Source organism: Dipodomys spectabilis, unplaced genomic scaffold, assembly GCF_019054845.1.
Source record: "Dipodomys spectabilis isolate Male_0828 unplaced genomic scaffold, ASM1905484v1 ptg000054l, whole genome shotgun sequence".
Taxonomy (NCBI): Eukaryota; Metazoa; Chordata; class Mammalia; order Rodentia; family Heteromyidae; genus Dipodomys; species Dipodomys spectabilis.
In genome coordinates this window covers 41477140-41618126 of record NW_024870731.1, presented here as the reverse complement: position 1 = coordinate 41618126, position 140987 = coordinate 41477140, and the positions used below count along the sequence as shown (strand labels likewise).

Here is a 140987-nt window from a genome sequence, read left to right as displayed (position 1 = left end):
GATTTTCAAGCTCAGTGACCCTTGCTATCGTAGTCTGATGTGACCCCATTTGCTAGACAGCCTGAGTTGTTCTCTGAATTAGTGTTTCTCCCTGGCTGCTCTCTAAGATCCTGCAGGGTTGGAAAGCCAGACACCAGCCCCCAGGAAATCCACTGCACTGGGAATTAAAAAAAGGGGATTCAAAATCAACCGTATGCCAGGCGTTGATGGTCTATAATCCTAGCTACTCAGGAGCTGAGATCTGAGGATCACAGGTGAAGCCAACTTGGGCAGGAAAGTCTATGAGACTTAACCCCAATTAACCACCCGAAGCCAGAAGTGAAGTTGTGGTTCAAGTGGTAGAGTGTTAGCCTTTATTACCTACAGGCTATGTGACTGGGTTAATGTCTTATGTTCTCTGAGCCTCACTTTCTCTTGTTTGGCAGACAGTTGTAATTCCCCTTGCTGCCCAGAAAGGCTGGTTATGTGAAGACATCAGCTTGCTTAAAAGTGTTGCTTCTGTGTGCTCATCTGGTAACCAGGTAGATAGTAAGTGCTTAATAAATGCTGGCTTGCTGATGGCACCCTCCAAAAGATGCAGTGAGGAGGTGGGGCCTACTTTCTGTCCCCAGGATGTCAGTCTCCTGTGTAGAGGAACTCTAGGTACCATCCTGAAATGCTGATGCTGGGTGTTAGGTGCCTACCAAGTACACCTAGGTACCTAGTACCTAGGTGCCAGTACCCCTCCATGCTCCCTGTTCCTAGAGACGTGTGTTCTGACACTGAGCTTGGGGCTGAGCCACAGGGCACAGTTCCCTCCAGACACAAAGCAGCCTCAGTGGCACTGCCCATGGCCCTGCGCACAATTGGTTTAAAGTTCTGTTTTGTTCTTCTGGAAGCCCACCGAAGCCCAGACTCCCTGCCTCCAGCCCTGCTCCAGGCCCCCCCCCCAAGGGCTTGGAAATGAGAAGTGGAGTGCTCCCCTCCCCCTGGCGTGGCTTGACACTCAGCTCCCCAGCGCCCCCAGCTGGACACCCTGATGTGGCATGGCTCTTCACTGGCCATAATAAACACAAAGGAGACAAGGACAGCACCGTCAGGTCCTGTGGTACTCTGCAGTCACCAGCTCATGGGATTCTCTCCGCAAGCTGAAATGCACCCCCGTTAGCCCCATTTTACAGAGGAAGCTGAGCTTCAGAGAGGCGAAGTCACTTGCCCAAAGTCACACAGCCAACAAAAAGCCAGCCAGCTGGGACCTGGACTTAGGACTGTTGAAATACAAAGCCTGAGTCCTCAGTCATTTGTCTCTCCATGCCTGAGTCAAGATAGGTGTCTGCCCCTCTGGCCTGAAACTAAGCACAAAGAGGTTCAGAGCAGACACTCAGGAGAAGCTCATGCAATGGTCCTGGGGCAGCATCTGAACTGTTAAACCATCCCTGCAAGCTTGGCACTTTACTGTGTGCCTGCCATGCTCCTTCCCTTCCACCTTTGGTGTGGAGTCTTGCTGGCAATGAAACTTAGGCAGAGAGCTGCAGGACCTGCTTAGCTCACAGTGGAGCAGGGCTGGTGGGAGGCAGGGAGACGCCCCCGGGGGCCCCCGCCCCACTGCGTATACCCCCTACCTTTCCAGTCCAGCCAACTCCTTTCCAGATGCAGAAATACACCAAGATCCAGGCGATGGCCAAGGTGATGGCCAGCGGCCAGCGGATCTGGCCGGGCTTATCCAGTCCGTCAGTCATCTGGTGCATGTTTCGCCTAGGGAGGAGGGGGGAGGGAGTCACGGGGAGCCATCAGGAGCTGGAGTGACCAAGGGGGCCCAGGTCCCTCCTCTTTCCTGGGACTGTGCTGTGTGTGGCCTCCTGTGGCTCCCACGGACCCTCTGGACCTCCCTCCGTTTAGCACGGTCGCCTGGTGCGGCCCCTGTACCTCGGCACACTGGGTCTCTAACCACACAGCACCTGGTCAGTCAACGTTCAAGGAATGTTGAGGGACCGAGAAAGGCTGGATGAGGGGCATGGCGCACCAAGAACTGCACGTGGGAGGGGCCGAGGGGCCGAGGGCAGAACCCAGCGCTGCGGCTTCTGTGTTCACTTGCGGAGACTCCACGGTCTCTTGTCCTCACATCAGGCCCGCACCCCCTCGGCTCAGATCTTCCAGGCTGCTCCCGGTCTTCCCAGCTGCCCAGACAGATGCTTCCTCCATGCCGAAGAGATGTGGGCAGCGCGAGCTCACCTTGTCCAATCAGAGCCCTGACCCTCAGCATCGAGGGGCCTCCCGGAGGATGGAGTCAGGGCGGCCGTGTGTGTGTGTGTGTGTGTGTGTGTGTGTGTGTGTGTGTGTGTGTGTGTGTGTGTGTGTGTGTGTGTGTGTGTGTGTGTGTGTGTGTGTGTGTGTGTGTGTGTGTGTGTGTGTGTGTGTGTGTGTGTGTGTTTCTTCTAGGAGGCTCCGGATCCCTTGGCATTCACGGGGATTGCTTCTAGGACACCTGCAGATGCTGAGGAACATGGTGGTTCCAGTCTGCCATTGGGACGCAGTACGGGGTGTGCACAGGGCCTGTGCGCTTGGTCCGGCAAGCTTTAGGTCATTCTGGGTGACCGAGGATGCCTGACCCAGCGTTGAGTGGATCCTTGTCTGAGGTGGTGGTGAGGATGTAATGACCAGGGAGCCTCTGTGTGGCTTGGGGCAGGCGGGGTCGTACATCCGGGGGAGGTTTCCATCTCAGGCTGAACTCGAACCAGGGCCTGAGCAGGCGGATACTGACGGCAGGCAGGGCTGGGTTTCAGGATGAATCTAAGTGACTCTGGCTTTAGTGTTTCCTTCCCTGGCCCTCTGGATGCACTCTCTGCCCTTCCCCGTCTGGGACGGGGCACTCTGTGACATTGCTGAACTTTGTCCTCTGGATTCTCACCGAGTCTGACCAATGGAGGCATCAGCAGGAGGAGGGCAGAAGAGAAGGTTACCGGGGATCTCTTCTTCCTACTGGCCACGGCTGTGTCTGTGCCCAGGCTTCGCCACTGGAGGCCACACCTGGTGCCGACTGGGCCTTGGTGGTCCAGCCCTCAAGGGTGGGGAAAGACCCTCATCCTCTGTGGTTCCCATCCCCTGCCCACATCTCTTTGAACAGTGCTCTCACCGAGCTCCTACATAACCAGCTGGCACCCTCCCCTGCACCCACCACCAGTACTCACTCCCAGAACTCCACCACGGCACTGGTCATGTTGGTGGTGTTGGCGATGCTGTAGTTGGAGAAGCAGTGGTCTGTGTTCCAGGGATTGTCGCACTGTTTCCACGGCAGTGTCTGCAAGGAACCGTCAGTCAGACATGACAGCCCTTCTCGTGCAGTCTCCCTTAGAGCCCCCAGGCCTCCTCACAGCTGTTAGCCCTTCTTCCCCAGAGCGCTGGGAACAGACAGCCCTGTGACTCCCACTGTATGGATCAGTGTATGGAGCAGAGAGGGTCAACGACTCACTTGCGATTGCACAAGAGGAAGGCCAGACTGAGATCTGAACCTCAGCCCGCTCGCCCTGGGCCCTCATCAAGCCTCCCATCCATGGGGCTGCACCTCAGCTCTGGGAGGCCAGTCCAGTGATGACCGCGGGCTCCACGCTAGGCACCGCTCTAAGTACTTTCTACACACCTGTCCTTACGCCACACAAGGCCCGGCGGAGGAGGTTCCCTTCTCCTTCGCTTCCCTTTTGTTGTAATTAAATATACACCACAGGGATTTGCCACCTTGATCACCCATAAGTGCACAGTTCAGTGGCATGGTATGTATCTATAAGGATATGAGGTCTACCAAGTGACCATCACCACTTTACTTCCCAACCTGTCCATCTTCCTGAGCCGAAACTCTGTCCCCATTAACCCCCAACTCCTTATTCCCAATCCCCAGCCTGGCATCCAAGCTCCCATCCTGTCTATGGATCTGACCATTCTGACAGTCTCAGATGAGCTAGATTGGGCAGCATCCGTTCTTCCATGACTGCTTTCTTCCATGTCACACACTCTGTAAGGTTCAGCCATGCGGTAGCAGGGGCAGAGTTTCCTTCCCTCTTTTAGGCTGAGTAGTACTCCACAGTAACTCTATACCATATAGTGCGTACTCACTCAGCACTGAGGACACATAGCCATCAACAGGTTTCTCTCTGAAACCTTGCTTCCTGCTTTTTTTTTTGGCGGGGGGGCAGGACAGGGAGCATTCATTCACCCAGAAGTGGAACTGGTGGGTCAGACGGTGATTCTATTTTCTTTTCTTTTGAAGAATGGAGGTAAGTTGCACGTGTATCTACAGTTTGTCAATGGGAACAGCAGCACTCACAGAGAGGCCTTGTTACTGAAGTTGCAGAGAGATATCAGAGTCAGGATTTGAACCCAGCCCATATACCACGGCTCAGGATGCCCTTAGCTACAGTGTCGGGAGGATCAGACACTGACCCCCACAAAGTGCTCGGCCAGGGAAGGTGCTCAAAGCACAGTGCTGCCCTTGCTGTGGGGAGGCGGATGGGATTCCCGTGACACTCACGGTGGTGAAGGAGTTGTACAGGTAGTAGATGGCCCAGGAGATGATGACGATGTAGTAGATGTTCAGCCAGAAGGACAGCACCGCGGCGGCGAGGCCCACCCCTGTGCAGGACACATGACTCCAGCTCCACATGGCCACAGCGGGGGGAGGAGGGGGGAGAGAAGGGGAAGGGGGAGGGGAGGGGGAGCTGCCCCGGGGTGCTCCTCAGCACCCACAACCTCCCCGGGACTGCGAGCTGGGGGTGGGCCGGGGACCAGTGCAGGACAGGGGCAGGTGCCATGGGGTCCCCGCCCTCTGTAAGTATAGCCCTGGCTGGGACGGGTCAGGCTGTGATAACTGGGTCCCCCCAGCAGCTTTTTAGCCACCCTCTTCAGCCCCCTGACCCCTCCCCCAGCCCCCAGGCCGCTCCTCCCGGGCCCTGCCCTGCACTCACCCTTGAACATGGGGGCCAGCTTCCACACACCCAGGCCCCCGATGGATGTGTACTGACCCAGGGAGCACTCGAGCAGGAACAGCGGGACGCCCGCGAAGATGAGCGTCAGGAAGTAGGGGATCAGGAAGGCCCCTGCGAGGAGGGACACGGCGTTGGAGATACTCCTGCTGAGGGGTCCCAGTGGTTCTGGCGTTCCACCCGGGGTTTCCCTATGCCCTGCCCCCAGAGCAGTAGCACCCAGAGGGAAAATGAGCCCCAGGGGGTCTCTCACCTCACATCTACCCTCTGCTTTGTGCAGGAGAAATGGGTGTTGGTATCATTGGCAGGGTATAACTGTCTTCAGAAAGTGTGTGTGTGTGTGTGTGTGTGTGTGCGCGCGCGTGCCCCTGAATTCAAGGCCAGGGTGCTGACCCTTAGCTTTTTTATATACCACTTGAGCCACACCTCCACTTCCAGCTTTTTGGGAGCTAAAATGAAGTCGCAAGGACTTTCTCGCTCAGGCTGGCTTCAAACCTTGATCCTCAGATCTCAGCCTCCTGAGTAGCTAGGATGACCTGTGCCTGGCAGGCAAGGCATCTTTTGATAAAAGACAGAAATCAAAGAATGAGACCTGATCTCCGAAACACTCCCCGTTCTCTCCTGAAGCTGCAGCAGCGGATACCTCAGGGGAACCCTCCCTGTGGGGGCTCCCCACCCCCCCCGCCCCGGCCCAGAGGCCATCAACCACCACCCACCTCCACCATTCTTCCCGCAGAGATAGGGGAACCTCCAGACATTGCCCAGGCCAATGGCGTAGCCCACGCAGGACATGAGGAAGTCGAAGCGGCCTTTCCACGTGTCCCGGTCGGGGAGATCCCCGGTCTTCTTCTGCACCTTCACCACCAGGGTCTTAGGTTTGTCGCTGGCCACGGGGGCCTCGCTGACCTCTGTGGCGATCTGCCCGTCGGCCACCTTGCTGCCGTCGGCTGCCATGTCTCAGAGCTTGGATGCGGGGGGCCTCGCAGATGGGCGTGAGGTGTCCGCTCCTGTCCACGTGGACAACAGGTTTGCGACTCAAGGTCCCACTGGGAAGACAGAAGGGGTCACAGGCTAAAGAGGGACAGTCATGAAGTGACTTCCAGACCACCGGTGCCTCCCAGTGGTCTTCTCCAATCCCTCTTCTCCCGGCCACTCCAGAGAGAGGGCAAAGGCAACATGGCCTGCCGCCGCCTGCCAGCCTAGCTCCCGCTCTGGCCTGTGTCCTGCACCTTCTTCCATGTCTGGTGACTGGAGGGCCCTGCAGCCACCAACCTTCCAACAGAAACAGTACAGAGTTCAGAGTAAGGCCACAGTCAGGAGACCCATGCCACCCTAGGCCATCACCACCCCCACCCCCACCTCCATCAGGACAAACCAGCCAGGTGCTCAAGCTGGGGTCCAGGAGAGGGGTCATGGCTGCAGCTCCAGTCACAATCAGCTTTACCACTTTTGAGCCGTGGGATCCTTGCTGAACTTTTTAACTTCCTTCTTAGCTACTCTGTGGTTTGTGGTTTGTTTCATTTGTGCTGGTCCTGGGGCTTGAACCCAAGGCCTGGGTGCTGACCTTTCCTTAGCTTTCTTGGTTCAAATCTGGGACTCTACCACTTGAGTCTTGCCTCCACTACTGGTTTAGTTAACTGGAGATAAGAATATCACGTATTTTCTTGCCCAGGCTAGCTTTGAACTATGATCTTCAGATCGCAGCCTCCTGAGTAGCTAGGATTAAAGACGTGAGCCACCAGTGCCCAGCTTCCCTATCTTTTAAAAGGATAATAGTATATCCCTTGTTGGATGGAAAGTCCCAAGTCTGTGTTTTTACCGGTCCACAGCCCTGTCCCTGGTTGAGGCAGGGCTACTGGCTTTCATGGCCACTTTTGGCCCTTGGTTGCCCCAAGATATTCCACTACACTCTCTATGTGTCTGTGTGGCCTCTAGTTCTAGAGGCAGCATACCTCCTACAGGGCATGAAACTGACTTCACACACATCCAGAGTTCACATCTCCTATCTGCCTTTAATCAGCTGAGTACTAGTACTCAGTACCACTACTCAATGCTCTTAGTAAGTACTGTTCTTCTGGCTGGCAGAGTTGTGGCTGTAGGAACTCTCTAAGTACTTGCTGGCCTTACCTGGTGATTCTCAGTGGCAGGTCAGCTCCTAAAGGCTCCCTGGCAGCGGCTGGCTGAGAGCCTGCAAGGCAGAGATGGGAGAGGAGGAGGGAGGTGAATGAATTACCCAGCGCAGGGCCAGCAGGGCACAGGAAGCTGCTAGGGGTCTGGGCTGTGTATGTGACTGCAGAGCATCCCGGGCAAGGTGACCCAAGCAAGTCCATGCAGCATGGCGCTGGCCCTCGGGTGCTGGAGCATGCAGGAGCCACTGCCACGGGGACAGCCACAAGGTGGGTCTGGGTGGGCATGAGGAGCAAGGTCCACATTTCTATCAGAAGGAAAAGTAAGGCCAACAGGGGGAGCTTCTCAGGGCTCCACAGGGTGCCAGCGAAAACGCTGATATTTCTGTGTGTGTGTGTGTGTGTGTGTGTGTGTGTACATGCACACACCCCGATCACACGCCGTGATCCTGGGGCTTGAGCTCAGGGCCTGGGCACTGCCCCTTGGCTGTTTCACTCAAGGCTGGTGCTTTACCACTTGAGCCACAGCTCTACTTCTGAATTGTTGGTATTAAGTAGAGATAAGTCTCAGACTTTTTTTGCCTGGGCTAGCTTTGAACTGTGTTCCTCCGACAGATCTGTCTCCTGAGTAGCAAGGATTATAGCCAAAGCCGACAGTGCCCAGCTTTTTTTTTTTGTCAGTCACGGGGCTTGAACTCTGGGCCTGGGCGCTGTCCCTCAGCTCTTCTGCTCAAGGTGAGCACTCTACCACTTGAGCCACAGTGCCACTTCCAGTTTTCTGGTGGTTCATTGGAGATAAGAGTCTCACAGACTTTCCTGCCCAGGCTGGCTTTGAATGGTGATCCTCAGATCTCAGCTTCCCAAATAGCTAGCAATACAGGTGTCAGCCACCAGCGCCCAGCTTTTTTTTTTTTTAATTAACAATAGAATTAAAGTTTAATTAGCTGGTATTTTTCTTCATCCTCCATCCAAACTTAAAGAAATGTTCCACAAGTTCATATAAGAACATAGGAAAGGCCGGGCGCTGGTGGCTCACACCTGTAATCCTAGCTACTCAGGAGGCTGAGATCTGAGGATCGCGGTTCAAAGCCAGCCCGGGCAGGAAAGACCGTGAGACTCCTACCTCCAATAAGCCACCAGAAAACCGGAAGTGGCGCTGTAGCTCAAGTGGTAGAGCGCTTGGCTTGAGCTGAAGAGCTGAGGGACAGTGCCCAGGCCCAGAGTTCAAGCCCCACGACCGACAAAAAAAAAGAACATAGGAAAGGACACTGTAGCAGGTAGTGAAATAGTTTTGTTTTCCTGAATGATTCTACTTTTGTCTCTACCCTCAAATTTGTTCATTAAGAACAACACTTACATAAACCACAACAAAATACCTCAGAGTGGGAGGACAAAATCAAAGGTGTTCAGAGGAATTTGCTTGTCGGTGACTTTTTGGTTGTCTTTGTTCTTTTGATGTCTCAAGTGTTCTTTAGGTGTGTCTTAATAAAAATGACACAAAATAAACCCCTGGAACCCTCAGAACCAATTGGAACAAGTGAAGGGAACATGGCTCTGTGGCTTATGATTGTAGCTGAGCTAAAGCGATGTGTGTGTGGCCCAGGCCCTGCGGGGCATGGTTTCCTCTGCTTGGCTCTGCCCCCGGAGCCCGGTGCACTGCATGACCTCCAGCCCCTCACATGCAGCCCAGTCACCAAGGGCTCACCATTTACCGCCACCCCTGCTTCTGGTCCTCAAGGCGGCCAGCTCAGGTGAGCTCCTCCCCCGCCACAGGCTCCTCCTGGATGCCCTTCTCCATCCTGGCCTGCCGTGGCCACACCAGACAGAGCTCTGGACTGGGGTGAAGGCTGCCTCCCAGCCTCCAGAATGACAGGAAACAGGAGGTGGGCAGCAGACTTCCCAGACATGAGAGAGGCACTTGCATATCCCTCCTGGGGGAGGGGAGAGGGTCTGTCCTTAGCTTGATAACTAGGATGCCCTTAGCTTTCCCTGTGATCTACAGTATAAGCTCCAGCTGCCATATTTGTTCAAATAATCCAATCACCTTGGGCCAAGACTGGTCACCTGACCCAGCTAGCCAATCAGCTTCTTCCCTGGGATTTTGGCATGAGCCTAAGGAATGGAGCTGCACTCTCTGCTGCCCAGAGGGAAGCCAGCAGCTGACTAGATAGCCAGAGAATCTGGTGAGCATGCTAGCTTGCGGCTCTAGGCCCACGTCGCCCAGAGGCCTTTCCAGAACATCCACTCTGTCTGCGGTGGAGGAAAGCTTTGTTCCAAGTTGTTACTTCCCCTTCCCGGAGATGCATCCTGAGCCTATGGCTGCTGGGGGCAGCGGTGGTGAAGGGCTGTGGGTCTGAAGCCATAAGGCGACCTGCTTCTTCTACCTGCTCCCGAGCACCAGGTTGACCGCACCCCCACCGCCCACTGTGGAACAAGCAGAGGAGCACCTCACTGCACAAGCCCACACACTCCTCCAAGCCCCCTTCCAGAGCCTTCCAATTCTTCACCCAGTGACTACTCTAGAGACCAAGCCCCTGGCTACCCTTCTTCCAGGGGCCCGTTAGACTCCATGGATGCAATCTTACTAACCCAGCTATGCCCTCCTCCTTCGCCCAACTCCTGCTGGGAGCTGACAGCACAACAGAACACTTCCCTCAAAGCACTTTGTATTCAGTCCAACCCTTCTCACTAGAGTTTGAGGTGGGCTTTGAAGATTGAATAGGAGTTCATCAGGCTCAGAGAGAGAGAAGGAGAAAGAGACAGAGAGAGAGAGAGAGAGAGAAGGGGGAGGGGAGAGAGGAACAACAGAAGTAGAGGAAAATGCATGAACAAATGCAAGGAAGTATGAAGGCAGGAAGTCCCGTTTATGAAGGGCCTTAAATGCTGGGGTTAAAACCCCAGATGTATAATGAGTGTGACAAGACGAAGGCTTAGTTGGGGGATCTTGGGGAGGGGGATGGAGTTGGGGTGTCGAGGAAGGCAATAAAACGTCCCCATGATGGCCCACCTCCCTCATGAGCACTCTGCGACAAAGTTCTGAAACCAAAAATGGGGCCAAAGCAAGTAGCAAGGAAACCTCCGCCAATCCCCTAACAAGGCGATGCTTTGTAAGAAAAAGAAAATGTGGAGTTCCGAAGCCCTAGATCAGAAGTGGCTAAATGGGTCAAAGTTGGCCCTTGGGCTTCTTTTATTTGGCTGAAGAAATAAAAAAAATCAGTTTGAATTAGGAACCAGAGATGTGACACCTTGGATTTCAAGCCGAGAGGACAGCAAGAGCAAAGGCCCGGAGGCAGGAATGAGCTTGGAGTGTTTGAAAGACAGCAAGGAGGCCAGGGCAGCTGGAGCCCCATGTGAGAGGGAAGAAAGGGATCCGGGCGGAGGTGGTGGACAGGGAGGGGCCCATCACACAGGTCAGCGGTTCAGATTTGATTCTTTGTTGTTGTTGGTGGTCGTGGGGCTTGAACTCTAGGCCTGGGCGCTGTTCCTGGACTCTTCCGCTCAAGGCTAGCACCCTACCCCTTGAGCCACAGCACCACTTGTGGTTTTCTGGTGGCTTATTGGAGATAAGAGTTTCACGGACTTTCCTGCCTGGGGTGGCTTTGAACTGTGACCCTCAGATCTCAGCTTCCTGAGTAGCTAGGATGACAGGCGTGAGCCACCGGTGCCTGGCTTCAGATTTTATTCTCAATGAGATAGTCATCTCATTTACACTTACAGGTTTCATGCTGGCTGCAAGAAGAGCAAGCAGAGAAGCTTGCTGACAGTCTAAGAGTACAAGGAAGAGACCTGCTTGGTGGTTGGCAGGGGCAGAGGTGGTGGAAAGGGAGGGTATGGAAGCCGCCTGGGACAATCTTCTTCTGTCTCTGGTGTCAGAGGGGTTGCATGGGGGTGGGGCCCAAGCAGAGGCTGGAAGGCCAGGCTTGAGTGTCAAGGCGGTCATTGTCCCAGGGCCAGGCCAGGGAGCGCATAGGCAGATGCATTGCGGGGGTGAGGGCAGCGGTCTGCCTGGGAAGAACGGTGCCCTGCCAGCTTTGTTTTGCTCCGGTCAGTAGTGACAGACAGACTGCAATCGCTCGCAAGGCCAGTGGCTCAAGAAAGAAATTAATATTGGGTTTGGCTTCATGCCCAGGGGTCAGGGAATGAGTTTTATTCTCTGCTTCAGGAAAGCGCTCGGCACACAGGACGGGCCCTACTGACAGCTGCTGCGGACCTGGGAGTACGGGGGACATTTATGGAGCACTCCGTGTGTGCTAGGCTTCCCTGGGTCTGTGCGAGAAGGGCTGGGTTACGCCTGCTGGGCTGGGGCCGAAGCCCTGGGGAAGCCGGAAGCCAGGCTCCCACCCGGGCCTGTGGTCTAGGCGCCTGGGGCAGCCTCCGCCGCCTGGTGGCATTTGCAGGCTCTATCCCTGAGCAAGCCCGTGTCCTCACCTGTGAGCACGGCCCTCCAGCCTCTAGCAACCGGACACTCGAGGGGCTGGTGGGCCTGGAGAGAGACTGGCACAGAGACCTGCCAATCACCAGCAGCTTGGGCTGCCACGCGGGGATGGATGGCAGTTGCCAGCTTTGTGACCAGAATTGGAACACGTGTGCAAGATCAGGCCAAATAACAACCGAAGGCCAGGTGCTGGGGGAGGGGAGCCGAGGGGTGTGGTGTGGGAAAGGGGCAGACGGGCAGTAGGGGTCTGGGGGGCTCCATAGACCAGCTTTCCTGGCAAACAAGGGACTCCTGGGGCCCCTGGGGCCAAGCATCTGAACAAAGCCCTAGGGTAGGGGGTGCTTCACTGCTCTATCCAGCAATGTAGTGCACCCCAACACCCTGGTCCTCCTTCCCCCATGGTTGCATAGACAGGAAGTGTCCCCCAACATTTCATTAACAATGGGAAAAAGGAAAGAAGAGCTCAGAGGGCGGAGAGAAAAGAAGGGGGAGCACCGGCTGCTGTGTGGGGCCAGCTCTGAATGCCAGCCAGCTGTGAAGTTACTAATGGGTAGACTGAGGCATGGAGAGGTTAGGAGACTTACTACAGGCCTCCAGGCAAGAAGCTGGGCTGCCAAGACCTGCATCCAAGCTAGTCTCTGGTCTAAAGGCTCTAATCACTTTCTCCAGTCATGCCACTTGAGTGGCTTGTCCCTGGTGGCCCCTCCCCTGGGACAAACACAAGGACACGAAGGCAGAGTCCTGGCCCCAGGGGCCCAGAGGCCTGTCTTCTGAATGCTGGCCTTCCCTTGTGGGTGTGGTGAGCCGGTTCTGTCCTCGGGGCTGGGGCCTCTAATAATCCCCCAGGAGGCAGCACGCTCCTCTGAGGGGCCTGGAGGAGGGAGGGGCAGGGTGACAGCCTGGAGTCCCCCCGTGGGACTCACCCACACCTCACTTGCTGTGTGGCTTTAAACCAGTGTCTTGCTTTCTCAGCGCCTTGGTTTCCTTCTGTTAATGAGGGTACCTTCTCACCTCCACCCTGGCTCTGCTCTCTTCATCTCCCTCACACCACTGGTGGTTTATTCGCTCACATCTGTTCTGGCCCCTAATTACCTGCAGTGCCCAACTGTGCACTTCATTTTGTCACAGCAATTTCCAAACCAGTCCACCCCAATCGATAGTTCACCCTCGGGGAGCCAGATGGAATCCGGCTGGAGTGTGAGTTTTCCGCCCCTGAGCTCTGACATCTCAGAGACAGCCACAGAGACCGCCATCCAGGCTCCCCACACATCCTGCTGCCCAGGCTGGGCTGAAGGGGGGCAGGGCACCAAGGGGCACAGCCCCCCCCCCGCCAAGGTCAGAGCCAGAGGGGGTCCTGCAGCCCCCTCCCCCCAACCCCAGCCGTGGTACAGCAGGGCAGAGCATGCATGCCGAATGCCTTTGGGGCACCAGGGGCCCGCATGGCTGGCTGGGATCTGGGTAGCCAGGTGCTGCAGGAAAAGGGGTGCGTTTGTCCTGTAAGAACAAAGACGGGGATCACACAGCCATTCTCTAAGTGCTCCCCACGTTCCATGATCATGTTTAACCTCACCACACCCCCCAAAAAACTGCCCAGGGGCGACACTGAGGCTCCAACAAGGAAAGATTCAGAGAGCAGCCGGATCCCAAAGCCTTAGTCTTAACACTGGTCCTCCACCTGGGCCTGGAGGACGCCAGGTTGGAGGGCAGTCTGAGGAGGACGTGGCCTAACCTGCCCCCGGCAGCCGGCAGCGTGGCTCCCCAGGCGAGACCTGCAGGGGCCCCGCGCTCTGCCCCCCATGGACATAGTGTCCAAGGAGCCACGTGCTGGCAGATGCGCTGCTGAGGATGTCACAACAGGCTGTCAGGAAACAAAACCAGCGGCCCGTGCCCGGCACCCACGGAACCTGGGTGTAAATGCTCCCACCCTGCGGACCGTGGCTGAGAAGAGCAGAGGGCACAGCCTGCCAGGACTCCACACGCCCAGGCGCCTGCTCCGCACACAGCAGGACTCCCTCTCTCCAGCGCTGGAGTCTCCCTGCAAGCCTTTGCGACCACAGCCCATAAGGACATCCTGGGGGGGACGAGGGAGGGAGGGGCTCCTTCCCCGAGGGCGCTGAGCCTCCGTCTCCTGGGGCCACTGAGGCCAGTTCTCCACAGGGCACCTGCATCAGGGCAGACCAGAGGGACTCAGGCCTCAGCTAGAGATCAGGGCCTGGATGGAAGAGGAGGGGAGAGTGGGGAGGAATAGTGGGGGAGGGCAGAGAGGAGAGAGGAACAGGGGGAGGGGGACAGGAGGAACATGAGCAGAGGGAGAGTGTAAGAAAGGAGAGGAAGAGCAGGAGGAGGGAACAGCAGATGTGCTCTCCAAGTCTACTCTGTACAGCTTCCTAAGGAAAGAGGGAGGGAAAGAGAGAGAGAGGGAGAGAGGGAGGGAGAAAGGGAGGGAGAGAGGGAGAGGGGAAGGGAGGACGGGGCCCACATTCTGGCACGGAGCTGCCGGAGGTTGTGGAGGAAGATCACGTGCCGTGGAGAGTTGCCACGGGACTGGGCTGCAGGAGTCCCCTTGGGCTCTGGGTGGGCTGGGGCGCTGCTCACACTTCCACACAGGCAGCCCCCTTCCGACCAGCGGAGGCATCTGTGGAAACAACAGGACCCCAAGAATGGTCCTAGGCTCGGAGCCCACGCTGCCTGCTCTTTCTCTGCCCGTCTCTGGTGGCTTGGGCTCTCTGCCGGGCGTGCGCTCTGGGGGACGCCCCAGCAAGGGTTCTGCACTCAGATGGCCAGAATGGAAAGTCATGCAGCAGCCAGGGCAAGCTGAGCGAAATGCTGACCGTCAGCACGGCTCATGCAGAAGGGGAGCCCAACAGAGGGCCAGCAGCCACTGCGGCCAACCCCTCACACCTGAGGCTCCATGGCCCCTTCCCAACAACTCTGCCGGGTTTGTCCCCCACACCATGCCCGCGCTGGTGACTGCACACTCGAGTTGCACTAGGCCACTCATAAAAGCCATCACAGGTGGCCTCTGAGCCAAATGCGTCTGAGTTGGCCTGTGCATCTGCCATCCTAATGCACACGGCGCCATCTCTGTGCTGTCCAAGACGGGAGGTGGGGTCTGCACCACACATTCACGATGGTATGTTTATATCTGGAAAACAAGATGCCTATTGTTCTGCCCATAAAAGCTCGGTTGAGTTAAGGAAGTGGAGGGATGCTGCATTAGAGTGTTTTGCAGGAATAGGGGGGGGGGGGCGTGTGTTTTCAGGGTCTAAGAAGGGTCAGATTCCAGGGAGTAAAATATTTCCCCTCCAGATAAAGCCAATCCGATTTTTTGCATGAGTCCATTGGATGCTCACTTTCGGCAGCCCCTCTGCTCCCGATCCCTTTCTCAGCCTCTAGAATGAATTTGGTCGTGAGTGCCCCCTTCTTTTGGTAACATAGAAGTCCCCACAGAGCAAGAACCAGCTGCCAAGTTGGAAGATCAGATTTGCATTGAATCCATTTCCTTCTGTCCTACGAGCAAGAAGGCTTAGACTCATGAATAACTTCTGCTGGGGCTGTCAAGGGTGAAAACGGAAGGATGAGAGCAAAGGAGCCTGGGAGCTCAGGGTCAGGAAACCTGGTTTTGAGTCTCAGCTCTGGTGCAATGCTGTAGAGTGTCGGTTAGTCACTTAATCTCTCTGTACACCACAAGGCGGTGATTTCTACTTTTAGGATGGCTAGGAAGATTAAATGGGAGAATAAAGGAAATGGTTACCCAAGTACCCAGTAAATGCATGATGCCTGGCAGGCATCATCATAAACCACCGGGTTAAAGCTGGCGTGGTTTATTTGTTTAGATAATGGGGAAAGAGTCGTGGTAGGGTGCTAGTGCCCCCCTCACCTCTAGGCAACACATCCGGCAGCAGGGCGGGGGGGGGGGGGGGGAGCGTCCACCGGGAGGTAAAGACCCCACCAAGCTCCCAGAGTGAATTGTTCATTAAAACCATTCCCACGCCAAGCCTGCAATTAGCACATTTGCTAAAGTCCTGGCTGAATGTCAGCTGTCCAATAGATGTGTCTGCTGACCCTCCCGGGCCTGCTCAGGACGGAGCAGCCAGGGCTCCATTTGCCACCATCCAGCCCCCCCACCCCGGGTCCCCCCACTCCTACCAAGGGGACCCACAAACAGGCTGACTTGTCTTAGGGCTGGATTTTCTCGCACAGGTTTCCGGAAACAAACACAACGGTTGCTGGCATCTCAATCAGGCCCTGAGCTCCCCTCCCCCTGCCCAGCCTTGAACAGCCCCATGCCCCCGTCCAGTCCAGCACCCTCCGCGCTTCCGAACAGAACGGGTGTCTGCCAGCTCCCATCTCCAGCAGCATGTGAACGATGCATGGGGCCTCCTCCAGTGTGAACCCCGTTTTAAACCCCGCAGTCTCTGAGCCCCCATGGACCCAGAGGGAAATGCCATTTCTCCAACTGTGCAGCAGAAACGGTAAAGACCCCAGGGAAGGTATGTGAAGGCATGTGTTTCCCACGAGGTTTTGCAGCACAGGGTCGTTTACATAGCTGTGAAAGGAACGCGCAGGTCCTTAGGGACAGTACCGTGCAGTGAATTACACCAAGAACCCTCTCCTAGTGTGAAATAGTTCGATCTGGCAGCTGTTTGTTTGTCCTGCTGATATCTGCCAGGCGGGAATGAAGAGCTCTGCTACAGAGCTGGGCTTTGCCTTAGCCACTCGGTTTCTTCCAATGCCACAAATGATGGCTGACACCAGGGCAGGAAGGACTAGGCCAGCTCCTTTGCCCCACAGGGTCAGGTGGGCTGCCACTGCCCCCATCTTGAAAACAGATGCACAGTTGGATGGGACCTGCCCAGGCTGAACACTCCAGCCGTGGCCGGCAAGGCTGGTACTCCTGTTCCAGAGCGGAGGCTCTTTGGGCTGTTCTTGTCACTGCTGGCCTTGACACAGACTCTGGGAAGAGCCAGCCCTAGCAGGCCTTCGCTAGAGCCCAGGAGGCTGGCTCCAGCTCTGCCTCTTGCTTGTGTGACATGGGCCCGGTCACTTCCCCTCTCTTCCCCTGACTCCACACCTCTGAAGCTCCCCTTCCCAGCCAGGCTGCAGGCCACACCGGCCACGTTTCCCCACAGCCGTCCCACCCCCCTCCCTGGGGAAGCTCAAGCCCTCCACACAGTCCCCTTCACTCCCTCGCTGGCTTGCTCGCTCCAACAGCTCCTGAATCAGCATTCAACACACATCACTCTCCTTGTGCACCGCCATTATCTCCCGAGGACACAGGCTCCGTTGTCACGGCAACCGGAGTCTTTCCACCAACTCTATTTAATAATTTCTCAACAGTGAAGCTAGGCTGGCTTAGTTCAGGGAGAAGAACGCTGGGGTAGTGGGAAGAAATTCGGGGTCCTAGTGCCTGCAGGGGCCTAGGATGCCTGGCCAGGACTCAGTTTACCTCTCTGTAACAAAAGGATGACTCAATGACGGGGCTGTGACTTTCGCTTAGGAAATCCAGAGGAGCTGGACTAGAGAGCCTCAGCGGCGGCGGTGGCAGGTGGGAGGCGGGAGGGGTCTTGGGTGTCTTTGGTGGCAGGGCTGTCTCCACGTGACTGCAGCCCGTGTGTCACCCCCACATACAGATGCTAGCACCTCCTTCCCCAGGCATGCAGGCCAGGCTTGGTTGGGAGACATAGTTTTGCCTGAAGCCAATACAACCTTTCTTCTCCGTTCTGCCGACAGGCAAGCTGAGCCTTGGAGAGGGCAAAGGAGCTTTCCTGGCCTGGAGACGACCCAGCTCTTTCTGAGAACCCGTGACCCCCGATCCAGGAAGGCCGAGGTACCTGGAGAAGGGAAGGCCCTGTCCCTGCCAGTCCACAGCCCATTCTACCTGGGCTCATCTGGCTCCAGCCCCATCTCTCACTGAGGGAATCACACAGGCCCTGCCCCTCCGCCACACAGGGAGCAGGACCCCAGAAGATACCCATGCCTGCTCTGAGGAGCTGATGGCTCTTCAGGCGGAAGCCATGTCTGGCTGATCTTCAGCCCCACAATAGAGCCAAAGTTTTCTTTAGTGCGGTTGTTCGCGCCTCCCCCCCCCCCCCCCCCCCCCCCCCCCCCCCCCCCCGGTCCCTGAAGGTGACTTACCTAGACCCCTAGAGGCCGCTAAGAAAAACTCCAGGAGCTGTCCGGGGCCTGAGGACCCTCAGGTGGGAAAGGACCCTGGGCTTTGTGACTGCTGACTGGCACCACGGCTGTGGGGGAGCCGATCTATCCTGGCCCAGGCTGATGGCATGGGTTTTAAGCTGGGCCAGTGCTGCTATTTAACTCCTCCCGGTTGGCGGCTGCATTTAATACCCCAGCATAATTAACACTGCTACATCTGCTCTGTCATTAGCAGCATTCAGTGCCATTTGGAGAAAAGACTCTTACCTTCCCCAGCCATTAGTCTCAGGAGGCTATTATGGGGGAAATGGAGGAGAAAAAGAGGAAGCGAGGCGAGCAGCTCCCCTCCCTGCAATCCTTCCTGGAGCTGCCCCGTCTTGTGCCTGCCCCCCCCCCCCCCGCCCAGTCAGCGTCCCATTCCCCTGGCTTAGGGACAAAGAAAGCAGACCAGAGGAGAAAGCGCCCGCCTGTGTCCCGCAGGCCTGCAACCACCTCCACTTCCTTCTCGAGTCTGTGGGGAACCCGAGTGCCAGCCCTGGCTCTGTCAGGTGTCAGAGGTGCAATCTCAGGCAGCCCTGGAGCCCCTGGAGCCTCCGTTTCCTCACTGAGGGTCCCAGGACAGCACCAGGAAAGCTCTGCTCAGCGCTGGGTCACAGAGCTTAAACTGCGCCTGTCTGTATTTGATCATTCTGTGTCTCCAGGCTGAGGAAACCTGATAAAAAAAAAATGCCCGTGTCAGCCAGGCACCAGTGGCTCACACCTGTCATCCTAGCTACTCAGGAGGCTGAGATCTGAGGATCATGGTTCAAAGCCAGTCCAGCCAGAAAAGTCCCATGTGAGACTCTTATCTCCAACTAACCACTCAAAAACTGGAAGTGGTGCTGTGGCTCAAGTGGCAGAGCACTAGACTTGAGCACTAAGAGGCTCAGGAACAGTGCCCAAGTCCTGAGTTCAAGCCCCACAACTGACCAAAACCAAAAAAAAAAAAAAAAGCCTGTGTCATGCAGTGGCTCACACATGTAATCTGGGCTACTCTGGAGGCTGAGATCAAAAGAATATTGTTCAAAACCAGCCCCAGCAGGAAAGTCCATGAGACTCTTATCTCCAGTCAATCACCAAAAAGCTGAAAGGAGAGCTGTGGCTCAAGTGGTAGAGCACTAGCCTTGAGCACAAAAGCTCAGAGACAGTGCCCAGGCCCTGAGTTCAAGACCCAGAACCAGCAGACACCCACACAAAATGCCTGTGTCACACCTGCCTGCCCTTAGGCTCAGGCTATGAAGCACGCTTTTTCTCCTTCCCTGGGTCTCAACATCTGGAAACAGCTGCATGAGGGCCTAGCTGAGCCCCACAGTTAGCTGGGGCACAGTGGGGTTTCAGCCTCAGCCAATGCCTGGGAAACTGGCAGCTTGGGGCTCATTCACTAAAGCTTTGTCTTGTTTCTGCTCAACCTTAGCCTTGCTCAACCTCAAATGCAGAGAGCAAATCCCCATCTCCCTCCACCCGGTGCTGTTCAGGAGTGGTAAGAGGCAGGCAGGGGTTGGCATCGAAGCTGAGGGGCAAGTGCATCCTTCTGTGTGCGGGACCAGGCCCACCAGCAGTCAGGGCCCTGGAACCCAGGTGGCGCTCCATGGCAGTGGTCAGGCCAGCTGGCCATTTCTCTCCTCACCTCACAGGAAGGGAAGGTGACAAACCCCCGTGCCCCAGAGGGAAGCACCCCAAATCTTGACAGGTCCCAATCCAACATGGCAACAGTCCAAAGGCAGACGTGAGTGACAGCCTGGCCAGGAGTTCCAAATCAGGTCCCATCATCCCACCCTCTCTGTACAAAACTGAGACCCACAGGGCCCCTCTTCTTGTGGGTCCCATGCCTGAACAATTCATCCTGCCCTCCCGGCCCCCAAGGCCTTCCCAGCTTCTGAACAACTTCACGGGGTGTGTGTGGGGGGGGGGGTGAGTCTGTTGTTCATTATCACCAACTTCATCCACATAATCATGCTGAAAGCCTGTGAGCCACAGCCTCACCTTCTCCCTCACAGCGGCTACTGCCAGGGACCAAAGGATCACACTGGGAAACCCTTACTCTGGGCGACATCAAGGACATTTGTCTCTCATCAGCCAGAGCCAATGAGGCTGGAACAGGACGCAGGGTCCTCTATTCTCCAGCTCAAGGCGGTGGCCTCCCATGACACTTGCGATCTCCAGCCCTATCTGCTGTGCTCGGGGCTCTTCTGGGCCCCTTCTGAGAAGGGCTTAGCACAGGGGCATTCCATCAACTGAGAAACCAGATGTTCAGCACTCTGAGCCTCAATTTCCTCATCCACAAGATGGGGTAATAACGGTAATAATAACAAGGCCTCTGGAGTGAAGGGTAGTTGGGAGCTGCAAAAGAGAAAATGCTGTGAAAGCCACAAGCTTACAAAAGCTTTAGGTGTGTGCAGAGTCACACGTCCAAGGACTTTGCTCAGGTTAATCTCTTTCAAATATGGATTAAGGAGAAAACTATCAAAATGTCTCTCTAGTGGGTGCCGGTGGTTCACACCTGTAATCGTAGCCACTCAGGAGGCTGAGAGCTGAGGATTACGGTTCAAAGCCAGCCCAGGCACTAAAGTCCATGAGATTCTTGTCACCAATTAACCATTGAAATACCAGAAGTGGAGCTGTGACTCAAGTGACAGAGCACCAGACTTGAGAGGAAAAGCTGAAGGATGATGCCCAGGCTCTGATCTCAAGCCCTAGAGAAAGCATGGAAAGGGTAGAGGCGGAGCGGGCAGACAGAGACAGAGACTCTCCTTGTTTGATGGAGGATTTTTCTCTCAAGCATCCTATTTTCTTCCCCTGAAAGATTTCACATGGGAGCAGAAGACATAGCATCAGCAAGAACATTCTGGGTGTGCGTGCAAACTGTAAAGTGCTTCCCTGAAGAGCCGTGGGTCAGCACTAAGTTGCAGCAGACCGTAACACGGACACCAAATGTCCCTGTTTGCTGTGTGGCTGCTGCCTCCCTCTCTCTGCACACAGCCTCCTTATTAAATAAGAAGACCATGAAAGCAACCTGCTGTCCATATCTTCCAGGGCATCTTTGACCTTGAGCCGCCCTCTGCCAAGGCTCTCCGGAGTTGGCATGAGATGCTGGATGGCCGACAGGTGGGCAGAGCTGCAGGTCTCTGTGTGGGACAGCCGTAACTCCTGATTCCCTCATTTCATCTGTACCACAAGACTCCTCCTGGGCCCAGGAGCCAGGGGCCCCTTTCACACCTGAGAACCCGCCCCCCCCATATCCTAACGAGGTCTGTTCCACCTAGCTGCGCATCCCCCACTTCCAGAGAGCCATAGCCAATCGCGTGTCAAGACCTGGCCTCCTTGTAATTTCCAATTTGTGAGAAATGTAAAAATAGCAGGCCATTCGCTGCAGGCAGCTTGCACCGAATCAGAGGCCACTTCCTGTGTCATGTCAGATCGCGGTAAGTGGAGCTGATGGCTTCCTCAGGCTGCTCTCAGTGGCTTCCCAGGCATGAGATGGTGGGGACAAAGGGAGAGACACCTGAGCATTGGGGAAAGGTGGCTGCATGCAGGACGTCAACCCCAGCTTTAAATGAACATGATGGCATCTAGATCCACAAACACATTGCAACAGGCTAGACTTGGTTCAAACTCTAAAACGCCGCAGCCGAGGTGCCCTGGGAATAAGTCCACCTGTCTGTAGCTCAGCTCGGGGATGAGGCTCAACTGAAGGAATAAACAGGATGCATGGGACAGTCATGGGCCATGCCAAGTGAGCCGTACTACAGGCTCGTTAGCAACAGGGATTTAAGCACAGGATTTATGGTGGAGCTCCAGTTCCAGGGCCATTTACTAGCCCAGAGATCCAGCCGCCGCTGGCTGTCTTAACAACTCTCTCCTTTCTTCATCTGCTCAAGGTTGATGACACTACGTTCCTCACAGGGTCTTATGAAAATCAGGTGCAATAACATAAGCATATAGCACATTCCCCAGCTTACAGTCACCTTGCAATAAACCAGAGTTATTATCGTAATTAGTAATAACATCATCGAATGGTATTTACTGGATAGTTGTTCCCCCCCCCCGTTGATGTCTGAATCCCAGAACTGTGCTGGAATATCACAGCTTGCATTCACACCTACCGCCTGTGCCAGGAAACGCTTATCTCTGCTGCGAGCTGGCTTTCCTCTGCCTCCATCCCCCCTTCCCTCTGACTCAGGAGGCTCAGGTGGGCCTGGAATAGAAGAAGTCCATGGATGACCTACAAGTTCGCTGAGACGTAGCTCCTAGGAAGTCCTACTCTGGGGTTCACATTGGATCACTCAGCTTTACCCCCCTCCAAGTGCCATCTCCCTTTCCCTCCATCTTCTGCTGACCTGCACAGAATGGGACAAAGCAGGCAAAAGGAGCACCTGGACTGGGGCACAGACACATGAGAAGTCGGTCAGTTGTTTGGGGGGGGGGGGAGGAGGCAAGTACTTCAACTTGCAATGGATGACAGTTCAAGGTCACCTCTACCCCAGTGGGGGCTGTGTCTAGTCTCCACTTCCCAGCTTCCTGAGATGCTCCGGGACATGGCATGCTGAGCTGAAGGCGGGGACTCTGACGGGAACAGAGACAGGCCTGTTGCCACTCATGTGTCCTTTTCCACTTGGGAGTGAGGTGAAGAAGGGGTTCTCGCTGGGTGTGACACTGGGACTGAGACTGAAGGAGAGGGGCACTGCTTTGATGCAGCCTGGGGTCAGAGAGGCCAGTGTGGGCATCCCACCTGCTCTCGGACAGAAGGGATGGGTTTCAGGATGCAGGGGTAGCAGACAAGGCTGAATCTACTGGTGCTGACCTCCCCTGGGTCCATACAGAACAGACAAGCAAGTGGGAGGGAAGCACATCTCTGGATTCTAAGCGCTTTGGGACATCTTTGTCTTAGCTGCTGAGCTCGTAGCCAAGCCAGCAACAGCCTCTGTAGGTGATGGCAGGAACAACCTGGTATTTGTTTTCCATAACGTTGCTCTGACCCCATGGGGTCTCACTGTCCGCTGAGAAGTCCTGTATCCTCACTACTCCCACTCTGTGCAAATGAAAACTGAGGCCCAGAGAGTCACAAAAGGACAAGGTTGGCTTGGGAATCAGAAGAGCAAGGTGTGAATCCCTGCCTTGCTTCCTCCTTGCTGTGTGACCTTGAGCAAGCTGTGTGACCTTGGGCAGGTCACTTTCTTTCCCTCTCTGTCTTTTCTCACCTCCTGCAGGAGGCTATTGCAGGAATTAGAAGCTTGACACATTGAAAGATTCTACTATTCTGCTCCTTTCCTTTCAGCAGGGATGAGGGCTTAGTCACGGTCCCCAGGCCAAGAATGGCAGTGCCTCAACTCATAGCAAATGTACCTCCATGGCTCAGTCCTTCAATCCTGACCCAACTCAAGAACTTGGCTGCGTAAAGCAGGTAAATGATCCAGGTAAGTCCTGCTGGTGTGGCCCTCACCTTTCACCCAGGCAGGCTTTTTCCAGGCTACGTATGGAGTACTTGCTGAGTATCAGGCCGTGCATACACAAACTCACAGCCTTTGAGGTGCCTGGCTTTCCAAATGGACGGCGGGACAGGGAGGCTATTTTGTATCTCTGTCTGGATGGACTTAGTTTTGCCTCACCCTTGCTCTCTACGTTGCCTATTCTTTAGTCCCTAGAGCCTCCTGGAAGTCCCATCCACATCCTTGGAGACCTGGTTCTCACCAAGCGTGGATCCCTGGAATAAAAGGTTCCACACCAGCACAGACAGTCCGAATTTTTCTCTCTCAGCCACTACGTCTCTCCCATGCAGGTCTTAGGAAACCCCAACTGTCCAGCTGCTCTGGACACAGGCCAGGCTGTGTGTCTCACTGCCTGGACTCACTGTTTGTCCTCTAAGGACTGGCCACTGGAGCCAGCGCTTGGCTGGAGACAGAGCGCTTTCTTTGTTTGCTGCCTGCCTGGCGATTTATTTCTGAGGCTCTTGGGAGGCTCAGCCATTTTGCCAGGCTGCTCTGGGGAAAAGTCCCACCAGGGACTCACACACCTCTCAGGCCTCTTCTCCTGCCTGCAGAGGGTCTGAGGAGCTGGTTCAACCTTTCCCAGAGAAAAGGCAGAGGGGGGGGGGGGGAGGAGAGAGAAGGGAGAGAGAAGGGAGAGAGAGAGGAGAGAGAGGAGAGAGAGAGGAGAGAGGAAAGTGATGATACTCATGCAGGACGCTTGGAGTTTCCAAGGCCCTCCTGTGTTTTGCAGTTTGGAAGCTGGGGTACACCTTGCAGGCTCCCGATGGATGCATTTCCCGCAAAGTTCCCGGTCACCCAGCAGCGACAGTCCCGTTTTCCCTTCCAAATACCCACCTTGGGTGATGCGGAAAAAAAAAAAAAAAAAAAGCCCAGCCTGACCCCAACTTCCACTCCGCTGGACACGATCTCAGATCTGGGGGGTTCCGCCAAAGCTCAGGAGCCCCATTATCTCAGCCCACCATCTGCAGTAACCAAGCCGTGTCACCGGCTTTCTCCCTGGGGTTCACGTCTGTGGCGGGGGGATTTGGGCTCAGAGCCCTCAGGGAGGCCGGGCACGCGTTCCTTCTCCAGGGATCAAGCCAGGCCCAGGCCCGCAGCGGACGGGACCCTGCGGCGCCACCCGCGGGGGGCCTGCGGCGCCCAGAAACCCGAGGGTCTCCGCGCAGGGGAAACCGAGGCGGGCGGTGGCGGCCCTGGCTCTCCTCCCCCGGAGACGCGCGCCCGCACCGCAGCTCCGGGCGGGCCTCGCGCGGGTCCCGGCAGCCAGCGTGGTTTGTGGGCCCGAGGCAGGGGCGGGGGCGGGGGGCGTCCTGAGCTGCCGGAGCCCTCGGGGAAGAAGGGGCGCGCGGCTCCGCGGGCTCAGCGCCGCCCCGCCCCGCCAACCAGGACCCCCGCCGGGCCCCCCGGAACCGGAGCTCGGGCGCCCCGACGGCTCCCGCGGCCCCGGCGCCGGCGCGGCCCCGGGCCCGCTGCGGGAGGCGCGCGGTTCCCGCCCCTTCCCTCCAGCCCTCCCGAGCCGGCGCGGGCGTCCCGCGGGAGCCGGGCGGGCGCACGTCGGGGCGCCCCGGGTGCGCGCGCACACACCTCGCCGGGCCCCGCGGCGGTGGCTCGGGGTTCGCGCTCTCGTCCCGCCCGGGGCCGTCCCGGGGCTCCGCGCTCCCCCGACGCCGGCCGCCTGTTCCTACCTCGGCCGGGGCTGCGCGGCCCGCGACGGCGCTGCGCGGGGCAGCTGGGCCGCTCCGGTGCGCTCGGGCCGCGCCGCAACGCCGCTGCTCCGCTCCGGGGCTCGCGCGCGGCTCGCCCGCAACCCGGCTGCTCGCTCGGGCTTCGAGCGCGGGCGGAGGGCGGCGGGACGGGGGCGGGGCCTCGAAGGACACGCCCACCGGGGCGGGGCCTCGCGCCGCTCCCTCCCCCGCCCGCGGCGCCCCTTCCCGGCCCGCCCCCCTTCCTCTGCCCTACTTCCCCCCTCCTGGTCCCCTTCCCGTCCTCCCTCCTCCCTCCCTCTCTCCTTCCCTCCCTCCCTCCTCCTCTCCCCCCCTTCTTCCTCCCCTTTCCCTCCTCCTTTCTCCTTCCTTGCCTGGTCCCTGCAGTCTGTCCGCCTGTCCGCCTGTCCTTCTGCCTGTCCTGTCTTGTTTCTCTGTCCTTTCCAACATGGTTCCCCGCCAGGCTTCTTCCTCCAGCTTGGCGGGCCTGCCCTGCTTCCCAGGCTCTGTCACACTTTCTTGGTCCCCCTGGGTACGGTGGGTGGGGGGTGGCTGCTGCCTTCCTGCTCCGTGGGGACGGTCACTGGAGGTGCCAGGCCCCCCGTGCCAGGCTGGGGTGGCGTGGAAAGGACTGTCACGAGGCTGGTTCACCTAGAACCACCCAGATGGTCCAGGACCCTCCCCTTCCAGCTCCCTGGGTGGGTGACTGGCCCAGAAAGCCCTCCCTCCCACCAGTCCCAGCCCGGAGCCCCAGAACCCCTTCTCCACCAAGCCGAGGCCGAGTGTCCAGTGCCAGCCTCCTGCCCTAGCACAGCCTTCCCCTTGGGGCTCCTCGAACACCCCAGGATGGAGAGGATTCCTTCTCTCCAGCCCGACCTACCCCCTCCCCAGAGCTGACAGCTGCTGGTCTGCTTCCTGTCCCCACCACACCTGACCTCCACCCTCGTCCATCCTGGGGTCCTTAGCTCAGAGCTCCCAAGGTCACCTTGGCTTCTCTTTGCACACACCCACCCGTAAGCATGGGTTGGTTTGTATGGTTTTGGCCAGTCCTGGGTTTGAACTGGGGCGCTGTCCCTGAGCCTCTCTGTGCTCAAGGCTAGCACTCTACCACTTGAGCACCACTCCTGGCTTTTTCTGTTTATGTGATATTGAGGAATGGAGCCTAGGGCTTCATGAATGCTAGGCAAGCACTCTACCGCTAAGCCACATTCCCAGCCCTAAGCATGGATTTTTTTTTTAATGTCCTCCTTGCCACCCCTGCCCTGCTGGTCACCAGGTTCTGTGCACTGTGACCACCAGCAGAAGCTGAAATCCATCTTCACTGCGCTCCTCCTCCAGGGAACAGTGCTGGACAAGACAGACTGACCCCCACCCCACCCCAGGGTTCCAGGGCAGGTACAAGTGCTGCACCTGTGGCAGCCACGTTTGCCACACTTCCAGAAGAGATCAGAACCCAGAGGGAAAAAGACAGACTGAGTCCTGATGAATAATAAGTCCCTACATCCAGCCATGCCTGAAGACAGGCTCAGTCATCCAATCACCAGCTTCCTTTTTCTTCTTCTTCTTCTTCTTTTTTTTTTTTTTTTTTGCATGTTTGGATTCAGTTGTGTTGCTCAAAACCAAAATAGTCCTCATGAAACCAGTGTTGGCTTGAGAATTCGGAAGCATCACTTATACAAAAGAATAATAATATAGAACAGTTCCTGTCGCGCTCTTCCTTCAGTTCTCTCTTGCTCTCCCTCCTCTTCTTTCTCTCTTCCTTCCTTCCTGTTTCCTTTCCCTCCCTCCCTCTCCACAGCTCTCCAGACTTGTTTTACCTGCCTACAAGAAGCCATCGCTAGCTGTCAATTCAATTTCCCAGCTGACCATCTGCTGTCTGGATTTTCTCCACAACGCTGCCTGCTCTCCACCTGCCCCCTGTACCTCCAACCCCTGGTTGCATCTCTCTGTGACAGGGAGTCTCTTATTCCCAACCATTCCATCAGCAAGGGTGCAAATGAGAAACTCAGCATGGCAATTTCTAGCACAGTCTTTAGGGCAGTGGAGCTTCAGCTAAAGGATACGATTCTGTGGAATTGAGACAGCTACAGACAAGGCCTCCATGCCCTTCCAAAACTCCTGCGTCCTAGTCTTTCCAAGAAGTCCCAGGCCTCCTCATGCCCTGGGGCGGGGGTCCTACAGCACAGCAGCCCCCAGCTGTAGACTGCTATCTTCCTCAGAGTGGGAAAACTTGGATGGAAAAGCTCCTCTTCCATGCCCCGCTGCCTGCTGGCACGTAATCCCTCTCCCAAGCATAGTCTGAGGCCATGTTAGCTAAGCCCCAGGCCTCCAGCCTGGGTAGAAAACAGTTTCTGGAGCACATCGAATGCATTGCTCATTCGTCCTTGTGTTTATTTTCATGGAGACCTATTTCTGGCAGGCAATATTGGTCAAAAAATTTCCTTTTGAAATACATTTATTTAACCTAAAAAAGGAAAATATTTAAGTAAATAAAAATAGACAGGGTATGCAGATTTTTTTTTTGCCAACCCTTGTGGCTGGTTTGCAAATGACTGAAGTTTAAGTAGCTTAATTTAGAGAGATATTTCACCCATGTGTTCATTGACTCAACAAATATTTATTGAGCACATGCTATGTACCAGACACGGGAGAGGGCGAGACCAACAAAGAGACACCATAGTCTGTGGTTGGAGCTTTAATGGGGCTTGGATTCCACATTAAAGAATTGAGATTTGACCTTGAAGGGCACTGGGATCCACTGAATTCTCAGGATCCGCTGAATTCTCAGGCACCAGAGGAGAGGAAGGTAGGAGGTAAGAAAGGCGGGACTGGCCAAGTGTGCAAGATGAAGAGAAGAAGGAAAGACTGAAAGTCGATGATGGCCTGGCTGGCGAAGGCCATTTTATACCTGTGAGATGAGGAAGGCCTGGCTCCTAGCTGAGCTCCCAACACACAATATGTGTTCTGGTTTTATTGATTATTTATTTTGTTCCAATACAGCCTGGGCACTGTTCCTTAGCTTTTTCTCTCAAGGCTGATGCTCTATGACTTGAACCACACTTCCATTTCTGGTTATTTATCTGGTTAATTGGCAATAAGAGTCTCATGGACTTTCCTGCTTGGATTGGCTTTGAACCATGATCCTCAGATCTTATTCTCTTGAGTAATTAGAATTAGAGGTGTGAGCCACTGGTGCCCTGGCTTGATAAATATTAATCACAATCCTCTCTGGAAATTGAGGAAATTAGGAATAGACTTGGCGAAAATATAATGAGTATAGTAGTAGAGGCTATCAAAGTAAAGTGAGTTTTATATAATACTTTGCTGAATCCTTCGACACTTGATTATAGGCCCCTTGGAGGGACCTAACGTGCCTGAGGGTTTCCAGCTCTTCAGTGGCAAAGTCAGGAAGATGATGAGTGCTTAGGATGCCAATCACGAACACATGGGAAAACTGAGGCACAGAGAGGTGAAGCCACTGACTTATTAGAGACCCACAAAAAGAGAGGAGCAGAATTGGGATTCCAGCTCAGGCCTGGCCACCTCCAAATGCAGGCTGGGGCAGGGGGGCAGTAGCTTGTTAATGTGCCCCAGTCACCAGACTGCTGGACACAGAGCTCAGGGTAGGCCTACCCAAGGTCTGCCCTTCAACCCTGATCCAAGGCCTCCGGTGCAGGACCCCCATCCACTGTCCAGGCAGACTTGGTCTCCATGACAACCCATGATTCCATCTTCCAGGCTCCCCAGAAATAATAACCAGGAGAAACCCCTCCCACCAGAAAGGCAATTTGACCTTAGCCACAGCTCGCCCAGGCCCGGAATTCCCACAGTAGGGAAAGACTCTGAAGTAATGTGGGTAAGCACTGGAAAAACCACAATAAACCTCCAGGAAGATAATGGGCCAGGAGCTCTTCTCATTATCCCATCCCTGAGTCACACCGGGACAGCACTGTGGGCAAAGGCCTCGTGGTGGAATGCTCAAATGTTCATGCATGTAGGACCTGCAGGGACCAGTCACTAAACACTGCCACAGAAGATGGGGCGCCCTGAGCCTCTTGTTCCTTCACCCTCCTCCCCAGTGGCAGCTTGACAGTTCCCCAAGGCAAGCAGTACTGGGGAGCATGCCCCGTTTGGAGCTGGTCAGATCTTGAGCACGTGAGGCTACCTTTCTGGGCCTCAGTTTCCTCGTCTGTAAAATGGGAATGATGGTTGTGAATTTGCCCCCAGATGGCTTGGGGAAAGCTGCTTGTGCTCAGGAATGTGGTACATGCTCACTCTGCTACTCCCGTTTTGGTGACTAATTGGACCGCTGAGCCTCAGAGCCCGGCACACAGTGGGCTCCATTCTTGATGGTCTTTGCATTTCTCCCCTCTGGGATACACTGCCTACGTCCAGCCCTCACATGCTGTCAGCACCCTGTAAGATCTGCCCACCCCACCCCCCAAGCCCTCACCGACCCTGTTCCCTCTGCCAGGATATAATTCATGCTTCCTCTTCCTTAATCTGTAGCATCAGCTTGGCTGCCACCAGGATGTCCCCAACCCTCGGGGCTTGTCCCAGTTCTCTGGCTGTTCCTCTTCATATTTTTCCTAGCACGTTGAGGCTCACGTTGGCTTACCTGGATTTTCCTTCTCTCTCTCTCCTGCTTGACCTTAAGCTCTGGGAGGCCAGGACTCGGACGGCCTCTGCGTCCATCAGTTAGCAGGGTGTGTGGAGCAGGGCAGCTGGGAGATGTGAAAATCCTGGACTTTGCCAACCCTGTGCACTGCCAGGTCCTGGAGAATAAGAGTTCTATCTTGGGTGAGGTCACTGCCTACTGCTCAGGACGGAGCCGAGTGTCACCTGTCACCTGTGCACACCCAGTGGCCACCCAGACCCGGTGTGAATGGCACTGAGGGGGGCGAGGGGCTACGCTGGAGGAAAACAAGGCCTACCTGGGAGGGACAGAGAGGCCGCTGGGACTGTGGGAAGAGCTGTTTGGGGTAGGAAGTCTGAACCACCAACCTTATGCTTTACAGAGGAAGGCCAGCTTGGGAAGATGGCTAGTGCATCTGCTTAGTGCCGGAGCCCTTCCCCAGGAATCTGCATGACTGCCCTCCCAGGGATCCAGCAAACCAGTGGTGCTCCCCCACTTCCCAGGGGACACTAAGGCTCTGGCCACATACTGCAGGTGAGCTGCGGAGCCTCTGTGAGTGTGGGATCTGGCCATACAGCATCAGCACAGGCTCACACCCAGAGCTCATGCCACGCCACAGGGAGCCATACTTGGAGTGATCTCCCGCAAGTCCTCGGGGCAGGATGAGCCTCTTTTCCTTCTGAACAGAGGCCCATGCCCAGGAACACACCCAGAGGTGCCAAGCCGAGATGTGGAACCAGGCAGCTTTGCACGGGCTCCGACCATTTTGCTAGAATGAGGAAAGTGTCTGCACATGTCAACATTGTCACAGGGACATGGCGACGGCTTCCCTCCTGTTTATGGAGAACAGGTTGAGCGTGAGTGCTACAGTCAGCTAGGAAAGGGTTGACATTTGGTCTTGACCAGCCTGACCACACCCCATCTCCACAGTACAGTCTACTACCTGAACCAGGACAGCTGGGAGCCCGGGCTTCCTAGCCGGGAGTCCTTGCTGGGCCTGGGCGCAGCCATGACGGCCCGGGCCAGATGCTGGCAGGTGGAAGCTTTGGGTGGCTCTGAAGACCTGGTGTGGGGTGGACACCTGTCAGGGCAGAAGTGAGCACACGTCTCTATCTTAGGAAATCGGGACCAGGAAGCGCACCCCAGTCTTATTATCCACCACCAGAATGGCATTAATCACAATATCATCATTTATACGAATAACGGACTCAGCATTTTTATTCCTAACGGAAGCTATTGACATTCCTAGAATAGCCACCAGCAAGGGAAGCCCACCCTCCGCAGTTCCATTAGAGACAATTTGCAATCAGTGGGCCGGCTTGGGGCCAGATATGTGGTCTTTTCTGGGTCTCTTGAATAAGAGGAACGAAGCCTTCGATTGGAGGCTGGAACTGGGGAGGAGGGCGCCAGGAGACAAATTCAAACCTTCATGGGAGTCAGGAGCTGGTGGCTCAAGCCTGTAATCCTAGCTTCTTAGGAGGCTGAGATCTGAGGATCATGGTTTGATGCTAACTGTGGGGAAGGGAGGAGAATAAAAGTGGACAAGTGGGGGGAAAAAAAACCATGAAATGCTTATCTCCAGTTAACCACCAAAAAGCCAGAGTGGAGCTGTGACTCAGGTGGTAGAGTACTCAGGCCCTGAGTTCAAGCTCCAAGCACTTGTACTCACACACAAAATCTTAGTGGCAGAGAAACCCTTTGGAAGTCTCCCCTCTTCCTACTCCCTCTCTTTTCTTATTTTGTTCTCCTTCAATTTTCTTCTTTAAAAAATATCATCTGCGCAAGCACTGCAGGCATGAGCACCACCTCAATATTTAACACAAATTGCCTATTGCACTTCACCCTCTGCCAGCCCTCTCCCTGCCCAGAGATATCCCCCCTTAACAGTTCACTGCCCACTCTTTCGGAATGTTCTTTCCATTTGCACGTTTATGCACATCTGGAAAGCGATGATGCTGTTTTTGTTGTTTGTGTGCTGATACAAAAGTGTCATTGGGCTGGAACCGTGATCCTCATATTTCAGCCTCCCGCATAGCGAGGATTACAGGTGCGAGGCACCCGTGCCCCGTGTGCTCCTTCAAGTAGCTGTTCTCAGGTATTTCCTAGAGATACAAAGCAAGCTCACACAGCCCTCACACACTAGATTCTTAGGCTGTGATGCAAAGTGTTTTAGGTCCTGATCTGCATTCATCTCACAGCTTCTTATGATGGGATGTAGAGCCAGAGAAGGGCTCCCCTAAAGGTGGCCAAGGCAGGACTTGCACCTCCCTTTCCAGCTCCTGGCTCTCCTTGTCCTCAGACACAGCCTATCCTGAAACATCCCTGTGGGGTTTGGTGTATGTGGCAGTTAGCTCACTCCGCTCCGCCTCCTTCCCCAGCCTCCCTGCGATGCTCCTGGGGGAATGGATGCAGAAGCCAGGAACCTGAAATCATCATCAGGCTTCACACTCTGGCCTGTCCAACTCCAGTCCCCCAGGGCTGTGCTCACTGGAGCTGTAGCCAGAGCTGATATGGAGTCAAGTGTCCTATTTGGGACTCTGTCCAAACCCCACAGACACCCGCAGGCTGTGGAATCTGGACCTGGAGGAAGGCCCAGCTATGAAATGCTTTCTCCAGCTTCTGAAAGAGACAGGGCAGGGGTTTGAAGATGCCACAAAGAGGGGCCAGAGGGGGAGTGGGGCCTGGGTGAGGCACAGGCAGTCTGAAAAGGAGGCCCTGTGGCAGAAGCAGACGGGAGCAACGTTGAAATAAACAAACGTGAAACCCTTGCCGCCTCCTGGAGCACTGTGTGGCCCAGTGAGAAGGGGCACGCGGCGCAGCGCAGCCTCTGCTCCTCCCTCCCGCCGACATGCGACTCCCATGGTCCTCTGGGCTGGTGAGGCGAGCTGTCTCCTGGTTTTAGGGTAGTTCAAGGAGACACATTGTCGAGTGCTGGCCACAGAGCCTGGCCCAGGGCCATCACCATAGCCCGGAGCCTCTGCAGCACTATTGGGGTTTGTTCTGGGGGGCATGGCCCTTTAGGGAAGGAGGGAAGAGGAGGGAGGAAAGGGAGGTTGTTGGGGTTTCGGGGAGTGTGGGGCATTCAGGAGCTCCCCAGTCCTCTATAACTATGTCACCTCCTCCCCAGTGGGTGACTCCCAGTGTCAGTACTGATACCTGATGGGGGCAGGGGCATCTCTAAGTTGGGATTGAATTGAGGCTGAAGCCGCAGCGCAGGCAGGTGGAGACAGCAGCACTCAGAAGGTAACAGATGGCCACAAATGAGGGGTGAATGAACCTGCTAAATGATAAGCTGGGAAATTGAGCATCTCGCTTCCCATCTGCAGGAGCCGTTCCCTGTGGAAGGAAGCATGTGCTCAGGCGGGAGTGTGGGGCTGTCCGTGTGCACAGACAGGCCTGTGTGCACACATGAGTACGTGCCTAAGGGGGTGCGCGCACGCACAGATGCGCACCTGTGCCGCTGACCACACACACCTCCCATCAGAAACACACTCACAGCTGTCCATCCCCCCCGCCCCCCCGGCTCTTGCACACTGCTCTTAGGCATTCTCTTACGAAGGCCAGCTCACAGTGTGCACACCCAGAGGACAGGCACCCCAGCAGGAAGATGTGCACCCCAGCATTTGCTCTCACAGACCCATGTGAGGAAGCCACACGTGCTTTCTCCTATGGAAATGCCCACACTGGAATTGCTACTTCACCTGTCTGGAACCCAGTGGTGCAGACTCTGACCTCTGTGCAAGCATCCCCCGGGCCTCCCCAGGAGGGCCCCCCACCTTTCCTTTTGCTGGATCGAGCTCAACCATGGGTCAGTGCTGGCTGTAGTAGAGCTGTGTGCTACTCCTTAAAGCAAGAGCTTTAAGAGTGGCTCCTGCCGGGCGCCGGTGGCTCACGCCTGTCATCCTAGCTACTCAGGAGGCTGAGATCTGGGGATTGCAACTCAACACCAGCCCAAGCAGGAAAGTAGGTGAGACTCTTATCTCTAATTAATCATCAGAAAGCCAGAAGTGGTGCTGTGGCTCAAGTGGTAGAGCACTCACCTTGAACTGAAGAGCTGAGGGACAGCGCCCAGGCCCAGAGTTCAGGCCCCACGACTGACAAAAAAAAAAAGAGTGGCTCCCGGCCACTCCCTGTGCTCTTTGCCTCTGTCCCCGTGACCAGCAGCACCGGTGCGTCCATGCTGAGTCCTGGGCTGCACTCAGCTGGGAACAAAGCCGTACGTGACCTTCAGACTCACATTCTGAGGGAGATGCTTGTTATTGCAGCGAAACTCAGTCCCAGCTGACATAACTGCGGCTCACACTCCACCCCCACCTGCGCCCCACTCAGTCACAGGCCAGTGGCACAGGTGAGTCTCCAGCGTCCCATAAACACCAGGGAGGCTGGGCCAACAGACATGGGATGGCTTGTCAGCCAGGAGGCAGACCTCAGCCTGACTGGGCGGGCACGTCCTAGGGAGTCCAGAGTCAGGAAACTTGGGGCTGGCCCTCCATGGCCCTATGACATTCCCCAGCCTGTCCATTTCTGGGAGCAGGGACAGCTCTGAGCCCAGGAAGGGACGCTGGGAAGAATGGCCAACAAGCTGGGAGCAACAAGGGCTTGTGGACGGCCTCATCCTGGCCCGGGGTCAGGCACAGGACCTTGGCACGAACGACACCAAGCCTCCGAGGAAGAGGGGGGAGGGCCTTTGGCGGTAGCTGCAAACCTTACCCTGCATTTTGGGGTGTCTCCTGAACTGGCAGCTCCCACAGGGCTATCAGAACAGGACCCAGCTCTGGGCTGCAGAGACAGGCCAAGACAGACAGACAGAGAGAACACGCAATGCTGGCCTGAAGAACAAAACCCCCAGGGGGGCTTTCTAGCATCTGTCCGCCACATGGTTGCCAGTGCCTCGCCGGGCCCCTGCCGCCTCTGGTCTCCTCTCCTTCCGAGATGGGGTCCTGCACGTGTACTGTCATTTCAGGACCTGGTGCTGGTCCCCTGCTGCTTTGGCTCATGACGCCTGGTCCCAACAGCCGCCCCTGGGGGCTGGAGGGAGATCAGAGCGGCTGCTGGCCTCCCCTGCCTCTTCAAAGTCGCCCCCTGGTGAAAACACGGGCTGCAGATGTCTGACTCTCTGTGCGGCCCGCCTTTCATGTCCGCACTCACACCAGCTCTCCTGGGGTGTGCTGGCTCTGCTCAGGAACACGGTGGGAGCGGGGTGGGGGGCAGGAGCGGTGAGGCCAGGGGCTTCCCGCAGGGCCCAGATGCCTGTGGGTTGAGCCAGAGGCCCACCCTCAGCGCCAAGTTCACGAGCCTTCTCCTCGCGCCTGCACTCCAGCCCCTCTCCCCCGCCCGCCACCCCACAAGTGTTACGACTCATCTGTGAAGAGCACACTCCTTCATTGACTCACTTGCTCATTCATTCATTCAACCCAATGTAGTTCTCTTCCTACTCCGTCACCTCGCAGCTCTGTTAACCATGAGTTAGAGCAGCTCCCCGTGTGCTCAGAGCTGCTGCCCAGCAGGGGCCAGTGCCTGCCTCTACCGTGTCCTTCGGGACCCTGCCAGGTCTCGCCCGCAAGCTACTCCACCCCATGTTCTGTGAGGCTCGGCCACTATCTCAGCCACTCTGGTCCCTGCTTGTCCTGGTCTCCAACTCTGGGCAGCTTCTTGCTTTAGTGCTGTTTTTTGTGCCTGGAACTGTGTACCCACAGTCCACCCTCCCCCCATGGTCACATGAATTACCCTTGCCTGCTCACTTTGTGTGTGTGTGTGTGTGCGCGCGCGCGTGCATGCGTGTGTGTGTGTGTGTGTGTGTGTGTGTGTCATAGGGCTTGAACTTGGGGCCTGAGTGCTGTCCCTCAAGGCTAGCTCTGCACCACTTCCAGTTTTCTGATGGTTAATTGGAGATAAGAGTCTCACTTTCCTGCCCAGGCTGGAAACCTGGGCAGGACCATGATCCTCAGACCTCAGCCTCCCGAGTAGCTAGGATTACAGGTGTGAGCCACCAACCAGGGGCTTGCCTGCTCACTTCTGGTTGCTGTAGGGGAAAGGGTGGCAGAATAGGGAAATAATCTACTCATCCTAGCAGGAGCGGGGGAGGGGGGGAGGCAAGTTCTAGTTCTTGTCCTGTCTATCCAGAAGAAGAGTGGTCTGGGGGCTGGGAAGGTGGCTCAGTGGTAGAGCGCTTGCCTTGCATGACTGAGGCCCTGGATTCGATTCCTCAGCACCATATAAGCAAAAAGAAAAAAAGCCGGAAGTGGCGCTGTGGCTCAAGTGGTAGAGCGCTAGCCTTGAGCTGAGGGACAGCACCCAGGCCCAGAGGTCAGGCCCCACGACTGGACCCAAAAAAAAAAAAAAAAAGAGAGGTCTGAGCTCTAGAGGAAAGGAGGCCTCCATGGCCAGCTATTTGGCTGATCTCTTGAGAGGGAGAGAGGGAGGGAGTTAGAGAGCCAGAGCAGACAGAAACTCCCAGGGTACAAGGCTCGGAGTCCATGGACTTGGACAGGAGGTCTTCAGGACAGTCTAGGTCCCAAGCTTCACTGGTTGGTGGTAGACACTCCACAGAGTGGAGCACTTTTGAGAGAGTCTTGTGTGAAGGCTGGGAGGAGCAGGAACTTTGGGCGCTTGACTTCAGGGGCTGGATAACCAATAGCAATGGATGGTGAACTTTTTACTCCCTGTTAGGAAAATGGAGGAGAAAGGAAGGAGACAGGCTAGGACTGTTTTGTTGCCGGCGAGGGGCACAGACCTTCCCACGGCGGGTGGGAGGTTGTGTGAGGGACTGGATTTGGGGTCAGGCTTCTATGGGTCCTAACAAGGAAGCAGAAAATAAAAAATGGGTCTCAGTCTCAGAGCCCTTGGCCAGGCACAGAATGGAATGCTCTATCTGGGTTGGGGGCCAAGGGTGGGCGCTAAGCTGTCATCTCTTCAGAGCCAAGGGCCTCATCCTTGTAATGCTCCCCTCCACCCCCGCCCCCTCCCCCAGGTGAGATGGTTTTCAGCTAAGCGCAGGTGGGAGCGATCTGCTGCAGCCAAGCACGTGAGCGTGCAACCGGTGTCTTGCTTGACCTGAGGGTAAAGGGTGGGGTCAGTCCTTCACTCAGTGTGCACTGGGGAGTGTAGGCCTTGTGCGCTGCTACTTAATCTTTCCAGGAATTCCATGAGAGAGAGTAGGGCAGGTTGCTAGCAGGACAGATGGGGAAACAGACAAGATTTAAATGAGAGAGGTACCTAAGACCGGCAACTATGGATCTAAGCAGGCCACGGGAGGAGCTAGACTCAGAGCAGGGCTAGGGTAGCTCTGGGACTGCAGAGACACAGCCTGGACCCCACAGAGGACAGTGGCAGGGCTTTGACAAGGAATGTGGCTGACCCACAGGGACCCAGCAGAAAGGGAACTGGAGAAAGCAGCCACTGTGGGACGGGTGGAGGCCTGGGTCCGGGTGGAGGCTGACTTGCTGGCAGGATTTCCCATTGCTTCAACTCTGGGCTCCACACAGGTCCAGGGCTGGCGAAGGAGAGTAGATAGCTTCACACAGGCCCAGGGCTGGCAAAGGAGAGTAGATAGCTTCACACAGGCCCAGGGCTGGCAAAGGAGAGTAGACAGCTCCACCAGAGAGGGAGGCAGACACTCAGTAGATGGAGGGTCCATTGTAATTACTGTCATACAGCCTGGCCATGTGATTTGAAGACCCAGCAAAATAATGGCCAGGTCACTGCTCAGAAGCATGTCAGGACTGGTAGAAGAGCAGATCACGTGTCCATGATGCCAACCTTGTTGCCAGGAGACCGATGAAGAAACCCTAGCACTAATGCCTGGGCTTTGAGGTCCTGGCTCTGCCCCTTTGTCAAGGTGGAACCTCAGAGAAATCACCATGCAGACATACAGAAAGACAACCTAGAACTTTCGTGTGTGTGTGTGTGTGTGTGTGTGTGTGTGTGTGTGTGTGTGTGTGTGTGTGTGTGTGTGGGTGGGTGGGTGTGCGTGCGCACGCGCGTGCCAGGATTCACACTCTGGTTTGGCTTTTTTACTCAAGGCTGATGCTCTACCACTTGAGCTGCACCTCTACTTCTCTGATATGCAGAAGGGATTCAGGACATCTAACCCATGGTAGAAGCAGAGGTGACAACAAAGGGATGAGGCTGCACAGGGCAGTGCCTGCCAGTAATCCCAGCTATGTGGCAGGATTACCAGTTCTAGGCCAACCCGGGTATCAAAGCCTAGGCCAACCCTATCTCAAAACAAAGACAAAAACAAAAGGGGTTGAGACTTGGTTCAAGTGGCATGGTGAGCACATGCTAGATTTGAGGTCAGTCCCTAGCACTCAAAAAAAAAGGAGGGGGGTTATGAGAGGAATAGAGCAGCAGGTCAGCGCCTGCCACCCCCGAAGGCGCTGTCCGCGGTGCTGACTGCGCCATCCCTGGGCCCCGGGTCTCAGGGATGCCTGAGTGGAGGGAGACGGTTGAAATAGCTTGCCCTTGCCTCCCGCCTGCCTGTGGACCTGGTGAGGATCAGGGTGTGGAGATTCAGAAGTGCTGTGCTGAGCTGGAGAGAGGGTAGGAGAGCCTCGCGTGAGACAGACCTAGGGTGGTGTGGACGCCATCCATCCGGTCCACAGGCACTGGGGCGGCAGGCCCTCACCCTGTGCTCACTGCACCGGGCACGACCGTGGCGTGTCCCTGCCACGCAGGACAGCAGCCTCACGGGCAGGTGCGTGAGAGAAAAGCCCTGACGTCATGGCTGAAATCACTGGATTTTACGTCCCTGGGGAGCAGCCTGAAACCCACACTGGGTGGGATTTGGATGGAAAGTTCCAGAAGCTTCTTCACCTGTGGACTGGGGAGGCTCTGGGGGAATCATCCACGGGGTTGCTCAGCACTCCTCTGCGGGAGGACTCTGGTGGTCCACAGTGGGACCCGGCCGGAATACACAACCTCTGCTGGCTGGCTTGGCCTCCCCCCCCCCCCGCACCGGGACACTTTCTGTTAAAGCTGGAGTTTGGGGTGACCAGGATCTGCAGCTCTGACACCCCACGGCCTGGCCCACGGGAAGTGACAGAAGTGGCAGCATGCCACGCTCACAACTGCGTTAGAAGACACTAACTCCCTCCTCTCATCTCTCATCTCCCACATCTCTGTCTGTCAGTCTCTCTGTGTCTGTCTGTCTTCCTCTGTGTGCATGTGGTCTCCACTCGATCTAGGGAGAGCTGGCTTCCATATGCATGAAGTCCCTGTGGTGAGGAACAAATCTCAAAGCACCACACAAGCCACAGAGTAGAGGCTTCTCCAGCCTCAGCCAAGCCTGAAGCTTCGGCGGGGGGTGGGGGTGGGGGTCCTGAACCACCACCGCCCAGCTGAACCATCTAATTCCTGACCCCAGAAACAATTAGATAAAGTGGCTGCTTTCAGGGGTAACTAGCTCAGTTTCTCACATTGCTGTCAATGTTTCCTGGGGTCACTTTCCAGGCAAACTGTTCAAACTGGAATCCTCATTTCACAAACAGTGTCTAGAAAAACTCAAATGGACCTTTTGTCTGGGAAACCTGGGTTTGAATCCAGAGCACAAAAAGGGCCTGCCTAGCCGGGCGCTGGTGGCTCACGCCTGTAATCCTAGCTACTCAGGAGGCTGAGATCTGAGGATCGCGGTTCAAAGCCAGCCTGGGCAAGAAAGACCGTGAGACTCCTATCTCCAATAAACCACCAGAAAACCGGAAGTGGCGCTGTAGCTCAAGTGGTAGAGCGCTCGCCTTGAGCTGAAGAGCTGAAGGACAGCGCCCAGGCCCAGAGTTCAAGCCCCACGACCGACAAAAAAAAAAAAGGGCCTGCCTAAGAGCTAGCGTGGTAGTGTGGCAGGCCCTCCGGGCTCCGGCCTGCCGGTATTGGCTAGAAGGCGGGGTCTTGCTCCCACTCAGCACCCAGCCGGACCTGCCCGCAGATGCTCCATGTTTATCGAGCTCCTTCTGTGTCTTGCCCTTACGATTGGTTCTTGGCTTTGCAACCCTCACACTCCTGCGTTGAATTGAGGTGAAGATCATCAACTCTGATCTAAGCTTCTCATATTCCAGCCCTGCTTCTAGAAGTCACTAGCAGGGTGACATTGGGCAAGAGGTTGAACCATTTTCTGCCTCAGCATTTCCCTCTGCACCATGGGTATAATAATGGCACCTACCCCACGCATCATGGGAGGGTTAAATGAATGGATGCATCCTTTATCCCATTCCCGGTGCACAGTGAGTTTACACACAGGCGGCTTTACTATGGCTATTTTTCTGGGTGTTTCTCCCAGAGGGACATCATGAGGCCATTACTGGCACTCAGTTCCCAGATGCGCCCCTCCCCCCGGCCAGGACCCGTGTGAGAATCCATCCTCACCTTCAGGAGTGGGGAAGATGGGTGCGGGGAGGCGGGGGACGAGGAGTTGGCTCTCTAAATTTCAACGCAAGCTTTTCTTTTTCTCCCCAAGCATGAATCCTGGCTGCCTTCCCAGCAGGTGCACAGTAAATACACATCAAAGGATGGGTTGGAAAAATGCCAAGATGAACATTGCTACTTTGAAAGCAGGGGTGCATTTCCCATAAAAAATCACACTTCCTGGGGTACTCACACATTTCCTATCCTCTTCTTCTCTTCCTTTGAGCTGCCGGCCAACCCCTAACCTGGCTGTGTTGTTTTCTCCACACTGACAGGGCAGGTGAGGCAAACCTTACATCCAACCTCCCAGGTTGGGTTAGGAATCCTGGTTCATTTAGTCCCTGATTATGCTAATTAAGTAGTTTTTTTTCTTAAAAGAGTCAATTATTACCTCCAGTTTGACAGTTTCTACTGTCATTAGCAGTCACGGCTGCCTGCATTGTTACCTGATTAGTTACCTGAACTGTGGAAAGACAATTGCTATAGTGTGTGCCCTCTGCAGTGGAGGGAGAGGGGGTGAGGAGGGCGTGCACCCCGAGTTTTCCTCCATGAGCTGGAGAGTGGGAGCTGAGGCCCTTGCTGGCAGCTCTGGGGTTCTGGTCCCGTGTGCACAAAAGCAATTGTGGCTGGAGCCAGATGCCAACGGACTGATGCCAGACAGCTGCAGACTATGCTTCCCAAACCAGAGGCGTCCTGGTGGCAGGAGGCGCGTTGGGGGCGGGGCAGGGTGCTCCCCGCGAGGGAAGCCTGGCCACAGAGCCGGCCTGGCTGCTTTCCATGGTCCTGAAGTGCCCTGTACCGGCCTCCTTGGGCTCTGAGAATCTAGACACTCACAACCCATTATTCCCGCAGCTCGAGGGCATTTCTTTGTCTTGTTGGTTGTAAAGACATTTTATCTTTTGATTAGCATTTTTTTGGGTCTTTTTTTTTCTCCTACTGTCACGTACCCGTCGGGCCCGTGACGTTAATAATTGGGGAAAGAGCTCGTAAACCTTTGACGGTTCCAGCCTGCCTCTGACAGGTACACACTCTATTTTTGTCTGAGAGAGGCTGGGAGGGGCTCGGGTGCCGGATGTGGCTGCCGTGATCGGTTTGCTGCTGCTGAGTGGCGGGCGCACTGGGGGAGAGTGTGGATGCGGCCTCAGCGCTGCTCCACCGCAGGGAGCCAGGGGCTGACCAGTGCCACCAGACAGGGGTGAGGGGAAGGTGGAGTCTGTGCCCGGAGTCTCAGCCTCCCCTCTCTCCTCATCTCAGCTACAATCACAGCCCTCATTCAGAACCTCTTTCTCTAGGCCAGGGGCTGGCATAAAAGCTGTAGTCTCACCCCCACTGCCACTTAGAAATCCAAGGGGAAGAGCCAACACAGTGGCTCATGCCTATAATGCCAGCCACTTGGGAGGCTGAGAACAAGAGGCCTGCAGTTCAAGGGCAGCCTGGGCAGAAAAGTCCGAGGGAAGCTGGGTGCAGTAATGCTCACTTGTGAGCCCAGTGATGTTGGGAAGCTGATCAACAGGTGGACTGAGGCTCAGACATGCAGTGAGACCCTAACCTGAAACAGTGAAAAACAGGGCCAGGACTTTGGCTTAGAGGTATTGCCCTGGTCTAGAAAAGCACGAGACCCTGAGTTCAAACCCCAGCTCAGCAAAATGAACAAAAAAAGAACCCTTCAATGGGGGGGGGGGGGGAGGCGGGAGGGAATCACTGCTCACTGTCCTGCTTTGCAGATGTGGATTCCAAGACTTCAAGACATCAAGGCCTGTCCTAAAGCACATGCGTGGCTGAGCTGGGATCTAAGCTTGAGAGTCTGCAAACTCCTCCACAGCCACATTTGGCCACTGGGTCTACAAAGAGAGGAAGGAGCATGTCAGCCCTGCTGAGCAGCTGTGCTGGGATGAGGGGATGGGCTGTCCTGAGGGCCAGAGTGCTTTCTGCTACTCCTCCTAGCAGTGGCATACAAGAGCTCCGGGTCCTGGCCAGCACCATCAGGAACTATCCAGAGGGTGAGTAAGAGGTGCTTGCGGGCAGCCACTCCCCAGGCCTCATATCCAGGCCCACATCTCCTCAGGAGGGCTGAGGGCTGGAACACACAGGTGAGGTTCCAGGTCCTGTGGGACCGCTGCACGCTGCCGGGCGAGGTGGGGTGGGAGGTGGAGGAGGAGGCAGGAGGATTTGCACTAAGGTCAAGAGGCAGCACGGAGGCCCTCGGTGCGCCCGGAGTCTCTGGGGAGCCTCACCTCCCAGGGCTGCTGCTGGGTAAAGCACCTCGCAGCCTTGTGGTGCCACAATGATGGCGCAGGTGCACATGAGATCCAGCGGCCTCCGTGGCTTGATTTCCAGCAGCTGCGGCAGGAGAGTGGCCTCCATCACTGAGGCTGACGAAGCTGTGGGTGCACTGGGGATCTGGTCTCCCTCCCCAGCTAGGGATCTAGGGTCCAGGACCCTCTTTTAGACCCCTGGGGGTGGGGGCGAGCAGAGAGGGCCTGGCTGTTGAAGGACATACCTCTCAGCCCGATGTGTGTGTGTGTGTGTGTGTGTGTGTGTGTGTGTCTGTCTGTCTGTCTGTCAGTTGTGGGGCTTGAACTCTGGGCCTGGGTGCTGTCCCTCAGCTCTTCAGCTCAAGGCTATCGCTCTACCACTTGAGTCACAGCGCCACTTCCAGTTTTCTGGTGGTTCATTGGAGACAGGAGTCTCACGGACTTTCCTGCCAGATCTCAGCCTCCTGACTAGATATGATTACAGGCGTGAGCCACAAGCACCTGGCCATATATATATATATATATATATATATATATATATATATATATATATGATTTTTTTTGGTTGGTCATGGGGCTTGAACTCTGGGCCTAAGCTCCGTCCCTCAGCACTCTACCACTTGAGCCACAGCACTACTTTCAGTTTTCTATTGGTTTATTAGAGATAAGAGTTAAGAGTTAGTAGGGGAAAAACAAAGGAGGAGACAACAACGCTTGATAAGAAATGTACTCATTAATGTGCTCATGTAACTGTAACCCCTCCTCTGTACAGTATTCTCACAATAAAAAACTTATTTTAAAAAAAGAGTTAAAAGTTTCATGGACTTTCCCACCCAGGCTGGTTTTAAACCATAATCCTCACATCTCAGCCTCCTAAGTAGCTAGGATGACAGGCGAGGGCCACTGGCAGCCGCTGGCCCAATATTTTTATGTATCTAAAGGTGGAATGGGAGGACTGACTCCACTTTATTCCCCCAGGTCCAGCAAAACACCGGTGCATGCTCTCCCGCTTGTGTGAGGGCCGGTGACTCCAACCTTGGCTTACCTGAAAGCCCCTGACCCTGCGCGGAGCATTCCATTCTGGGCCTGGCCTAGGACACTGTCCTTGGCTCTCCAGAGACCATAACCTGTTTTTTATTTTCTGCCTCAATCCAGCACCTTGCACAACTTCCATACCCCTGGGAGGGTGCCCCTTGCCGGCAATACATTCTCCTAGCCTGCTGGAGATCAAGTCCAGTCTATTCTTTTTCCATTCTCCTCCATTTTCCTCACAGAGTCACACAGGGTCCTGGGACGCAGCATTCCTGCTAACCTGCGCTAGAGTCACCTGTGCCCCTGTCACAGCTGTCAGGGGCCGGAGCCCTGTGCATCTTCTTCCCAATGCCCGCTGACAGAAAACCACGACGCAGTTCCCACGGTGTCACTGCTCCTTAGAGCAGGCTTTGTTACGAACCTGCCTGTGATCTGGAGATTAGCAGTCCCCGGAGGGGAGCAGCTCCTTCCTCAGAAGGAAAGTGGCTGGGTTGTCCCCAGTCACATGGCTGAGAGGGGCAGAGGCAGCGCTCTATGGCCAGGTCCCAAGCCTGCTGGCCTGGCCTCTGCTCCCTGCAGCACTGCAGCCCCCCCCCCCCCCCCGCCCGCCCAGCAAGCGCTGTCTCCCTGAACCTCATGAATGAGGAAGCAAAGGCTGGGAAGAAACCAAGGTGTCTTCAGGAGGCCACACAGCTTGGAAGTGGGGCGCTCGAGGGGGGTCATTCCAGCCTACACCATTTTGGCCAGCAAAGTGCATCCCCACGCCCGGTAATCCCTGCTCTGAACAAAGTCAGGATGGGGGGCAGGCGGCTTTGCCCTGGCGTGGCGGGCGTGGTGAGCCTCCCTGTGGCCGAGGGCCGTGCTCCTGCAGCACAAACCTCCCTCTGTCCGTGCTGGTGAGAGGTGAGGCAGAAAATGGGGTGGAAGGCCCAAGCAGGGGCGGGGGGGGGGCACGGCATGACAGCCCCATGGCTGCGGGCCCGCGGGCAGGCGGCACTGGAAGTGGTTGGCGTCCAGGGTGGTGCTGACCCAGTTTGCGGTTGTTTTCTCTCTGAGCCTTGCCCCGAGCCTGCTGCCTTCCTGCCAGGACTGGGCCAGGGGCTGCCCCCCTCCCTGCCTCCCCCTCTCCTTCCCTCCCTCCCTCAGGGGAGCCGGGGACAGGGGCGCTCCTCTCTCTCTGTCTCTTGGCCGCTGCTGGAGAGAGTAAGTGCCCGGTTCCCTGGGCCAGGCCAAGGAGACCTGCCTGAGAGATTCCCACATGCCCGTCTGTGCAAGAACCAGGAGCCGCTCTGCCAGCCCGCCCTGGGAAGTGTTCGGAAGCCGGGCTTTCGATTTGTTTATTTGTATGTAAATATCTAGAGGATGGATGTACCTCCCAGTGCTCACTGGAAATCTTGGTACAACTAGTAAATAGATTCCTTGCCATGTTTTGGGGGAACTGGGATTTATTTTCCCTTAAAGAGAAGGCTCAGAGAGGTTAGGTGACTTCCCCGGGAGCTGCACAATGAGGCTTGTAGGATTTCCCTGGGCTCCTGTTCCCCACTCTGGTCTCCTCCAGGGCCTGCTCCTTTCCAGTCCCACAGGAAGCTTGATAAGAAACCCAGATTCCTGGGAGACTCCGGATTGGCAGGTCAGGGATGGGGTCTTGAGAGCCTCAAGTCTTTAGAAATCTCTGGGGGAACTCTGGGAGCTCTGTTTAAGGGGGAGCCCAACCTGCATACAAGAAGAAGCACTTGGGCAGGGGGTATGAGGAGCCAGGACTGGGGGGCCGAGCCCTTGGGGATGAGCTCCGAGGGCTCTAGGCCTCTGGAAAGCACCCCTGCTTCATCCCGGAGTGAGGGTGCAGCTTAAGCCACAGCCCGCCTGGGCCTGGGCCTCCACAGGAGCGTGGTGGGGTTGTCTGCAGCTGCAGCTTGAGCGCTCTGCCCTGGGGCTGGGCTGCTCATGTCCCGGTTCCAGTCCCAGACTCTCAGAGAACTCCTCCTAAGCCACTCAAGTCCTCTCTTCCTCATCTGCATACTCACTCTGGCTCCAGGAGGCCAGAACACCAGGCTGGGCCTGGTGGGAGCCTGCAAGCAAACCTTCCTCCAGCTCTGACGAAGCCCCTCCTCCACGCTGGGAGCTAGGGTGGCTGTCCAGCAGCCGGGCAGAGCAGCCCACGGGATCCCCGTCAGTCCTGGCCCCGCACAGCTGACCACGGGAGGGCTCGGCACCTGCCCCTCCTCTCGGCTGTGGACATCCACGGTTCCCGTGGTGGCTTGGATGTCCTTGGCCACTGGCACTCAGCCTGTGTTCCTCGGCTGGGTTGGAAGCAGTCTCACGTGATCCGATCCCTCAAGACAAAGGAAAGGTTTCAGGCACGGACAACACCCAACGGCTGCACGAGGAAAGTCAGCCTGTTTACATGCGGGCACACGTGTGGAGGTTGCAAGTGCTTAGTCCCTGCATGTGCTCGTCCATCACACGCACAGCACAGACATGCGTGGTGTTGCGTGTGCTGCACGTACAGGTGTATGTTGTATATGTTATGTACACTGCAACGTGTGCTAGCTACCAAGGCTCATAGGTGGTGCATGTATGTGTGAAGTACGTTGTGTGCACGGGTGTTGCATGACACCTGCATGTGTCACGCGTGTGTATGTGTACACCTCTGTGTGCACACGCCTTCCCATTTCCAAGCCTGCCTGGCTCATTAGCGGGTGTCTGGAGGAAGGCCCCTGCACCCCTCTGCACGCCCTCCGTGCTCATCTCCCTGTGTGACACACAGTGTGGCCCTAGCGAGGTTTGGGCCTTGGTGTGGCCAGCTGGGGAGGAGACGGCTCTGCCCTCGCCCTCGCCCTGTTGGCGGCTTCTACATCCGGCTGCAGGGGCAGGTCCGGGGATTTCCAGGGCCGTTCAGATGCTCCTGTGTGGACTTGGAGGAGACTGAGGCCTGAGTTGTACGGCCAGCCAGGGGTTGCCCACATCTGCTGTCTCAGATGCCACCACGCAGACCTCACCAAAGGGGCCCAGACAGGACACCCTGGGCCGTGCCCAGCTCTGGGCCGCCGCCCCTACTGTGGCCTGTGGGGTGGCGGGCTCACTTATGGGCACCCTTACTGGTTCTCCCCTGGGAGCAGTGGCGGAGCTGGGGAGGGGTCTGAGTGGAGGGAAGGGGAAAAGACGGGTGGGGGGCGCAGACTCGCAGCCCTGCTGCAGAGCGGCAGACCCGCCCGGGCTCGCTGCGCTGCCCGCCTCCCGCCTCTCCTCATCCCATCTGCCGGCCACTGCCTTCCCTCCTTCCCACCACAGCAAGGGCCCTGTGAGCCCCCCACCTCCCTCACCATTTGCTGGCCAGCGTCTGCCCGGGCCCCGAGCAGCCTGCCAGGCAAGAGGGGAGGGAGGTGGGTCTTGGGGATGGCGGTGCCCCAGCTTCAGCCTGGCTGCTGTGAGCACTGGAAGAGACAAGACAGGACCCCTCGGAGCCCTCACACCCGCCTGCTATGCTGCTCTCATGGAAAAGGCTTCCTGTCATGAGCCCTGTTCAGCCCTGTGAAGTTCAGGCTCAGTGGCACAGGGCTTGCCTACAGTCACGCACCAGGCTGGTGCAGAGCTGAGACCCGAGGCTTCTCATACACATCTGCTTCCCAGGGCCCAGTGTCTCCATCTTAAAGTGAGAGACTCAGAGCAGAAACGAAATCACAGTGTCAGCCAGCTGTGTGGCCACTGTGACTGAGACTCCTGGCTGGGCTGGGCAGGTGTGCATTATCGAGGCCAGGACCTGGCCATGTGTGCCCTAGGCTGGGGAATTCGGAGTTCAGGCGCAAGAATTCTGTGCTAGCCGGGTTCTCAGGAACCCGCTGGTTCCTGGTGATGTGGAGCTACGCTGTGTTCATGGCCTGCTCCCCTCGGAGGCCGCGGGCCTCACCGTGCCTGACTTGGGGGCAGCTTCCACGGGGCCTCTTTGGGAAGGGTAGAGCCAGCTGCAGCAGCCTCCTGCTGCTGGTCCTCTGCTGGTCCTCTCGGCAGTGAGCTGCTGTTGCCTAGCAACGGGATGGGGTTGGGGGACGGGGGAGGATGTGCTGAATCCTGGGATCTGGGTGAACTTCTATCCAGGTCCCACCTCCACAGCATGGGTTCCGGAGGCAGAGCTGCCGTGCTGGTCAGTGAAGGTCTATGGGGCTGGGGCTCAACACCTGGTTAAGCAAAGGCTTCATGGCCAGACCTTGATGGACATCCCCTGAGGTTTGGGCTTGCTGCTTGAGCATCAGCTTCATAAATCATCCCAGGCCCATCCTGAGGAAGGTTATGAAGACTGGAAGAGTGAGATGCACGGGGGACCGGACCTGTAGTCTGCTCTGCCCACCTCGATGGGCAGAGAATGGTGCAGATGTTCACCCAGCTCCCCAGATGGGTGGCCAGGGGCAAGGCCAGTCCCTGACAATCTCACCCCTGCGTGCTTAGCCGGGCTAAGCATTTAGTCTGCATTTGTTCTTTCAATTCCTTATGACAACCCCAGCTGGCAGGAACGAAGGCCCGGAAGGGTTAAGTGACTTGCAAAGGGTCAACACAGCCAGGATGTGGCAGAGTCAGGATTTGAACCCAGGCATGTGTTCTTGGTCTCTGGGGACTTGTAGCCTCCGGTCTCAGGACCTGCTCTTTGCCTTGTCCCCAGCCCCTCAGATCCGCTCTAAAACATCAGGAAAAACATTCTGAGGGCTGCATTTCCCTCTGCTCCCTGGAGGCCTGCCACTAGAGCCCCTCCTTCCCCAAACAGAGAAGTTGGAGGCTTTGCAGGTGACAGTGCAGGACGGAGCCAGCGGGCGGGCAGAGGCCTGGGCTCTCTGGCTGCTGGTGGATCCCATGTGTTTAGTCTTCTTGGGTCTGCTAAACAGGCCATGAGATGTGGAGGGGGGTGCTCAGATGACTTGGGGTGTGGGGAGGGAGGGTGCAGAGGCAGGAGGGTATGGAGGAGGGAAGGCAGACGGAAAGAAGGATTAGAAGGGAGCAGAGGGGAGAGGATGTGAACCACAGGGGGGGTGGTGGCCAGATGGGGTGGGGTGCACAGCAGGGAGGATGCGGAGATTAGAATGAGTTGTGTAGAGCAAGGGGGACCAAGAGGAGGATTAGAAGGGAGAGGATGAGAAATGCTGACGAGGGTGTGGGAGGAGGTTGGTGGTTAGGGGAGGGCCGACTACCTCCTCCCCAGAGACCCGGTAGGCTTTTGTGTTCTGTTTGTTGAAGAGAGGAGGGAAGGAGCTCCACCCAGGAGGAAGGACCAGCTGTGCAAAGGTACTGTGGTGGGTGGGTGCAGAATGGAACAGGATCTAAGAAAAGAGCCAGGGTTACAGGGGGAAGGTGAGGGTATAAGATGAGCTCTGGGGAGGGCTAGGAAGGTGGCTCAGTGGTAGAGCGCTAGCCTTGAGCAAAAAGAAGCCTAGATAGAGGCTAGTCTTCCAGGGCCTGGTAAGCCATTGCGCCACCTTTCTCCCAGGAGCAATGGGGAGCCTTTGTGGCTGGGGAACAGGGGGTGATGTTCTGACTTGCATTTTCACCTGCTGGATAAAAAAATGGGCCAGAGAGACCCAGAGTGGCAGCTGGGCTCTTGGCGGGGGGCGGGGGGTGCTGGCCCTGATCTAGGTGCGGGATGAGAGGGAGTTGGGAGGGAGGCAGGGGAGGTGCAGGGGAGGCCCACGGGCAGCAGACAGAGCCTCGAGTGGCTCGGTGGGTCAGGGCAGCCCTGACAGCTGTTGGGACATCTGGCTCGGTGCCCTGGTGCCGTCCATCTCCTGTACGGTGTTGGGAAATGCCGACTCCCAGCCCAGCCCAGCCTAGAATTGGCATTTGGAAATGCGTTTCCAGGTTAATCCCGTTATCAGCCTCTCGGAGGCAGTGGCCTGGGGTAAGGCCGCCATCTCCGCAGCAGGCCCCGTGTCCTTCTGCAGAAGTGGGTTCAAAGCTGACTGTGGCTGCATGGGACCTCTCTTCCCCCGCCCCCCGGAGGTCCGGGGCACAGCTCCATCCTGCCTAGGGCGCCCACCAGAGGTGCGTGCTGTCTGCATGCACACGTGTGCACATGGGTAACACGTGCGTGAGCCGGGCTTACGTGCGGGGGCCATTTTGAGGAGCTTCTCCTTGGGACCATCCACCTCGCACAGGCTCTAAAGCCCACTGTCCATCCACACCCTACGTGATCGTACTTCATTCAGAGGAGGGGAGACCTGTCAAAGTCCTAGGGGTGGGGGGGGAGGGGGCAGCCCAGCCCGCTGTGTGCACCCCTTCTTGGTCTAGTGGCTCCTGAGTGGCAGCAGACGGGTGGTGATTGGGGGGAACAGGAGCCCCCCCAACACAGCCTGGAGAGGGGGCTGGGCGATGCGGTCTCCGCCATAATCAAGGCGCAATCAGTGCTAATCAGCGTGTTCTTGAAATAGACCCAACTGGATGGGGGAGCGAGCAGCCGCCTGGGTTTGTATAGCAGCAATCAGAGGGAGGCAATTTTAGATCTGCGGGAACAACGGCTCTTTGTCCCAGCCCAGGGACTCTGCCCAGTGCTCCTGGGAGCCCAGCATCGTCCCCAGGGCGAAGCTACAGCTGCCCAGGCCTGGAGGGGGCGCTGGAACAGTGCGTCCAGCTGTCTCCAGGGGGCGCTACGGCACCTTGGCCGAGCACCTACTGTATGCAGAAGGCAGGTGGAGATGTGAACATGTGCCTCAGTCTCCTCATCTACCCATTGGACCAGGTCCCCCCCCCCCCCGCCCCCTTCCATGGGTGCAAGGACACCAGGACTTGGCCCACTGAGAGCCATGAGCAAGGAGCCTCCTTGCTGTTTCTTTCTCTCTTCCATCATGCCCAAGGAGCCTCAGACAGAAAGCCACAGAATGGCCCACAAAGCCACCCTGCCTCAGCTCCTTTCCAGTGTTCCCAGGGAGGCTGGCGCCCAGGGCTTCTAGAACATTCCCATGGGGCCCCTGACCAGGCCTCCCGCTCCCTCTTGCCATTTCTAGCAACCACGGCGGTCATATTTCATTCTCCACAACCTGTGCTTGTCACCAACCTTTTGGTGGCCAAGAGAGGATTAAACAAAAATAAACCCCACACTCCATTGATTTTGTGCTATCATGTATGAAAGCAATAGATGTGCTTCAAGAACAATTAGATGGTGCGGGAAACAAAAACAAAAAAAGGAGAAAATAAAAAGCATCCCACGGTGGTGGCAGTGGTGGCCGTTGAGCTCTGTGTCTGCCCACACTTGTGGATGTGGCTGTCCCCGCGGGTGAGAGGTAGACTCAGCCCGAGAGTGAGGCAAAGGCCAGGGCACGGCCAGCAGTACCGAGGAGGGGCTGTGCTATTCGGGGGGGGGGGGCATGGTCCGGTGCCAACGGGCCGCCCTGTGCTCTGCATGCTCCATCAGCATACTCACCACACACCAAGCTCAGAGCTGTGGTAAGACTATGTCCAATGCTCTCTTTCCTGTTCATTTCATGAAATAAATGCCATGGGAATAACCATAGCTCCTCCTCCTCCTCCTCCTCTTCTCCTTCTCCTTCTCCTTCCTTCTTCCTCCTTCCTCCTCCTCTTCTTTCTTCTCACAGGACCTTGTACTTGCTAAGCAGGTGCTCTACCACTTGAACCACCTCCCCTTAGCCTTTTTTTTGCTTTATCTATTTTCCAGGAAGGATCTTTCAACTTTTGTTGAGGCCGGCCTCAGATGGTTAGCCACCTACCTCTGCCTCCCAAATAGCCGGGATTTCAGGCACCTGGCACCAGGCCTGACTTATTTGTTGAGATAGTTCTTGCTACATGTTTGCCTGCTAATTACAGGGGTGTCTGCCAGGATAGGGTGGAGTCTCGGCATCATGTTTTGCCCCTCCCAGGAGGACCTTCTAGACCCTTAATCTCCCAGAGGGTCTCTGCTCCAGGGAAGGCCTCACGGGCCTGGGTTTAGCAGCAGTGCCACCTGGTGGCCTATTAGCTGCCACCTAGGCAAGTGTCAGCCCAGAACCCTGGGTGCAAGAGCAGTGAGATGGGCACTGGAAGCTTGGGCGAAGCTGGGTATGAGGGGCGACACTGGGGACTCTAGGTTGGATAAGTCAGCTTTGAACTGAAGACTGGTCTGCGCGCGCGCGGGGCCAGCCAGCTTCTCTTTGCTTCCGGGAGCCTGTGTGTGGTGCATCTGGAGCTGGGGGCCGGGCCACAGTCTCAGCAGTTGAATGGAGGCCTGTACATCCACAGGCCCAGAGCCCGCTGGCTTCCCCTTCCCCCCCGAACCTCCTACCCCTGGAGGCTCCAACTCCTGCTCTGGTGCAGCCACGCCATCTCCTTGGGAAGACGTTCAATATGTAGGTGGAGCACATTTCCAGGATAGGAAACACTATGCTGTCTGGACCTGGGAAAGGATGTCCAGGAAACTGAGGGCCTTTACCTGCCTAGGAAAGCCAAGTTCACAGAGTCCTTGGCCCAGGCCAACACACTCACCAGTCAGTGGTAGAGCTGATGGCTGGGCCTTCCCATGCTGCCAGTTGGACACTCACGTTTGCTGGACTCCCGTTTTGCCTGCCTCCAAGAGCACTTCCCTTGTTCTACCACCATTCAGATTTTTCCTCTGCCCCACAAAACCTCCCACCTGGAGGTACAGCTGATGCTTCCCATCCAGCAAACCTTGTTCCAAGCCCTTCTCCATCACCCCGCAGGAGCCCCCATAGCTCTGACTAGTTTAACTGGTCAACTTGTTTAGTTTGTAAGTTTAGTCTCCTCAGATGGACCATGGGGTTACAAGCACCTCTTAGATTTGCTGTGGGTCTGAGGTCAGTGAGGCACAAATCCAGAACACAGTAACTGCCCAATAAACAGTTACTTGGCTCAACCCTGGGCACTCAATCCCCTAAGTACCTGGTCCTTCCTACACTCTGCCTTGTGGTGTCTCCAGTGTGGTTTTGGCTCCTGAGCTTGAGTGAATGCTCTGAGAGTGGTGTGTGTGTGTGTGTGTGTGTGTGTGTGTGTGTGTGTGTGTGTGTGTGTGTGCTTGCATGCATACTCCTCTTAGTATCCTACAGAGCAGACCTTAGACCTTGCTCAAAAGGAAAAGGCAGAGAAATTGCATCTGCCACAAAGCCTTTTCCTGGCTGAGTAATGAGGGCCCATTGCTTGGTAACGGGGTGAGATGAGGCAAGGATCTGGTTACAAGGAGAGAGTACACTGGAGTTCTAGGGGGTCTTCACCCAGCTACCTCCCTCTAGGTCTCATTTTGGTGCAGGGAGGCAGGCAGACTAGTTCAGAGCCATCACAGAGTTGGGGAAGGCTAGGAGCGGGAAGGCGATGGGTCCATCTCATGCACTTACCTGCATCCCGATGGCTTTGGAAACCTCTCCTCCTTACTAAGAAAAGCAGGAGCACTCAAGGGAAGGGATGGTCACTTGTTTCCCTGTCCTATTCCAAGTCCAGTGATGCTTGATATTTAGTAAAAGCCAGCTGAATGCATGGAAGGACTCATGTTCCCAAGGCTGCAGTTCTCGGCAGAATATTTCATCTCTAGTGTCTAGTCTCCTCCACCACTGCATAGGAAAACTACTTGGGACAGGTAGGCGTTGTCCAAAGTTCCCTCCTTTCTCTGCTTAAATGCATTGTCTAATAGAGCTAGGTTGCGGAGCCTGGGTTTTGCCAGCAGGGGCCGCCAGCACACACTACAGTCTAGTGGTCTAGAAGGCAAATTTATTCCTCATGTCACCAGTTCTATCGGCTCTGAAATCTGCAAATTATACTTTCTGGGAAACACAGAGACCGATATTTCTGTGTTAGCCTCTTCTTTTGTTGCAGGCACCTACTTAATACACAAGGAATTTGTAAGGCCACGAAAGGTTCACACAGACTGAGATAGGGGATTTCAAGAAAGGAGCTGACCAGACAGACAAGAGCAGATGGTGTGAGATAATTTTACTGTACAGGACCAAACACACTTGTGGTCTTGAACAGACATTCAGAAACCTCACATACAAATTTAGAGATGGTGTGTGTGTGTGTGTGTGTGTGTGTGTGTGTGTGTGTGTTTTCATCCTAAACAATGCCACAGATACTCTGGAACCTCAGGCACTATTCATTCAGGATGAGGATATTCAGGGAGAATCCACATCTTCACCATTGCCACTCAGAGCACAAAAGCCCTTCAGAATTACCCTGCATCAGGTAACGGGAGCTGTGAAAGCTGAGGCTGGCAGGGCAGACCCTGAATCCCTCACCTGGCTGACAGCCTTCCCACTCATCTCTTCTACTGTTCCTGGGGTCCACCTACCAGAACAGGTACCTGAACTTCACAGAAGCCATCTCTGCCTCTATAAGGTGGCCGTTCCTTGGAACACAGGAGAAAGAAAGGCTTAATGATTAAGGAATACAGGCCAGGTGGGTCTTGATTCTTTCTGGTGCCGCTGTTGACTAGATGTGACTGGGAAAATTGGCTTCTCAGTGCCTCAATAGAACTGATCTGTAAGATGGGAGACGTATAAACAAATGTAGTCATAAATAAGGTGGGGCCGTATATTGTACAGACCTGAGGAGTGAAGAGAATAGTTCATGAAGCATCAAGGAAGACACTGGCTTTCATGAAGTGGTTTGCAAATGCCAGATGAACAGCAAACACATGAAGGAAAGGAAGCAGACTGCATTTCCAAAGCACAGTAGCTTCCAATGGGTTTCTAACTGGCAGTGTTCATTGGAGATGACAGCCTCTAAATATGAACCACAGTGGCTTGGTGGGCATGCCATGGGAGTATTAGAACCCCCCTCCCCCCAAAAAAAAACCCCAAGCTGGGCAGTGATGGCTCATGCCTGTAATTCTAGCTACTCAGGAGGCTGAGATCTGAGGTGGCAGTTCCAAGCCAGCCTGGGCAGGAAAGGCCATGAGACTCATCTCCAATAAACCACCAGAAAACTGGAAGTAGCACTGTATCTCAAGTGGTAGAGCGCTAGCCTTGAGCTGAAGAGCTGAGGGACAGCGCCCAGGCCCAGAGTTCAAGCCCTATAACTGGAAAGAAAAAACAAAACAAAACAACCCCAATGAATGCTACCCTGCTAGGCACAACCAGATAGGAGTTTGCTCATTTAAAAATGAGTAAGCAGACGATCTTGTACCCTTTGGATTCCCAATAAAGGTGTTCATAGTGCAAAACAGTACAGCCTTTTTTCATTTTTTAATAATACTGTAAATATCTCAGAAAGGATGTATTGTTTCTAATGAATATCAAAAAATTCATCACAATGACACATTTCCCTGCCCCACGCAGCCCACCCCAACTCCCCCCTAAAGTTACCCAAATCCTAGTAGGAAATTAAAAAAAACAACAACAAAAAAGACCAAAAACAAAACCCAGAACCACAGCTTCCCTCCTCCTCCCCCGTGAGTAGTGTTAAAGTGTCAAGGGTTAAGGGCCACATGTACGACACAGCGTCCTTTGAAGACCTCAGGAGCCCGTCCGTCCCTCTGTCCAGGAGGGAGTCGGTGGTGAGGACCCATAGCAGCAGTGGGCAGGCCCCGGGGGTGGGAGGATAGCTGGCGGGGACCAACCACCAGGCAGGACATCTCAGGGAGACGCTGGCCTTCCCTACCTGAAATCAACTGGGCAGACCCAGGCTGGAGGCACCCTGTGGAGCAAGCACAGCTTCCCGTGGACTGAGGAGGGGGAGAACACGGGATGGATGGGACACACAAGACCGTGACAGGACAATGCAGCCTTGGCTTGGAGAAGGCTCACATTTCTATCACACGAAATGAGAACCAGAAAGAAGAGGAACACGAGCAGGCCCGCCCCAGCCTAGCAGCGAAGGAGCCAAATACAGGCTGAATGGAAAAGCCAATGAGGAGGGAAGAGAGCTTGGCCAGAGAGGTCTGCGGCCAGGCTGGAGGTGCAGTTCAGCTGCCCGTGGACCCCCCCCCCCCCCGGGGAAGAGCTGGGAGGGGAGTACCCAGCTTTCCCCACTCTGGTGGAAGTCGAGGCTTCCTGGACCCTGGTGACAGAGACATGGCCGGCTCCATGCAGGGGCAGGCAGGATGGGAGAGAGGAGGCAGGGGGCCCCAAGAAGAATAAGAGGCGGCTAGGGGATGGAGCGAAGGGACCTTAGACTGAAACCAGGCCGGGGCCTTGTCCCCGCATTTCCTGAGACAGGCAGCAGGAACTTCCTGAGCCAGGGCAGCTGCAAGGAGGAGAGATGGCCACCTCTGGTCAGCCCCCCAGGCCACCCCAACCTCTGCCCAGGAAGGAGGGGCCAGCATCCAGGGAGGTCACCAGGAGGGCCAGATGCAAGGAGACCCTGCCTCGAGAGCTGGGGCTGGCCAACCGGCAACAGGAGGGAGGTCAAACTGGAGTTTCAGGGAAAGCACACATGGCCACAGGCAGGTCATTCCGTGACAGACAGGCTTGAAAAGAAGCAGGTGGGGGTGGGGCCAGCGGGGGAGGGAGGCTGAGAGGATGCTCTCGTGCCTTTAAGAAGCAGCCAAGGTCATGGGAGTTCCCAAGGTCGAAGGGTAGAGCCTTGGGGAGATCACCCATTCCAGTCCCTCCTCCAAGTCGGGAGGCAAGGAAACTGAGTCGAGGGAGGGGCAGGGCAGGGCTGGGCTCACTGAGTGATCTCAGAGGCCAGAGGCGGGTGGGCATTTTCCTTTGCTGCCTGGGACCTGGCTGTAGGGAAAAGGAGGGGGTTCAGCAGAAAAGCTGCCCCTGGGCGCAGGGCACGGGGAAGGGCAGCTGCGGGTGGCTGGAGATGGAAGAGGAGGGCGAGGCTCCCAGCCCACCTGCCACAGCCCAAGGCCAGACGCTGGACAGTATGACACAGGAGCCCTAGAAAACGCGGGTTAGGACCACGCCGGGACAGGGACCCGCTGGCTGGTCATCGCATGGAATCTCCTTGCTGTGAAAGCTGTCCACGGTCACGGGGGGGGGGGGGGGGGCGAGGTGAAGTGGCTTCAAACCAGAGTGTACAGTGGCTGGCTGGAAATTAACGTGTTAATAACATCCTGTGCAAAGGAGAAGCCCCTACCATTAGGTGAGATTTCAGTTCTTCATTTACACACGTGGGGGGGGGATGGGGAGGGGGACGGAGGGGAAGGGGGGACGGGGAGGGGCATCCAGGAGGCAGGCAGCAGCTCAGAAGTGCGTCTCCTTCTCTGTGATGGTGGAGATGGTGCCGTCGCCCTTGACCTTGGCCTCACAGTCATTAACCAGCACCGTCCTCGGGCCTGCCCCCAGCTTGCCCCGCATCTTCAGATCTGCACTGGGGATTGTCAGCTTCCGGAGTTTCTGAGGGTGGAGAGGAGAAGCTGAGTGGGCTGGGCTGGCTGGGGGAGGGAGGGGACATGCAGCCTGGGGCATAGCCTGGGTCTCCCTGCCAAGCTGTGCCGCTGGCCCTCACCTCGGGCAGCGTGGGGCACAGGGCCCCGTGGGGCCCCCCTCAGCCGCTGGCCCTCACCTCGGGCAGCGTGGGGCACAGGTCCCCGCGGGCAGTGTGGGGTGCAGGGCCCTGCGGGGACCCCCTCAGCCACTGGCCCTCACCTCGGGCAGCGTGGGGCGCAGGGCCCCGTGGGACCCCCTCAGCCACTGGCCTCACCTCGGGCAGCGTGGGGCACAGGGCCCCACGGGCAGTGTGGGGTGCAGGGCCCTGCGGGGACTCCCTCAGCCACTGGCCTCACCTCGGGCAGTGTGGGGCGCAGGGCCCCGCGGGGCCCCCCTCAGCCACTGGCCTCACCTCGGGCAGCGTGGGGCACAGGGCCCCGTGGGCAGTGTGGGGTGCAGGGCCCTGCGGGGACCCCCTCAGCCGCTGGCCCTCACCTCGGGCAGCGTGGGGCACAGGGCCCCGTGGGCAGTGTGGGGCGCAGGGCCCTGCAGGGACTCCCTCAGCCACTGGCCTCACCTCGGGCAGTGTGGGGTGCAGGGCCCTGCAGGGACCCCCTCAGCCGCTGGCCCTCACCTCGGGCAGTGTGGGGCACAGGGCCCCGCGGGCAGTGTGGGGTGCAGGGCCCTGCAGGGACCCCCTCAGCCACTGGCCTCACCTCGGGCAGCGTGGGGCGCAGGGCCCCGCGGGACCCCCCTCAGCCGCTGGCCTCACCTCGGGCAGCGTGCCCTCCGTTTTCCATAGCTTGACGCAGACCCAGAGCGGGATGCACAGCATGGAGGACAGGGCCATGAGCCAGCCGATGCCATAGCCCCAGGCGGGGTAGGTGTACAGGTTGTTGTACTTCAGGGGCCTGTACTTGACCAGGAAGAAGATGAAGATGCCCTGTGTCGAGAGAGGAGAGCCGGGAGGAGTCTCAGGGCTGGCCTCAGCCCTGGCCGGACAGGCCCAGGCTTCCCCACCGGGCTGCCCTACACGACTGGGACCCAAGCCTCAGCCTCACGGAGCCTCACCCCAGCCCCTGCCCTGAGAATGTAGTATTTCCCTAGCTACTTCTAGCAGCTGGCTTTGATCAATGACCTTTAACGGGCTCAGTCATTCTCCGTGCCAACAAGTGCACCAAGCACTGAGGGATTTTTCCCCTCCCTTCCTTTCTCCCTCTCTTCCTCCCTCTCTCCCTCCCTCCCTCCCTTTGGTACCAGACTGAACTCAGCACCCGAAGCTTACAAGGCAGGTGCTGTACCACCTGAGCTATACCCCCAGCCCCTTTTTGCATTGGTTAGTTTTGAGGATGGGTCTTGCTTTATGCCCAGGCTTCCATCCTCCTATTGTGTGACCCTGCCTCACTGTGGATTAGTATGCACCCCTGAGCCTAGCCACCATGCACCTCTGTAGCTGGGACAACAGGCATGCACCATGGCACTCAGACAGTTAAGATGGAGTCTCTTGAACTTTTTGCCCAGGCTGACCTCATACTGCAATCCACACAATCAGGCTCATAGGGAAGAGCTGCCCCGTCTGGCTTTCTTTTCTTTTCTGTCCTTTGAATTAACTATAGTTTCACCAAGACCTCTCTGTGACCTGGTCCCAGCTCTGTCATCTTCTCAGTGACACATTTTCTCACTCCTAGAACCTTGGTCCCCACGGACGGAGGAATGCAGCTTGTGTGTGTGTGTGTCTGTGTGTCTGTGCGCGCGCGCGTGTATGCGCATGTGCACACGTGAGCACCCGCATGCACAGAAGCTGAGACCCTGAGAAGATTGGTTCACGATCACCCTTAAAAATGGCAGCAGAGCTGGGACCCGAGTGACCCTTGTTGGGCGTCAGAGGTCTGGGGAACGGGGGGGGGTCCCAGAAGGGCCTGTCTCCGCCCAGAGGGGTGGGGGCTGTGGCTCAGAGGAGGGGGCGGGGGCTAGAGGTGGTCATGACGGACTCACCGCACAGATTCCGGGGGTCACCACCTTCCAGCACCACTTGATGAGTGACAGAGGCCGGTAGCCAATCATGTCCTCGATGTTATCATAGAACCGGTTGCTTCCTGTGCCGAGGAGGAAAACACAGGCAGGAGACTGAGCGGAGGTGGCCAAGCTCCCGGGCCCCTCCCCGACCCCAGGATCTTCTTCAACACCCCAACTTGCCACAGCTGAGCCCAGAGCTGTGGTTTGGGTCGGAGGGTTCTGGTAGGTCGGCCTGGAAAGGCTTGCTCGCCAGGGCGGAGCTGTGGGATGAGGGGCATTAGGAGGCCATGACAGCACTGGGGACCATGGAAAGGGGCCCAGACGTCCCTGAGGAGAGGAGGGAGGGGCCACGGGCTAGAGGGCCCCCCAGCCCCCATCCCCCGGGTCCCAGGAGCCCAGCCGCCTGGCCCCCGCTCACCGTACACCCAGCCGATGCACACGCACTCGAAGATGGCCACGAAGAGGAGGCACATCCCGCTGGCCGCGTACGAGTCGAAGAGCTGAAAGATGTACATGCCGCCCTGCGGGGTGGACAGGCAGATGGAGACATGGGACAGCCTCGGGGAGGTCCCTGCTCTGCTCTGTGGTTACCGTCGGCCGGGGGCCGAGCTCTGCAGAGCCACCCCCGGTGCCCTGGTCCTGGGCCTCTGGGGGGGCCTGGGGACAGTGGCAGTGGTCTCCCGTCACACGCCTGTCCCCGGCCAGCTGCCCAAGGTCAAGAGGCTATGTGGGAACCCCTCTCCTGGACAGATGGCTGTGGGCCTCCAGCCTCCGGCCTCCCCTCCCCAGTCCTTCAGCACACCGGCCTCCTGAGAGCCTTTCCTGCCGCGCCACTCTCTAGTGTGCAATCGCCACCTGCTCCCCTCAGCCTGGCAGTCGGGTCATCGTCCTCCTCCCTTCCTGTTCACCCCTGCTCACCAGCCACCTGCAGCAGATGGGGGGCGGGCGAACCTCGCACGGAGAGTTCCTTCTGAGCCCACAGGAATGCTACTGTCTCCAAGAGGCCCTCCCCAGAAGACTTGCTCTTTCTTTGTCTTTAGAGTGCAATGTCTAGACTCTTAAAAAAAACAAAAACCCCAAGTGGCCCTGGCAGCTGGCCTGCTAGTTCCGCGCTCCCTCGGGGCAGGGCAAGCATAGAGTAGGTGCACAATTAATCTTTGGGAGGTGAAGATGGCCCTCTGTATCTAACCTCAGCTTGAACATATGTACACATAAAACACAGCATCTATAACAGCACCTGTGCTATATAGCCTTGTGTCTTTGTCCAAGACTTTCCCACACAGCATGGTACAAGGACTGGTTCTATTGCATTTCCGCTGTGTTCCATGGTGAGCCATCCAGAGATGGTGTGAGTACATGGGAGGACCTTGGTTGTATGTAAATGCTGCACTATGCCGTGTGAAGGCGGGAGCATCTGCAACCTTGGTGTGCAGGATGTCTTGACTGTATGTGGAGGTGTGTATACAGGTGCCTGGGCTCTGTGAGGGATCTGGCAGGTGTGAGCTTGGCTGATGGGCTGAGCCAGGAAGGGTGTCTAGGAGGATGGTGTCTAGGCATTGGGGGTGGGTGAGGAGGGGGGAGCCGAGCTGCAGACACAAGAAGAACCAGGATCTGTACTGGAAATCTCCATCACACACCATGGGAGGAATGAAATGAAAGCAGCAGGAAGGATCTGATGGTGAGTTAGGCTGCCTGGCCCCTCGTGAGCCTGCCACAGGGGCTTACTTGGAACACCCCCTGCCCCATCTTCTATTCTGCATGGGCAGCATGGCCTGGGATCGCGGAATAATGGCCACAGAGAACACAGGTGAAAAAAGGGGGCGTGGCGTGACTTTGGCTGCTGACCAGAGGGCGCAGGCCTCTTGGGGTCCCACAGACCTGATCCATGGCTGTTGGGGACACAGCTCTGAGGCCCAGCCTACAGACTTTCTGGAAGACACTAAAAACCCACATTTTCTTTTTTTTTTCCTTTTTTTTTGGTCGGTCGTGGGGCTTGAACCCTGGGCCTGGGCGCTGTTCCTCAGCTCTTCAGCTCAAGGGGAGCACTCTACCAGTTGAGCCACAGCATCACTTTTGGTTTTCCGGTGGTTTATTGGAGATAGGAGTCTCACGGACTTTTCTGCCTCGGCTGCCTTTGAACCGCGATCCTCAGATCTCAGCCTCCTGAGTAGCTAGGATGACAGGCGTGAGCCACCGGCACCTGGCTAAAATCCACACTTTCATGGGAACTTTTTCTCTAAGTGTTGGCAACTTCTTCACATTCTTAAAAAGCACAGTGGGTGACACGCAGCGGGCCCTGGGCCGTGCGGGCCGTGCAGACTTTGCCTGTGAGGACTGCCATGGGCACAGAGTCTTGAGCACTGAGGCTCAGCTGGCATACCCCTGTGACTGGCACGCCCCTGTGACTGGTTTGGCTGAGTTAAAACTCATCACTGCTGGGCACCAGGGGCTGAGACCCATCATCCTAACTGCTCAGGAGGCTGAGATCTGAGGATCGCATTTCCTGTCAGCCTGGGCAGGAAAGTCAGAGAGACCCTCCTTCCTAAGTAACCACCCAAACAGCCAGAAGTGGTGCTGTGGTTCAAGCGGTAGAGCACTAACTTTGAGCACAAAAACTCATGGATAGTGCTTAGGCCCTGAGTTCAAGCCGTAAGACTGGCACAAAAATGAACGAACTCAAAGTAGGCACAGACTCCGTGATCCTGGTTGGCAATCAAGAGGATCAGAGCTCAAGGCAGACAGTGAGATCCCATCTCAGGGAACATAAACCCGGGTGTGTGTATGGTGTACACACCTGCCATGCTGTTTGGAAAGCGTGTGGTCCAGGTGGACCCCGGAAGATCCTAGCTGAAAATCCACACAGAAAGGGCTGAGGATGTGCCTCAAAGGGTAAGGCACCTGTACAGGAAGCACAAGGCTCCGAGTTAAACCTCAGGGCTATAAAATGCACACCAATGTTCATCCCACGAACGTTGTGCATTAAAGATAGAACAAAGAAACCTTTATGCAGCGCTTCAGCGGCTTGTAGTGTTTGGTCAACACGGGGCCCGGGATGGGATGGAAGTCTCCCGGGACCGTGCGCCCAGCGACCTTGTAGTGGTCAGTACTTGTGATGTTTGCACAACAACAAAACTGCCTAGCGTGAGCTTCAGAACGCATCTCTGCCGTTAAGGGATGAAGCCCCGTCCGTCCGGGTATTGCTTTAACTGCTTCCTCCGTCCTAATCCCCTCTGATCCTGCCTGGAATGATTAAAGGCAGGCACTGGGTGATCCAGCCAGCAATTACCAGCAAGGCCCAGGCCTTTGCCTGGGTCCTGATTCCTGGGGGCTTGGCTGTGACAAGTGACACATTTGGCTTTCTTAGTTAAAGCTCAAAGCTGCCGGGCGCTGGTGGCTCACGTCTGTAATCCTAGCTATTCAGGGGGCTGAGATCTCTGGGGATCTTGGTTCCAAGCCAGCTTGGATGGGGAAGTTTGAGAGACTCCTATCTCCAATTAACCACTACAAAAGCAGTCAAGGGAGCTGCGACTCGAGTGCTAGAACGCCAGCCTTGAGTGGAAAAGCCCAGCTAGAGAACGAGGCCCTTGAGTTCAGGCCTCTCAGTACTGACACACACAAAGCACACCCATTATCTCTGTGTACACGAGGAGAGGTGACAAATGTCACCTTCCCAAGACACCTAGGTGAGGATGCAGTGGGGGTAGCTGCAGGGGAGAGCAGCAAGGTTTTAAGACAGCCCCCAATTTTGGGGTGTGTGTGTGGAAAACCATTCCTCTAGCCTGCAGGCACAAGGGGAGAGGTGCACACGGAGGGCTGGGGTTGAACAGACACTCTCGATGCCACACAGGGACGCAGTTCAGGGCCCTCGACACCTATCAGTTCCCTTGAGACGACGGTGGCCGTGTCCTGGTCCCCTGGGCGCCCCCAGCAGCTTCCTGTGGCCCAGCATGGGCAGAGGTTGGATCCTGTGCTCAAGGCCACGGACGGCGTGCATGCGACCCTCGCTGGAAGAGCGAGCTGAGCAGCAGAGAAGGTTCTAGACCCGCCTGGGGTCACCCAGCCAGGCAGTTTCCGGGCCGGGGGTTGACGTGGGAGCCTCGCGTGGCGCTGGCCCCGTCACTCACCTCGGTCAGCATCACCAGGCCCAGGAAGTAGGAGACCACGGACAGCGCCAGGATGAGCAGCTCCCGCCGGTAGCCCCTCCGGAACACCTTGGGGTACATGTCTACCACGGCGGTCACCAGGCTTTCCACACACACAAACTGGTGGGGAGACACGGGTGGGCGGCCTTGGCTGAGTGAACCCAGGGAACAGATACAGACACCCGGCGGGCAGGGCGGGCCTGTCTCCTCCTCCACGCAGTGAGCGTGGGACGGCCGCTGACCCCCGGGGGCAGGGCCGTGCAGGGAGGGGACGGAACCCGGTCATGCAGCACGTGGCGTGCACGTGGGAACTGTGGTCTAGAGACCCAGGCTCCGCCCCTTCTCCTCGAGCGCCTGCTGCAGGTTCTGGGATTACCAAGGCCCAGCCACGGCCCGGGCATTTGTCATCATCCAGGAGCTCAGAGCGAGGGGAGGGGGGGATGGTCAGTGTTCCCAGCCTCTATCTGGTGGAGGGCAACTGAGGGGCAGCAACGTCCACCTCCGTTGCTCCGGGACAAGGAGGTCCAGAGCCTGGCTGTGATTCAGGCCATCAGCTGCACAGGCTGGACTGTGAGCCGGCGCTGCGCAGGCGGACTGTCTGGTGCCTGGTTGGGAGGTGGTTCCCTTCCTGGACTCCCTAGGAATTGCTTTCGGCTGCCCAGGAGGGTGACATCTGCCCTTCATGTGTACACGAGGTGCACAGGGCAGAGAGGGGCAGTGGCCGCTCAGGGTCACACAGCTGGTGAGATGCATGGAACCGGGGCGTCTCCAGCCCTGCCTGACTCAGTGCCCGGCTGCCTACTGTCCACAGCCAGGGCTGGCCCGGCCATCCTCGAGAATGGCGAGGAGGACGCTGGAAGGACCCTGCGGTGGGGGGAGGGGCGGCTGGCTTGCAGGGAGGTCCCGGCAGCGCACAGCATCTCTAGTCCTTGCTCTCTCCTTTAAAATGGGGAGGGGGCAACACAAAGGACCGCAGCCCAGAGGCGGGACAGCGCGCCGCCTGGGGCCCCTGGGCCAGACAGCCCTGCCGTCTGCCTTCCGGCATGGCTGCTGATCCCGCTCCCTCCAGGGCTCCGGCCTGGCAGCCAAGGGAAGATTATCAGCGAAAACACCTGGCGCGCCGCTCGGCTTAGCAGTTTCGGGGAACGAACGGCTCAGGGAAAGAAATCCCCTGCGGCCTGCGGCCCGCGGCCCGTGACAGACACATCCGTCACCGGGCTCGAGGCAGCAGCCCAGCCTGGCTGGGCCCTGAAAGTCTTAGCCCTCAGCTGGGGGTGCTCGGGGTGGCTTCCTGAGCCTGGGCCGTCTCTGCCCCTGCACCCCCCTGCCCTGCCCCCTGCACCCCCCTGCCCTGCCCCCTGCACACCACACACCGCACAGCGCCAGCTGCCAGGCCACAGAGGAGCAGGCGGGAGCAGAGGGCGTGGCGATGCCCAAGTCACCAAGAGCTGGCCACACGGGCACGGCAGGTGGCAGAGGAAGCCACGGCACACAGGCAGGGGTGGGGTGCTGAGGGAGCGTCATGGGAACCCCCCCTCCGGCCACACACAGGCCGAGGGAGGAAGGGGCTGCCCCTGCCTGTGTGCTGGCTGCCGGCCGGGACTGGCCACAGCACCTGCTTAGCCAGGAGGGGCTACTAGCCAGGGCTGGTGGGCAGAACGGAAGCAGACATTGAAAACGGCCCAGGCGGGGAGGTCTCCGGGAAGGGGTGGAGGGCCCTGAGCTGATGTGTGTGGCGACCGGCTGGAGGCTGGGGGCAGGCAGGGGGGAGGACCTGCTGGCTGGAACCGGAGGGGGCATCAGACCGCGGGCAGGGTCTCCTCCACCTCTCCCCTCCCCGCCCCTCCCCCCACCTCTGCCCATCCCCACTCCACATCCCCACCACCGCTTCACCTCCTGCCCCTCATCACCTCTCCCCCATACCCCTCCTGTTGCCTCTCCTCCACCCCCTCACCCATCACCTTACCTGACTGTCCAGGCCCAGGAAGATGAGCATCATGAAGAACAGGGTGGCCCACAGCGGAGACAGAGGCATCATGGTGACAGCCTTGGGGTAGGCGATGAAGGCCAGGCCAGGGCCTGGGGAGGAGAGAGATGCTCACTACCATCCAACATGGGGCTCCAAACAGGGGCCTGGGTACCAGTCTCTGTAGCACAGCCTTGGTAGCCTCACGGGTCAAATCCTGCTTCTATTCAGTGGCCCAAACCTCTGTTCCCTTTGCTAAAGAGTAGTGACAAAGGGTTGTTTTGGGAATTCAGCAGGTCTTTACTTTAAGAGCAGCTTTATTGCTCTTCACATGGCTTATGCCTGTAATCCCGGCTACTTTGAGATCTGAGGTTCGAGATTTGAAGCCAACCTGGGCAGGAAAGTCCAGGAGGATCTTACCTCCAATTGACCTTCCAAAAGCTTGGAAGTAGAGCCATGGCTCAAGTGGTAGAGCACTAGCCTTGAGAGAAAAAGCTAAGGGATCATGCCCAGGTCTTGAGTTCAAGCCCCGGTATAGGTGCGCATACACGCACTCATGCACACACACACACTCAGTTTTATTAAGGTATAATGACATTGTGCATACAGCAAGCACCAGTTGGAGCACGCCGTTGTTCAGAGAACCTTGCAGGTACGCAGCACTGCCATCAGGAGGCAGGGCACTGTGCCATCTCTTCCCTGCTTCTCCACCCCGCTCCCCATTTCCCAGCACAAGAATCTTGGGATTTTCTTTTCTTCCCCACCCTTTGATTAGCTTTGCCCATTCTGCTCAAGATGGAAGTTCTTATGTGTTGCGCTTTCTAGGAAACTGATTTCAAAGGCAGTCCATTTCCTAATCTCATAGCGATGGATACGAAGGCCAGACAGAGGCTCCAGAGCCTTGCCAACACTGGCTGCTGGCAGCCTTGGGAGTCTGGCCCTCATCGCAAGTGTGTGGTGTCGCCATTTTGGTTTCACTCTGCATTCCTTATGGTGGTGCGTGTCAGTCCATGCCGAGTGTCCATTTGTATGTCTTCCTGTAGGCCTCTGCCTGCTCTCTATTGGGTCATCTTTTTATCCACTTGGGAGAGTTCTTCATACGTGTGGAATAGAAGACCTTTTATTTTTAGCAGAGGTGTCATGTGTTTCTCTCAGGCTGTGTAGTTTTCCTTTTCCTGTTTTTATGATCTTGTGGAGAGCAGAAGTTTAAATGGAGCCAATTGTTGCCAGCATACAAAAATACTGTGGACTTTTACTTGTTGATCTTGTAGCCTGTAACCTCTTTCTATTTTTGTAGATTTTCCCCCAGGGTTTTATATGGTCCATCTCATGGTTTATGGATATGATGGTTTTTACTCCTTCCTATCTAATCCTACAGCCTTTTATTTTTCATGTTTTATTGCATTCTCTAGGATTTCTAATACTGTGAGGAATACAATCAGAGCCTGAAGACCTGGTGTTTTAGTTTTAGAAGAAAACCTTCGAAATTAGTATTGGTACAGAGCCATGAACTAAACCACAGCTCTTATTTAGAACCAGACAGCTTTCCTCCTCTGTCCCAAGATCCAGGTCAGGACCCCGCACTGCTCTTTCTGGTCACATCTCTTTGGTCTCCCCTAAGCTACAGTACCTCCTCAATCTCATCTTTCATGAATGTCTCAGTTTGGATGAATACTGGTCATTGTTTTACAGGAAAGTCTCAATGTGGGTCTGATCTTTTTTGTGTGTGTATGAATGAAATTATGTATTTTTTTTTTTTACCAAAATAATCACAGGGACACACCAGCCATCTTCACCGTAAAGTGACTGCTTCTCATGTAATTGTCAACGTCTTTCTTGGTGTGGGGAGTACATTGAGATGGTGAGACTATCCTGTTCCACACGAGCTTTGAGCCCCCGATCCCTGTGCCAGGGGAGGCCAGGTGGCATGGTGCTCAGGACTTGGCTAGTGTCGTGCCCAGTGGCATCTGGTTTCTTCTTTGCTGCCCATCCTCCTTCCCCTCCCCCCCCCCCCCCCCCCCGCATACATTTCCACTGTGATACACTTACACCTGTAGGAGTGATCTGGGTATGGTATATTCTCTGGGTTCCAATACCATTGCTATTTATTTTGCTGCCCAAATGGTTCCAGGTTTGACTTCTGATCTTGTCTTCGGGTTGATTTCTTGTCCTCTTGACATGCTTCCAGCCTTTTTTTTTCTTTTTTAATTCTGAGCACGTCATATTTCCTGGCACCACTAGGAATGTTCTGGCATCGTGGTGTGTTGCCTGAGCCCCAGAATCAGTGGCATCTCTGGGGAGCACTGGTGTCTTTGCTTGGAGAATAGTGTTCAGAACAAGAGCTGGGAGCTGGGTGTGTCCACACGGTGGGGTTTCCCGGCTGCTGGGTCTTCCCTGCACATGAGGTGAGGGAGCGTGTGTGCTCACCCACACGCATGCCAACATCATACATGTATTAAACCATGAGCGCCTGCATGCAGACCCCTCACACACTGGCAGGGGACTGATACCTCTAGCTCAAAGATTAGAGAGTCTGCCTTACTTGTTTCTAACTGCTTTCACAGCGGAAGTGCTGTAACTACCCTAGCTACCTGCTTATTCAACACTGATACTTGCAAACACAATATTGTAGAATTGGTCATCTATGTCCCTGCTTTGGCACAGTTCTAGTTCAGCTGCCTAAAAAAAAATCTCTAGTCTCAGAACCCAGTCAACATCTGGCTCTTGGATGTTTCTTAGGTCAGCTGGGCACCGGTGGCTCACCCCTGTGGTCCTAGCTAGCCAGGAGGTTGAGCTCCAGAGGCCCACAGTTTGAAGCTAGCCTAGGCAGTGAAGTCCTTGAGACTCAATTTCTAACTGCCAGACTAGAGGTGTGGTTCAAATGGTAGAGCACCTGCCTAGGAGACTGCAAAGCTCTTGAGTTCAAGTCCTGGTTCCATGAAAAGTAAACCAAGTTTTTGAAGTGAGTTTTTTCTTCCCCAGACCCCTCAGAGTGGGTACATGATTCGTCTTTAGCAACACTAATTAGGTTCCTTTGTACTAGTTGTGGGGTTGCACCCACAAAAGTGATGGTTATTTAATATGGGTGATATGTGAAATCTTTAAGAATCAAGGCTTAAAAAAGTGTTCCTAAAGGCTGGGAAGGTGGCTCAGTGGTAGAGCGCTTGCCTTGCATGCATGAGGCCTTGGATCCAATTCCTCAGCACCACATAAGCAGAAAAAGCCAGAAGTGGTGCTGTGGCTCAAGTGGTAGAGCACTTGCCTTGAGCTGAAGAGCTGAGGGACAGCACCCAGGCCCAAAGTTCAGGCCCCATGCTCAACAACAACAACAACAATAACAACAACAACAAAAAATGCTCCTACTACTTCTCAGCTCCCTTCCTCCCTCCTTCCTACCATTGTCATAGTTTATTCTCTCTGAATTTCTTCTGCACAAACCAGTGTTTTCTTACATCCCCTTCTTCCTCACAGGAGGAATAGAATTGCTTTTTTGACCCCTGCCTGCACCCTCTGAGATAGGGTCTTGTGGTAGAATCCGAGCTAGTTTCTAATTCTCCGGGCCTCTTCCTCAGCCTCCTTGGTTCTGGACTTGCAGGGGTACACTGTCACATCTGGCTGTACACATATGCTGCATTTAAAAAAACCCAAACACACAAAAACCCCCACTACCCCGCATTACTCTTATTCTTAGTTGTACTTGGGTGTCAACTTTTTTCCTGGAGGCTCTTTTGAGATCTACATCTTACATGCTGAAATGGGGTTTCCATGACTGCGATGTGCAAGGCGGCCTGGGCTCCGTAGCAAGGCTCTTGTCTTATCGCGTTAGGACGGCGAGTGGCTGCCTGCTCTCCGCGGCTGCCCCCGCCTCTCTCCTGTGTCAGGTGCTTGATCCTTCTTTCCACTGGAAGCCCAGAGCTCGTGGAGCTCTTCAGGGTGTCTTTGAGTCAATCCCTGGGGTTCACTCTCCCCAGTTCCCGAGCAGATCTCTGGATCAAGATCCAGCTCCTTACCCCTGAAGCGTCCTTGCATGACAGTTCTAAATACTGCCTCTGCGCCAGTGCTTCTGGGACTAGCACCATAAGCATTCGTTCTTCTTTGCTTGTGATCCCTTTCTGTGTGGGGGTCATGTTCAGTGTTTTCTTCTGCCGTTCTGTTCTCGGGGCTGCCTTCCTGTCTTTCTTCAGGGTCCCCGGAAGGCTTCCCGCTGGCCGCTGCCATGCAGCCTCCCTGTGCCAGAGTCCCTGCTCCGCGCTTTCCTGGTTGTGCGTTCCCCTGAGTTCAGTCAGTCCTCCTCATTTCTTCCCGTTCATCTTCTACCTCTAGTTACCTTGTTTTTTTAAAATGTCAGTCCTGGGGGTTGAACTCAGGGCCCAGTACCTGCTAGGTAACCGCTCTACCCCCCGCAGCACACTCTCCATCTTTTGTGATGTCGGGTCTCATGTTGTTTTCTTTGTCCTGGTGACCCGGATGGTGACTGTCCTACTTATACCTTCTGTGTAGCCCATGTACCACAGGGCCTTGAGCACGCTAGGCAGGCGCTCTACCACTTGAGCCATGTTCCCAGCCTTGTGTTTTATAGGGATCTTTTGGTTTGTTTTCTGTTGGTCATGGGGCTTGAACTCTGGGCCTGGGTGCTGTCCCTGAGTTCTTCAGCTCAAGGCAAGTTACTCTATCACTTGAGCCACAGCACCATTTCTGGTTTTCTGGTGGTTAATTGGAGAGTCTCGTATCTTTACAATAAAAATATAATAATAATAATAATAATAATAATAATAATAATAATAATAACAATGAGTCTGCAGACTTTCCTGCCCGGGCTGGCTTTGAACCGTGATCCTCAGATTTCAGCCTCCTAAGTACCTAGGATTATCAGGCGTGAGCCCCCAGCTCCCGGCTGTTTTGTAGTGTTTTGTGTGCCATCCGGGGGCTCACTAACAACCTGAGCTGGCCTTGAACTTGTGAGCCGAGCCTCCTGCCTTGCCCTCCCCGTACCTGGGATTACAGGTATGCACACAATGCTCCACTGGACTTCTTTTTTCTTATGCCAGACCTGGGGCTTGAACTCAGGGCCTGGGTACTGTCCTTGAGCTTTCTCACTCAAGGCTAGCACTCCACCACCTTGAGCCACAGCTCCACTTCTGACTTTTTGGCAGTCACTTGGAGATAAGAGCCTCATGGGGGTTCCTGGCTGGGTTGGACCACTATCCTCAGGTCTCGGCCTCCTAAGTAGCTAGGATTAACAGGTGTGAGCCACCAGTGCTGGCACCACCGGGCTGTTTTGTAAGTGAAAGCCCTGCACACACTCACCTGAGCTGAGGGTGTAAGCCCACCTACCATGGAAATGCATGTAGTTCTCACATGCATTGTATGTTCCAACCCCTCCCCGTGTCAGGCCGGGCCTTGCACACCTACCATGGAAATGCATGTAGTTCTTCACATGTGTTGTGTGTCCCCAACCCCTCTCCGTGTCGGGCCGGGCCTTGCACACCCACCCTGCCCTGGCACACAAGTCACTCTGCACTGACACCCACAGTGACTCTGCACCTACAGCAGTGAAGGGAGGCAGGCTCTCCAAGCAGAAGAGCGGCATGCACAAAGGCCCTGTGGTAGAACTGAGACAGACTCTTGAGGTGGGGCGGGTGGGGATGGAGAGAGGATGGGGGGGATGGGGGCGGGCAGGCCCTGGGAGCTCAGCACCCAGGGTCCCGTGGACTCTGTTTGCAGAGACCAAGGACAGGAATGGTCATCTGAGAAGGACAGGTGGGTGGAGAGGGCAGGAGGGGGCAGAGAGCTGGTGAGAGACCCCCCTGCCCCCCCCCCCCCCGTGAGCGGGAATGGGGAAGGAGGGGCCTGAAGAGCTGGCTCAGGAGTGAGGCCAGGTCCCCATTTCCTGCTGGGATGCTGGATCCCCGGGGGGGGGGGGGGGTCAGAGCGTTCCGGCCACGCTGTGCTCACCCTGGTCTCCCCGCCCCGCCCGGGCACCTGCCACGCTGTGCTCACCCTGGTCTCCCCGCCCCGCCCGGGCACCTGCCACGCTGTGCTCACGCTGGTCTCCCCGCCCGGGCACCTGCCACGCTGTGCTCACCCTGGTCTCCCCGCCCGGGCACCTGCCACGCTGTGCTCACCCTGGTCTCCCCGCCCCGCCCCGCCCGGGCACCTGCCACGCTGTGCTCACCCTGGTCTCCCCGACCAGCCCGGGCACCTGCCACGCTGTGCTCACCCTGGTCTCCCCGACCAGCCCGGGCACCTGCCACGCTGTGCTCACCCTGGTCTCCCCGACCAGCCCGGGCACCGGCCACGCTGTGCTCACCCTGGTCTCCCCGCCCCGCCCGGGCACCTGCCACGCTGTGCTCACCCTGGTCTCCCCGCCCCGCCCGGGCACCTGCCACGCTGTGCTCACCCTGGTCTCCCCGCCCCGCCCGGGCACCTGCCACGCTGTGCTCACCCTGGTCTCCCCGACCAGCCCGGGCACCGGCCACGCTGTGCTCACCCTGGTCTCCCCGACCAGCCCGGGCACCTGCCACGCTGTGCTCACCCTGGTCTCCCCGACCCGCCCGGGCACCTGCCACGCTGTGCTCACCCTGGTCTCCCCGACCAGCCCGGGCACCGGCCACGCTGTGCTCACCCTGGTCTCCCCGCCCCGCCCGGGCACCTGCCACGCTGTGCTCACCCTGGTCTCCCCGCCCCGCCCGGGCACCTGCCACGCTGTGCTCACCCTGGTCTCCCCGCCCCGCCCGGGCACCTGCCACGCTGTGCTCACCCTGGTCTCCCCGCCCCGCCCGGGCACCTGCCACGCTGTGCTCACCCTGGTCTCCCCGCCCCGCCCGGGCACCTGCCACGCTGTGCTCACCCTGGTCTCCCCGCCCCGCCCGGGCACCTGCCACGCTGTGCTCACCCTGGTCTCCCCGACCAGCCCGGGCACCTGCCACGCTGTGCTCACCCTGGTCTCCCCGCCCCGCCCGGGCACCTGCCACACTGTGCTCACCCTGGTCTCCCCGCCCCGCCTGGGCACCTACCTGACTCGGCCACCTCCGCAATGGGCACACCCTGCTCGTACGCCATGAAGCCCAGGACGGAGAAGATGGCGAAGCCGGCCACGAAGCTGGTGCCGCTGTTCAGGCAGCACAGCATGATGCAGTCCCTGGGGGGGGTGGCGAGAGGGAGGCGAGAGGGAGGCAGGTCAGAGCCCAGAGCTGGCCCGACAGGGGGCGTGACCCCCATCCTGCCGGAGCGCCCCACTCCCCTCTCCCCTCTGCAGCTGGGAGGAGCAGCACCTCCGGAGCCAGCCATCCTTGGATGGGGTGCTGTGCCCCGCGACCCCTAGCCACAGGTGGCACAAGCCTGCTCCCCCCCCCCCCCCCCCCCGCCCAGGGAGGCAGCTTCCACTAAGGGCATGGACTTGTTCTCGCTGCCCGGAACTAAAGTCATCTTCTCTAGCTAGCCCGGGGCTCCTCTTCCTCCCCATCTCTTCCTCCTGCCTCCGACCCACAATGCATGCGCTGTCCTCCATGGTCAAAGCCATGCGGAGACTCTCATCTCTCTTCTCCCTACACCATGCTTTTATTCAGGTCACACTGAGGCCGCTGGAGATGGACACCCAGTGGCCTCCAATGACCCCGAGGGGAGTTGGAGCTGCGGGAGCTGTGTCTGGGCCCCGGCTGTCCCTGAAGGATGTGCTTCGGCCTGTGCTCACGGGCTCCTGCTCACTGTCAACAGGAAGCCGGGCTAACAGGCTGCCCTGGGCCTCCAGCGACATGTGATCATCCAGCCGGCCTCATCCCCGGCTATCTTCCTTGGGGAGGGGGGTTAATCTCCCACCCCACTGACTTTGGGCTGAGCCACGTGATGGGTCTTGGACAAGGAGACATTAGCAGATATGACACAGAGTGCCTTCAGTTGAGCCCGCCTAACTGCATTTGTCCTTTATAATCTCTGATTTTCCACAGGAGGGAAGAGCCCTCCAGGAGAGCCGCTGTCCCAAGAATGTGCTCACTGGAGCAGATTTGAGCTCAGCACTGAGCCCGGGGAAAAGCTTTCCCGGCTGACCAGTGATCTTGGGAGCAGTGAAAACAAGTAATTGCTTGCATTGGTTTTCAGCCCCAAAGCCTGGCACTGTTTGTGACAGAGCATTATCGTGGCAGCAAATGCCTGATACAGATCCCCTGAATGGGCTCCTCGGACACTGTGAGCATGCACTGGTAGATCCAAGGATGCCATCTGCAAATCTGCTTCAAGGGAACTCAGCTCAGGCCAGGCCAGGGCCAAGCTGGGGAGGAATCTGCCCCTGTGCCCTTCCTCAAGGTTCAGGCCACGTGGCCATGAGTTATTCAACTGAAGAGATAGGAGGAGCTGGGGAAAGCATTTTCTTCATGCTTTGGTTGTTCTAGAATTTTCTTCTCTTCCTTCTCCTCCTCCTTCTTTTATTCCAGTGCAGGGAATTGAACCTACAGCCTTGTAGTGCAAGGCAAAAGCTCTGCTTTAGCCGTGACACCAGTCTTTCTGCTTTTATTTCATGTTTTCGAGATAATGTCTCCCCATTTTTGCTCAAGGAGGCCTTGACTTAGCCTTGTGCCTTCTGAGTGGCTGGAATTACAGGCATGCACTACCATGCTTGGCTCCTGTATGGTTCTTGAGATCTACCCTGAAGCCTGAAGATGGGGGGGGGGGGGGGCAGGCCAGACTCCAGATCTCAGCCAACTGCTAGCAAACTTGGAGGTGTAAGCCCAGTAAACTCAGATACCCTCTGGGGGCTAAACAAAGCCAACCCCCTTCTCCCCACCCCCGCCCGTAAGAAGACTTGCAGAGCCTGAAGAGCAGAGTTGTCAATGACAAACATTTTAGTTTCCACCCAGTCTCCTATATGGGTCTCTTGAGTGACTTTCCCGCGCCTCAAGGACAGAGCCACAGAAAGGCCCCAGAGGGCCTGAGCATGGCCCCCACAGGGCCCATCTGTGAAGTGGGGTGCCCAGCCCCCCCCTGCCCCTTCCCCAAGGCCTTATGGGACTGTACTGGGAGAGGGCTTATGTAAGGAGTGCTTTGAAGTCGGCAGGAGCCGGGAGGTCAGGCGGGATTTGCGCCCCCTGCACTCAGCCTGGCTGGGCTGGAATGATTTGGAAACGGAACAGAAAACAGCCTCTGTGTTTGCAGTGTCACCAGGGCATCTGCTTTCTTCCTGACCAGAGACACAGAGTGAGAGGGAAGGGGTGGCCGCGCTGGGTAGAGGAACAGGGGCTGTGGGGAAGGCGGGCTCCGGTCCCCCAGCTGTGAAGGCTCTGACCACAACTGGCATGGGGCGGGGTTGGGGCAGAAGGCCAGCTTGGTGGTGGTGACCCCTGTGGCAGGTGCCGATGAGGTTGGGATGAGGTTGATGCGCAGCCTGTGAGCTGCGCTGCTGTGGACAGTGAGCAGGCCGTGGGTTGGGGGGGCGGGGAGCCGGGGCACAGAGGTGGGGGGAGGGGGGCGGGGAGCCGGGGCACAGAGGTGGGGGGAGGGGGGGCGGGGAGCCGGGGCACAGAGGTGGGGGGAGGGGGGGAGCCGGGGCACAGAGGTGGGGGGAGGGGGGGAGCCGGGGCACAGAGGTGGGGGGAGGGGGGCGGGGCACAGAGGTGGGGGGAGGGGGGGCGGGGCACAGAGGTGGGGGGAGGGGGGGAGCCGGGGCACAGAGGTGGGGGGTGGGGGGGGGAGCTGGGGCACAGAGGTGGGGGTGGGGGGGGGGCGGCGCACAGAGGTGGGGGGAGGGGGGCGGGGAGCCGGCGCACAGAGGCGGGGCTCACCTGTAGCAGTTGTTGTTGTAGTTGTTGTAACTTCCCAGAGCCGTCAGGCAGCCCAGGCAGATGGCGTAGGAGAAGAAGATCTGCGTGCCCGCGTCCACCCACACCTGCGGGACAGAGGGGAGACAGGGGTGCGGAGAAGAAGGAACTGTTTCACCAAGTGGAAACAATGAATTCCAGAACAACAGTAAGCGCTTGGGTGTTTAGGCCTCGGGCTCCAGCTGTGTAGCCTCGGAGCTCCTCAGCCTCTCCCTGCAGGTCAGGGAAGGAACTTTCCGGACAGGGCTGCTGCAGGACGCGGGGAGGGCCGGTGTCTGCTCAGCCCCTGGGGGCGCTCCTCTGCATCCCGGCTTCCCACCGGGAGTTCGCCCACTCCACTCAGTCTGACAAAGATGGAGGAGGACAGCGCGACACACTCCACGGGTTCACGATGGCCTTTCTAGCGCTTTCTCTGGGGCTGGCTCTGAGCCCAGCCCCCACAGTACTGAGGAGTGTCTGCGGCAGACAGCAGGTGAAGCTCTGCTTAGGCAGGAGCAGGGCTGGGTGAGAGAAGAGGGGGCAAGGCCGTGCCGGGCACAGGCTCCCGCGCCGGGCTCCTGGAGCCTTCCTGCAGCACCGAACTAGTGCTCCCGGCGGTCCTAGGCAGCGCCTTTGATAGCCGTGGAGACAGGAATGAACAGACTGGTGAGACCCACGGCCAAGATCACATGGCTGGGCAGGGGTGAGGACAAATCTACAGAGATGCAGCCTATCTGGTCCTGGAGTTTCAGGGAGCAGCCTCGGCCTCCAGTGCTGAGCCTCGCCCCCACAGCAGGCCTCCCTTCCGCGGGCAGATCCAACAGCTCCGCTCGGTTGCCAGCAGTAGCAGGGGAACAGTGGCTGTTTTTTTTTTTTTTTTAAACTTCTCTGGCTCTGCCTCAGTTTCCCCACTGCTCCCCACCACCTCCCCTTCCCACAGGACCACATGTGATGCCTGGGGCACAGGACTGTCCACTGGTGTTTTGAACACCAGTGTCAAGCGCGGGGCTGACCGAGTTGGTCTTAGAATGTTCCATCTCTAGTCTATCAGCCCCCCCCCCCCTTTTTTCCTTAAATCATTTGGATTGCTGTCATTTCAAATGGGAAAACTGACAGCAAATTGTTTTTCACTGATACCATCTCTTCGATGGCATAGGAACCCTTCACAATCAAACCTGATGAGTGGACCAGCACTTATTGAGCACCTTCTGTGTACAGAACCCCAGGCCAGCCTCAGAAGGAGATCCTGCAGGGCTGTGCACAGCATTCCACCACTGGCCTCGGGAGAAATGCTCACGACATCCACACACAGGGTGACTGGTCCCTAGGAGAGGCAGGTGGGCTGCAGGGGAGCCCTGTGTGCAAGGGTGGCCAGTGAGGCTGCCCAGAGGAGCTTCTCAAGATTGCACAGGAGGGAAATGTGGCACATTAGGTCTGGAGGCTCACAGGTGGTGTGTGTGTGTGTGTGTGTGTGTGTGTGTGTGTGTGTGTGTGTGTGTGTGTGTGTGTGTGTGTGTGTGTGTGTGTGTGTGTGTGTGTGTGTGTGTGTGTGTGTGTGTGTGTGTGTGTGTGTGTGTGTGTTCATGCATCCTCAATTTCCCCCTTCCCATTCCCCTATCTGGATGGGGAAGAGGCTGTCATTCTATTCCAGCAGTTACCATGAAAAGTTACAAAGCACCCCTCTTGGCCTCTGGCTGTCTCTGCCATTCCTATCAGGAAGTCCACCTGTGGAAGTGAAACCCTCAGCTCTCTCCTCCTTCCCAGAGCATCCCCGATGGGCTGCTCAGCTGCGTTCTGGCACAAGGGCCGCAGGACAAAAGGCCAATGCAGCCTCACCGAGCCCCTCATAAAGCACTTGCTGTTTTTGTCTGCATGCCAAGTAAGGAAGATTAAAAAAGCTATCGGCGGAGCAGTTGTGTTATGATACTATGTCTTAACCACCCTGGGTGGGTGGTGAACAAGTTCACCTGTCCAAGACGCAAGTTCAAAGACCCCGGCACTCCTGTATTTACCACATGCCACTCACAAGGAGGAAGCAACCGAGTGTCCGTCACTGATGAAGGAGTAAGGAAAGTGTGCTGTTTACACAGAATGGAATACTAGCCAGCCAGGAAAAAAAACGAAACCATGTCCCGTGCGATAACATGGATGAAACCGGAGTGTTAAGGCACAGGAAGACAGGCCCCATGAGCTTGCCCTGTGTGGGAGAAAAATATCCACCCCTAGAGCCTAGGGACCAGAGCTGGGGGCAGTAGGGAGGAGGGTCAGGGGAGAGGGTACACTGAGGCAGGAATGAGAAGCTTGAGTGTGAGGCATGCTCAGGAGATGGCTGCAGAGAGTAAATGTGTGCTGTGTAGCTCAGAACGCTAGATGAGAGAAACATGGTGGCTGTGAGGGAGACAGACAAGTTTAACCTGATTTAAACACTACTGAAACATGACACGTGCCTCATCAAGAGGCACAGCCTTTACATGTTTATGTATCTGTTAAGAAATGACATCTACAAGATGCAAATATCAAGCTTTCTCTTGTTTCAGGAGAAAAGTGTCCCTGAATTGTTGTGTTAGCATTAAGTCCCTCTTCCCTTCCCCTCCATCTCTTCTCTAGGGACTTCTGTGTCTGCGGTCTATATATGTCCACTTTCCTTTAAATTGTCTCCTTGTTCATCTGTATCTGATTGTATTGGTTTTAGTGTCATCTTTTCCATCTGCTGTTTATATTATAGTATAATGATTACTATTCACTTTTATTATTTTTAATTAGTTACATTTCCTTAAAAAATCTGTTCTCTTGTAAGCCATCCTTCCCATAGCTCCTGTGCTCTTTGTAAATCTCCTTTTTGTCCAATAATCATGTCTGCTCTGTCTTGTAGCATCCATCCACCCACACACCCATCCATCCATCCACCTATCCAATCCATTCATCCATCCATCCACCCACCGACACACACCCACACCCATCCACTCATCCACCCATCCATACAAACATCCACTCACCCACCCACCCACCCATCCATCCACTCATCCACCCATCCATCCATCCACCCACCCACCCACCCACCTACCCATCCACTCACCTATCCAATTTATTCATCTACCCACCCACCCATCCATCTATCCATCCATCCATCTGTTCATCTGTCCATCCACCCACCCACCCATCCATCCACCCACCCACCCATCCATTCACCTATCCAATTTATTCATCTACCCACCCACCCACCCATCCATCCATCCATCTGTCCATACACTTACCCACCCACCCACCCATCCATCCACCCACCCACCCATCCATTCACCTATCCAATTTATTCATCTACCCACCCACCCACCCACCCATCCATCCATCCATCTGTCCATACACTTACCCACCCACCCACCCACCCACCCATCCATCCACCCACCCACCCATCCATTCACCTATCCAATTTATTCATCTACCCACCCACCCATCCATCCATCCATCCGTCCATACACTTACCCACCCACCCACCCATCCATCCACCCATCCATCCACCCACCCACCCATCCATTCACCTATCCAATTTATTCATCTACCCACCCACCCATCCATCCACTCATCCACCCATCCATCCATCCAACCACCCACCCACCCACCCACCCACCCATCCACTCACCTATTCAATTTATTCATCTACCCACCCACCCATCCATCCATCCATCCATCCATCTGTCCATACACTTACCCACCCACCCACCCACCCATCCACCCACGCATCCATCTTGGCAGTGCCGGAGGTTGAACTCAGGGCCTTGCGCTTGCTGGGCAGTACTCTAGCACTTGAGCCTCCAGGTTTTTCTTTCTTTTTTGGTTATTTTCAAGGCAGCATCTCCCTTCATGCTCATCAGCCTGGGCTGTGATCCTTCTGCTTGTTCTTGCTCTGTAGCTGGGACAATGGGCATGCCCCACTACACCTAGCCATTGGTTGAGATGGAGTCTCCAGAACTTTTATGCTTGGGCTGCTTTTAAACTGCAATCCCCTGATCTCTGCATCCCAAGTACCTTGGATTACAGGTGTGAGACACCATGCCCACCCTATGATACTTTTTTTTTTTTGGTCGGGGGCTTGAACTCTGGACCTGGGCGCTGTCCCTCAGCTCTTCAACTCAAGGCTTGTGCGTTACCACTGGAGCCACAGCACCACTTCCGGTTTTCTGGTGGTTTATTGGAGATAAGAGTTTCATGGACTTTCTGGGCTGGCTTTGAACTGTGATCCTCAGATCTCAGCCTTCTGAGTACCTAGGATTATAGGCGTGAGCCACGGGCTCCCAGCGATACTTTTCCTTATAGTAGCTGAGTGTGAGATCCAACCACAGTCCTCTGCCGCTCCTGTGGGAGGGGCTTTTGTCTTGTGGAGGGATGGAGGCATCTAGGATAGAGGTTCCAGCCTTGTTCTAGGGTCCACCTTGTGTGATCAACAAAAAGTCCTTTACATTACAGCTGTACACATGCACTGACTCCCTTCTGCCACTTCTGTCTAAATGGCTCTGTTCTATTCCTGTAGTACCTCTGTCTGACTCAAGTTTGGATTCTGCTTCCAGATATTTCTCTTCAATGCACAGCCCTCCTGCAGGGGAGCTTCAGCTGGCTCATCTCCCAGGTCCCAGGACCTGACTTCTGCCTGAACATGGCTTACTTGGGGCCTGTAGTCTGCATGGACCCCTCCCCTTCCCTTCACCCACCCACAGCAGGGGCTCCCGCCAGTGTCCCTGCGCTCTGTTTGGCTACACGGGGCCACACCTGGCCATGCACCATTCATGGCGTGTGTCTGAGCAGCTGTCGGTAGGTCTTAGGTTTTATTGTCCACAAGGCTCTGTGTGAGTGGGGATGTTGTAAGAAATTAATTATTTTCTTTATCTATTCTGTCCTTGTTGCTATAAAGAACAGAGTTGGAAGGCAAAGTTAAAAAGATCACTGTTGACAGGGGGAAGGGAGGGCTCTCGGGGGCGTGAGCGATCTGGGAGGGTGATGGGAGGGCGAAGGCGCAAGCGGTCCAGCTGTGAATGAAGGGGGGCGGTGTGGAGGCGGGGGAGAGTGTTCGTCCAGAGGAGGCAAGAGTAGGAGGCCGCACCAGGAGGTCAGGCCCCGGGGGAGTCCACGGATGGCTCCGGAAGTCTGGGCTAAAGACAGAGACTTGAAAAAAAAATCACCAGGATTTTAGCAGTCACTTAACGTCTTGCTGACTCCAGATCCAAACCTTTCCCACTGGTGTCTCGCTTCTCCTCTCCATATTTAGAAATGTGTGTGGAGCAGCCGTTCTGTGGAGACACTGTGGGGTGGCTGCAGCACTGCCTGACAACAACAGGCTGGATCCGATTCATCAATATGTCTGCTGAGAAGATCCCAGCGCTGCCGCACGGAGCCTGTGCGGCGGGAGTCCCTCCGGGCGCGGCGGACATCCTTACAGACGCCTGCAGGTGTAGAAATGCAACGGCCGGTGGCAGCCTGGCCACTTGGACTAAAGGAATGAACGGAGTCATCAAGATGAGCGGGCACAGGACAGCCTGGACTGGCACGCGGCCACCCCCTTCCACCACGCCTGCGGTCTGCGGCGGGGAAACCGTCGCCTCCGCACAGCGTCCATCGCCGTCTCCAGGCAGAGGTCTGAGCAGCACCAGGGAGGTGAGCGCAGGAAGCCTTAGGATCTGCTCCTATCACTGATTACAGCCAGGCTCTGCTGTCCCAACCCAACGGAGAGCCCAGGACACGCCGTGTCCTACACACTAGAGAGGCCAGTGCGGTCACCCGCATCCGGGAAGGCCGCAGCCCGAGTCGTGCCGGCCAGCCGGGCACCTCTTCCTTCTGGTAGGAATTCTGCAGCACAAGGCTTCACCCCTGTCACCCCACGGTCCACGGTGACACGTCAAACCCATGCATGGTTCTCCCCCATGAGCGTGTTAGCGGCTCCTGTGACACCAGGTCACACGGCTTGTCAGGGAGTCAGATCAGAACCCTCGGCGTCTGGTTCTGTGTTTCAGAGAAACAGAGCTACCCCATTCCTGAGGGTGGGACACAAAGGGAGCCACGCCCAGCAGACAGCGCGTCCCCTGCCCCATTAGACACCAACCCCACGGGTGCTGAGTCGGGGCCCAGTGGCCCCCCAGGCCTGCAGGACGAATGGGGTACTCTGGCAGTGCCAGGGGGTGGGCCGCATTCAGCGGTCCATGGGACAGCTCTGGGGGGGAACAGGCATGGGGACCCTGTGGGGAGGGGGGACCCACTCTCCAGCGCTCAGGCAACCATACCTGATGTGGGGCCATGGGTTCCACCGAGCCCCAGCGCACAGTAGGGGCACAACGCTATGGATTGGGACATCACTGGCCGGTCTGGATGGATGGCCGAGATCACTTCCTCCTCATCCACACTGGGCGAGTGTCAGGACCCTGTCCCAGCCCGCAGGGAGAGGGCGCCCCGGGTCAGAGGCAGGTGGCGCCAGGGCATGTACACCCTCTCTCCTCACCCCTTCCCTGAGCACACCAGGGAGAGGTCCCAGCCCTTCCCTGTCCCGACAGAAGCTTCCTGCGCCATCCTGTCTCTCCCTCCCTCCCTCCCTCCCTCCGAGCAAACATGCACTGATTGCTACCATGCCCCAGCCCTGCTCTGGAAGTCAGGGGGCATGGGGAACGCTCTTCACTCAGCTCCTCCCTTCCAGGGGCAGACACTCCAGTGGGAGGGACAGACAACAGCAGAGGCAGAGACACTGTGGACAGCGTCCCCTGTGGAGGGCCGGGTTGTGAGGAGGAGTGTGAGCGGGAGAAGGAGACGTGTTCTTTTCTCTAGTAACCGAGGCAGCACAGAGCAGCTCTGGGAGAAGGTACTGGTAGGAGGTCAAGTCCTGTTACGTACGCCTGTAATCCCAGCTATTTGGGACGCAGACATTAGGAGGACTGTAACCCAAGACTGTTCTGGGGGAAAAAATGAGACCCAAATAACTAAAGCAATAAAAAAAAAAGGGCTAGGCTATGGTTCAAGTGGTGGAGTGTGGGCCCAGGTGCCACAAAGGTCAACGCATCTGCAGCGTGTCTCCCGAGATGAGCCATCAGAGCCGAGGGCTGCACGGGTGCTGATGCAGCGCTGTGGGCAGCCTGGCACCACGGCTGCACCTTGAAGTGGGCTGCACGGAGTCCTGGGGTCTCCGACAGAAGCAGGCGAGTCTGCAGGGAAGGGCAGGTGTGGGTGACAAGGGTCACCAAGCCACAGGGCCAGCCTCAGCACAGCCTGGGGCTGCGGGGACCGTGGGCAGGGCCCCCTCCGGCCCCCTCTGTCCTCGCTGGCATGGCGGAGCAGCCCAGGCCTGTCCCCGAAGCTGTGGAACGATGCACCCATCCACCGGCATGCCGCCAGCTTAGGAAGAAGGGAATCTTTGAGCGCCCCAGGGCCCTGGCCTGCTCCTGGGGGGCAACATGGAGGGCCATGCGGAGCAAGGCCACATGGGAGCTGCGTGGAAAGCGCAAAAGCTCTGGGGTCACGGGACCTCCACCTACCTGCTGTGCAATCCTAGGCAGGTCTCTTCACCTCTCTGAGCCTTCTTTGTCCCAGGATGGAAAGCTAACACTGAGGTACCTGGTATCACCTCCTTAATCCTGGACTTCCGGTGGCTGACGGTTCTCGGTTCTCCACGGTGACTCGAAGGAAAACGAGCTCTGACATCCAAGCTCTATTTCCAGCCTTCCTCTCCTCCAGGGGAGGCAGACAGGTTTCTGGGACTCCCTTCCTCCCCTCGCCCCCCCCCCCCCACTTGCAGGGCCATGGGTTCAGGCTTTGGTGCTGGGTGAATGGGAAGAACCACCATTACCTGCTCCTAGGAGCCTTGATTCCCAATGCCCAGCCAGAGCCTGCGTTCAAACCTAACAATGCAGGGGACACTTGGCTTTTGGTTTTGAGGAGCCGGGACAGAGCTTGAACTCAAGACCCAATGTCTTGTCTTTAACATTTTCCACACACACACACACACACACACACACACACACACACACACACACACACACACACACACACATTTTTGCAAGCACAGACATCGATTGAAGCAAAAACGTAACTTATATGGCCTGGTAGAAAATAGCATGAATTAAGCTCTTTCTGTTCACCTATTTTTTTTTTTTAATTGGGAAGGATTCTCACAAGATTAAAAGTAGGTTAAGAGAAGAATAAAACAGCTGTGCTTCCAGTGGGTACCTGACAAGGGCTTCTGTCCAAGTGAATAATTACATGAAAATCACTCCCTTCCCACCTCTTTCTCAGCCCGCTCGGGGTTGCTAGGCGCCCTCGCTCCCTTCCTCCGCTAATGCCACATACAGAAGCTGCTCAATACAGTACGGCCATTATGAGTACAGGGGGGTGGGGGGAGGGTTTGGGCGCTGCCCCCCACCAGCAGCCTGGGAGGGGGAAGGGGGCTTGGGGTGGGGGGAGACACTTTGGGGATATTTAAATGCTAATGCGGGAGGGCTGCAGGGGGACCGGGCAGTGGGAAGGGGCTGGACGCCCCTCTGGAAACATGCTCCGCTGCCTCTCTGGGAGGTGCCAAGCCCTTCCCCGGGGCAGCTGGCCCTGCGCGTCCCGGGGCCCTGCCAGTAAAATGCCAGTGGTCGGCAGGCCTCTGCCGTGGGCGGCGGGGGCAGGCAGCTCTGTGCAGGAGAGTTTGGGTGTGCAGGCTGACCTCGGCGACCCCTTTGTGCGCAGCAGGGTTTGGGGAGTACGGTGGCTGGGCCTCTGCCCGGGAGGCTGGATGGCCGGGTCCCAGGCAGAGAACAAGCCGTGGATGGGTGGCTGCTGGCCCTGGGCCGGTGGCAATGACCTTTGGGCCGTACTTGGCAGAATGCCTGCCCCCCACCCCCACTCAGCAGGAGCCACGGAGACCCACTTAGCAGAATGCTTGACGGGGTGATTTGGGGCAAGGCTCGGGCCCTGGGCTACCCTGTGTGCAGGGTGCTGGTATTCTGCACGGCACTGTCTGCTGGGTGAAGCGTATTGGCGGCTGCCCGGCCCCTCTGGCACCCACTCTCTGAGTGCTAAGGGACCCCAGCAGCAGCACGGTGGCCCCACCTGCTTCCAAATAACCCTGGGACAGAGTCTTACCCAGCCATGGCTGAGAGCCACTGAGGCAGGGAGGTACTGAGCTGGCACCAGGAATGGGCTGCAGAAACCTTACCGTCTGGCAGTGCCAGGCCAGGCTCCAGCTCCCAAGCTAGGCCTCATGCCTGCTCACTCTCCCATGTGAGCAAATGAGCTGGGAGACAGAACTCCAACCCCTGCCCACACCAGCTGGGCAGGGCGGGGGCTGGGGGAGGGGGAACTCCTTGGTATCTGCCCAGAGATAAAGAAATGACCTTCTGCCATACCACGTTCACCGTGTGTGATCTGCCCAACTCTGATGGATGCTTCCTGGGAGATGAGAGTTGAACCGGTTTTGTTGCTACCTTCTAGCCCTTTGCACACTGCCTAGCACACCTGTAAGAGCCCAGAAGTTATTGCTGCCCAGCCTCCAGCACCTAGGGAAGAGCTATTAAGGTTCACGTAGAGCTCAACCACCAGGCTCAGTGGGGACCTTGCTGGACTGAGGAGGACAGGACATCTGGACTCCATTCCAGCTTGCCCTCCAAGATCCCTGTGGGTTCTTCCGAAGGTCTTTCTTATCTCCTAGCCTCACTTTCCCAGTCTGTAAAAGATAGAAACTGAATTACCAAGGGGGTAGGAAAAATCTACCTACATCCTGCCCATGGCAGACATTGCTAATCAACCACAGAACTCCTCTGCCCTCAGTCCACCTATGATGAGAGAGGACCCCCATCCATCAGCCAGAGCTGGTATATGAGGCAACAACCAGCTCAGATACTCAGGAAAGGGTGTGATCTGGGGCCAGGGCATCCCAGATCCTCCTGGAGAAGCCCTTGAACGTGGACAGCACAGTACCTCAGCATTCATGCGTCCACCATCTCTGAGGGGCCCATGGACTGGAGAGCCTTTACATAAAGAGAAGGGAAATGATGCCTTGGTCTTGGAGATGTGTATTCTCTGTGAGCGTTTGGTTGTCACTGGCCTGGAAGGCTGGGAGTAGAGGAATTTCCAGGGAAGAGTGGCGTGGCAAAGGCCCTGTGGCCAGTCTGGTGTGGCCCAGTAGGAATGCTTCTCAAATCGGGCTGAGCCGGGGAGGGGCAGGACAGACCTGCTAGAGCCCGACAGAATGCACAGGCATTCTCTGTTTATCACTGTTTATCACCACATCTTTGACTAGAACCTTCTCCACGTTCTAGTCATGGCCACTGCCACAGGGCTACAGGAAGATGCTTTTCGTCTGCTTCTAAGTCTGACAGCGAATGGAGGTGTGTTCACATTCCTGGGCAGGAGCCTTCATGGGGGACCAGGGCAGCCAGAGGAAGAGCAGCATCCATGGGACCCCCTTCTATCTGGACCCCGAGCCCAGAGGCTTGGGGTGACAAGGGGAGACTCCTCCCGCTGCTGCCCGGCCCCCAGCCCTGGCTTCCTTTCTGAATATGTCCCTCGTCATTTCACGTTTACTTCTACTAGATAAATAGAAATCGTACAACAGAAATTGTACTGGAGAGGAAGGCCAAATCAAGTTGACACCTGTGTGTGTGTGTGTGTGTGTGTGTGTGCAAAAACAGTTAAAGCCCTTCTTGAATCTACTCCAGTGATTTGTGGGTATCGGCTCTCTGGCTGTCCACTGTTCCCCCCCCATACCCGAATCCAGAGCCCCTCGGGTTCCATGTGGAAAGCAGTGCAGCATCTGCACAGGAGCCACGCACAAGGGTAGCTGCTCTGCTGGGTTCCTGGGGGCGTTAAGCCCATCCCTGTCCGGAGCACACACACCCCGTTTTTGCTGAATATTTGCACTCCACACCAGCTCGATCTGACACGCAGCGCTCGCGGTCTGGAGGGGCTCAGCTGTGCATGCCACATTTCCATCCACCACAGGTCTCCTGACCCTGCTGCCCACCCTGAGCCTGTCCAGCCCTGGGCTTCTGGCTGCTCGACGTCTCCTATAGAATGAGGTCACAGTCCTGCCCAGAGCCCGCCCCTTCACCTTTGCAGGGGGTGGGGGGTGGGGAGGGAGGGTCTGCCATCACCTCCCCAAGCCGGTGAGCAGGGCCCCCACCCCAGCACTTCCATCCATCTTGTTGCTCCGCTGTTGGTGACCTGCTTGTCTCTGCTCGTGTCCTGTTCCCTGGCCCTGTCAGTCACGCCAGTGTGCAAGGCTGGATCGTCACCTGTGTACACACACGCTGCCTCAGCTCATCTGAAGGGACGGGACAGCAGCCTTCCGCAACACCGGAGCAGCCCGTCAGAGTAGCAGAGTCTGGGGCTAGAGGTGGAGGTCGAGATGGCCTCCGCCCCTCAACCTCCACCCTGTGCTCCTGACCACAGCCGGACATGGAGTAAAGGAAAAACGGGTGCGGGGGGGGGGGGGGATTGCTCTGAGGAGACAGACGGGAGACGCGGCAGGGCGGCGGCCACAGCTCTCCCTCCCGCTGTGGCATGGGAGCAGAGCGTGGCCATGTCAAAAAGAAATCAAGGGACGAAGGGAATCCACTCATTTGGGTTGGGGTCTGAACACTGGCTTGGGCAGGGCAGGGATTTCCTCAGTTTACCGCTACAGACACAAGCTTGGGTTGTTGAACACGAAGTAGCCACGGGGGTGTCTCCCATTGGCATAGCTGGGTCCCCTCCAGCAGGCCTTGGCTCCCACTGCTGCCTTGGGGTCTTGTGTGGGTGGGAGGCCCCCACACACGGATCCCCGTTTCTGTCTCTGATTTGCTTTCCTGCCCTTTACTTCTTGGTACATACATCTACAGACGTGAGCGGCGATCTGGCTTTGTCCTCGATGTGGCTGCCCAGCCCAGCAGCCCATCCTGAGTCCTGCACCCATCACCGGGCGTGCAGAATGCCGGAGCAGATCTCCAGCTCCCTTCTGCAGGAGCAGAGCACGGTGCGGGGATGAAGGGTGGACGGAGAGCGAGGCACAGCAGGTTCACGCTCGCATCCCCCGGCCTTCGCTGGCCTGACCCTGCACGGTGCGAAGGCTCTCCTTTCCATTCTGCCTCCGACGCCCTGGCTAACGCAGCCCCTGTGCTAGAGCTCCTCGGCTGTGCTTCCGCCCGCATCTCCTCCAGCCCTGCTGCCCATTTGGAGGTTTCAACCATGGTCACGGTACCTGGGTCCTGGCAGGAGCAGGGAGATGCTGACTGCCTTTGCTAACCACCGCCACCCTGCGGCACGTGAGCTGCCGCCACCATGGGAGACAGAGCTGAGGATGATGCTGCCCCTCGGGACTGTGGGCGGGGATGCGGCGGCGTCTGGCCCGGCTCCTGGGGGCTCTTCATAGCCACGTTCCTCCCACTGCCTATGGAGCCCCTGAGAAATATTAACTTGCGGACACCCTCGCTTTCCCTTTCAGATGATGTAGAGTATTAAAACACCAGTGGCTCACACCTGTAATCCTTGCTACTCAGGAGGCTGGGAAGAAAGGTCTATGAGACTCCATCTCCAAAATAACCAGCGAAGAGCTAGACTGGAGGTAGAGTACTCGAATGGTAGATGCTGGTCAAGCACATAAGCCAAGTAAGAAGAAGGCCCTGAGTTCAAATCCTGACACTGGCAAAAAAAAAAAAAAACCCAGCACACAGACACACAGATACACACACACACACACACACACACACACACACACACACACACACGTACACGCACACATGATCACAGTTAAATAATGTCTTTTCCCTGAACCCTATTTTCCTCAAAGAATGTTTAAAGAATAGTTCCAGGCCCTGCTGCCTTTTGTCACTCAGACACGCAACTCCCAAGAGGAATTCCTGTCAGCATCAAAAACTGCCAAAGACATGACTTGGTGAGTAAGGCCGAGCCGCTGCTGGTAGGGCTGGTGATGGGGGCAGCTTTCCTTGGTATTAATTAGCTACTTGGACAATCAATACAACACATTCATCATCAGCAGGTAAAGAACAAAATGCTGAAGGCTGAAATTATGTTGATGGGAGAAGCAGAAAACACATAACGATGACATGTACTTGACACCAAGTTCACAGGCTAGCTTTAAAAGAGTATTTACAACAACAACAACAACAACGTTTCCAGGTGTCAGAAATGACAGCAGTCAAAGCTGAAAGTTGAGGCGGAGGAGGAACAGCCTTAGTTCCTTCCTATGATTAGACTTAAGATTCCAGCTCCTGGGCTACTAGAATGTGAGTGGGATTGCTGTAGAGAGCTGGGAGGTTGGAGAGCCCTGCCCTGCAGCTCAGGATGCAGTGTGGAAGTGCCGGATGTGATGCATGGCTCCAGCCACGTGAGAACCCACGTTGAAAATGTAACTTAATTAAACCAAACAAACCAACTACCGCCCTGGAATCCCAGCTAAACTAATACTCACGAAGATGGTGATGTACAAGGGACAGTGAAGTACAAGGGATACTGAAATAGCTGTCTTTTGACATGCACAGAACAGGCAGTTTGTTTTCTCCAGCCTTTTTGTGGCGGAACTACTAAAGACACACTTCAATAAGAAGGAAATTTAATTCTACAAGAGAAATAAGAACAACAGGACACAGCGGCAGCAGGACCTCACGCTTTAAAAAGGATCAGCTCTGAGCAAGTAACAGAGCAGACTCGAAGAGCAGCTGAAGACGTGGTTGATGGTGGGCGTGTGGACTAAAGGGAAGGTTGAGCCCTGGGACATTTTCTTGTGCAGAAGAGGTAAAGCCAGGGAGCAGACATATAGAGTCTGGGCTCTGTCTCTCTTGTTTGCCCTGGCATCAGGGGATCTGCTTTGGGAATTCCCCCCACCCCGGCCCCTCGCCCCGTAAACCACTACTATCTAACAGAATTTTCTGCCATGATAATCCTATTCTCAATCCATGCTCTCTGGCAACATGGCGGCTGCCCGCCACCCATGGCCATGGAGAGCCTGGGGCCAACTTCAATTCAAGGAGATACAGCTTGTGTCCTACTTAAGGAGGACATCATTTTGGAGGGTGGGCGATTCTCTTGGGAAGCCGTGTGGATGGATTATCTCAGCCTCTAGCCTCTATGTCTCTGGGCCACACAGGGTTCTTGTGGCTATTTTTCAGATAGGTCTTAGTTTGTCTGGAATGTTCTGCTGGGCTCCTCAGACTTCCATGGGTACCAGGCATTCCTGGGGAGGGGGAGGTGCTATACGATACAGCTGGGGTTCCACTCAGCAGAGGTGGCGAGCGCCCAGGGACCGCGCTGCTGCTGCTGCCGCCGCCGCCGGCCTGACAGCAGTCAAGCAGAGGGCTCTGAGCAAAGCAGGAGCCTGGCTACAGAGGCTCCATCTTCGTGACATTCTAGAAAAGTCTCAGCTATGGAGACAGGAGGAAGATAGGGTGGGGATCTGAAGGGCAGAAGCTAACACCTGGAAGGGAACACGTGTCACTACGCATCTGTCAAAACCCACAGAGCACAACCGAAGTGCACTGTGGCCTTCAGTTAGTAACAAAGTTTCCATCTTAGCTCTCTGGCTGCAACAGTAACAGGGAAAGGAGATGGAACCCTGAGATTCTTCTCTTTCTGATCATTTTTTGCAAACCGCTCACAAAACAAAATATATGAATGGACCCTCCCCATCCTAGATACAGAAGCCTGTGTCGCTGCACCCCCCACCCTGGGTGGCCGAGCCATAATGGCTCCTGGGGATATTGCCGTGGGTGTGTTTAGAGAGGTAGAGCCTGGCCGAGAGCTGGGGCTGCAGAGCAGCTGGAGTCAGGCAGGGCTGGTCACTCTTGTTTATTGAGCATGAGGCTGAAGGAGTGATGGATGTCAGTTCCCCAGAGTCTCACCTGGGACCGGAAGGCCCTCACCTGGCAGGCTTTCCCTCACTAACGGTATCTCCCCAGGAAAACAGGACCTTGGTGGAGTCAAGAACCCCTATCAGGGCTGGGTATGGCAGCACACTCCTGTAATCCTAGATATTCTGCAGATGGAGGTAGTAGGATTGTGGTTTGAGGTTGGTCTGGGCAAAGTGAGCACAATGATGCTGTGTCAAACACAAAAGGGCCGGGTATAGCTCAACTTGGGGCCAGTTCCCAGTAGGTGAAAGGGGGGGGGGGGGAGAGGAAGGGAAAAGGAAGGAAGGGAAGAGGAAGAGAGAAGGGAAGAGGTGAGAAGGAAGGAGGGGGTAGGATTCTCTGAGGTGGCACCCAGAGCCTGCCTGGCAGCCAGTAGCCAGCACCCAACACCGGTGAGCAGCAACACCCCCAAATCAAACAAACCCAAAGAAACCTTCGGGTGGAGGTTTGGTTCCAGGGTGTGCAATAGTTTCCAAGGTGAATCTGGTGTCTGTAAGTCACCTTCCCTGGGGGGCGATTCTGGTGAGAAAGTCCAGCTGCCAGGACGCGGGGCTTCCCTGGGTCCCGCTCGGCACTGCCAGCAGGTGGCAGCAATCTCATAGGCTGGTCTGCCAGGCTCGGTGCGGGGGGGAGGGGGGGAGAGTTTGAACTTGGTCTGGCCTTCCCACTTCCCCAGACCTGTCCCCTGGTGGTGGTGGGGGGGGAGGGGGCAGTGATACTCTCTGAGGTGGGTACCCCAGCTCCGGAAGATGGACACCTCCATCTTGGGGCCCCGGTTCTCTGGACAGAGGTGGTGGCTGGGGTAACTGGTGTGCGGGTGTCCTGGGAAAGTAGACCCTAAGATTTGGATCTGTGACAGGCCTTTCTGTTCCTGCCCTGAAAACACACACTTGAAACACAAAGGAGGGGAGAGTGGCAGGGATCTGGGTCAGGGACAATGTGATTTCTTGCAAGATCTCCTTGGCTTCCCAAAGACTGAAAAGACAGAAGGGGGGGGGGGGAACTGAGGGGAAGCAGTGGACTGGAGCACTTCACACTTCAGAGAGAACACAGGGCTGACAGTGAGGACAAATAGATGTTTAGAAAGTTATAACAGGCCACGGAATGCAAATTAAGGGGCCACAAAGAGCGCGAGCCGCAGTGTCACTTCAAGTTCTTGACGAGAAACTTAATTTACTAGACCCACAATAACGGTTCTTGGTTCTGAGTTCAACCCCCGCTTCCAATTCGCACTGTGGGGCCCCAGCGTGTCCTGCTCAGGGCTAGTAAGCCACAGGCCAAAAACGAGGGGCGCTTCTGGTGTTCCTGGAACCCTACTATGTGCCAGGCCCTGGGCTGGGCAGCAAATCTGAGATGGAGAGGTGCTTTGGTGTGTGTGGGCACAGGAGCCTCGGGGATACCCGGGGTGGTAGCATTCACACCCGGGGCCCAGCACAGGCTGGAGGGCACCCAGCATGGCGCCCCACCTCTCCTCCTCACCAGACGGCCACACACCCAAGCCACCGCGTCTCAAGGAGCACAGGCAGAGCGCTGAGGGTGGACCCTAGGCTGGGGCTTCCCAAACTGTGCTGCTCATGGATAACCTGAGACTCTGTGTCCACCTTGAAAAGCACTCACGGGATCCAGCCCTTCTAAGTCATCACAGGGAAACTGAGGTGCAGAGGGGGAAGAGAAAGACGGGTTCGAGGTCAGGATCAGTGGCACTCTAGGAGGACCTGCGTGCCGCCGCTCAGGCCAGTGTGATCCCGGGATCTCACTGCTCCAAGGGCTGCCCCGCGGAACAACAGCGTGCAGGCAAGAGCCCACCCCAAAGGAAGGCGATGGCGGAGACCGGGGAGAAACAGAACGATCAGGGTGGAAACTGAGAATGCTGAGCTGACTGTGTCACCCCTGCCGCCTGCCTCTACCTTCTCTTATCAGCAGAACCACCTCTGAAGAACAAAAATGCCCAGTGAAACGAAACCTCCAGGGGGTCGTCTGGAGTCCATTCCCCGTCACAGGCACCCAGGTAAGCTGGTGATGGGCCAGCACCGGACAGTCTGAAGTGGTTGCATCAAGGACAGGAAGAAAGTGGCACATGAGCAGAGGGGAGAAGAGGAAGCCTGTCCTGGGGCAAGGTGGGAAGCACAGACCTACAGCAGTGCGGGAGCAGCTAGGGGGCGGGTTTCCCGGTGCTGCTGTTCAGCCGAGAGGCTGCCGCTGCAGGCCGGGCGGGTTTCCCGGTGCTGCAGCCTGCACCTGGCGGGCCCGCGGTCAGGAGCTAATTTCCTTCTTCCCTGGGGATTCTGCCTATATTCAGGAGGCCACCTGGGGGTGTCCTGATCTACAAGCATGGTGAACTGGGACCAAAATCAGTACATGTCCACACCTATGCAAATGCTCCTCCTGATTCCTCACACAGCAATCACCCTGGGACCCAGAACACATCTGACCCCTAGCAGGCACCCCAAGACTGCTCTGGTTGTGCTGGGGGTGGGGCGGGAGCAAGGGTTTTCCAACACTCCCCAGAGGCTCCCTGGCACCCCTGCGTATGCCTGGTGAGAAGCCCATTTCCATATCTTGTTTCATGTCCTGGGCTCACCACCAGACACCCACAAATACACCCTGCTCAGAACACCCCAGGTCTTCACAGGACAAATAGGCGAACCTGTCTCTCAAACTGTTGCTTTTTTTTTTTTAATTTCTACTAAGGAAACCATAAGCACCCCGCTGTTCTCCAAGGCACACCACAGGTCTCTGATGTGGAATAAGGGCAAAACATTTGTGGCTTCAACTAATCCCCAGCTGAAGCTTAGCATTTGCCTCCAGGAATACAAGAGTGCGCAACAGACCACATTCTCATGAGCAGAAGAAACCAGATAACTTGCTCATTCCGGGACAGCCACCACCAAATACCATCTGTGCCCATGCTGCGCTGAACTCACGCTGAGGGCCCCCATCTAGAATCTGAAATGCATTCAGCGCCTTGTCACAGGTGGGCAATCCCACACCCAGAGACTCTGCTTCATGCATGAAACTATCATTACGCCAGACGAACGGCCTCTACACTCTGTGTACCAGGTGCTTGTGGAACAAATGAGTTCCGTGTTTATGCATAAGGACAGTTCTTTATGCACATGTGAATAGTTCAGTATTTGAACTACTTCTGGTCCCAAGGATTCTGGGTAAGAATCTGCCCACAGTGGGGCAGGGTTATGACACTGCCTTGTCACACAGTTGCCCTGCAGAATGCTCTAACTGTGTCCTAATGTATTTTCTCTCCTACACACTCACTCAATGCACACTGTCCTGTAAGGTGGCCTGAGGCCACCGCTTGGCTGGCCATTGTTGGGCCTCGCTCAGCAGCAGTGACAGGGATCTGCAGGGTCAGGTGAGGGCGGTATCACCGTGCAGCGGCAGTGGGCTAGTGCCCCTTACCTGCGGGTCGGAGAGGCGGGAGAGGTCTGGGTACAGGTAGAACTTGATGCCGTCTGAGGCCCCAGGCAATGTGACCCCCCGGATCAGAAGGATCAGGAGCATGATGTACGGGAAGGTTGCCGTGACGTAGACCACCTGTCCAGGAGAGGAGAAGAAAGATCAGGATGCAGTGAGCGTGCTGGGGAGAGGGGCAAAAGACCAGGAAGTGGTGACGCTGCTGGGCTCACTTCATTTCACCCGGTATCCTCAAGTTCATTCGTATTCAGCACACATCACGGCAGATGGTCCATTTTGACGAGGCTGCCTGGTATTCCATCGTACATGCACACCCGCCGTCTTTACCTCTTCTTCCTTGTACCCAGTCATCCCTTAGGGACTGGTGTTAGTCCCCCCTTCCCAGCCCTCCCGGCCTTTTGTGTGGACATCACAACGAGGTCATTTATACAAGATGGTGTAGTGTCTGTGTAGCATCTCTGCACGTCTCCTGCGTACTCTCAATCCTCTCTGGATTGCCTGTACTGCTGAATGCGCTGTAAATGCGGGGTAAGTAGGCAGCACGCTGCACTATGGAAGTAGGACAAGAAGAAAGTTTATAGAGTCTGTCCATGGATGTGCGTGGACTTCCCACCCGTGAGGGGCGTGTGCATGCGCCCTGTCCAGCACTTTCAACCACAACCCGAGGATTTCACTTACACAAGTGAAATCCTATCAAAAACAGGCCAGAGAAGTCAAAAGGCTGAAGCAGGGTGTGGGCGGGAATTAGAGTTGTTAATCAACAGACATAAAGTTGCTATCAATATGCTTTAGAGATGGCCACCCGAGTTTATTGACTTTTTCTGGCCAACCCTGTTCCTAGAGTCAACAGAAACATATTGTACAATTAAACATTTATTAAGAGGACAGACCTCAGGGTCAGGTTCTTTACTGCAATCACATGACATTAAAAAACAGGAAGAGGAGGGTGGCAGTAGGGGCTCTTGCCCCTCGGCCGGCCCGTGCTGAGAGCCCGTGCCACACTCCATACTGGAGCTTGCTCAGTGCTTGTCCCATGGCCCACAGAGAGACACACGCGGCCACACAGGACAGGGAGCTGAGCGATGTCATGGAGCCTCTAACCCATGCTGCCTGTGAACACGGCTGGGCTTACTCTGTCTTGTGTGTTCATGTACAGCTGGTCAGCACCTTCTAAGTCTAGTTCACAATTAAATCAGTGATGGGCTGAGGCCCACAATTTTTGTTCTTACTAATAACCAACCATCTATCCATCTATCCACCTATTCACTCATCCATTCATCCACCCACCCATCCATCCATCCATCCATCCATCCTTCCACTCATTCGACTTCTTACTAACTCAAATACCCAAACAAGTCTCATATAATAAGCACAGAGCTCTTCCCTGAATGTATAACTAAGAATGGGAAACTGTGCTCCAAGAGACTGCGGGACGGTGGAAGACACACCACCAGGTAGCTAAGCCATCGTGTAAGCTGGGAAGGGCTGGTGACAGGATGTGGGCATGGAGACAGAGCAGTGTACTATGAGAGCAGTCAGTGAAGCACTTCTCTAGAAGGTGACCCAGGCTCTGGCCTGTGAAGGATGAGTGACTTCAGGATATGGACAAAGTGGAAGGAAGGAAGGGGAAAGCAAATATTCCTACTACTGCCAGGCCCGGCCATGTCCCTGGTGGCCACCGACATCAGCTCTTCCCCGGCAGACACCTGCTCTCTTTACAAACCGGAAAGGTCAGCACGTGCTCCAGATCACCCAGCTAATGACGTGGCCAGACATGGGAGAGGCACAGGAGACCTGCCCAAGTCCAACCACAAAGCAATGCAGTGCTCCTACACGTGTATTAGCCACACAGCTTGCAAACTCTTTCTCTCCTTTTAGGAGTGAGTCTCTTCAAGAAGTTGAGTCTTTATACAGGACAGAGCAGAGATTTTTTTTTTTTTAAAGCAGAGGCCTGTAAAAATATGAAAGGAATCTGAGCAGGGGTCCTGTAGACACAACCTGGAGGGCGAGATTAACTTAGCCAGGCACCGTGCCCACTCGGCCATGCCGGCACCCTCCCCAGCCCGCTCAGCCCCAACTCCCTGACACCTGTGCCGGTGTCACCGCCAGGTCCACCCCATAATCAGTACAACCCCGCTGCTAACACGCAATGTCCTTTACATCACCCAGACAGGGTGGCCGCGTGTCACAGCATAAGAACACAGCGGGGTTCAGAATCCTAAGTGATAACATGGCAGCCATCAGCCAGGGCTGGTGGTTGGGCCAGACAGCCAAGAGGGTGTGAAGCCTTTCCCACAGCTTCCTCCACATCACCTCCCATTAATCTTCAAATACTTTCTTGATCCCTTTCCCCCATCAGCCGGCTCAAGTCTACAAACCTCGGGTCGAAGCTTTCACTTGGGAATTTACATTTGTCCCTGTTGTCACAGAGGCCAACTGCCCACGATGCCAGCGGCTGACCAGTGCCAGGCGTGTGACCTTTCACCAGCCTGGCCATGGGAGTCCCCTCCCCACTCCACACACACACAGTGGAAAGGCAGTTTATGCACATTACATTACCACATAGAACCTAAGAAAAAGGCTTACTAAACGACTAACGATGATTGGAAGGAATTCACTGAGTGAAATTCTAAACAGACCTCCTGTGTCCACATCACATTGAGAAGAACCTCCCTCCATTGAGAGCCGTGTTTTTCTACCCCTTTCATAAAACTATAAAGGAAATAACTGTAAAAGAAAGATAATATTCAAATGAGCTGTCCAAAGCCTGCGGTGAAGATGAGTGTGACTTCCAAAATGGAACTGCTGGCTGGCAGGCAGGCATTGCCTCCAAAAAAAAAATCATTTGTAAGCCTCGAGTCAGGGTACAAAAGGTGTTTTAGGAGCACATTATGCAACCCACACAGCTGTGATATCAAAGTATGCTTAGTACAGTTCCCTTTGCTATCCCAGCTCTTCTAAAAGCCCTCTTAAGACTTCTTTCCTTGGCCACACCAGACATTTGAACATCATGCTTGACTTTTCCTGAGAACACCTAGAGATGGTCAAAACCATGTAGACGTGATCATCAAGAGATCACACACACTGCCGCACACCCCACCTGTGCTCTCGCCAGACATCACTAATAGATCACAGCATTCCTTGCAGCTGAGCCTGAGACCAACTCAGAGCCCTCCACCTAGTACTCCAGGCAGCCCATATAATGGCTAGATGCTATCCTGCATCTAGTCCACACTTCAAGTATCTGTTTTCAAAGTTTCCTGCAGGGCAAGGTTTTTTCCCCAAGGAAGTCGTGCTGAGTGTGTGCATGTATACATTCGACTCTGGGGCCATGACACCACCCACACAGGGTCACCTGGGAGAAGGAGGCTGCCGGCACAGGAAAAGTGCTTCCTCGGTCTCTGAGGGTCTGTATAAGTGGGTTGGAGGATAAACAGTCCAAGGGTAAAAAGGACAAACTGGAGCAGACATCGCCAGGCAAAAATCACGGCAAGGGGTACAGAGCATTGTCCCCCGGTGGTCGTCTACAGACCCAGGCTGCAGCCACACTGGCCTCTTCCCTTAGCTGCGCTCCAATTCTACCATGTCGAATGTAACTGGGACCTCCAATTATACTCTGAATTGGCATTCCCCCCATAATCCTCGTTCTCCCGGCCAGTGACAGCCTCATGCTCTCCACACTGCACCCCAAGCTTCAGATTCTACCCTGGCCTGTCTCTTCCTTGCTCCTCCCAGGCTAATCTCCCAGGCCCCACATTCAAAGTGGCCGCAGGTCATGGGAGTCAATGACCCGGGGATCAGGCCCTGGCTGTGCCTGCACGCATGCACTGTGTGACTTGGCCGGTCTCCATCCTTCCCCCGGCCACCAGGTCCCTCGCGGCTGGGGAACATGCCAGGCTCATCCAGTCCCCTGCCTTTTCCCAGCCTTTCTTTGTCCACCAAGTCCATCGCCAGCTCTGCGGCCACCCACAGCGTTCCCCCCAAACTCTGAGATGCTTGGTCAGATGCCCTGTCCCGCTCTGGGAAGCCATGCCCACTGTCTGTCTGTGCTAGCCCCCAGGGCTCGGAGGGGGCAGAGTGAACTTCCTGTTCCACCATGGCAGGGGCCTCTTCCTACAAACCACACTGGGGGCTCGAGGCATGTGTCTGAGGTGCCCCCTCAGCCTGCCTCCACCACCCGCATCTCACCTCCCCCTGCACTCACAGCTCTACCCGTACGCTCATGGGCTTCCTGTGGCCTTTACGGTGTGCTCACACCATACTTGCTGCTGTGACAGACCACACCAAGCAGCAGGCCGAGTGGAGCCCGGCTAGAATACAGAAGTTAATGAAGGCCTTGGGGCTGTGTCCTCATGGAAAGCTGGGGCCGTGTGAGCTCCCCTCACTCCAGAAATGGAATCTGGTTGAAGCAGGTGTGCGTACAAATAAGGGTGGCCCAGGGGACATGGTCAGACCAGAGTCTAGGGCAGGGAAGTTCCCATGCAAGAGGTTCCCTGGCCAAGTCCAGCATCCCTTGGAGGACCAGGATGTGTCAGGAACAGGGAAGAGACTGCTGCGACTCAGGCATTCTATTTGGGATGGCCACCATAAGGTCCTTCACAAGGTCAGGTCAAACATGGCCTCCCCAGCCTGCTGCCAGGGCGGCTCTGACCGGGGACAGGGCGTGGGGGTAGGAGGGCCTCCTCTGTCAGACTTCTCAGGCCCAGGCAAGGAGACACCCCACTCCCTTTCAGCAGGTCAAGTCTTTCTGAATGCAAAGGTTAGCACAATTGGTGGTAATTATGCCGTATCCTGTCTTAATTGACTCTAATTGCTCATTTGCATCCCAATACAGGAATTGTGGGGTGTTTTCCTCCTACTTCCCGGACACAGCTATTTATTTCGTAGCAGGGGAGGTTGTCTGGTGGTTGAAAATGCCACAAGAGCTGGAGGAAGGCGGCCCCTACCCTGCACTGTTCGGGATGGCAGGATCCACTAGAAAGCAGTGTTGCTCAAAGGGCATTTGGAAAGGAGAGAGGCCTGGGGGGGGAAACCCAGGAGCCCTGGGCCAGCAGACCCACCATGCCGGCAGCCTCCACTCCTTCTCTGGGCTGGCGTTCTATGCAGACAGGAGTCACAAACCCAGACTTCAACCACTGTTAGACTTTGTAAGTTTCCAACCATACCCCGCCTACGTGTACATGTCTCTGTGCTATTTACTTAATACTTTCTATGAGGCGGCATGCTTCCCAATAAGTCACACGTGATGAGAAACCGTGAAGTGAAATCTGTGAAGCCAGGTGATGACAGAAGCTCATACAGCGAAAACAGTGGGAGAAAGTTCAAAGTTCTGGCGGCGGCACTGGGTCTAGGTTGGGCTCTGTTTTCGAGCGCAGCAAGTTACAAGTCCCCAAGAGTCACTAAAGATGAGCTGGCACCTCGCAGGGACCTGTCACTTCAGGAGATGCGGAGTGGAGGGGGTACTGCCTCAGATGGGACCTGACATTTCATCTGCACCCATCACTGAAACAGTTTTATCTTTACCCATCTATCACTGAAATCATTCTCTGGACTGCTAGAAATCTTCCTTCTGCATTGGCAGCAAAGAGTACATTTGTAGGGGGAGGGGAGTCACGGGCTGCCTCGAGTCAAGCTCAGCTCTCCGAGTTCTCTAGGACAGAACACTGGCATCCGCCATCTGGAAGGCCGCGGAGCTCTCCAGGGTCCTGACACCAGCCACATAACTATACACTGTTACCACGTCTGCTTCACAGAGGTCAGAATATCCATAAGTTAACTATTGGCCCAAGGTTGTAGCAGCCAGACAAAGGCAGGATGAAGCTCAGATTGTCTGATTCCAGAGCCTGACCCCAACCACAGTGTGGACCCTGGAAAGTCCAAGTCCCACTCTCATCCACTTGATGCCATGTCTTCCTGGGTTCCCTGCCGGCAGAACTTGGCTGTTCCATCCTTTACCCACAAACGCTTTTCCTCCTCCTTTACCAAATGCATCCTCAGGATCTTCAGGACTAAGACACCGTTTGCCTCTCTTTGGCCTTAGCACAAGCCACCTAGATCAAATGAACACTCCTCCTATAGCAATCCTACGGCAAGCTGAGTAGTGACAGCACACAGACACAGACCTCAGGGAACTCAAGTTCAAATCCAGCCTCTGGTACTTTCCATGCATGTGACTTGCTTTTGGCAAATAATTGCCATTCTAGGTCTTGATGCTGTTTTCTGTAAAATGCGACTGATAACACAGTAGACCGATGACGCTGTCCCTTTGAACTTTCCATTCTTATTCCATGACATGTGGTTCACAGTTCTATGTGGCCGGCATGCGGACTCAGTGAGCCAGTGTCCACCAGGCACGTCAGCCCTTTGTGAACAGCAGCTCCCTTCCTCCTCTTAGTGAGCTATATTATACACTGGAATACAGTTCTCTGCATGTGAGTTGGCTTTCTGACACCATGACAAAATACCTAAGATGAACAAGATAGGAGAAAGAAAGGTTTCCTCAGGCTCATGGTTTCAGAGGACTGTGCTATGGGCTTGTGGCAGCTGGGTACATCACAGCAGAGTGTGTGACAGAGACTTGATCACCACATGGCAGCCAGGAAACAAATGTCCTCTAGGTTCCACCTTGCAAAGTTTCCACCCCCTCCCAGGCTGCGACAGGCCAGCAACCAAGCCTTTAACACATGGGCTCTCAGGGACAGTCAAAATCCAAACAGTAGCAGGCTGTTACAAGCCTAACTATTGCTTTCCTTGTATCCTTCAAGGCAAAGGGCCATGCTCATCTTTATAAGCTCTGAAACACCTCTTCCAAAGACCTACATGCAGCAAAAAAAAAGAACAATTAAACAAAATCCAGACCTTGATAGTCTAGTGAGAACAAATGAACCATCAGGACACAGTCCCATGTGCTGGCAAGGGACCGTTGGTGTGGACGGGCTACGTTCTCATTCTGGCCTCTCCGTCCCAGAGTGTGTGTGTCAGCCACTTACTGAGCCCACGGGGGCCAGGCCCTGTGCTGGGTTCCGGGAGTGGGCTGGAGTGGATAAATGAGCCGGGATCCTGTCCTTGGGGGGCAACTGGGCTGACTGGGCGGCAGGTGAGAGGCTAGGAACCCGCAGCGACGTGGGAGGCGCAGCCCTGGCGGAAGAGCTGTGCACCCTGAGCTGCCTTTGAAGAGCAAGCAGACGCCCCTGCGGTTCTGGAGGCCTGACCGAGAGCATGTTCTGTGAACACATTCATTACAGCCAGGACTCAGGACATGCTTCTGCCTGGTGAAAGTCACCCAGAGAGAAAGGAGCTCTGGGGTGCCAGGGTGACAAGATATGTAAATAGCAAGCATGCTCAGGAAGAAGGCTGAGGTCAGTTTAAATCCCTGCCCACAGACTCTCTAAAAAACAAATCACGGCTAGAGGAGGCTAGTGTCTAAGCCTATTTCATGGTGAATTAAGATTAGCTGGGGATTCAATGCTATTGATTTTTTACTAAGCATCTATATAAAGGCCACAAAAATGAAAACAACTCCAGAAATGAGCCTGAGCAAAACGAATACCCCATGCTGAGCGTCTGCAGGCTTGCAGTGGAGCTATTACATACTGCCTGGAATACATACCGGATACCCTGGCTAATGACGACTTAAGTCCATCCATCTCCTTGGGCCAGAAGGCAGGCGTCCGCATGGCAGCCAGAGTGTCGCTAGTGTACGCGTTCCCTGGTGTGGGTTCATCAGCAGGGGGGATGTTGTGGTCCCCTGACTCTCTTGTAGGCACACGTGTAGATGTGGGGGTGTGGGCAGAGGCAGTGCTCAGAGACCACGCTGCAGCCAGAAGGGGCAAAGCACGGCGGGCCTCTGTGAGTGCCTCTGCCTCGAGACCGGCGGCATCCATCAGTGGTTCCGGAACTTTCCTGGGGGAGGCCAAGCCACACGGCTTCTGCACAGCCACCTCTCCCAGCGGTGGCACATTCCTTTGAGAACCTCTTCGTCTGTGGCAGGAGGAAGCCATGTTCACCTGCTGTCAACTCAGCCATGATCCCAGAGGACACAGGGCCCTTCCCAGTCCAGCCTAATGGACGCCGTGTCGACCTGTAGCCTACCTCTCTGCAGATAGAAACGTTCCTTCATTAGGCTTTTCTTATTTTCTTCCTTTTAGTCTCTTTCAAGGGTTCATTTCTTCATGCATTCTTTTTAATCAATTAATCAATCAATCGCGTATCCAACATGGACTGCCATTTGTCGTGCACCAGATTGTGTTCACACCAGAGCCAGCCCCGCCCTCTAGATCGCCCAGACGCAGCTGCCATGAACAGATTGCCACACTGTTTCCTAGAAGGCAGAACTTGTACCATCCTATGGCTTCCACGTGTCCCCTGAAAGTTCATGATCTGGAAACGCAATCCCCTGAATCACAGGTGATTAGTGTTTCGAGGTGGGTGCTTTGGAGGTGACCAGGACCAGCGGGTGTCTTGAGGTCGGGCCCTGCAATGCAGTCATGGCTGTGTAGGATGAAGACAGCCAGGCTGGCAGGCCTCCAGGCCTCTCCACACTGTGCCCTCCAGCATGTCAGGACATAGCAAGGAGACCCTCACCAGAGACCAGGCACCATGTTCTTAAACCTCCCGGCCTCCGGAATCATGAGCCCAGGTCAACCCTTCGTCTTTTTAATGGTCTTCACATAGTTGCAGGAAGGGGCTTCCCCTTAGCATGTCCATTCGTGTGTACAAAGCATCTTGATCATAGTTAGCCCTTCCATCTTCCCTCCATGCCCATCCCATCCCTACTCATCGCCCTGAGTTCCCTTGATTCATTTTCTCTTACTGAGTCTGGTGACCGTATCTGTCCACTTCATTCATCCACCTCCCTCTCTGAGCCCACAGGCTCAGCCAGCTTCCTGGGATTCATTGTGTGAAACTGTTCATTATTCACCATGGAAACCCTCCCCACATGTACCATGCTTTTGTTAGTTTACCTGTATGGCCTTGTACTTTCGTACGTTTATATTTTAGATCTAAATCCCACATATGAGAGGAAACATCTGCCTTTTGTGTCTCTGAGCCTGACTCACTTCACTCATTAGGATTTTTTTCCCAGGTCCATTCATTTCCCTGCCAATGATGTAACATTTTTCTTCCTGATAGATAAAATTCCATTACACATATCATATATATATATATATATATACACACACACATATATATTAAATACACACATATATGTATATAGCTACCCTCAAAGACTCAATAACCCAATTAATAAATGGTCAAGGGAGCTTATACAGATGCATCTCAGAAGAAGTAAAAGTAGGCAGTAAACACATGAAGAAATATTCAATATCTCTGGCCATAAAGGAACTGCAAATCAAAACAACACTGAGATTCCTTCTTACTGCAGTAAGATTGGCCATCATGAAGAATACACAACCAATGCTGGCAGAGGTGTGGGGATGGGGGGGGGGGGGCGTGGGGAGAAGCAACCCGCCCTGTTCCACTATCGAAGGGGATGCAAACTCCTGCAACCACTCTGGAAGTCAGAATGGAACCACCCTATGATCTAGCGAGCCTACTCCTGGGCATGCATCTCAAAGACAGCAAATCAGGTTTCAATGGAGGCCCCTGTGAACCTCTATTCCTTATCTGTGACCCCTCTCGGGCACTCAGCTATGGCACAGATCATCCCACTTTATCCCCTCTTCTCACCCTCTCCTGGGATCTCCTCTTCCTCCTGGGGCCTTAGGAGCCACCAATATGCCCATGTTCCTCATGCCCTCACCAAGCCCTAGCATTTCAAGCCCCACCCAGAGAACAACAATTCCACACGCCCAGGCCCACAGCCGTTACTTTCTCCCTACAGCCTGACTTCCTTCTCAGGGAGCATCCCCAAGCTACAACCCCACCTGTCCCCTTTGACTCAGGCGTCCCCCTCTTCTCTTTGCATGAATTGAAGCTTTCGGAAGGGAGAAAGGCACAGTCAGGTTCTCGGCCCGGAAGATGGGGCGCCCTAGCGAGGATGGCCACTCCCAGTCCCGCCGTCCTCCACTTCCTGGCTTGTCTTCCTCAGGCCTCCCTCCCACCTTTTTCTCTCTGCTTCTCAGAGGACCCTTCAGCTTCCACTTGGTAGATTCCTCCTTTGCACCCCTTAAATGCTGGAACTCCCCAAGCCTAATCCTCACCCCTCCACCCTTCTCTCCTGCATTCTCTGCCTGGGTGCCCCACCTGCTCCCAGAGCGTCACTTCCATCATTTCTCTGATTTAGAGATTACGACGCTTGGGCTGGGAAGGTGACTCAGTGGTAGAGTGCTTGCCTCGCATGCATGGGTTCAATTCCTCAGCACCACATACACAGAAAAAGTGAGAAGCGGCACTGAGGCGCAAGTAGTGAGTCAAAGAAGCTCAGGAGCAGTGCCCAGGCCCTGAGTTCAAGCCCCAGGATTGGCAAAAAATAAAATTATGACACTTTTTTGTTACTATAACAACATATTGATGAAGAGAAGAGGCTTATTTAAATCGCAGTTCGGGAGAGCGGGGCATGACACCTGCACTAGCTCAGCTCTGGGGAGAGCCTCGTGGCATCATAGCTTTGTCGCCAGAGTGAGAGGTCACATGACGAAACAGGAAGCTGGGAGGCTTGATCTCACTCAGTCCCTTCCCCAGTGGTCTACACACCTCACCCCAGACTCCACCACCTGGGGACCAGACTCCATGTAAACCACAGCGGTGGCTCAGCTGCTCACCTCTGCAATCAGGAAGTCCTGCAGGGGACCGTGCCAGAAGGCAAGGGACAAGGGTCACAGCTCTCCACTGCCATCGCTACAGCTCAGCTCGGGGCTTCGTTGGTAATACTGTAAATTAAGCTTCTTTCAGTAGTTTTTTTCAATACCCAGGATGTTTTTAAAAGATCACACTATGGGAAGGCATATAAATAGATGGCATGAGGTTTGATAGTATGGAGCAAATTGAAATCATTAGAGACAAGATTATGGATTTCTTAAAAGGAAACAAAGAACTTTATGGAAATAAGAAAAGAAGGCCTGCACAGTCGATGAGGCTGCCCTGCACCACATTATGTTACTACAATATCTGAAAGCAGACCAGGTAGCACCTTGAACAACACACCTGAGACAGTAAGAACTTCAAAGCAACTCAGAGTTCCTTCTGAGTCAAGTGCAATGGCTCTTGCTTGTGAACACAGCTACTCAAGAGGCCGAGACTGAGAAGACTATGTGGTTCCACACCAGCTTGGGCAAAAAAAAAAAAAAAAAAAGATTGCCCATCTCTACTAATAAACCATACATGGTGGTATGCACCTCAGTGTGCACACCCAAGTATGCAGGAGACTGGAGATACAAGAACTGTGAGCCTGTTCAAAACATGACTGAAGCGAAGGAAGGGCTAGGAGCATGGCTCACATGGTAGCATGCCAGTTCTGCAAGTAAGTTCAAACCCTGGAACTACCAAAGTAACAGGAAGAAGAAGAGTCTCATGTGACTGCTTCTGTCGCACAAGAACAATGGCACCAAGGCAAACGAATGGTGCTGCTTCTTTGGCAGACTACTTAGAACTGCTCCCATTTCTGGCACACGTTCTTCCTCACTAAAAGCTTGTGCACCTTCGGGTTCATAAAATTATGACATAATTTGCATCAGATGAATTGAGCTCCTCGCTTGGGGGTAGACACAGTGAAAGTCACATGATATGTCTGGGCCCCTCCCCCACCCTGGAACTATCTGCACGGTGCCCTGATTTTTACACAATACCAAGGGGCTTGTGGCACCCTGATGCAGCTACCCAGGAAAGGGCCGATAACACGCACACAGGGACCATGCCACCCGCCCCTCTCCTGAGCTCAGATGACCCAATCTGCTCCCCAAACACCCGCCCTGTTAGTTTTCCAGGCATTTCAAACTGGATGGGTCCCTGAAGACATGGGTGATGTCCCTCCACCCAAGACAAAACCCCGCCTCCTCCCTTTTCACCCCACGTCCCCAGTGTCCCGGCGGGGCAGCCCGGCTTCCTCCGGGCCCCTTCCCCTCCTCCCCTCTGCGCCTGCAGAGCCAGGCTGGCTCTCACTGCAGCACAGCGCTCAGCCCTGCCGCTCAGCCCTGCCATCTCCCCAGTTCTTACCGGCCTCCCTGAGCCCGGCTCTCTTATGGCCACAGCTCGCTGGACTCCACAGGTGGCCCTGTTAGCGACCCGTTTTTCACCAGCGCATGAAGTACTCAGTGAAACAGTGAGGCTCCACCACGCTTCAAGGGATTGTGGCTTTTCTCTGAATTTTAGTTGACATTAAAATGAGGTTAAAATATACATGGATGCATACATCGCTGCGTTCAAGCCCTAGCATGAAAAACAAGGCTGAGCACAGCGGCATGCACCTGGCTTTCCAGCTACCCAGAAGGCAGAGATCTGGAGGATCAGTGCTCCAGGCAAGATTTCATGAGACTTCATCTCCACAGAAAAAGCCGAGCATGGCGGTATGTACTGTCACCCCAGCTCCGCGGGAAGTGTCAGGACCATGACCCCGCTCTGGGTACACGCAACGCCTTTCATTTCTGACCTCAGCCATCTTCTTCCTGCCTCCACGACTCCCCTACCCCACAGGCTGCCCAGCAACCAAACCTTATTAACTACGGCGTCTCCAGGACATGCCCAGAACCCCACAGGTGTTTAATAAATGAGGTTGGACTCATCTGGAGGCCCGTGGCTCCATAAACTAAGGTGATATTACACACTGAAGTGGGGCAGAAACAGAGCAGCTCCCGGGCTGGCTGTGGGACTGGGCCAGGTGTCTGGGCCTCTCTGGGCCTCAGTGCACACCTCTGTGTGAAGAGATGGCCGCATATGGGTTTGGTGGCTTGATGCAAACTGGTGTTGCATGGAAGCAGAGGCCCAGCCTCTAAGGACCAGCCTGGAGACCCAGCCAGCACTGGGACATGTGCTGGACAGCCCCACACCCCAACCCCACCTCCTCTCCCTCTCCTCCTTCCCTCCATCATCCCCTTCCTTCCTTCCTCCCTCCTTTCTTCCATCCTTCCTTCTTTCATGGTAGTTATGGGGTTTGAACTCAGGGGTTCATGCTTACTAGGCAGGTGCTCTACCAATTGAGCCACACCTCCACCCCTTTTACTCTGGTTATTTTTGAGCTAGGATCCTACTTTTGAACCTGTTACTCTCCTCATTTTAGCCTCCTGTATGGCTGGAATGACAGGGAAGGGAGAACAGAAGGAAGGAAGGAAGGAAGGAAGGAAGGAAGGAAGGAAGGAAGGAAGGAAGGAAGGAGGGAGGGAAGGAGGGAAGGAAGGAAGGGAGGGAGGGAGGGAGGGAGGGAGGGAAGGAAGGAAGAAAGGGAAGGAGGGAGGAAGAGAGGGAAGGAGGGAAGAAAGAAAAAAGGAAGGCAGACAGGAGTATGTGCTACCTGACTACTGTCCACATTATCTTTTGCTGGATCCCCTCTCTCTCTCTCTCTCCCTCCCTCTCTCTCTCTCTCTCTCTCTCTCTCTTTCTCTCATGCTTCTGAGTACCAGTAATTGTTCACACCCCACTTTCCTGGGCACCATGCCCTCCTGGGACAATGTTGGTCATCACCCTCACCCCAGGGAGGGATTGGAACTATCTGTGGTGTTTGATTCCATTCTGTGGGCACACTTGTAGAGTTGCCATCTGCAGACCATACATCTACCCAAACATTGACCCATCTGGCTACCCACACATCCATCTACCCGCTCATCCTCCTACTAACTACCCATCTTCCGACCCACACATCCACCTACTACCCATCCTCCTCCCCATCCATCCACCCATCCACCACCCATCCACTTACCACACCTCCACCCATCCATCTATTGTGCACTCACCCTTAAGTACCAAGTACAGGCACTCTGCCTTTCAGGGCCCATTGCTAAGTGGGCAGACCAGATATAGACGAATAGTTACATTTGTGAACCTGACTTAAGTGCACATCAGCTACTGCAAGAAGATGGCTCCAGACAGCAGTAGAAAGCCTGGGTCAGCCATGTCCAGAGCTGCTGGGCAGAGCGAGGCTGCTGCATGACACACAGCCACTGCTGTGTAGGAGAGCTGAGCCTCCTTCCTGCAGGCACAGCCTCCCCACACCTCCAATACCTACGGCAGCTGCTCCTCGCTTCCCCATTAGGCAGCTTCCCGATAGACACATTCTGAAGCTGCCTCCGTGATGGTTCAGTCACTACGGCCTCCTGATGCCATCGAGACCAGAGGACCCGAGATGAGGACGCTGCCGTTTCACATTTAACTTGGGTGTTGTCAGTTAAGAGTGCATTCTTAAAATAGCCACTGGAAATCTAGGTGTGGCAGCTCGAGCCTGTAGTCCCAGCAACTTGGGAGGCAGAGATTGGGAGGACTGTGATCGAAGGCCCCTCCTACAAAAAGTTAGCAAGGCGCCTCCATCTCAATCATCAGCTGAGCTTGGTGGCGTGTGCCTGTTATCCTAGCTGTACAGGAAACACACGTAGGAGGGTTACAGCCCAGGCCAGGAGCTGTGGCTCAGGTGGCAGAAGCCTGCCTAGCAAGCGTGCTAGGCCCAAGTTCAAGCCCAGTTCCCCTTGTCTGTGGCTCAGCTTTTCCAGCAACACTTCCTCATTCAGAGAGCAAGGCCTCTTTGCTCTGTCCCTTCCTGCCACGGGCAGGGGTGGCAGCCCATACGCAAGAGACCCACGCTCACCGGACCGGACTCGTCTGGATGTGCCCTGTGCCGGCCGAGGGGATATCTGGCAGGGGTTAATGGCCTCCACCGCCCTCAGGCCCACTCAGGATCCTGCTGGATTTCTCTAGAGCTGCCAGGCTCTGGCCGTGCAGAACAGCTTCCCCCAGCAGCCCATTGGGACTTTTGGGGGCCTTTGTGCTCTAATAAAGACGGCACTACTTAGCTGCAAAGCTCCCCTTCCTTCCAAGCCCCTTAGCTGCCAGGGTTCCTGCTGAAGGTGAGGCCCTGCCGCTCAAGGCCAGGGGAGGGCTGCGCGGTCTCCATCTACCACTCTTCCCAGCCCTGCACAAAACCCTTGGGGGGGCGGGGGCTCAGGTTCCGGGGCTCTGGGGCAGGGCTCTGCCCCTGACAGAATATAGACATCAGGTCTGGTGCTGAGCGAGGTGGGCAGTCACTGCCGCTGCCAAGGCTGGGGCTGCCCGCTCCCCTTCCACTCCTCTCCCTTCCATGCTCCCCCCTCCCCCCCGCCCCCGTACTCTATCTCCTTGAAGCCATGACACAGGGTGCGCCTGAAGAGTAGATTTGGCCAGCGTGGTAGAGGTGGTGGTGGACGTGGTGGCCGGAAGGACGCTTTGGTCACCGTGGGCTGTGTCTCTGGGGCCAGCTGCACCTGTGACCCACCTCAGCCTGCCACACAGCGCACACCCTCAACCCAGTGGACCTGGGAACTGCCACGCGCCTGCAGCCACAAGGACCCGAGGTACGTGGCGCTTGTGGGTCTGAGCCCCCGAGAAACACTGCGTCCGCGAGCCTCACCCCAGCTCCTGCTGACAGCACCCCATGACTGACGGCTCAGCCCCCGGAGGACCCTCCATCCCCCACCCTCCATCCCCCACCCTCCACCCTCCATCCTCCATCCTCCATCCTCCGAGCAACAGGGCAGACATGGTGCCTCCCCCGGGGTGCGCGAGGACGGATGGGGGGGAGGGGGGGAAGGGGGAGGGGAGGCAGAGGCCCTCGTGCTCTGCTCCCCCATCCCACAGCCCACAAGCTCTGTTTAAGAGTCCTCTGGTCACCTCCAAGCCTCTCCCTGTGGGTGAATGAGGCGAGGGGAAGAAGAAAAGTCAATTCAAGGCCCTTTGCAGCTGTTTCTGGGGGAGTGTGTCTGTCTGTGTGTGGGGCTTTTCCCTGGCCGTGGTGTCCCGCAGCTTTGAAAGGAGTAAACACAGAGCCCCGAGGGAGTGAAAAGGCACGATTCTTCTCCAAACCCAACTAATCCTGCAGCTTCCTTTGCAGGGGCAGTGCGGGGAGGCGGAGAAGGAACCAGAATTGTTTTTGCAGTGCTCCTGCTCCTGGAGACCAGGAAACGAGGGGAAAAATCCATAAATCATCCACGGAGGAGAGGCCAGAAGACGGAACTGGGCAGGAGGGAGAGTGCAGGGCGAGCGCCAGCAGGGGCGGCGTGGGGAGACACCCATCTGCTGGGCAGGGCTGGCCGTCGCCGGGGGGTCCAGGGTGCAGGACAGCCACACGGCTGCATTCCCTACCCAGAAGGCTCCTCTTGCCCACCCTGCCACAGAGATGTCCTGGCTTCTCAGGGCCACCAACCCGCCCACAACAAGTAGGACACCAAACCACACTGCCCTGCCTCAAGACGTTCAGAAGAAAGCCCGTGAGGCCCAGGTGCTGCCAGGTCTCGGCTGGTCTCCAGCCTCGATATCCCTGTCATCCACCCAAAAGAGGCCCCAGCCCAGGGCCTTGCATACAGTAGGTACACAATAAACCTACCGGATGAGTGAACGAACAGAGCACAGAATGAGCAGACGTCTGGATCCTGAGGATCTGGACGGAGATGTTACTTTGGGGGGACACGCGGAAACGAGCTGAGGACCCCGTGTAAGCCACCACTCAGTTTCTCCGTGCTGGAAGGGGCCTATGCTGGGGGAGACAGCCACCGCCATATTCCCTTCTTGTTAAATGGGAAGTATTCAAATTATCTGAATGGATCAGATTATCTGTTTCTGGTCCACAAATGAATGTGAATGGCCAGATGGTGAACACAGGTGGTGTAGCTAACGCTATCTAACGTGCCTGGACCAGAAACGTTTCAGGTTCCAGGTATTTTTTTCCTCTCTCTGATTTTGGGGAGGAATTAAGTCCAAGCACAAACTTCACTTACATTTCAGCTATATCTTACATGTTTGGCCTTCTAGGTAATCGTATACAATGATTTTTAAATGATGTTGTGTGTGAAACAGAATTCTGTACACAAAAATTTCCATGTGTGGCATTGTGCCAGCCTCAAAAGGCTTTAGATTTTGGATTATTTGGGGGTCTCAGAGTTTTGGATTAGGGATGTTCGACCTGTATATTAGGTTTTGTGGCCGTGCAGTCTCTACCGTAACCACTCAATGATTCCACAAAAGACGAAGAAAGGAACCAAAGATTAACACATGAGCGGATGTACATGGCTGCGTTCCAAATAATCTTTACCCACAAACCCAGGCTGTGCGCCAGGTCCAGCCCTAACGCTAACCTCTGGGATAGACTGAGGCCTAGCAAAGCTCAACAGGAGGCACACACTTATAAAAACAGTCTTCCTGCAGGTGTCAGTGGCTCAGCCTATGATCGCAGCTACTCAGGAGATCTAGAGGATTGCGGCTCAACGCCAGCCTAGGCAGAAAAGTCCTCAGAAAACCTGACCAGAAAAATAAATCCAGGCTTGAAGGTATGGTTCAACAAGTAGAACTTCCAGCTTTAAGAAAGCCAGCCAAGGAAGTGTGAGGCCTTGAGTTCAGGTCCTGGCACGGAAGGAAGGTAGGAAGGTAGGGAGGTAGGGAGGTAGGGAGGTAGGAAGGAAGGAAGGAAGGAAGGAAGGAAGGAAGGAAGGAAGGAAGGAAGGAAGAGAGGGAGGGAGGGAGGGAGGGAAGGAGGGAGGGAAGGAGAGAGGGAGGGAGGGAAGGAGAGAGGGAGGGAGGGAAAGAGAGAGGGAGGTAAGGAAGGGAAGGGAGGAGGGAAGAGAAGGAAAAGGACAGAAAAGGACAGGAAGACAGGCTTTTCTGCCTTAACAAATATGCCTAGAGCACAAAAACACAGAAAACCACAGCACTGCTGTCCATTCTATGGTATGACTTTTTTTAATGGAATAAAAATAGAAGCCCCTCAAATTAATTTGAGATGGTTGCCTGGCAGAATAGCAGACATCTCTTAGGGCAATCACAAAGCACCTGCGCATGCTCCGCTTCCTTGCTAGCCACCTCCATGCCCCTGTGCTGCAGATTCAGTGAGCGTGCACCCAGAACCAGGGCTGTGTGGCCACCAGCACCTCATCTCACTCCCACGCCTGCTCCCTGAGGAGGGTCCTTGAATAAGATCCTCCATCCCGCCAGGCCTGAGCCCCCATCAGTAAATTGGGGGCCCTGAGCTCTGGTCTCGGCGCTTGTTTCTGGGCTGGGTGAGCGGGCGTGTGAGTACGAAGGAGGAATTGACCCTCACAAATGAGTATTAACTCTACCCAGATGACTGCTGTGACCACCATCCTCTGAGGAGCGGGGACATGAGCGTGGGCCACCCGCCTCTCATTCCCACCCCTTCCCACGGCAAGCCCAAGCGTCCACCCCCATTTATAGAAGGAGACATTAACATCCAGAGGTACCGAGTGACACGGCCCTGCCACACTAACGCAGGGCTGACCTCAAGCCCAGATCTGGGTTGGAGCTCTCCCATCATACTCTTCGTTAGCGTGAGAGGCAGCAAGGATGGAGTAGGGACCTCGTTTCTGCCATGTCCCCATTCTTCCCTCCAAAGGAGGGAAATATCATGTCACAGTCTCCTCCTCTTCTGCCCACCCCAGAGTGGAGGCCTAGAGTCCCTAACTTCCTGTTTTCTAGGAGACTTCATTTCTTCATTTCCAGTGCCCACCCCAGTAGCTGTCTCTCCTCGACAGGCAGGCAAGGAACGATGGGCCAGGGTGACCCTTGCTTAAGAAAAAACACAAAGTGGGGAGGATGATCCTGAGGGGGCCGAGGGGAACTGTAAGACCATGTCCAACCAGGACACCACTGGAAGGAGGTGTCCAGCTGCTCAGCTTGGCTCGTCCATGTGCTGGCTATTTGATGGGATACAAGTCCAGTCTGGGCACACCTTACTCTCTAAAAGATGCTAGAATCAGCTACACCAAATCTCCTGATTGCTCAACATTTGCAGCTAATTCTTTCCCATTTGTATCTATTTTTAGTCAAATATGGCATCACGCTGGACTTGGCCCTGAGCTCCACCCTGGATCACGAGTGAACACGAAATGCTTGCTGACCAGAAAGTCTGGGTGTCTCCCTGCTTCTCAGCTTCCCCTGTGCCCAGGGGGGCTCAGTCTGCAGAGGACTGTGGAGGCCACCTGGTCCACTCAGGCTGCAAGATGGGAGCTGTTGCTCCCCACTCAGCAGCCCACAGTGCTCGAGAACGATGCTGTGAGATCTGGGACCCCGTAGGGACTCCAGCATCCCTTGACCCGGCCCATACCAGAGCCTTGACTATGAAACAGCAGAATCGTCACAGTCTTTTAGCACATACCAGCTTGCGAAGCACTTCAGCGCAACCTTACCTGGTATGATTTTATTAGTGTGTGTGTGTGTGTGTGTGTACACTGGGGCTTGAGCTCAGGGCCTCCTGCTCTCACTTGGCTTTGTCACTCAAGGCTAGTGCGCTGTCACTTGAGTCACACCTCCACTTCTGGCTTTTTTGCTGGTTCATTGGAGATAAGTCTCATGGATGTGCCTACCCAGGCTGGGTTTGAACCTTGATCCTCAGATCTCAGCTGGGATTACAGGTGTGAGCCACTAGTGCCTGGCTACCTTATGTAATTCTTGACTCACTAAGACAGACAGGGCAAGACCTTCTTCTTTCACTGAGGGTCAGAGGTAAAATGGAACAGACTTAAAGTAGGGTCAATGTCTGGTGGAGGTAATTGTGGGCTCTGTATGGATGCTCCCATCCAATGCTCTTCCACTTGCCAACTGAAGAGCTTGCCTTCACCACAGGAACCCCTGGGAGCTTGCTCAAGGACAGGCCAAGCCTCTTGCTCAAAGATCGACCTCTTACCTTCCCCGTGGACTTGGTCCCCTTCCAGATGCAGAAGTAGCAGATGGTCCAGGCCGCCAGGAGACACAGGGCCAGCTCCCAGCGGAGGCTCCCGATGTGCTCGATCCCGGCGGAGATGGCCAGCACCCGGCGCCTGCAGAGGGAGGGTGGACAGTCACCGGGCTGGACCTGGGTCTGACCAGCCTCACCTGCAGCGTAGTGAGGGCAGCAGAGGAGCGGGGACCAGCCTCCGTTCACCCCCTCATCTAGCCGTTCCCCACGTGTCAAACCCCGGGCTGGGCCCAGGGCCTACAAGGGGGGTAGGTAAGGCACAGACATGAGACACAGGGGCTTAGGGAAGACAGAAGCACCCCACTTATCCTGGGGTGCTGGGAGACACACACTATGGGTCCTCAGGCGGAGACCACACACCCTCACTTTGCTGAACCAATAGTGGAACACGGACTACTTCACACGGAAACTTCCAGATCCCCTTTCTGCAGCACATGTCAGGGTGGGCCTCTCAAACTCAGAGCTACCAAGGGCTCCAGTGTCTGCTCCCACAGGAGCAGAGCAAGAACTGGACATCACAGCGTCAAGTGATGAGCTCCCCGGGGTGAGGCTTCTGAACCTGACTGCTACAGAGGCCCCGAGGCAGCTTCCTGGAGGACGCGCTAGGTGAGCGCTTGAAGGATGAAGGAGCTAAGAGAAGGAAGAGAAGAGATGGCTCTGGATCGAGGAACAGTCAGAGCTAAACCCCAGAGAGAGCATGTGGGGCACAGCATGCTGGGGCTCAGCTGGGTGACGGGAATGGCAGGGAGGCTGGGCAGAGGAGGTGCACAGGAAGCCTTGGGAGGCCTGACAAGGGCCAATGCACCCCAGAGGGCACGGGCCCCGGAGAGCAGCAGCCAGCCGTGGCCACCGTGGCCGTCCCTCGTGGCCCATCAGTTCCTCAGACTTGACTGTGCAGGCCTGGCTCCCAGATTCCCTTACCCGAGTCAAACTTGCCATGCTCCATCCATATTTTGTAGAACTGTGGCACCAAGACAATCTCCTCCAGACTTTCTCTACGAACCCCATTCAGGCTGCCAACCGCCCCCCCCGCACTGCTATCAGACAGTGCCAGCCGCCTTGTTGCCTTGAAAATGCCCACCAAGTATGAAAGGCACCCTCAGTGTGTCTCCTGGGCATCTGCGGCCGGCTTCTGCACCCATAGCCCATGACACCAATTAGCGCTGGTCAGCAGGCTCCCCTCCAGTCCTGTCCCCACCCCTGCAGACATCAGGCAGGCCCTGAAGCGAAACCAGACTGTGTGCAGCCACAGTCTCACTGGAAAGGAAACCGGCTCTGGGATTCAGTGCCAGGGCACGTGGGGGCAGCCAACACTCAGTCACAAAGCACCTACTCCGTGCCACAAAGTGCCTACTCTGTGCTAGCCAGTGCGTTAGAAGCCAGATAAAAGGTAAATCCTCTACTGGGTCAAGCTGGACAGAAAGGCAGGCAACCAAGGCGACAATGCTTCTTGTGCTTAGCATTCTCCAGCTTTAGTTCCTTTTGAAACTTCAAGCTTTATTCACGAAAAATCCACCATCATCACCACACACATTGCCTGTTGCAGAGCAGGGGCTCTGGAGGGCTTCCCAGGAATATACACACTGAGCCCTGATCTTTGCAGGGTGGGCGTTTGGGCGCTACATTCTGCCAGGTGGCCCCGAGGGTTTCTTACGCACAGTGAGGCTGAATCACCACAGAGGTTGCTCTGGTCGTCCAGGATAAAGTACAGCAGCCGCATGTGGGGTTTGGAACCTTGGCTTTTTCTTGGCAGGAATTTGGGAAGGGGATCTCCACCCGACTCCTGGTTTAACTCCATTCCCATACATATAGCACAGCTTCCAGGCAGCTCTCCTGGCTGGCCCAGAGCAGTCAGCACAGGCTGGGTTCTGCTGCGGTAACAAGCACCCCCAGAGGCCTACTGCACGAGTTCTTTGAGAAGTGACCACAGGGAGGAATCTTACCCCCACAAATACGGCCACTCCCAGAATTCTCTGGGAAATTTCTCTTGTCCCTAGGGAGCTAGAAGATGCCTGCTGCCTTCTAGCTGCCACCCATAATATCCACGGAGACAGCTCATCAGCTGCTGAGGGAGAAGACCCTGAGTCTCTGAAGATGGAAATAACCTGGTGTGCCCTGTGCCAGACTTGCACACGTCCTGGAAGGTGCTCACCAGGCCCTCAGCCTGCAGGGATGACAGGCGTGTGTGCAAACACAAGCATTCCTTCTCGCTGGTGGAACTGCTTGCTGAAGTGGGGGTGGGAAACCAGGAAGTGCACAGGGCCTGTGGGAGGGAGGGAGGAGGGAGGTGATGGGGCGGGGGCCTGCCAGGAGGGCTCTGGCTCCGCTCCTCCACCTCCACATTTTGGATGCTGTGCATTCCGAGTGGGGCTGCCTGCGCCAGCTCCGCTCAATTGAACAATCTCGTTCCCAGAATGGGAGCGCGGACTCCCTGCGGCCAGGGCGAGTGAATCGCTCTTTTGGAAAACATCCTCGCCCTCTTTTCTTGCAGGTTTAGCCATGCGGTCTCTAGGAATAGCACCTTTGGTGTCTGGAGGGAACGGGGCTCAGCAGACCGGCCATGGCGTCTCTGGGAGCGTGGGGGCTGGGCCATCCCCCGTCCCCGCTGCAGACCTGGGGGGGGGGGCACAGCTCTTCCTGGGAAAAAGCTCTCTTAATGGCCCTCCCCCATGAAGCTCAGGACAGAAGAAAAGTCTGAATAAGGAAGAACTTGCTGCCAACACGCTGGCCGGCCAGAGCCCAGCGCCGGACCTCCCGACGCTTCTCAGGGAATCCGGGGACGTTGCACATTGGCTGGTGCCCTGGCGGGGCGGGGGTGCACACACTAAAGCACTGTTCACCGCACACCTACTATGTGCCAGGCACTAAAGCAGAGGCTTCATGAGCCATCGAAGCATATCTGTGGCAGCTTCCACCCCAAAGCCGAAACCTGACGGCAGGGAGATACTATGTCGGGCAGCTCCAGGCCTTGGCACACCCCAACATGGTTTGGGCTCAAATCCAGACTCAGCTCCTTGAAAGTTGCTCCACCTTTGGTAAGCGAAGTCACCTGTCTGGGCCTCAGCTTCTCATCCATCAGTGGAATGGTGGTCCCTGCCCTCCCCCTTCCTTTCCTTCCATGAGGTCCACTGAGGCCTGGAGGGCTGGGAACCATTACCATGCCAAGGGTGGGGAACAGGTGCAGCTGGGTCAAGGGCAAGTCTAAGGTCACAGCGCTTGGGGTGGGAGCACAGCCACCACCTCCCCCTCCTTCCCGCACTGACGCCGCAGTGAAAGTACAAGGTGCCGGGATGGAGAGCACCTGTCAATCACGCACCACCTGTCAATCACGTACCACCTGTCAATCATGCACCACCTGTCAATCACGCACCACCTGTCAATCACACACCACCTGTCAATCATGCACCACCTGTCAATCAAGCACCACCTGTCAATCATGCATCGACTGCAGTCTTCAATAGCCACATGGCCATTGGAGCACCCCAGGCCTTACGGGAGAGAGTGGGCCTGTGAGGCACAGCAGGGGAGCCTCACGGGGGGGGGGGAGTCTGGTCAAGGTCAGAGCACGGAGCTGGGGGGGCCCTGAAATGCAGGAGGAAGGTTCACAAAGATGATGGGGCATGTGGGGAACAAAGCACCCCCAGGGAGAAGGCTGGGGAACGCCAGACACATCTGGGCAGTGCAGCCGAGCTGGGGGGGGGGGGGCTGCATCCTGAGGGGATGGGCGGGAGGCCGCAGGGGAGGGGCTTGGGAAGGGGGGGCTGCATCCTGAGGGGATGGGCGGGAGGCCGCAGGGGAGGGGCTTGGGAAGGGGGGAGGGGCTGCATCCTGAGGGGATGGGCGGGAGGCCGCAGGGGAGGGGCTTGGGAAGGGGGGAGGGGCTGCATCCTGAGGGGATGGGGGGGCTGCATCCTGAGGGGATGGGCGGGAGGCCGCAGGGGAGGCGGCTTGGGAAGCACTGTTTGTTCCCAGCAGGGTGAATGGATGGGTGAGGGCCGGCAAGGAACAGCACAGGGACTGGCAGCAGCGAGGATGGCTGGACTGGAGAGGAGAGAAAGAGATAGAAGATGGAGACAGAAGGTGACCCCCTGGGCAGGAAGAGGGGGAGTGCTGGCAAACACCCCCTCCCACAACTTACAATGTCTATACACAAATGGGGTATGCACCGCCCGCAAACCACACTGCTGTACACCAGCATTTTCCCAGGATTCAGTCTGTGGGCATGGAGGGCAGATGGACGGTATGCCCTGAGTCTCAGGGGGCAGCACCAAGGCCCTGGCGGGGGGGGGGGGGGGGACAGTAGGGGGGAATCGAAGGATCTTGCCTAAGATGGAATCTGGAAACAAGTGATGTCCACACCCCTCTGCCTAGCCACAGGCCCAGGAGCTTTCCAGAACTTTGGACCCCAGATATCTCCTGTCTCTGAGGGTCTAAGGCAAGCGGTTAGGACCCCGAATCAGATCCTCCGCCTCCCTCCTCGCCCTCACCAGTCTCCCCCACACAAAGGGGCTGGGCCCTGGACAGAAGGAAAGGGCTCTCCAGCACCCACCAGAGACAACGAACTTGCGTGGCCCCCTGTGGGGCAGAGCCCCCAGCCGGGCCTGGGAGACCCGCTTCATCCTCATGCCCCGCATGGAACCCACAAACACATCACCTCCTTTTAACCTGCCATGAGGAGAAGGTCTGCCAGAGGTGCGGAGAGCCCTAAAAGCTGGCATGGAGGGGCTGAGCTATAAATAGCCATGCTGATCTCCAGAGCAGCCAGATCCAACAACAACAGAAAGGCCTAGCACCAAACGGGGTGTGTGCTCCCCGCCCTGCTGTCCAGACAGCCCACTCGCACTGTCCTGGGGAGACAGGAGCTCCAGCCCCCCAACTCTAGGGTCTGAGGCAGAGGCCTTGAAACCAGGCTAGCATGTAGGGGGGGTTCCCTCCTCGGCCTGTGAGCCAGCCTGCTGTGCCCGCGTGGGACACTGGCTCCTGAGGATGGCAGCCGTAGCCCTCAGGGAGGCTCATGCCTGTAATCCTAGCTACTCAGGAGGTGGAGATCTGAGAGCTACAGTTTGAAGCCAGCCCTGCAGGAAAGTTTACAGGACTCTTATCTCTAACGAACCACCGAAAAGTCAAGTGGAGCTGTGGCTCCTGTGACAGACTGTCAGCCCTGAGTGAAAACGCTAAGGGACAGTGCCCAGGCCCTGAGTACCAGCACACACTTGTGCACACATACACACACACCAAGGACTAGGCAGCGGTGGTGGTCACACCATTCTGGAGGTTGAGACAGGAGGACGGTGAGTGGAAGGCCAGCCTCCACTATACTGAAAGGCTGTCTCAAAAGTATCAATAAAACAAAACAAAATAAAAAAAGAGGACAAAGAACAAACAAGGACAAGGACAGCTTACGTGTCCCACCTGCGCACCAGGGACAGGCACAGAATGTCATGGAAGCTTCCATTTCCTGTGACAGAGAGGGAAACCGTGACCGGGGTGAGTGGAAGTGGAAGCCTCATGCACATGAGGCAGAGCTCAGACCCCCGTGCCTCGGCCTTGCATTGGGGTCTGATGGACTTGTGAGCAGAGTTAGGACCCCAGGAACCAAGGATCACGCACAGATCTAAATTGTCCCAAGGGGTCTGCAATTGCTTCTCTCCGCCCACCCCCTCCCTGCCCTGTGGTTCCCTCCTAGGAAATGCTCTCCCAAGCCGTTCGCACTCTGCCAGCCTCAAGTCCCAGCCCCCACAGCCTCGCCGGCTCCTCAGCCCCTCTCACAAGACAGTCTTTGGAGTTCTGCAAGCTTTGGGAAGGTTCCAGGAGAAAATACCATGGGCCCCACACCCCTCCACTCCTCTCACTCTCCTGACAGCGTCCCTCAATGAGTGGCGTGGCTTCCCTCCAATGAGGGCACAGCAGGTGAGATGGCCCGGCTCGCTGAACCCTGTCCCACGGGACACCACACTGGGACCACCCCTGACGAACAAAACACCACACACTTCCAGAGGATTCTCAAGCAGTCTTAGAATGCTGAAGGCCAAGGAGCCCTGAAACAGACACCTGGGAGCCTGGTGTAACCCTTACTTGGCACCTTCATTTGCCAGCGCTCCTGCCCTGGAAGGCAGAGCCAAGCCACAGCGAGAGCCGCTTCCTACCCACAAGGATGGCAATCCACACAGCCACACACTTTGCCAGGGGTGTGGACAAATGAAAGCTGCCTAGATTGCTGGGAGAAATGGAAACTAGTTCAGACACTTTGGCAACCTGTTTGACACTTTTGTAAAACCTTAAGACAGAGAGCCTAGGAATTGCTCCTTTTTTTTTTTTTTTTAAAGGCAATAGTACCAGGGAATTGAACTCAGGGCTCCATACACATTGGGCTTGCTTGCTCATGTTTGGTGCTCTACCACCTGGGCCATACCTCCAGTTCAATATTTGGCTGGTTGATTGGAAATGGAGTCTCTTGTGGGCTTTTCTGTCTGGGCTAGCTTGCTTTGAACCTTGTCCCTTCTAGTCTCAACCTCTTGAGTAGCTAAGATTACAGGCATGAGCAATTGGTACCCAGCTAAAACCTAGAAAATTCCCCTCCTGGGTATATACCCAAGAAAGTAGAAACAAAGGAAACAAAAACTTGTCCATGTATGTCCTGAACAGCATTTTTCCTCATAGCCCCAAATGGAAACCAAGTGTCCATCAGCAGAGGCACAAGTAAACATCGCCATGCATCCAGGCATGCACTCTTGTATAGCTACACAAAGGAAGGTGGCTCAGGGTGGCCATTACTGATCTTAAACCCCAAAGGTGTGAAAATCTAAAACCCTTTGTGAGTCAACATGACAGGTCACAGGAAAAAAACAGCAGACACACTCAAGGATGGTACAAAACTATCTCCAAGAACTCACGTGTGACACAAGTGACTTCTGTTCTCAAGACACCCCTTTTTATACATATATGCAAAAATTCAAAAACAGGGGGGGGACCTACACACAAAAAAGCAAAGCACTTTCCATCTCAAGAGTCACAGGTGAAGACAGTCATGCTCATTCAGGCTTGCATTTCACGGGTGAACCTTGAAACTGCCAGACTATACGAGAGAAGCCAACCATGAAAGACCCAAATTGTATGATTCCATTTCTGCACTCTGTCTAGACGAGGCAGATCTGCAGAGACAGAAAGAGCAGCTGCCCGGGAGAACGGCGATGAACTACAAATGGGCACACAGGCTCTTATTCGGGTGATGGAAATGTTCTAAGCCTGAGCTGAGATGGCATCTCCCAGGGTAAATCTGCTCAAAAAGACTGAAGTGTACACTTCAAAGGGTGCGTTCTATGGCACGTAAATGACACCTCAGTAATCCTATTAAAGTTGTCTGGGGAGAAGCACACTTCTGCTTCTCCAAAGCAACACCAGCATTCATCCATGACCTAAAAAAACTACATAGAAAATTCCAGAAATATGCCAGGCACTGGAGGTTCATACCTGTATTCCTAGCTACTCAGGAGGCTGAGATCTGAGGATCCCAGTTGAAGCCAGCCAGGGCAGAAATGTCCATGAATCTCCAATTAACCAGCAAAAAGCTAGAAGTGGAGCTGTGGCTTAAGCGTAGAGTTCCAGCCTTGGGTGAAAATGCTAAGGGACAGCACCCAGGCCCTGAGTTAAAGCCCTAGTACCAGCACAAAGAAAGAACGGAAAGAAGAAGAGAGGAGAGGAGAGGAGGGGAGGGGAGGGGAGGGGAGGAGAGGAGAGGAGAGGAGAAAATTCCAGAAATAAAAACTACTCTGTTTCACACTGCATACCACTCTGAGTAGCACAGGGAGTCTGGCACCGCCCCTACCCTCCCCCTACCCCCCCTTCACCCGCCTTTCTCTTCACATCCCGCCCATCACAAATCCACACTCCGCGTCTGTGCAGCTGTTCTGGGTTCACCAAATAGTGGGGAGAGAGCAGGGACCCGAGCAGCCTTTCCAGCCGATTGCCATAGCATCTAGTTTACTGCTAGTTATTGCTGTGAAACTCCTGCTGTGCTGGATATATAAATTAAGGGTCACACAGATGTGATGTACAGGAACAAAGAGTAAAGATGGGGCACGGCGATCTGTGGTTTGGGGCAGCCACCGGGGGTCCTAGAATGTCCCCTGGGTTGGGTGGGGGTGCTGAACTTCCCAGCACTGTGCACAACGTGTACTTTTTATTTCACAACCGGCACTCAACAGAACCACGACCCACATAGATATTTACTTTGTCCACATTCACAAAGCTGACCTTGAACCCCAGGCTCCCGGTTAGGCTCCCTGCCAGCTCTGCTCCTCTGTGGCTTTGAAAGCCTGGGTCTCAGCAGGCACAGAGGACAGCAAGGCTGGGGGATGGGAACACTGGGAAAGGGCCCCCAAATTGTGCCTCCCTGGAAAAGTGGATAGAGGTCATGTGGGTCAAAGGGCAAAGTGCACCAGGGAAAGGCGAGGGGGGGGCTACCCCACTTCTGGGGGCTGACCACAGGTTCACCACGCAGCCTCAGCACACACACAGGACAGACTGCACGCAGCATGGAAGGTCCCAGCAACCTGTGGGCTCAGGTCCCAGGCACATGGATTCCTACTCTCTCCTCCTCAGCTGGATTGGGCACAGGGTCCCCGACCCAAGTGTTCCCAGGTTTCACAGTCTGCAGGGTGACCCCATGCCCCATGCCCTGTGCCCAGCACAGTCCACCTGAGCTTTATGGAGGCTGGGAGTCGGGGAGGGGCTCTGGGAGAGAGGGACAGAAGGGCCGAGAGGGTCCTATGCTGACCACACACATCACAGCCTTCCAGACAGCAGTGCACCTTCAAGTATGTTACAAGGACACTCCCTCAGCTGGCAGTGGGACTGCATCTGATACACGCACCTGAGTTGAAAATGCCCCAGGTGAAGGATGCACCAACCTCATCTACTCTACAGGCCATACTCACCCTCCCCTCGTAACATGGCCACAGCACAGGCTGCCCCATCCATCCTCCCCACCCAGCATCGGGAAGGACCGTACGCTAGCCTGGGCTATCACCAGATCCAAATTTGAAACCCAAAGCACAGTGCTACTGGACACTTCTCATATTTACACCATCACAGAGTTAAAAACCGTCAGTTGAGGCCAGGCACTGTGATTCATGCCTATAATCCCAGCTGCTCAGAGGTAGAAATCAGGAGGAGTGGGGTTTGAGACTAGGCCCCGCAAGAAATTAGCAAGACTCTCATTTCAACACACAAGCCAGGTATGGTGATTCAAACCTGTGATCCCGGCTAGGTAGGAGGTTCACGGTCTGAGACTGGGGCAAAAAACATGAGACCCTACTGAAAAATGATGAAAAAGTAAAAAGGGGGGCTGGAGGTGTGGCTCAAGGGGTAGAGGATCTGCCTAGCAAGTGTGAGGCTGTGTTTAAACCCAGTAACACACACACACACACACACACACACACACACGATCAGATGGACCCCCTCAAGGCCCTGCAAGGAAATGGGAGACATCCCCCACCCCTGGGGGCTCCCCCCATCCTGGACCTCTGGACCTGCTACCCCAGGGGAACAGCGACAGGCAGGAACACACGGGGCAATCTGGAGGTTTGCACATGCGTTCTTGTGGTCCTATTTAAAACCATCTGGACCACAGACAGCACACACTGCTTAGATGACAGCCGTTTCCATGGTTCTGCTCCTCTCTGAAGTAACCGTCATCCACGGATGCCTCCTGCCTCCATCCACAGAGCAGGGACCCATCTCCTGCTCAACTCTACTCAGCATGGTACAAATCAAGGCCTGGGTCACTTCCTAAGGGGCCTCTTGAAACCCAGGGGAGACAAACCCGCCAGCCCCTGTGGCCTCTGTGAGCCAGCCCCAGCCTTGGCTCCTTCCTTCCATGTGCAAGCAGAGGCCCCTGGGCTGGAAGGCAACTGCCCCCAGGGCTTCGGCGCACAGGACTAGGGAGAGGGGGCAGCAGTTTCAGATCAACCGGATTCTGCACTAAGACCGCTGACCACATTTCAGGCCAGCCTGGAAGCATGTGGAATAGCAGAGAGATGCAGGAGGGACAGGAGGCCAGGCTGAAGGCTGCCTTGGGCCCAGGCTCTCTGGGAGAAGCCCCTGGACAGGAACCTCAGGCTCCCAACACCCCAGCAGCTGATCTAAGATACAGATCTGGAGAGATTCCTTCCCCGTGTGTGTCACGGATGGGTGGATTCCAAGAAGGAACATGCTCAGAGGACTGCGTGCTGGGGCAGGGGACCCAGTAGGGCTTGCTGGGCTCACTGGGCTCAGCAGGGCACAGTGGGATGCTAGGCGCGCACAGGTTGCTCCTGCCCCGTACACAGTGGAGGACATGGGATGCCCGACTGGCTGGCCGCAGGTACAAACACCCAATGGCCAGGAGGGCACCGGAAGTGTGGGCATGGGGACTCAGTGCTGCTGCTGCTGCTGCTGCTGCTGCTGCAGACAAGGACAAAGGGCCAGGGTGAACAAGCAGAGGCAGCAGGTTGGAGCCTCGCTGCTGGCCCCCAGGCCTCACCACACCGCGTACTTACACAGAGTTTCCGTGCCTACAAGCAGCCCCCTCCCCGCTCAGTCAGGACTCTCAGTGTGGGCCTCTGGTCCCATCGGCCATATGTTACTTTGTTCTTTCTGGGGTGGGGTGACTTGGGGTACATGGCTTCCTATGGGGTAGGAGAGAGACCCCGGGACCCCCAACCCTTCACCGTCCCTGGTGGTGAGGAAGTGTTACACACTCACTGGCGAGCGAGCAGGAGATTGTGTTGTGTCAGCCTCTCCACAGCCATCCATGAGGGTCCAGGGCTGAGGAAGACACCAAGCTGGAGGGCTGGGATGAGAGAAGCTCCAGGTTCAGATGGAAATCCTTTTCTTTGTTGCTTTTGCCTTCTCTCTTTTACTTAAAGATACTTCCTACATGCATGCCAAATTAATTTAAAAGAGGACACAGCTAATTTTGCAATAAAGGAACCAAAAGTGTGTGACCGGGAGCCGGAGCGGGAGCTGAGCTGAGCTGAGCCGCGGTCGGCGCTCACAGCCAGCATGGAGGGAAAGGAAAACCACCACCCAAAGTCCTGGAAACACACAGGAGGAGACTGGATGGTTTATGGACCATCCTGGGGACAGGAAAACGTATTTATAAGTGATATGTAATCTGTTGTGCAAATACATGCCTATTGAGTTTTAATTGCTTACAACATTTGCTATTTTTGCAATCTGTTAAATATTCAACAATTAGAGTAAAAAGGTCACAGTCCTCCAAGAACAAAATGCCCACTGGGTTTACTCCGGTGACTCCCCCAATCTGCATGTGGGGCCCGCCTGGCCTCGGGGCTGTGGACGGTGAGCAGAAGACCTTTTTTCTCAGAGACATGAGCTCTCGCCCTGGGCAGCACAAGTAGCCAGCGGGGGCGCGACCCAGGGCAGTGCTGGGCAGTGGCAGCGCCGGCAGCCTGGCTCTGGGCTCTGGGTCCATGGGCCATGCTGATTCTCCGGCATCTCTAGGATAATAATGTCTAGTGAAGACAAGATGGAGAGTTTTCTTCTGCTCAGATCACTGGGTTGACTTAAGGGGAAGCTAATTGCTAACAAACATTTGATAAATTAACCAAGATAAGTGAAACCAAGGCTGTAAGTGGGATTTGTCAAACAAATAAGAACAATCATTACCACAGAGCAAGCTTATTCAGTAATTCCACAGGGCCTATATGTATACTTATTATTATTATTATATGATTACATTCCCAGGGGTAAAGTTATAGAATTCAAATACAACAACAACAAACTCACACTCTTAGCTGGGCTGCTTGTAATCCTAGATACTCAGGAGGCTGAGATCTGGAGAATCATGGCTCAAAGCCAGCCCAGGCAGGAAAGTCCATGAGACGCTTATCTCTAGTTAACCAGCAAAAAAAAAAAAAAAACAGAAGTAGAGCTGTGGCTCAAGTGGTACAGCACCAACCTTGAGCAAAAAAGCTCAGCTCCCAGACCCAGAGTTCAGTGTCAGGAGAAGCACCAAAGCAAGACAAACAAACAACAACAATAACAACAACAAAGCACTCTAGGGTTGACATGTTTTAGGATACCAGGACATGTATTTCTATGCCTATGTTGCTGTGGGATGAACATCCCTGATATGAAAATCTCACTTCTGAAATGCTCCAAAATCCAGGTTTTTTGAGCATCAACCTGACACACTGGAAAATTTCATACTTGACCCTCATGGGTCATAATCAAAACTCTGTCTCCCTTTAAACACTAAAACAACCCCAAGCTGTATATAGAAGGGTGTGAGGACCATAAAATCTGTGCTTAGGCATGGGCCCTGGGGCCCAGCCCAAGCGTGTCACCATGTCATGCAAATACCTTCAAATCCAAAACAATCCAAAATACTTCTGGTGCCCAACATTTCAGATAAGGAACACTAAACCCACACAAATAGCCCGCTATGCCTCGCCTTTCCCCTTATTTTAATTCCAGATAACTAAGAGTTCCCATATCAACACATTTCCTGCTTCGCTCATTTTACAGCTTTGCATAATTTACCATATTGAAGATGTATTTTTTTTAACCATCACAAATGGTGCCTTCTCAGGCAGGCGCTGGCTGGCTATAACTAGCATGGCCACATCACAGAAGAAACTTCTCACCGTGGGATTTTGGAGACAAAGAAAAGTGCAGGTCAGCCGGGCGCCGGTGGCTCACGCCTGGAATCCTAGCTACTCAGGAGGCTGAGATCTGAGGATTGTGGTTCAAAGCCAGCCCAGGCAGGAAAGACCCCGAGACTCCTATCTCCAATAAACCACTGGAAAACCGGAAGTGGCGTTGTAGCTCAAGTGGTAGTACACTTGTCTTGAGCTGAAGAGCTGAGGGATAGTACCTAGGCCCAGAGTTCAAGCCCCACAACCAACCAAAAAAAAAAAGGAAAAGAAAAGTGCAGGCCAGGGGTTGATGATGGCCTCGGAAACAGCTTCTAGGTCCAGGCAAATGTCGGGGCGGAGGGTCCCACGAACACATTCCAGAGTGTGGGAAGGCATCTGACGGCAGTGGTGTGATGGGGGCCAACTGTGCGTCTCAGGGAATGATTCTTTACTCGCCTCAGAGTGCAGCACAGCAGGTAAATGAAGAATGCAGCGCTGCCCTCCCCGGCGGCCCAGAGCTCAGGGCACCCCACCCCAGCCTCCCAAACCTGGACCACACAGCGAGCTCCCACCTGGACCCTGGGGGCTCCACCTTGTCCCCAGAACTGACTCTCTGTTCCACAGGACCCTTTCAAGGGCAAACAGAACCATTACCAACCCCTCAACACATGCAGGCCTCCTCCACAGGAGAGACCGCCTCTGCTGTGGCCTTGGCACCGGTGTGGTGACCTGTGTCTGTCATCCTAGAAACTCGGTGGGAAGATCACAGACCAAGACTGTCTCTGAGCAAAACCAGGAGACCTTATCCAAAAAGGGGTGGGAACATAGCTCAAAAGGCCGAGACTTGCCTGCCTACCAAGCATGAGATGCATGAGGCCCCGAGTTCAAATCTCCGGTGCCATAGAAAAATAAAAAAGGAATGCTTTCCATCCGAAGCAGGATGGATGGACAGAGCCACGGGGTAGCTAAGAGTGGTGTGTGACTTGAGATGAATGGGCTGTTTAGTTTGGGGATTTTCCAGCTAATATTTGAGTGCAGCTGGGCATAAGTGGCTGGAAGGACAGTAGGCAGGGAGGGGGTCCTGCCAGTGAACAGATGCTCCAGCCCCACCTCCCTCCTCAGCAAAGCCCCCCTCTGCCCCTCAGGTGCCCCAGCAGTGCAGGCAAAATCTATCCAACTCCAAAGGCCAGTTCTGCACAGGCCTGGGTGGCCTGTAGGCTCATTTCAGGAAGAAGAACTCAGGCACCACCATAACCCATACTTTCTCAGCCGGTTATTGCATCTAAGCCTCAGAGTAACCCAGAGGGGGTGGCAAAGCAGGGAACAGAGTGAACCCCACTGTGATTTGGATCATACACATCCCCCAAAAGCCAACGGCTAAAAGCTTGGCCTGTGTTATTCCTAGGAGACACTGGAACTTCAGGGAGGCGGGGCTTGGTGGGAGGAAGTTGGGTCCTGGGGTGTATCTTTGCAGAGGACAGGGAAACTATGTGTGTGTCCTTGTCTCCACTTCCTGGGGCCATGAAGTGAGGTGGGCAGCCTGTACCCTATGTTCCCTCCACGATGCGCCGTGCTACCACAGGACCAAAGCCACGCAGACCTGTGGAACCACGATTCATAATAAACCCTTCCTCCTTTGTGTTGCTCCAGCTGAGATATGTTGTCACCACCATGGAAAGTGAACACTAGCCAAGTCTCAAACATTGGCAGAAGGAATCACAAACATCTGACTCATGCATTCCATCTTTCCACCACCGCTGAGGGGACGACCTCACTTAGCCGGGTCTTCAGTTTGTAGATGGGGGGTCCGGAACCCTTCATTCATTCACTCTCCCATTCAGCCATTCAACAAGTATGTGTGTTCAATAGAAGAGCCACAGTTCCTGCCTGTGTGCAAATTGAATTATAGCTCAGCCAGGTATCAGTGGCTCATGCCTGTAATCCTAGCTACTCAGGAGGCCGAGGTTTGAGGATTGCAGTTTGAAGCCAGCCTGGGCAGAAAAATCCCCAAGACTCTTATCTTCAGTTAACCACCAGAAAATGGGAAGTAGTAGAGCATGAGCCTAGACCAAAAATGCTCAGGGATGGTGCCCAGGCCCTGAATTCAAGCCTCATGACACACACACCTTGTGCGTGTGCGTGTGTGTGTGTGTGTGTGTGTGTGTGTGTGTGTGTGTATCATCTCAGGAAGATGGAGCATTAACAGTTAACAGACGGGAGGATGTAGGGTAAGATCAGAACTCTGCAGACATTCCAGCAGGGTGGTGGGTGGTGGGTGGCGTGTGCTGGGGTGCTGCCCATACTAGGGTGGCCAGGAGGGCTTCCCAGGTGGGATTGGAGTTATGCCTCAGTGATAAGGAGGATCCGAGGGTTGGGTTGCTTGGCTAAGGTGGATTAGGAGTCAGGGAGGACACAGGCCCTCAAGAGGGGACAACGCCCCTCAGAAAGAACCAGGGCCCACCAGCCCCTCTGATCCCAAATTCCATTTCCAAAGAGAAAATGTCCACGTGACTAAAGAACACACCGACAAAACCAAACGAAGAAGCCGCCTTCCACCAGGCTAATCTGGACGGGGGCCTCATCCTTCTGAGCAAGTAACGGAGCTACACACCCTGAGGTCTGAACTCGGGCTGGCACACAACACTGGCTGCACACGTGTTCTTGGAGTGGGAGGCTGTGTGTGCCTTTGCCTCTAGTGTAGTGAATTCGGGGTTGTCCACAGAACCCTGAACCTGCTTGGACATGGGGGCTATAGGGAAGGAAGGGAAGACAAGTCAAAACCCCATGACATATCACCAAACTCATTCAGCCCCAAACAGTGTGAATCTCACAGCGGACACAGGATCAAGTGTAGGATGGCAGATGTAGACAGATGAACGCATGGATCGGATTCCTAACAGGTTGGTAAGGGAGACCAGGATGATCTGATTTTCAAATGTGGCATTAGACAGATTGGCTGCCTGAACCCCCACAGGCCCCGGGGGCCAGAGAGAACCCAAGCCTGACGAGGGGGGCCAAGCCTGCCTCACGGGCTAAGCCAGGGCGTCAGATCAGGGGCCCAGCGCCAGAGCCAGGGCGTGGCAGCAGGTCACAGGCAGGAGCGTAGCACCTCGTTGCTGTTTAGTGGCCATCGATGTCTAAAGGCCATCTGCCTTTAGAAATTGGAGCATCACTTTCGGCCTCTAAGGAGGTGTGTGACCATGTATGATGGCCCTGGAGGTGGGGACTGCATGGGGCAACAGGACACCCACAGATGTCAGCAAACCACCCCACACACACAGCAAACGGACCGAGAAATGCACCAATGCCGGGACGGCAGCCATGCGGGACGAGAGCCCAGTGATTTCTACTCAGAGCCCCAGAAATCAGCTCCGGTTTGAATTTCAGAGTACTTGGCAGAGTGCTACCGGGAAAGCGAGGCAGCACTGGAGGAAGATTCCAGTTCACTCAGTGGGAAAGTCAGTTGGGAGCTTTGGGCCTGAGGGTAATCTCAGGGAAGTGCTGAGCTCCTGGGTCTCCTTAAACTTCAGTGGCCCAAAAGATTTTCACAGGCTGCTATGAACATCTCCTACCCTCTCTGTTTTGCTGGGCTGGCCTCTGGGGAAAGCTGGCCTGGAGCTGGCTGACTAAAGCATCAGAGGAAGGCTTGGGTTCACACCAGTATTTGAGTATTCCAGGATCAGAATTCTCTGCACAAGCAGGACACATGCAATGCCAGCTGAAAACCAGAACCACGTGTTCACTCCCCTGGGCACAGCCGTGTGGAATGAGCAGTTAGCTGGCAAAGAAGTCCTTACACATGAGGATGCAGACAGAGTGGCCCTTCCTGCCACTTGGTGACCACCAAGTGGCCACGTGTGGCCGGTGTGATATTGTCTACTTTGCAGACCTCATTTCCATAGCAGTACGTCATACAACCATGGAAAACACATGGTCAAACAACCATGCAAAAGAGATTTAAAAATAAATAAAAGTGGAGATCAAGCTATATCATGTCCATGGACAGAGAAGTCCAGTCATACAATGCCACTTTGTTTCAAACTAACTTAAAAGTTTACTAGATTTCTAGCCCAAATCTCTATTTTTATTCCCCCCTCTCCCTCCTTCCTTCCTTCTCTCCTTTTCTCCTTCTTTCCTTCCTTATTCCCTCCCTCCCTTCCTCCCTTCTCTCCCAACTTTCTTTCATCAAAGTACTAAAGTTGGAGCTCAGAGCCTTGCACTTGCCAGCCATGTTCTGCACCACTGGGCCACACCCCGCATCCTTTTATGCACTGGTTACTGTGAGACACGGTCTTGCTTTTTACCTGGGCTCATGCCTGAACCACAGTCCATTTATTTTAGGTTCCTGTCATAGCTGGAATGACAGGTTTGTGCAACCACACCTACCTTTCCTCACTGAAATGGGGTCTAATGCACTTTTTTTGCCTAGACTGGCCTAGAACTATGATCAACCTGATCTCAACTTCCCACATAGCTGGGTGACAGGTGCACACCCCTGGTGCCAGCTATTGGCCAAGAAGAGATCTCACATGCCTGGGCTTGTCTTGGACTTGTTTGATTCTTTATGCTGGTAGTTGTTTAGCCCAACAGGTTGATTCTTGAATTCATTCATGATGAATTCAATTCTTAGTATTCATAGTGAATACTAAGACCATCTTGGAATAGAATAAGAGTATTAACTCAACAGTTCAAGTGTTAGAATAAAACTGTGTGGCATAACCATGATGTGTGTGTGTGTGTGTGTGTGTGTGTGTGTGTGAGAGAGAGAGAGAGAGAGAGAGAGAGAGAGAGAAACAGAAACAGAGGCAGAGAGGAGAGAGAGACAGACAGACAGAGAGAAAGAGAGAGAGAGAGAGAACAAGGAAACAGAACAGAGAACCCCAGACGGACTCATGCTTTTTAGGAAAATGATACATAGAAGGCTGCATTGCAAATCAGTGGAGAAAGAGCAAAAAGTCATAAACTGGGGAAATTGGTTGTTTATATAAAAATTAATCTCATATAACCTCATATCATATAGAAAGCAAAATTCCAAATTAGATTCAATATAGAAAAAAAAAAAAAAACACTTTAAAACTCTCCAAAGAAAGCACAGGAAATTTTTGACAACTTCAGGACAGGGAAACACATCTTAAGATGCCAACTGTGCACACCAAAAAGAAGAGACTAGAAAATCCTATTTCAGTAAAATGGAAAATTCTGTGCATACAAGCAAATGAGAAAGAAAAGCCTCATGCTGGGAAAAGATATTCACAGGCTGGTAGTACTTAGAATGTGTCAAGAATTCCTTCATACCAGAAAAGACAAATGATCCACATGGGAAAGGACAGACACAAGTGTGAAATCACAGAAGCAGATGCTAAATAGTGGCCCAACGGGGTAGGGGTCCAAACTCACACAAAAGTAGCAAAGGGCAGGTTTTAAATGCTGAAATCGCACTTCCCACCACTGCACGGCAGAATGGACCCAACCAGGTGCTGCACAGAAAGCAATGCAGCTGAAATTCTCACCCTTAGAGTGAGAATTAGAGCATGCGCGTTACACTCAGATAAAATTGACCACATGTACCTACCCTACACCCTAGCAGCTCCACGCTGGGCTATGCTGTGCTTTGGGTCGGGCTATGCTGTGCTTTGGGTGTATCCCCTGCATTTCATGGCTGGAAACCAGAGTTCTCAATGCAATGGCATTGAAAGGTGGAACCTCTAAGAAGTGATGTTATCAGAGCAGTAAAGTCACAGAAAGAAATAAAAGGAATGCAAACGGTAAACAAAAAGGTCAAATTATTTCAGCAGATATGATCTTTTGCTGTTGTGTTTGTGAGGCTCAAAGTCAGGACCTGGGTTCTGTCCTTGAGCTTTATCTGCTCAAGGTTAATGCTCTACACTTGAGCTGCAGCTCTACTTCTGCTTTTCCAGTAGCTAATTGGAGATTAAGAGTCTTACAGACTTTCCTGACCAGGCTAGCTTTGAATTCCAATCTTCAGATCTCAGCCTCCTGAGCAGCTAGGATTATAGGTGAAAGCCTCCTGCACTTGGCAAAGGATGTGATCTTCAAGGACTCTAAAGACTCCACTAATACACTCCTGCCTCAGAAAACATCAGTTGCTTTTCTACATGCCCATAACTACAGGCAGAGAAGGAAATCAGGAAATTAATCCCATTCTCAACAGCCAGGTGAAATTAATGTGGTGAAAACCATTATGCTAATGAAATCAATCTACAGATTCCATGCAATCCCCACTAAAACCCCAAGGCCATTCTTCATAATAATAGGAAACTCAACCTCAAAATTTCCATGGAGGAAAAGGATCAACACTGAGGTTGTCACAATACCTGACTTCAAATTATTCCACAGAGCCAGAGTAATGACAATAGCATGGTACCAGCACAAAACCATAGAAACAGACCAGGGGGACAGCATCAAAGATCCAGAAATCAACCTGAAAGGCTACAATCATCTGATATTTGACAAATGAGCTGAAGACATATGTTAGAGAAAAGACAACCTCTTTAACAAATGGTATTTGGAAAGCTGGTTGTAGATTTAGGTGAGAGCCCTGTCTCTCACTCTGTACAAAATTTAAACAGATCCATTTAAAATGGATTAAAGATCTAGATTTGAAATGACTACAGGAAACACCTGGAGATGCAGGCACAGGAAAGCCTAAGACGGACTGCTCCAGAATGTAAGGATAAAATGGACAAACGGGATTGCGTCAAATCAAAAGCTCTACACACCAAAGGAAGCCTACAAAATGGAAGAAAATATTTGCAAGCCATTCATCATGCCAAGGATGAACTCCCCAGAATCTATAGGTTTTTTTTAAAAAAATAAATATTAAAAGAACAAATCAATACCAGGCAAGTGAACTGAAGAGACTGTTCTCGAGAGAAATACAAATGATGCATAAAGAAAAGTAGCACAGCGGTCATCACAAAGAAAATGCAAATAAAAACAACTCTAAGAGGTCAACCTCAGAACGGCAGCCACCAAGTAAACAAACAATAACAAAGGCTGGCGAGAATGTGGGGAAGGAGCCACAGCCGGGGGAAATGTGAGCTACTGGACTGGCTATAGAAGTCGGGATGGAGGCTCAGGGGGAAACTCACAGTGGAGCTACCCTGTGATTCTGCCATGTCCTTCTCAGGACATCTAGGAGAAGCATTATTTCTAGATCTTTCCTATAAGCTCTCTTGTATGAAAACCCAACATATGAGAAGATACCTGTAGTTGCCAAGATATGGAACCAACAACTAAGGATTAAAGAAAAGGTATACACGTACAACATCTGTACAATGGAGTTATTAGTTGGATCTTTAAAAAAAAAATCGAATTACGTTGTTTACAGGAAGATGGAGGGGACTGGAGATCATCACATTGGGGGAGGGCAGTGGGGAGGGGAGAGGAGCCAAGCTTGGAAAGACAAATATCTCTTATTGTCACTCATATGTAGGATCTAGACTTGAAAACGAGTGAGATGACATGCGTGCAAATGGGGGTGTGTTTGTATTATGTAAGTAGATGGTGTGTTTATTTATACTTGGGTATATGAAGTAGCATAACGAGACGCAGCACAATAAAAAGAGATGATGAAGCCAGGTGCTGGTGGTTCATACCTGTAATCCTAGCTACTCAGGAAGCTGAGATCTGAGGATCGCAGTTCAAAGCCAGCCCAGGCAGGAAAGTCTATGAGACTCTTATCTCCAATAAACCACCAGAAAACTGGAAGTGGCGCTGTGGCTCAAGTGGTAGAGCACTCGCCTTGAGATGAAGAGCTGAGGGACAGCATCCAGGCCCACAGTTCAGGCCCCATAACCCACCAAAAAAAAAAAAAAAAAAAAGTGTGGATGAGGCATGCACTTACGGAGTGTAATCAGAAACAGCAACAGTCTAACATAGGAAAAGAGGTACAATGTGTTCTCTTTCAAGAGAACAGGGATACAAAGGAGCGGAGCCATAGAAGGAGGCAGGAGGCGGGAAAATGAAAGAACCAAAGCTACATGTATCAATGTTGACATCTCCCTGCAAGGTAGACTCCTGGCTGTGGATACTTTGCAGTGGAACCAATATGGAACAAAGAAACAAAGCTGTTAAAAATTAGAAGTAATGGATACAATTGAGAGAAGATGTAAAAATAGGCAAAGAAGACTTCTGATCTGTCTAGAGTGAATATATAAGCACAGACACATGAAGACGGACATAGGAAAGGTAGATCTAAACTCAGTACCACTTCTGGGGAGAAAAAGCATAAAATCTCCCATTAAAACACTGCCTGCCCCAAAGACACTTTAAGTTATTACCCATCTGCTTCTTCCATGGAGCCAGGACTTTCCAGACTGTGGGTAAGAGCCTGCCTCTCTGCTACTCCCGGCAAGGGGCTGTCTGACAGTGACTGAAATTCCAGAGTAGGGCCGCCCTAGATGGCATGTGCGCTGTGTTCTGTATGATTCCAGGGCTCATGAAGCACTCGATGACGATGACACTCCCTGGTTATGCAGCATACAGCTTTGTACAACTGTACACAGCGGCTCTGTCAGGCTTGAGATCCTTCAGAACTCTGATAAAATGATGCCCATTTCTGGGGAAAAGCCCCCCTCCCCCATTGCTGTTTCAGGGATTCACCCAAACATCTGACGATGACCGGAGGTCTGACCCACACAAACCCTATGCGGTACAGGACTCACAGCCTTCTGCCAACCGTGCAGTGGGACTGGCTTCTCCTCCCTGCCTGCACCCAGAAACAACCACCTCCTGCCTCCTCATGCCGCCACAGCCACGGAGAGCAAGCGAACTCATCCCCTCCAGGGGCTGCTGCTTTCCAGGCTAAATATAGTAGCAACTTCCCTTAGTGCATGCACACTACACCTTCCCTTTTATTCCAAATGAATTTTTAACCTGTCTCGCCTTTTACCAAGCACTTTCTGCCATAATAAGCAACCAATGAGGCAGGCCAATGCATTTTCAAACAACCAGAAAGTGTTTCCTCTGGGGACTGCCAGAGGATCCCACACTTGCTTTCCAGAGCAGACAAACGAGCGAGCGAAGGCCTGCAGGTGGCAGGAAGCTGGGGGGGGGGGTGCTTGGAGGAAGGGCAGGGCTCAGTCCAGGGACAGGGGTTGACCCTGGGGCAGGGCTCCTCCACTTACTCCCAGAACTCCATGACTGGGGAGGTGGCATTCTGCAGGGCCACCTGGCTGAAGTTGCTCGCATTCAGCTTCTGAAACTCCACACAGTTTTCTGCAGGGAGAAGAAAACAAAGGCACAAGGCCATTAGCCTCTCTAATGGGGTTAGTGGGGGGATAAGGGGGTCTGTGTGGGCTGGACACCCCTGAACCGGCCCCAGAGCGAGGCCTGCTCTGCCCAGCACCGGCCAAATGTGGCCCCCAGGGGAAGTGACATGCTTGAGACTCCACGTAGGAAGGGCCAGCATGATGGAGGGAATGGTGCAGGCCCAGTGCACCAGGGAATCTTCTGGCTCCTCGTTGTTCCCTAATAGGAGCTGGGTGTCAGGTGGCTGGCGCCTCCTCTCAGAAGCCCAGTCACGAAGCCGAGCTCCAGTAAAAGCATCTTAATGTTCATCTGTCCAAAACCATAAGCCTGCCTCCTCCAGGGAGCCTCGCTGGATTTCCCGCCTCTGAATCCCAGCAAGTTAGAATCCAAAGGCCCTTCAACGAGTCACCTTCTCCAACTCCCTCAATTCTAAAGAGAATTTACTCCAAGGGTCAGAAATAGCCAGGGGAGCCCGTCCACACCCTTTCCCTAAAGGCAGCAGCTATCGGCAGAGCTGAGCTCCGTTTTCTTAGCTATGATCAGCGCTGTTCCTGGCAGCTACCGAGGGAAAGGTCCTGCAGAGGGCCCAGAGGCAGGGCCTCTGCCCAACTCACTCACCCACACCCCCTGCCCTGCAGCCGGCGGGGGGGGGGGGGGGGGGAGGAGGAGGAGGGACAGGAGGGACAGGCACTTCCCTCCATATACACAAAGCCTCCACTCCACCTAATGACCTCGGAGGGCAAGAGCCCCCTCCTGGGGGGGAGCACACGAGATGAGAAAGGGGAGAGACACCGGCAGCCACGACAATCCCGCTGTCCACGTCCCCTCCGCTCCCCAAGGCTGACTGAGCACCCCTGAAAGAGCTCATCTTAGGTGGCGTCTAATAACTTGAAACTGTAAGGATTCCTCAAGTTCTCTGCTTCCGGTAAAACAATTTCTCAGACACCCACCGCTGACCAGTTATCTTTATTATAGTGACACTGAATCGTTCACAAATAAACAGTAGCCGCACAGCCTTCCTGACTAGAGCAGCCCCACAGCTCGAGAAGCAAAATTAACCTGACAGGTGAAACACCCACTAAATGAGAGGACTGACACAGCTCAAAGGGACCGCCTCCCGTGGCTGGGCAGGGTCATACCAGCGAGGGACGTGACATAGCTTTCCTCACAGGCACCTCGGGCCCGGCAGGGGGGCAGCGGGTCTGCGGAGCACAGCTGGCTGGCTAGTGCTTCCTGTGCATTTCGAGACTCGATTCCACCACATCTCTGCTGGCCTCACTTCACGCCCTCAGTCCTGTGGCTAGTGACGTTCTCAACTGGACTGCACTTGGTACTGACACACCATTTCTGTCCCTTTTTGTTTGCAATGCTGGAGACTGAATCCAGGTCTTGCGCATACTAGGCAGGCACTCTACCACCAAGACACACCTTCAGCCACTCATAGGCACCATGGAAGTCTTAAATCTCTCTGCTCTCTCCCTTGGGCCCTGCCATTCTATCTGTCATGAACCCATCTGAAATTATAAACACACACGAAGCAGAATCTCCTAACCATTCTGTTAGATGGTGGCATACCAAAGGCCCAGAACATGTACACATTTCTAAAGCATAGTCAACACACACACACACACACACCACAAATACACACACAAACACATACACACACACAAATGGAACTCTAAATTTTAGTTTGATAAATATCTCTATGAGGTCCCTTGCCAAATGAAAGCTAACAAGCAGGAACCTTAAAAGAGAGAACCAGATCATATAACATGTGACTAGTGGCAGAGCAGGGCAAAGGTACGCAGGGCTAGAAGCTAGCCTGCAGCCATTCTAGTTCTAAGTCTGTTGCTTCTCCTTCTGGTAGCCAGTGCTGTACCCAGTCTCACTGTATCTCAACCCTCAGGGAGACCAACCATCCCAGACACTATCATAGTATAGATAGAGAAGAGGTTAACTGCCCCAAGGAATACTACAATCCATCCGGAATATCTGCTATAAGAGGTTAACTGCCCCAAGGAATACTACAATCCATTAGTAATGTCTGCTATAAGAGGCTAACTGCCCCCAAGGAATAGTACAATCCATTAGTAATGTCTGCTATAAGCACAGCCATCTCAAAAATAGGCTGGTCAGATGTTCACCTTTCTCGGATTAAAAAGCTCAATCCCAATGGGCTGACCAACTGAAAAGCAAAAATATATCAAATTAAAAAAAAAACACACAAAATGATTCCATTTGTGGAGGGAGGCACTGAATGTAAATGTCTGGTTGGATGGGACAGTGGCAACTTGGGGACAGATGTGTCACCCAGGCAACAGCTGCTGCTCAGCCACAGGCAATACTGCCAAGCGGGATGCTGTCAGATCTCTTCAATGTTTAAGGAGAAGCTGCAGATCTGGGTTTTTCACTTGAAGTCTTCTGACTGTTAAATGTATCTGGCAACCAAATACAAGCCTTCAATTCATTAGTTCACCTCTGACTAGTTTAAGCCTTCCATTTCGCAGAGGAAAAGTGGGGTTTGGAGAGGCAGGGCTGGAATTGGGACCATGATGCCCTGCATGTCAGCCTTCTTCACTTCCTCACATCCTACTCATACCCCAGGGCTCACCTCGTCTTTCCATAAACAGCAGACGGGCAGCATTGCTCTCCCTGGCAGTGCCCAGCTTCAGCTAGAATTCACAGAATATGCTCAGCCCAGGTACAGAAGTGACCCCTCAGCTTCAGGGGGCCACTCTCAGGAAATTGGACTCAGGACAAGAGCCCAGAAGCCAAGGCTGCACCCCAACCCAAGCCACCCAACAGACCCAGTAGAGAGACACTCCCTGGAAGCCATACCTGTGTTCCACTCGTGCCCACAGGTGGCCCAGGGGAGCTCGGTGGTGAAGCACTTGCTCAGGTAGAAGATGGCCCAGGCCAGGATGATGATATAGTACACGTTGAGGTGGGCCTCGATCACCTGTGTGGCATAGCCGATGCCTGAAAACGCAACAGGGAGGGGAGCTTGAGTCCCGATTGTTTCCACACAGCCTGGACTACTCCTCTCTGCGACAGAATGTGCAGATGTCATTTGCTCAGTGAATCAACGCTCACCTTCAAATAAAGGGCAGACCTTCCTCCAGCACGTGATGCCACCTTCGCTAGTGAACTGCCCCAGGGCCGTTTCCAGGAAGAACACGGGAATTCCACAGCAAATAAAAAACACCACGTAGGGAATCAGGAAGGCCCCTGCCAGGACAGAAAGAAGGAGATCAGCATGCTCCACCTCCCGAGGATCAGTGAGGGAAGTCAGGCAAGACCAAATGTGTTCTCCGAGCTTGAGTTCAAGTTGAGCCAGGAGAGAGCCAGACAGGTCCTGTTCTTTGTTATCTGTCACCTGAAGCGAGCCAGCTTCAGATCTTGAGACTCAACCTCTCCCACCCCACCCCTTTTTTTCTTTTTCTATTTTGTGCCTTTCCTGGGGCTTAAACCCAGGATCTAGGCACTGTCCTGTAGCTATCTGATTGAGGCTGGTGCTCTACCACTTGAGACACAGCTCCATTTCTGGCTTTTTGTTGGTTAACTGCAGCTTACATTAGGATTTGTCTACTTGGTCTGGCTTCAAACTGTCATCCTCAGATCTCAGCCTTCTGAGTAGCTAGGATTACAGGTGTGAGCCACCAGAATCCAGCTTGTAAATGAGCTTTCCTCCTTACGTGCTGGGAACTGTTCATCTCCCAGAATGACCCGGAGGTAAGATGATAATGTAAACATGGGTTTTGTTTGTTGCATTCTGCCTTCTAGCACAGGTACAGCCCAGGCCTGCGCTGAGCGCTACATCCTTCCTCGCCTTTCCTTGCCATTTTAAAGCCACTGCCAGGGCCAGGTGAGAGGGCCTCCTCTGCTTATTTGAGAGTGACCTGCAGAAAGACCTTTTTTCCTAAAGAAAAGCATTCAGGGAATTAGACAATGAAGTGCTGCTTAAACACAGGGCCAGATGCAGAGCTGAGCTGTAAGAAGTGTGCAGAAGAATCCATCAGTCTGAATGCTCCTACTGGCAACAAAATCCCCACCACCTGAGCCTTCTACAAAACAAATCAAATGAAATCGCCGAGGTGAACAGGAGCATAGCTCTTGTCCCCAAGGGGACTTCTCCCAACCCCTCATCCTTTCTGTCCTGTCTAAGACCAAAACCAAGTCGGCCTTAGATCTCTGAGCCTCAACGTCTGTAAACGAGGTTTGGGGGTTTTTTCCCCCCTTTTTTTCTTTCTCTATTTTGTGCCTTTCTTGGGGCTTAAACCTAAGACCTGTCTTCTAGCTATCTGCTCAAGGCTGCTGCTCTACCACTTGAGCCACAACTCCACTTCTGGGAGCACACTGCCCCTCTCCAGCTGATGGCACAAATGAAGGCTGCTTCGGAGATTGCTTTTTGCTAAATGAAGCCTCTAACTACAAGAATTGGTAGTGCCAAGATGATCCATCGAGATAGTGGGGGGAGAGGCCCTCCAGATGAGGTTTCAAAAGGGTAATCTTAGTTTTATCCGGACTGATGTGAGATTTCACTTGGGGAAAGTTCTTTCTTGTTGGGGTGGACGCAGGGAGCCACGCTGTTCTGTGAAGGCAACAGTGGCTAAAGCACCAAACCATATGAGAAGGTGGAAAGGGGGTGAAAGGGAAAGCAGGTGTCTGCTTGTGGAATCTAAATGCAACAGGTGACAGCGAGGCTCTGCAGTGCACCCAGGACCCTGGAGGCTCTAATGTGGCTGCCCCGGGGCAGGCATGGCTGCCCCTTGAATCCCTAAACTAACCAAATCAGGCTGTGTGTTTGCTGAGGGAGACTTGGCAAACTAGAAAGAAGAGAGGGAGAGACAGAGAGACAGAGACAGAGTGCAACAATGACTCACTTTTAAACTTTACACTACAACCCCCCCCCCCACACCCCAATCTATGGCAGAATTTGTAACCAACCCAAATTACTTTCTGCTTTGTTGGAATGCTTTTGACTTCATCTAACAACTTCTTGGATAAACAAAGATGTTAAAACACCCCCCCTACCCCTACCCCCACCCCAGGACGACCCTGTAGGGTGTTCACAAGTTTCCAAGAGCATCTGGAAGCTCATAAAGGCCCTGTCTCCCCGAGAGGCCGGCCTCCGGCCCAGGGCACATTTCCAGTCCCCCTGTGCTCCCCTGGCCAAACCAGCGGCCGCTTCATTGCCGGTGCAGGGCTGGCCCGGGGCCGGGCCGGCAGCGCCCCCCGCGCCCCCACCGCGCGCACAGCAAGCCCCGGGCCGTGCTGCCAGCCAGCTGCCCGGCCACCTCCCTCCGGAAGACACGGCGCCATGGAGCCCCGCCGGGCCCCCTCCCACGGCCCCGCTGGCTGACCGGGACCTGCAGGGGGTGGACGGGGGGGGGGGACAGGACTCGAACCGGCCTCCCTGGCAATCGGGCCTCTAAGAGGTGACCAGAAACGAGTCCCCGTCCCGTGCTCCCCCCGCCCCCCCCCCCCCCAGTCCGAGCAGCTCAGGGACGATCATGGGGTGACCCTAGTGGTGAGAATTCTTCCCCCAGACCCTATTTACACACACACACACGCACACACGCGGGCTCTGGGGACAGATGTCAGACTTGGCAACGGGCGACCTGCAAAACTTCTGCCGCGGGGTGGGGTGGGGACGGGGCCTCTGCGCGCCCCCCGCCCCAGGCCTTCGTCTGCGGACCAGGAGGGAACCTGCCTGCGGAGGGGGCGCCTCGCGGCGCTCGGGAGCCGCTCTCCACCGGCCCGGCTCAGCCGTCCCCGCCACACGCCCGGGGCGTCAAGGTCTCGTGCGCCCCGCGGGGCCTCGCTGCGCGCCGCGCGCCCGGGCAGGTGGCTCGCTCAGGTGCGCGGCCGGCCGTGCGCGCGTGCGCACGGGGCCGCCCCCCGCCCCCCGCCCGCAGGCGCGGCCGGGTCCGTGCGCGCGCACCCCGCGGCCCGGGTCGGGCGCCCCGCGGCGGGCCGGCGGGCGGGCTGACTGACGGGCGGCGGCGGCGGGCTCACCTCCTCCGTTCTTGTAGCACAGGTACGGGAAGCGCCACACGTTGCCCAGCCCGATGATCTCCCCGGCCACGCTGAGCACGAACTCCACCTTGTTGTTCCAGTGCCCGCGCTCGTGCACCGCCTTCTCGCGCGCGGGCCCCGCGCCCCCGCCGCCCGCCGCCTCGGACCCCCGCGCCTCCTCGGCCGCCGTCCCTTTGCCCGGGGCCAGCGCCTTCTCCGCAGTCATGGCCGCTGCCTGCCGCGTGCGCCGCCCGGTCTGCGCCGCCGCCCCGGCCCGCAGGCTTTTCAGGAGCGCGGGCGGCGCGGGCGGGCGGGGGAGCAGGGGGTGGAGCTGGGGCCGGGACGGCGGCCCGGCGCGCGGGCACGGGCCCGGTCCAGACTCGGCCCGGCCCGGCCCGGCCCGCCCCGCTGCGCGCCGGCCGGCAGGCCTAGGCGCCCCCCACACACTCCCGCGCGCGCTTGGGCCTCAGTTTCCCATCTACCGAGAGGCGGGCCGGGCTTCTCTTACTTCTAGCACCACAAGCACC

At 55.3% G+C, this 140987-nt stretch overlaps 2 protein-coding genes across 2 annotated transcripts in view; both read right to left on the bottom strand.

Moving 5' to 3' along the window:
• Positions 1-7125, bottom strand: part of Slc6a1 (solute carrier family 6 member 1) — a 14465-nt gene extending 7340 nt beyond the window's left edge. Inside the window, exons 1-6 of the mRNA XM_042680074.1 lie at positions 7080-7125; positions 5669-5998; positions 4935-5066; positions 4502-4602; positions 3168-3277; positions 1602-1734 (exon numbers count right to left, since the gene is read on the bottom strand). Of these exons, the coding sequence (XP_042536008.1) occupies positions 1602-1734; positions 3168-3277; positions 4502-4602; positions 4935-5066; positions 5669-5906 (714 nt within the window). The 5' untranslated portion in view covers positions 5907-5998; positions 7080-7125. The remainder of the gene's footprint in view (positions 1-1601; positions 1735-3167; positions 3278-4501; positions 4603-4934; positions 5067-5668; positions 5999-7079) is intronic.
• A 49155-nt stretch (positions 7126-56280) lies between these two features.
• Slc6a11 (solute carrier family 6 member 11) lies at positions 56281-140714 on the bottom strand. The gene is made up of 14 exons (XM_042680056.1): positions 140461-140714; positions 137536-137670; positions 137281-137421; positions 134319-134409; positions 112478-112610; positions 92695-92829; positions 74408-74511; positions 71651-71775; positions 64635-64747; positions 62651-62788; positions 58945-59047; positions 58506-58606; positions 57283-57453; positions 56281-56477 (listed from the first exon to the last, which is right to left on the bottom strand). Exons 1-14 carry the CDS (start codon positions 140684-140686, stop codon positions 56325-56327), a joined length of 1869 nt encoding a protein of 622 aa, XP_042535990.1. The 5' UTR covers positions 140687-140714; the 3' UTR covers positions 56281-56324.
• Positions 140715-140987: the final 273 nt, after the last annotated feature.

What these genes read in the sequence shown, in the direction of transcription:
- Slc6a11 (XM_042680056.1), bottom strand. Translation starts at nt 140,686, where the DNA reads ATGACTGCGGAGAAGGCGCTGGCCCCGGGCAAAGGGACGGCGGCCGAG. An exon ending in TACAACAACAACTGCTACAG is followed by an intron (nt 71,776 to 74,407) that starts GTGAGCCCCGCC and finishes CACCCCCCCCAG; the next exon opens with GGACTGCATCATGCTGTGCT. An exon ending in TGCGGAGGTGGCCGAGTCAG is followed by an intron (nt 64,748 to 71,650) that starts GTAGGTGCCCAG and finishes TCTCCTCCCCAG; the next exon opens with GCCCTGGCCTGGCCTTCATC.